Source organism: Periplaneta americana, chromosome 14 (genome assembly GCF_040183065.1).
Source record: "Periplaneta americana isolate PAMFEO1 chromosome 14, P.americana_PAMFEO1_priV1, whole genome shotgun sequence".
Classification (NCBI taxonomy): domain Eukaryota; kingdom Metazoa; phylum Arthropoda; class Insecta; order Blattodea; family Blattidae; genus Periplaneta; species Periplaneta americana.
Window position 1 is genome coordinate 76,743,889 of NC_091130.1, and position 144,179 is coordinate 76,888,067.

Genomic DNA, 144,179 nt, shown 5'->3' on the forward strand with positions numbered 1-144,179 from the left:
GAACGGATTTTAATAAATGACCCCTCATTTTGAAGCTCGGAACTCAAAGTTTTTCAGAAAAATTGTAGTTTTCATTGAAATGACAATTTTTCAACATAATTTTCCTATTTTCCAAAATCCATCTGTCGTCAGTTTTAAGAACTAGCTAATTGCATTTCAGAATAAAATAAAACACACACTACAGTAAAGAATATTACACGAAGGCCATGATCTGCAAGAATGCTGACATATTTAGAGCTCAAATTAAATTGGTATTAAAAACTTAACTTACTAAAAATAATATACAGGTTCGATGCTGTGGTGTGTAATTTTCTGGGTACAGCTGTGCATTGGTTATTAAAAACTACAACACTTGATGTGGTTTGATGACATTATTACCATAAAAAATGAAATATTATTGTAGTTAATGCCATGATGTGAGTATTTTTCATTAATTATACATATTAATGCTATATTGGTGATATGAAAGTGAAACGTTTTGGGGTTATACAGGGACATCATTTTATTTTTACTAACATTTCTGATATTAACCTGGTTATACCTTTGGATCAACGGTTGCTACTCCCTTCCACGACTGGAGTTCGATGGCGTAATATACAAACAAATCACTTTACTATGTATAGGAAGGAAGAAAAGTAGTTAATACATTTACGTAAACTAGGAAATATCAAGCTTTTGAGTTTGATAATTTTCATTAGGTTTTTGTTTAATTAGAATGCAGTACAGTATTAACAATTAGTGTTTTTACTCACGAACTGAGCTTTCCATGCGGACGTATTCATTATGCAGTGCATATTATACTGTCTACAGCACATTAGCGTACAATATAGAGAATGAAGTTAAATTGAAAAATAATCATAATATGGATATTTAAACACATTTTTCAAAATGGTGACCGTTCATTTCGATACAGGCTTCAGTTCTAATGTGTGTAATTCCACTTACCAGTTTCGTCCTTCGTAATAGTAACTCATGTTGAAATAATTCTGTACCTACTCTACGTACTGTAAATTCAATCTTCACTTCTGCTCGATCCGAAAAGATAAAATTACTCAGACATGCTATCTACTGTCCATCCAATGGTTATGTCGCAGGATCGTAGAAAGGAGGGAAATCACGTGACAGTTAATTACTTAACGAGGGCCTTTTATTTAAGTTATTTTAAACAGTTGCATAATATTACATAGACGTCCAATTCCTAACAGAAATTAATGTTCTCAGAAAAGAGCTAAGACAGCCCAGCCACTAGCTGGCGAATAAAAGCAGGTGGGGGGAAACCGGGATACGACGTAGGCAAATGGACGAGAGTACCTGTGCGAAAATGATGCAATATTGAAAGCTCTTTCGTCATTGGAAAACGCGAACATATTTTTGGAACGTACTGTGACGGTAAGGCTACTATGACTGTATATGCGATGTGGAGGACGGTTGAACTTCATTAGTAGAAGGGGTGGGAGTGAAGTACATTCAAAAACTCAGGTACAATAAAAATTGAAGTAAAAATAAAATGATGTCCCTGTATAAGTAGATGTAGAGAATAACTTAAATTAGATTATGATTTCTATATTTTACTGAGTGGCGGCTATATAGTATATATAGTATACGTTACTGAAAGCTATAAAACTGACGTAAGATAATATTATTAAAAGTCTAATATTTTTATAGTTATTAATCAAGTGGGGTTGGGTCTTTTTCATATAGTTAATGGCGGTGTGGTGTAGATAGTTATATGCGTGGTTCTTTTCAGTATTGGCTCGAGAGAGAGTATCTTTCATTATTATGTAAACAAATTACTTCCAGAATGTCTGGTATTCTTCATTGAAAATAAAATTGAAAAATTATTTGAACGTCTAATGAACTTAGTTTGCAGCATTTGCTGCACAAGCCACTAGTATATATATATATATATATATATATATATATATATATATATATATATATATATATATATATATATATATAGTGAATGTTGACAAAAGAAATGTCAAAACACTAACTCCTATAATTATTAGGAAATATATAAAACTTGTTACAAGGTTTATTCAAGGATCAGTGGAAGGCAAATAAAAGAATAAACCTGCGTTTTTACCAATATGGTGTTGTAAACCATAGTTTCGCACTTCTCAACAGTGAAGATCCATCTGCACGTACTAGTACGTTATGTTACATGACCGGTCAGCGTTGATATCGTTACTGTCGTTGTGTACAAGACATCGTTGGCGATTACAGAGCGCGGGGCACTGAGGGGATCAAAGGATTCGTGGAAGGATATAACGCACTCTGCTAGTTCTTGGAATCAACACCGGCCAATTTACAAGTGACGGGTAGTATTCCAAACATCGAAAGGATGCGACATTCAGTAAAAGAGATAGTACATTGTGAAGGGAGAGAGAGAGAGAGAGAGAGAGAGAGTGAGCACGGATTCCTTCTTCTATCTGAATCAATATAATAGACATTCTGTTGTAGAGAATTTGCTTCTGTAATATTCTTTCCATTCTTGAAAAACATATCACGAGTTTATCCGGGCGCAGGAAAAATTGGTGTGATGCGGTTTCAAGTGAAATGCTATGATGAAAGTGAAATATGGACAAGGTGGTACACGGTATACTTTGTGTTACGATAATAAAACTATAATTTTTTATTAATATATTCATATTAAGTAATCCGACCCCATTATAAACCAAGGCAATTGTAATTTATTTTATTGTAACCTAATTTATTTATTTCTTCTGGTGTAGTTAAAGCCATCAAGCCACCGGCGTAGCTCAGTAGGCTACGGCGCTTGCCTACCGATTCGAAGTTGCATTCGGACGCGGTTTCGATTCCCTCTAGTTGGTTTTTTTTCCGAGGTTTTTCCCAACCATAAGGCAGGTAATCTATGGCGAATCCTCGGCTTCATCTCGCCAAATATCATCTCGCTATCACCAATTCCATGGACACTAAATAACCTCGTAGTTGATACAGCGTCGTTAAATAACCAAATAAAAAAAGCCATCAGACCTTCTATTCCACACCACCAGAAATATAGATGCAGTAATAGAAATAAAAATCGCACTATAAACAACGTAAAGCCACACAAAATTATACACTGGTCTGGCCTATGTTTAAAGTTTGTGTGGCTGTCAGCAATGTTGAAACTTCGCACCCAGACCCCTGTTCTCAAATTTTCAAATTTAATTTAACTGCAACGACAGACATAATCTTCTGTAAGATAAAGAAAGAACGATCTGTGAAAAGTGTCCTAATGAAAGAAGTGTTGTATGGGTAAGAGATACAACGGAAAGTGATGAGATTTGAGGTGTAACTCTTATGATGAAAGTACAATGTAGAGAAGGTGGTACAAGTAGCATTTTGTGTTATAATAGGTAATAGGTAGCACTGGTCAATAGCCATTTTGCGCCAGACATGAAACTAACAAATTCTTACTAATTTCGACCTCCTGAATTAAAAAATAACAAGCAAGATGTTCTATCAGTTCGGGTTTACGAGATGCGCCATCTAATTCATTTTATATGCATTCTATTTTTAAAAAATCACCGTATTTTGTGTGTAAGTACTTTGTTTCACAAATGTGACGACTCATTATGTGAAAACAATATTAGTATAAGTAGGCCACCGTATTAGAAGCACTTGTAGAAACGGAAATTATTTTAGTGCCCTTTTATGAGTCTATTTGCAGGGTGAGGGGGAAACAGCTTCGCGGTATGAATTCGCTTGAGTTTACCCGATTTTACTTGAGATGTGCATTTCTTTCACTGTGAGCTTTAACGACATTACTGTAGTTTATATTTTGCAATAAACCACCTTGTCAAAACGACTTCTAGAAGCGGAAATTGTTTTATTGATCTTTTCGGAAACATCTGGAGGGGAAGTAACCGATTCGCTATATGAAATCGTTTCAGTTTACCAAGAGATTCCCGTGGTGTTAGTATTCTGTGTAAGACGTGTATTTCTTTAAAGTGTGCCTTAATGATAATATTCAAATTACGAATGGTTCGTATGTGCGGATTTAAAGGTTGTAGCATAGCTTCTTGGAATGCAATTTAGGCTACACAAAATTTTGCTGCTTCTGTGCGAATGGGACAGTCTCGCTCGAGCTGAGCATTACAAATAAAACGACAATCACTAGAGCCAGGGGAGAAAATATACATCAACCCCTTGTACCTCAAAGTAAAGTAATTTTACTCCCTTCACACATTAAGTTAGGGTTAATGAAGAATTTTGTTAAAGGGATGAATCATGAAACTGAAGCATTTAAACATATCCAGGAAAAATTTCCTGCTATTAGTGACTCGAAAATAAAAAAGGGAGTTTTCAATGGACCACAAATTAGAGAAATAATGAAGGATAATCACTTCAAATCTTTGTTGGAAGGAAAAGAGAAAGCCGCCTGGATTGCATTCAAGGAGGTTGTATTAAATCTTCTGGATAACCATGGAAGTGAGATTATGAAGAACTAGTGTAAAATTTACTATTGGGCTATGAAACTATGGGTTGTAACGTGCCTTAAAATTCACTTCCTTCACTCCCATCTTGACTTTTCCCCCGAGAATTGTGACGATTTCAGTGATGAGCATGGTGTGCGTTTTCATCAAGAAATTTCAACTATGGAAAAAAGAACAGTGGAGTACCAATATGCTAGCAGACTATTGTTGGACTTTATCTCGTGTTTTACCTGATGCCTAGTATGAAAGAAAATACAGAAAAAGAAAGCTGTAATCTTCTGAATAGTGAATATTTATTTAACCTTATTGTCATTATATGAAGCAGTATTTTTAATAGATATAAATTCGAAAAATTCTCAAAAACCGTAACCAAGTGCTGTTTTTCATTGTAATATTCGTATTCAGAAGGCTCAAATTATATTTAAAAAACATGTAGGCCTATCACATGCCCAGCGCAAAAAAATGTTAAATTTTGTTACGCAGTGTACTCTGACTCTCTTTCTAAACTGACGTAGGCTGATGTAATTTTTAAGCAATTTTAAGTAACAATCATATCCATATGCAATACCCACTGACGGCTACAAAAAACATTCAATTGTTAACATAGCAACCATAACGATCCGATAGAGCAAGAACTGGTATATATTATGCGATCCCGGGTATTAGTAAACTACTTTTTTTTAAGAAATTCATAATGATGATTCTTTCGTACACTTTCAAAACCATAGTGAGACAATCCTGAGCCAATTGTAAACGTAGCGAAGTATTGGACATGAGGCATGCGCGAAGTGTCTCTTATGAATCATATGTTTGATACTCATTGTTGCGTCTGTAGTAATCTCTGCTACGTTACAGTCAGTGACTTGGCAAGTCAGCGGTTTTGTAGCTAAATCTGGTGTTTTCAGGACTATGGTCAGCTACAGAATTTTATCGTCAGCGACTAGCTATTTATTTGGCGTCTTGTTTTTTAAGATTCCGGCAGAGGGAGACGATAATTTTAAGTTTTTTTTTTTCTGTAAAGATGTTATAATTGTTTCTACATGTACTTGCGGACAACAATATTAGTTAATTAAAAACCAGAGATTAATATGGTATTATCACAACTTTTCATTTTGCGAGTATAAAATATCAATGTTTTATGTTAACTTTATTTCTTACAACCATGTCCATTTCCTGCTTCATCCATTGTTGTATAAATAATGTATGCCACACTCGTTAAACTCTTAGTTTAATCATGTATGCATTGTTTTTGTAAATGAATGGATATATTTAATCGTGAAGAGTAGATATTGAATTGAATTATTATTTTCATTTATGGTAACTTATATTATAATTACCGTATTGGCCCGAGTGTAAGCCGCACCCGAGTATAAGCCGCACCCTTAATTTTAGGGGGAAAGGAGAAAAAAAAAAGAAAAATTGAGTGCAGAATGAGAAAAAAAGGAAAATTGAGTGCAGTGAAATTTACCTGTCACATTATCCAGTTACAGAACTGTTTACATTATTTAAACACTTTTTCTTCAATTACGGTATTACGTGGGTAAATCACCAACAATACCGGTACAACTAATCTCCGTCTTCTCCAATGTCACTGCTGACTTCACTACTACCGGTACCGGTATTTGTTTCATCACTGTCACTTTGTTCATCACTCTCCGCCCAAAGTACGTCGTCCTTACTGCCATCCAGAGCATTAGACACGCAGCATTTCTTGAAGCCTTTGATGATTGAATCTAGTGATATCGTGTGCCATGATGAGAGAATCCACTCACACATAAGGCTGACAGATGGCTTCTTGATCTTCCCAGATGGAGTGAATGCATGACCCCCTTCTAGAAGCCAATCCGAATACTGTTTTCGGAGATGGTCTTTAAAAGGCTTGTTCACGACGACATCAAGCACCTGCAATTTTGATGTCATACCTCCAGGTATGACGACTAGGTCTGTCTTCAATGCAGTAATTTTCTTCTTTACTTCGGGTGTGAGGTGACCTTTAAAGGCATCCAATACTAACATAGCCCTCTTACAGAGCAGCGCACCTGGTCTGCGATTCCAAACCGTAGCTAGTCAGTCCATCATTAGTTCGGTTGTCATCCATCGTTTCTCTTGGCAACGAATCACTAATCCCTTAGGTAAATTCTCCTTGGGCATAGTTTTACGCTTCAGAATAACGTACGGAGGCAGTTTTCCTCCATCTGCCGTAACCGCCAGTATCACAATGATTCTTTGTTTTTCATTTCCAGTTGTTCTCAATGATATGTTTTTCGCCCCTTTATTGTCAACTGTCATATTGCTCGGCATGTCCCTAAATACGGGCGTCTCGTCAGCATTGCCGATCTGGTGTAATGGGTAAGAGTGGCGCTGACGCAATTCAATGACGTGCCTCTGGAAGTTGATGAGTTTCTCAGTAAAATCCTCTGGCAGTCTCTGTGCTAATGAAGTGCTTCGTCGGAGAAAAAGGCCACTTCTACGCATAAACCTGCGGCACCAAGCTATACTCCCATGGAATTCTGTCTGTGGAATGTTTAGGGTCTTCGCTATTTCCAACGATTTTATCTGGATTACTTGTCGAGAGATAGGCATCCCTTCTTTCCTTTTGTCTTGTACAAAGGAAAGGACCCTACGTTCTAGTTCAGGGTATTTCCCAGCCTTGGGTCCTCTGAAAGATTTTCTGGTTGTATTGGCATTTTTCAGTTTATCCTCCGAGGCGATCCAGCGCCGCACATTAGACTCATCCACACTAAACTTTTTGCCGGCTTCTCTATTAGACGTACTCCTAGCATGACGAATAACTGCAAGTTTGAAACTAGCGTCATAACTGCGCCGAATTCCCAAGCTTGTTGAAGCTTTTCTTTCTACGTTTCCGCTCATGGCTTAACCCGTAGCTACGTACAAACTGTTTTAATCTGTCCTATCATACAAAAGAGTACGATCACTGTAATATGAAGACTGGTACATTGTTGCGTCATATACCATACGACTGCTGACAATTTCAAACACGAGCGCGTGGCATTGTTGCTCCATTTCAAAATGATAAAATTACCGGTAGCAACATGCGCCACATTTCAAGTTTAAATTTATCGGCCGCGCAAATAAGCCGCACCCCAACTTTTCGAGTTTGAAATTTGAATAAAAAGTGCGGCTTATATTCGGGCCAATACGGTAATTCATTTATTCATAGTGTTCTGCCCATAGACAGGTCTTTCACTAAAAACCCAGCATTCTCTAGTCTTTCCTACTTTCTGCCTTCCACTTAGTCTCCTCATATGATCTATATCTTAATGTCGTCTTATATATTATGATATTTTAATTCATCATTCCGCATTGTAGTTTATATAACACAGACATATTTAAAACTTAAAACCAGACTCATTGTTTGCTGGCACGTCTCCAGCGCAATGTGAAACCAGATTTCGAACCGACTGGTGTGATTGTGAATGAGATTGTTTCCGAAGTGCCCAGTATATTATCCTTGATCTACTTCATTCAATTTTGAAGAAATATGCCGCGTAAAACTCCATACGTACAAAAGTTTATAGATGTGTGAAAAAACATACTACTGTGTTGAAACATTGGGTGGAACAAGTGATAGTTGGAAAGCTCGGTGTAAATGGTGTAAGGTGATGTTGAATGCAAAATATTCAGTTTTCCATTTTTAATCTTGCGTACACCACTTTTAACACTTGAATATAATTAATTGATGAACTAGTGGACTTACTCGTGTTAAATATGTAATATTTGTCCGGCTTACAGCTGTTTCAGTGCTTCACGCACCATCATCAGAGCTTACTAGATCGCGGCGTCATCTCGAACTTCTCTGCCTGTTAGGAGGGTGTGTTTTATTGTTCGAAGGTGTTGAAGTGTGGAGTCGAATAGTGTGTGTGTACTGAAATTGATTTGTGTGTTGAGGATTTGATCGGGGTGTGTTTTAGTGTGTTTGTATATTTCGTATTGTTCTAGTGTGTTGAGTTTTTGGTTCTTGGGTTGTGTGTGTAAGATTTCCATATCCGTATTTATGTTATTGTATGTATGGTTAGTATTGGTTATGTGATCGGCGTATGTAGATGTGTTGTGTCCTTTGGTTATAGCTTTAATGTGTTCTTTGTAGCGTATTTGGAATGATCTGCCTGTCTGTCCTATGTAGAACTTGTCGCAACTATTACATTTGAGTTTGTATACACCTGTGTGGTCGTATTTATTTGTTTGTGTTTTTTGTGTGTTGAGATGTCTTTGTAGTGTGTTTTCTGTTCTGTATGTTATGTTGTATTTCTGTTTTCTGAATGAAGATGCGATCTTATGTGTGCTTTTGTTTTCATATATTAGTGTGATGTATTTCTTGTGTTCTTGTGTTTGTGTTATGTTTTGTGTATTTTTGTGTTTGTTAAGTTTCTGTTTTGTCTTCCTTATGATTTTGTCTATTATGTTTGGATTGTATCCGTGAACACAATCAAATACATAGCACAAGAAAACGGAAAGCGGAACACGGTGTATTATGGCTACATATTTCAAGTCTACTATTTAATAAAGTATGCTGTATTCTACACTCTGTATATCAAAGTCATGCCATGTTCCAAAGTCACATTTCCAACTGAAGTCAACTAGATGGTTCATTAAATAGCCGGATGTGACATAGCAAGTCATGATCCAAAGCTGCATAGTGCATAGCAATCAAGTCCGTAGTAGCTAGTAAACGATTAGCAAGTGTGACAGTGAAACGAGCGGACGCGAATTCAAATCCTCTTCGGGGAAGTTACTTCAAACAATCAAAGCAGAATTTCTGGTTAATTATTATCTGCGTTGGACCTCGAATTAATTTCCCTATTATAATTACACTACTCCTCTCTCGTCATCATCTCCCTTTCTTTTCTTGGTTTAGGGCTTGCGCCGCCGGACTTGGACTCCGTGGATATGTGGTCATTTGTTGTTAGTGGTAGCACTATGCACCGTGGACTCTCCACTGGCTCTACATGGAAAGATAAAGGGATCATGTAGGCTGTAGAGGAGTTCGGTGGCGGCGCGCAGGGGGATCTGTAGCGCGAGGGGCCTTGGAACAAGCACACCATTCCATCCGGGGTAGTACAATGGTGCACTCGATAGAGGACAGTCCCAGTACGTGCCCGCCCATGAAAGGGAACTAATAGCTAGTAAACGAAAATGCTTGCTTGATTGATGACTTGTTCACTAAATAAACATGGATAGCCTGTCTTATCATCGACAATTGGAGCTATGAAATCTGAAGATGCTTTCGAAGTACTGTATAATGAAAGTATAATGTAAAATAACATGCTAACTTTCAACAGTGACATTGTTAGTATCTATTTTTTAAGTATTCTAATATTTTAAGCCCTTATCTTTTCCACATAACTCAATACCACTGCACTGTGATGGCATGGTTTTTAGAAAAATACTCTATGAAGAAGGCATTCATTCAAGCAAGTAGTCCAAAGGTCCCTAGTGTGTAATTCACAAGTCACCTAGTTGCTAGTATGAACTTGAGTTTTCGGATACAGTCATTAATGTCGTCTGCTAGAAATTTGTGTCTTCGTTTCGCTCTCCTAGTGTCGGAAAGTTGTAACACATGGATAATGAGTGATTTATATACGGAATGAATGGTAACCTCTGCACGAAAACGAAACTGGTAATAAATAGATCATGAGGAGAGATTTGAAAATTTGTTGTCTCTAACATTCAACGTTTTAGAGGAAAACGTTATGTTTTTACGAAACATTTGGCAACATCACAGCTGCTGCAATAACTCTAAGCACGCGCGGCCTGCACTCATTACCTTCCCTTCCTCCCACCCTCTGCTATAATTAGTCGGTAAGAAGCGACGTTCGCTGCGTTGCAATATTTATTTCTACGATTTTCGCTATTATTGTATTTAAATTCATGGCCAACGGTTTAATTTGCAAAAAAAAAAAAAAAAAAAAAAAATTCAAGTCGCAAACTGTTCAGATTATTTTTACCTATCTGCTTGTAGAGCAATCAGTCATTTCTCTCAAGCCATTACCGCAATAGAGTGTTGTAAATATTGAGCAAAGACTATTTTTCCCCCTGCTTAACGTTTCATTGAAGAAAAAAATGTAATAAATGTTTTGTTATATTCAACATGTAGAATCATCTCTAAAATTTTGGTGCAGAGGTTAGCATCCATCGTTTATACGGTAATAGGCTTTGATTTACATGAGGTTAGTAATACATTTTCTAAAAGTCATTGTTGAAGTTAATATCAGTAACCATGAATGCAAAACATAATTGAATGCCAACTGGAACACTGCAACAAAATATGATTTACCCAGTAATAAGGAAAGCTATTGATTTTATATGTGACTTATACATCTCCTATTATCTTCAGATCTATCAGCGTATTAATGTGTAATATAAATTTATTTTTTTTATATGTCTGTATATGCATTTTTATATTTTGACGTATCCTCCATAGGTATAATAATTGATCCGCAGAATTAATATAAACGTAATACCTACGAATATATCACACAGTAGCAGTGTAAGTTTCCCATACCTCATCCTGAGTTCTGATTAAGTTCCTTCTCGAAATGTTCTTCTACAATAAATATGTTAATGAACCTCAATTTCTTCATCACCGGAAGAAGAATAATGTAGTTTTAACAAAACCCACCTGAGACAATTTTAGGATGAGAAGTAACCTCCGATTCAGCTGTTTACCCACATCAAGAGTAAAATAAGAATTTGTTACGTAATTTGTAACATATTGTATAATTTGTAAAATTTTAAACAAATGACAATTGCATTTGTAGTATCATGGCCCGTAACCTGTTATTTTCTATTTTACTTACAGATTTAGAAGAGTACCTACCTATGTGAAACATTAAAATTTGTAAATATGGAGATTTGTAACTTTTTCTCTTGTCTGTAATTTGTATCTGTACTTTTCTAAAACAGCGGCCAGTTTGTTTCACAGCAGAAATAGGTCAATGTTCTCTGTTTCTGAAACTGGTGGTTATGACTGTCACTGTGATTAAGATGTAATAGCCTTTCATAATTTAATAGAATCTTTAGCTTTATAGACAATTTCAGTAAAAATGACAATTTCCGAAATTGTAATTAGTGTATTTCTATAGAATTAATGAGACATGCAACATTTTCAGTAACGTGGTAGTTCGTTCTACTTACGTCCTAGCATTTAGTCCCTTTTCTTCTGGGTTGGCAACAGCTAATCCGTCTCATGATTAATTTATGGTCAATAAAATTACGAAATGTTTATTTCACATTTAGTGATGATACTCCATGGAAACGACATGCTTTGTTCACTTTAGCAATGGTATCTATGACTATTAGCAGATCAACAAACAATGAAGTAAACACATTGCTTATGATGAATAATAATTTAAAGAAGTGCGCGCTTCAATTAAGAAGGACCTAAAAGTGTCCTAATGTTAATGTCATTTCCAGATAATGCTTAATTCGTACTTCATGATAATCGTCAATAAGTACAGGGTTGTTTCCGATCTCTGATAACGAATGTCAATGACATTATGTGCGTCAGGAGTCACACGACAGCTGAACTGTGGCGCGAGGTGACAGACTAGTAGTGAGTGATCTCATAGCCAGAGTGCACGCCCACTCATAGCAGAAATTCCCAAGAAAATCGAACCTTTTTGGGAGTGGTACATAACAATCCTTTCCGATGCCAAGTATAGTTAAGTGAAAATAAAAGAAGCCTGCAATAAACGAGGTTTCGCTATTTCCAAGAAAGGCATCTTCTGTGTACTTAATAAGATTAGTAAAGCTCGAATGGAATTAATTTGTATCATCTCGTGGGGTGCGGCGACTTGTGACGATGGGTGGATTTGCTTGCTTTTCCCACTCTGGAATTAATCCCATCCGAGCTCTGCAAGTCTTATTAGGTACACACAAGATTCCTTTCTTTGATATAACGAAACCAGGCTTTTTTTACAGGCTCCTACGATTTTCACGTAACTGTACTTAGCATCGGAAAGGGACATTATGTACCCCTTTCAAAAAGGCTTCTTTTTCGTGGGCATTGCTACTGTGATACACCGTGCACTCTGACTATGAAATCATTCACTACTGATCTGTCACCGCTCGCCGCAATTCAGCTGTCGGTGTGAATCCTGACGTACATGACGTCATTCAAATTCGCTATCAGAGATCGGAAACAACTCTGTGCTCCTATTTAGTGCATCTCTTTTACATGGTACCTGCAGTTTTCGAGCTAAAATTTCCAAAATCATGGCAAATCACGCTATGTATACGCTGATATACAGGATGTAAATTGTATAGGCACAAAAAATTTTTAAGATGGCACAAATCATGTTCCTGAACAAAGAGTATCATAAACTTTTTAAAATATTTCTTAATTTAAATTATAAAAAGGAAAAACAAGTTTTCAGGACTAGTAACCAAATTTGAATTTCTTAGGCACAGAATGTTGCTAACTCCTATGAATAATAATAATAATAATAATAATAATAATAATAATAATAATAATAATAATAATAATTATTATTATTATTATTATTATTATTATTATTAAAATTTAGGTGTACTAGTATCAACCTCTGCAAATTGAAAGCAAAGCAATCAACAAACCTTTTACATCAGGTTACGTTTAGAAGACTGTCACGCCTATCTCTTTGTTGGTCATTCTGTGTTTCTTTCCTGAATGGTTTATAACTTAGCACACTTTAAACCTCTTCCGATACATCCTTTTACTTATATTAACATATTTATATTTGATTTCAATATAATTTAATTAACCTCTGTTTTTAACTGGTATCATAAAAGATACAAGAAGAAAATCTGTCACATTCCCTGCCTTTTGACCATCAAAATTGTGTTCTCTCTGCGAAACGCAGTCTGGCCTCCTTTTTGGAAAATAAAACGCAATTAGCCATAATTTTCAACAAGGCCGTATATAATTTTGGACAGCCCCGAATATTTGACTATTTTGTATACCCCTGTGTTGTTATGGCCTTGCAAGTAAGGTGAACACACGTTTAGTAATTGGATGTCTGGCGTATCATCGTCTTAGATTAGGGTTAAAATTAAGTTAATCCTACTCTAGCGCTATATAAGCAGACGGTGAAACATATTTTTCAGAAACGTCGTCACAATGCATTGGTGTGCTGTGGTATGTTTTGTAGTGTGGTGTGAGGGCGCATGCGCAGGACTGCAGTGCTCTTTGACTCACACCAGCGCCCTCAAGTTTTCCATTACGAGTCTACGCAATGAGACCGGACATTGGATCGCTCAGGTAAGATGTCTTTTGTTCTACATACTAATACAAGCAGTTCAAACCGTGAATACATAACGCTGAACAGTACTCCGCAGGCCTTTGTAGTAACAATTTTTCTGAAATAACTCAATGTCTTATTTTCGGCACTTAGCACCTTTGTTATTTCAAAGCTTCAATTAGTAGTTTCGTCTGCTGATGGACTGAGCGCTTTTTGATTTAACTTTGTTCCACATACTAATATTTTCCATAGCTATCGGCAGTACTATCTTCTCCGCTGCAGACGGGAATTCAATAGACGTGGATAAAAATCACATGAGATAATATTCTAAGCCATTTTGCTGAATGTTTCTTAAAAATTTGTAATGTCTATCCAGATGGTATTTTACAGAATCACATAACTTCAATTTTCCTCGAATGTAGCCTGTATCGTAGTAATTAATCCACCATTACTTTTTACATAAGATTATAAATATTGTTCCTTTTTAGGAAGTTAAGAAACAATGTTTCAAATAGTAAAATTTACTTTACTGTTGCTAAGTCTCCCATATTATTTTTGTAGAAAAACCTGGACACATCAATAGGTTTCGCTGCCTACTTTGTAATGAGTAAAAGATACAAGGTATGTTGTCAAATACTTCAATTGGTTTTCAGAAAAAAAATAAAATATTGACCTGTATTACTTGAAACTCAGAACCAAAATTGAAATTCATTTCCGACGTGATAACATTTTTATTCGATTTCAGTGAATCTAAATGCAGAAACAAATTAGATCTACAATTACATACATTTTTTTTTTACTAGAAAATAACTTTTTCTTTCATGAAAATGTCACCTGAAAGCAATATATCATACATTTCTATACAGAAAATGTAAACATTATATTTCAAGGTTAAAGCATTATCAGAACTTGTTTCTGACATATTTCTTTTCTCCAATATTGATTCATGGAACCAAACAGTATCTCAATTCCGGGGTTTGATCAAGGTAAACGAAATATGAATTCAGTGATAAGGGCAAGAGTTGAACAATCGATATTCTGATCTTTCAGCAGTCTCAAAAGAAGCAGCCATTTCTCCTCTAGTTTTATAAAATTAATATTCCATGTTTGTAACTTATCTGCAATTACCAAATTCTTAATAGCAAACTCATCGCAAAGATTACCTGAATCTACTTTCACAGAGGTTACATTCTCAATAAAGTCGATGTATGAATCCTCCTCTGCCCAATTTGGTACGGTACACATAACAGTTCGCTTTCTGTATCGATGACTCCAGTCGACTGTAGTCAATAATGAACTCTTATACACAATAATGTCCAAACTGCTTTTATGAATATAATTATACTGGCGCAGAAAAATAAAAATAACACTGCTTTGGTTTCATGTAACGTAAAATTGATTTTAAGGAATTATTTAAATGAATTCTTCAGAAACCGGGACCTTTGGGCGTTTCGAAGAGTTTTCATAGGGACATGGGATTCTTAGCTCCAAATCGGGACCTTCCAGAAAAATCCGAGAGAAATTATAGGCTTAACTATTACTCTGTTTTAACTGTGTCTCGAAATTCATAAGTTCATAACCTAAAATAGAAACAGTCTACTGTTCCTCGAAACAAATCTTTAGTTATTCAAAATTCTAACCGTTCAACTCTGTATAATTAAAGCAATTCTAAAACTTCAGAAAAAGTGATGGAAATTCATAAGATTCCCGTAATAATTGCATGAAACATATAAATATGGCCATAGCTGACTGGAATAATTTCAAGGAAAAAATTGTTTCGGGGCCGGGCATCGAACCTGGGATCTTTGGCTGAGCGCGCCAACGCTCTACCGACTGAGCTACTCAGGTACTTTGCCAGATCCAAGCTCAATTATTCCCTTTATATCCATATACCTCAAGTGGGTTGACAAGACGCCAGAGACCCAAAAAGTTGAGTGCACACTTTGTGTGTGACGTCTTGTCAATCCACTTGAGGTATGTAGATATGAAGGAAATAATTGAGCCGAGGTCTGGTAGAATTCCTGGGTAGCTCAGTTGGTAGAGCGTTGGCACGCTCAGCGGAAGGTCACGGGTTTGACGCCGACCCTGAAGCAATTTTTCTCTTGAAATTATTCATTTGCATGAAACTTTTATTCTGTCAGTTGAGCGTTATTGCGACATTCAGATTTTTAAGGAATTTGTTCTTGGAATAGATAGGATTGTTAATATGATTGAGAATGAAATAAATTTGATGTTATTTATGTACCGTATTATTAATTATTTTTTTCCTTTATTTATTTAATATATTTTACTATATATGTGTACAAGTACAGTACATACCGGTACATTTTATCTTCTCTCACTCATGTGTGTACAGCTGCAGTGCCGCGTCCGCTCTACAACCGCGAGCGGAGGAAATAAAATGTATGCACTGTATTTACAATAACATTGCAATTACTATGTTTTATCTGAATTAGTTAGTTTTTTTTTTTTGGAAATAAGTTTGTATGGACCTCTTATAAGAGAAATAAATATAATTTCTGTAAGACAGTATGTTTATTCCTATAGCAAACGCCATACCAATGTAAGTAAGTCACGTCAGATATTGTGATTTTCGTGACGTTGCGTTGTATTCATTTTAGCCTTAAATATAAACGTTCCGCATTAAAAATTGCTTGTCTTGGTCTGTAAATTACTTTCCGTAGCACCTATTACTGCTTCATTTGGTGAAAACTTCTTTTCTCTCAATGTTTTTTTTTTCTGAAACGCAATCTAGAACTTGTGAGCAGGTGCATTTTCTTGCAAGAACAGCACACCTTTGGAAATTTTACTGCCATATTTCTCCACAGTACTGAAGCTTAGTAAATACTGAAGAATAATACGACACTCACGTTACAGTTTTACCTCGTCCTAAGTAGTCAGTTACAATAAAATTTTTCCATCTTTGTTCCAAAAACTCATGCAAGAATTTTTCCTGCCCATTTATGAAGACGAAAATTCTATTGGCAGTGAGATCAAGTTTTTCCATTCTTTTGATTTTTTTTTTCAATTGGTTATTTAACGATCTGTATCAAGTACTCGATGAGATTCGTGATAGTGAGATGAGGCCAAGGATTTCCTAGATTACCTGGCATTCGTCTTACAGTTGGGTAAAACCTCGGAAAAACGCAACCAGCTAATCAGACCAAGCGGTAAACCAACCCACGTCCGAGCGACCACTAGATGGGAGGTACTCGGCTCGCTCCTGGCCCTTTGTGTATCTGAAACTCCATAGAATTATTTATACACAATAAAAATGCATTGAAAATCTTCAAGTAGCATGAAAATGGAAACGTTTAATTGTTAAAAATTCATTGAACGAACGTGATTTTCACTGTAGACGTACTTCTCGTATACGAAATTGTGTATACTAATTTATGTGTTTCATGTTGCTTGTTTTATATTAAAATAAATTCTTATACCCTCTGTGATTTATCTAGTTACAGATGGGACATGATGCCGGTGAAAAAAGTGCTGGGCCTTACGAAGTGGACGTCGATCACTCGACCGCCAAGTGTGAGAACTCCGAATCGATTCTCATATCTGCCAAGATAACAGGTACTGTTTATTTAAACATAGTAAATCCATACTGGTGTTGGTGTTGACGAAAAAACTTAGATTTTCTTCATGAGAAATTTTTTGAGATAAGCATTGTGAACAAAACGTATTCCTCGAGCAGATACCATCTCTAGCTACTTTTCTCTCCTTAGACTTCCATTAACGATTTGCCAATATATAAGAATTCTCTTAAAAGTTCGTAGTTAACATTAATTAAAGAATTATCGATATTACAGTCATAAGCAACAGAAATGTAATCACAACAGTTTTACGAATATTCATTACTCTCCTATAAAACTCAATGCTCAGAAGTCTATAATATAGAGCAGTTTTGTGTCGTCGATCACGGTTTATCGTGTCAACTTGCTATGTTCTACTTGTTTGTCTGTATGTCTTCTACTATGTAATTCATTATCAGTTCTGTAACGAAGAGCATTTTTTATAGTGATCATTAATGAACCTGTCAACTTACTGAAGTCAAGTGTACTTGTATTTTTCTATGCCACCTGATATATGTTTACTTTGAATTCGTTTTCCTATGCCCCTGTTTCTTTGATGATAACACCGTTCTGCATGGATTTTGTTGTTTTGAAATAAATGAGCGTTTCTGATTCACAATTTCACACTGATTGCAAAAATGAAATCCGTTTTTGAGTATCACGTCAGAATATTTTATATTTCAAAATTTTATGTTTTCAATATTTTTCGTAACAGTAATATTACAACGTGCTTGTCGTTTGTTAAAAAGGCACGACAGCTCATAATTTAAACTTTATTACTTAAAATGTATCATAATATATTTTATTATGTTTGTATTTGATATTTATTAAAATCTACTGACTGTATCCGCCCTTAGGGGATGTACAAAATTGTACCCTTCTCCTTAAAATGAACCGAGGTTAAGAATCCGTTGTTTATTCTTGGAGATTTTTATCTGTCTGCAACCAACGTTATCTATAAACAGGAAGTTGAAATGTTTAGTGTCTCAGGTCATAAAAAATTATGGAGGAAATATTTACTCTTAGAGATTGCTATTAAAACTAACAATGAATTAGAGAAATGACATAGGGTCCCTGTATATATATTTATGTATGGAAGTGCAATCCAGCTTATGAGGCTACAGATTTCCTTACTGAGATAATAAATCTATCCCCTTTTAAAAGTTGTTTTAAAATTAGAGATTCAGTTTTGTGTTGTTGCTTGTCGTGTGAAAGTGAATATGTAAGTTCTCATTTTTCTGCGAGAGTACAACATAATAGTGTTGTTTCATAGAAATGTCGAAACGTGGTTGTGTAAATGATCCAAATTTGTTTTGCTATATATGTGGGTCATAAAGAATACTTACTTTCAATATTTTGGCATTAAGTTAGGAGACCAGGACAAATCCTGGTGCCTCCATAAAGTATGTAGTAGTTGTGTTGAAGAGTTGAGGAGTTGGAAAAATGGTATCCCTGTGATTTGGAGGGAACCTACAAATCATGGAGACAATTGTTATTTTTGTACAGTTAAGGTAGCTGGATATACTACTAAAAACAAGAAAGATATTCTATATCCTAACATTCCCTCTGCCATTCGGCCCATACCTCATAGTCCTGATATTCCCGTTCCGCTACCCCCTGAATCAGATACACTGCCATCTGGATCCAGAAGGACTGAAACTGAATCTCCAGTGGATCATACTTATGAACCAGGCAATACTGGTGATGATAGATGTTTTAATCATAGTGAGCTTAATGATTTAGTGAGGGATTTAAATTTGCCTAAAGAATCAGCAGAACTATTAGGTTCTAGGTTAAAAGAAAAGAAAGTATTGGCTGAAGGTACATATTTTTCATGGTACTAGCATCGTCAGAAGGAACTTGTCCCTTTTTATGCTGAAGAAGAAAATTTAGTGTATTTCCAAGACATCCTTGCAGTCTTAAAATTATATAACATAGACTATAATTCCAAAGAGTGGAGGTTCTTCATAGGTTCTTCTCAGAAAAGTCTTAAACGTGTTTTGCTTCATAATGGAAACATTGCGGACTATTGCTGGATGTTAAAAGGGACTGCTCTGCACAACATGCAAGGAGGTCAAGGAGGACAAAATTTGAAGTGCAATATTGAGGTAAGGTTATGAAAGTGCTTATAATTATTAATTAATATTAATTAATGATTAATTAGTGACAAATAGCAAATTGTGGCCTAGTTTTTCTCACAAAATTCTTGTTGAAAATAATTTTTATGACGTTTCATAAAGCTATAATTTCATTTCTAGTTATTCATGAATTGTCTGAAAACCTGACGTGATGGGGAAAAATGGAGATTATTTTCCAATTCAGTACAAAAAATCCGTTTAGAATCGCCTATCAGATTGAAAACAACAGAAAATAAGTTCTGAAATGCAGAACGATGAATTAAACGTGTGAATCGGAAAAGCGTGTAGAAGCAATGCATTGAGATCTAGCTCAATTCATTGCTCATACCGGGACACCATTTTATTTTTACTAACATTTCCAATATTAACCTGGCTATACTTTTGGATTAACGTTGAGAACAAGAAACACCGTTTACTACCTCCTTCCACGGCTGGAGTTCGATGATACTGGCGTAAAACACAAACAAATCACTTTACTAGGTATAGGAGGGAAGAAAAGTAGTTCATCTATTTACGAAAACTAGGAAATATCACGATTGTGAGTTTGATAATTTTCATTAGGTTTTTGTATAATCAAAATACAGTACAGTATTAACAATAAGTGTTTTTACTCACGAATTGAGCTATCCATGCGGACGTATTCATTATGCAGTGTATATTATACCGTCTACAGCACATTAACGTAGAATATAGAGAATGAAGTTAAATAATTGGAAAATAATTAAAATATGGATATTTAAACATATTCTTGAAAATGGTGGCCGTTCATTTCGATACAGGCTTCAGTTCTTTTGTGCACTGTAGACTATTGTACCTAATTCCAATTACCAGTTTCGTCCTTCGTACTGTGTAGTAACTCATGTTGAAATAATTTTATACCTACTCTATAAAAGAGTACCTTACGTACTGTAAATTCAATCTTCACTTCTACCCGATCTGAAAAGCGTCGCTTAAGAACCAATACCGCGTAACTGACAAAATGTAAATTTTACAGGAGAAGGACAAAACCGAATAAAAACCATAAAAATAACGCAATAGTCTTGAAAAGTGGTGTATGGCTATGAAACAGCTTAACTAATTTGTAACTAAGTGAAAATGGATGATCATGGCTGTAGACGTTTAGCCATGTCACTTACGCGGTATTGGAACTCTGCCGTTGACTACATTTTGTTAGTTACGCGGTATTGTGAGACAACTTTAGCAGCTTCAGGACACATGCTGACAAGCGTTTTCTTTGCGTGAAAACTGCCTTCTGGAAATATTATTCGTGTTCTTGTATATGTCAATGTGTTATCTGAATTGTTGTCCTACCATCTGACTTGAGGTCAAGGTCGGTAGGCTGTAGCTTGAATCAGCACTAGATTACGTTCCAGACAATGATTGCAGCATTCTTAGTCAGTCAAATGCTGAAGCTATGGGAAAGGAAAAATAAGACACAGTTCAATGTTTATTGTTGCAATAATAATAATAATAATAATAATAATAATGACAATCTGATACCAGGTTCTTTATTTTCACACTACGTATTTGACTAGATAAGTAGAATTGTTACTAAAACGTTGCTGACAAATATAATTTTACAATAAAATAATGAATAATAATAATAATAATAATAATAATAACAATATTATTATTATTATTATTATTATTATTATTATTATTATTGACAATGGACTTGACTGACTTGCGAATAATGAAAAGAAAATCATATAAAAATATAATAATGATGATAGTTTTTCAGGCACAATATTCGTTAAACACAATGAAGAAATAATTATAGGCCTATGTTGAAATCACAAAAAGTACGGTAATCCTTGAGTAACCCTAGTGTGGAATACTATCATAAAAACTATGGCACAATCGGTTCTATATGCAATAATGTGACGGTAATTTAGGCAGGCTACTAATGCTCTTTTTTTTCTGTGCTTTTGCACGAGAACATGACTTTTTTTTTACTGAAGGGACGCCATTAGTACTATTAGCTAACCAATATCGCACAGTTCATTCTTTAATTCCCAATGTACACAGAAACATCTTTTTCCGAACCTGAATTTTTTTATCATCAACTTTTAGGTTGTAGACAAACGTTCTCTTTCTTCTCGATTCAGAATTTGTACTGCCAGGTCTTTTCGTAGGAGTGAAATCCACATGATTTGATACGTAAACGGTCCTCTGTTCCCAAGTCATAGTTTTCCAGAATGCCTGAAAGATATGTCTTCTCTCATTAGAAATTAAATTACAGCCCCTTACTTTCGAATTTTGGCACATTTTTTAACTACACTCTGACCCCAAATTCCTTGCGTCTCTTTCCGTATCATGTGTCACTTTGCCATCTTTCGATCTCTTGTATCTAAGATATGCTTCCTCTTCCATTCAAAGTTTTATATTTTTCGTTTTCTTCCACTTAACCTTTTGTGGCTTTGAACTTTTTCTTTTCTGTCAAATTTCCATGAAACGCTTGTAGATTCTTCTCTTTACCTTTTTCTGACGAATGTAAAGATGTAGAATAAGTAGCACTCACAAATTCTTCGGGGTCGTCTACATCTGAAGACGCATCCGAAATTTGGTGTAGATCCTTCATTGACGGGGTATTGTCTTCAGTTTCTGTCCTATCCTATTTCTAGCTGTATTATTTTAATAGTATTGCTTTAAATCATACCAGACTGCATAATACGATCATAAGTTTACCGGTAACACTGGACGGATAATCCCTGATCTGCAGCAGCCCATTTTCAGAAGGGCGGTTCTCTTTTGCATTTGAATTATCAGGCAGTACACCTACGAATAAGATGAGATTACTAGTGTTTATAAATGTGATATAAATGGATTAAAAAACATGTGTAGTAAATGTTATCATCAATTTACATCTTCCTCCTACCGGAGGAAATGGAAGGAACTAAGCTCAGCACCACTGAATGTAGCGCAAATTATTTTAGCGACCCATTCATGATTATTTATATTACGTACTTAAATTAAGTTTGCTGTTATGATTCCGTAACTGAAGAAAAATAAACATTTAATAACTGTGATACTTCTTATATCCATACCTTCATTAATGTTCACAGAAGTTTCTCCCGTCTTGAATGCAGAACATAGCACAGACAGAATTTCGTTCTTGCTAAACTGACTGTCGTCTGATTCATTATGCATTTCTTTGTTGTATCTGTAGGCCTATATAATAATAAAATATTAAATGTAGTATATTTCAGCGAATGAACTTGCAGTAAGATTCTGCGGGAATTCAGCTCAACTAATATTCTTCAATTGACATTAGTGAAATAATTCTATTATATTTGCCTTTTAAATAATTGAAACTGAACACATTTTTAATCTTCGCAGAATATTACACACTGTTGATACAATTTTACAAGGCAGTAACGAGAACCAGCTTCCGTACTGAGGGCGCGCAGGGAGTAGACATAATATTTGTTGTCATATACGCGGTATTTCCAACAGACTTTCCGTGACTTCAGATACGCGATATTGTACCCCCGTCCTTCGCACGCAGGCCATTCATGCAATCAAATTCCCGCGCTTTTCAATGCATGCAAATGACATTGGAGGTACCATCTGTGCAAAAAAAAACAGTTTTGACCAAAAATGTCAGTTACGCGGTATTGTTTCTTAAGCGACGAAAGATAAAATTACTCAGACATGCTATCTACTGTCCGTCCAAGTGGTTATGTTGCAGGATCGTAGAAAGGAGGAAAATCACGTGACCGTTAATTACTTAAAGAGGCCCTTTTATTTTAGTTATTTTAAGCAGGTATATAATATTACGTAGACGTCCAATACCTAACAGAAATTAATGTTTTCAGAAAAGAGCTAAGACAGCCCATCCATTAGACTTTACAGAGGGGCGAGCAGAAGCGGGTGGGGGAAACCGAGATGCGACGTAGGCAAACGGACGACAGTACCTATGCGGAAATGTGATTCACTATTGGAAATTCTTTCTTCACTGGAAAACGCGAACATATATCTGGAACGTACTATACTCACTAACTCAGTACTGTTTACTATGACCGTAAGGCGACTTTGACTGTATATGCGGCCTTGGTTCTGTGTGGAGGATGGTTGGAAGTTTACTGGTAGAAGGGATGGGAGTGAAGTACAATAAAAAAACTCAGGTACAATAAAAATTTAAGTAAAAATAAAATGATGTCCCTGTACATCCAGATATTAATTCTCTTTTCTACTATCAAGGATAACTTCTAAAATGTTTCAGATTCTAAAAACTTCTATTTCCTGAAGAATATCTTCCCTGGCTTTTAGCATTACAATCATTTTTCTTCATACTATATAAAATAATTTTCATTGAAAAATACACACTAATATTGTGGCGTATAATTTCGTAGTTTAGGTTTCCTAGTTATCTCAGTATAGGATAGGCTTCAACATCATTTCATCGAGATTTCTCCATTCAATAATAATTTCAACAGCATTTCTCAGTACACTGGTAGTACTAAGCAGGCTAGGCCATGGGACATATTGGGATGGCCTGAATGAAAAGAAGAATACACTGCAGATTTTACTGCAGCAGACTTAAGACTCACCCTCACATTAAAGAATATAGGGTACAGTTGCCTAATTCCGTGATACTCCTAATTCCGTGATACGTTTTTTTTTTACTGAATGTCACGGGATTTGGTATCTTGCTAGAAAGTTCACCGATGTCTCAAAACTAGGCGAAAGATGTACTCTTTCGAGAAAGATGTCTGGCGTTAAGGTAGAAGGCAAAGCTTTGATTGACATTCAATTTTTAAAAATTATTACGGGATTAGTGGTATCACGGAAATAGGCAACTTTACCCTAATGTAATATATTATAAAAAAAACAATTTGTAGACTCAACTTTTTATACCTATTGAATTACCAATTCAACAGCACCGACCATCAACGTGATAACGAAGCCAACGTCCAGAGGAATTCCCACAGCTCCTGGGTACGAACTGGTACCCAGCTTGGGTTATTACAAGCTGCATACAGTTGGAAATACTTGGCACGGTGCATTGAAGATCTGCGAGGAAGAAGGAGCCCATCTCTTGATTGTCAACTCAGACGAGGAGGCGCTGGCCTTAAAGCCTTTGTGGGACAAGAATCCTCCGGCCAACATTTCCGGATCAGTGCACAATAACTGGGCCTGGATTGGAGTGCATGACATGTACAAGGAAGGGGAATATCTCACAATCTTCAGTAAGTATCCAGACTACGGGAGATAACTAAGAAGTTCTTCCTCCTGCTGGTCAGTGGCATGTATTTTATTTTATGTTGCAACGAAAGCTATCTTAGTGAGAAGCATACACTAGAAAAACTAAACATTTTTATTCTTGATTAAAATGCATATAAACTCCAAATACAGGAAGCATCAAAAGGGTCAGGTCAATCCTTAAGGAGGTGATTCAGGACCTTATTTGCAACAAAAAATCCGAATACACTTTTTTCAATATTCATCCCCGTTTTCGAGTTACACGAATATCACGTACCGTATCTACCCCCATTTGATTCCACACTTAATCTAATTGTCAGTTGCCTAGAGCAGATGCTCAAAATGACCCCCTCTCGCACGAACACAAGCTTCAGCAAGCCGTCTGACCTCTCGCTGCAAATTATCCAATCCATGCTGATGTATCTCCATTGCAGCCGTGTTAACCTTTGCAACGAGTTCTTCCCTGCTTGCTATCTCCTTTTGGTACGCTTTCTCCTTAATGCAGCCCCGAGATGACTTGATCTACAATACTTTATGATAGCTCCCAACACATAAAGTGATGTTTTTCATATTATAAACATTATTTAGATGACAGGCGAAAGTTGACTTTTGAAATGTTAAACAGTTAGTTAGTCATTGCAATGTGTTTGACGAAAAAAGAGGAGATGACTATATAAATTGATATCTACATTCCATACCACATATCTTTGGAGCAGACCATAACAAGGGTCTCGATGCATCTCATGTTATCGCTGCGCTCCCATTGGTTGCCGAGTCATTACTTAGCTGAGAGCGTTGTAGACAATAGCGCGTGCATATCCTGGTTACGAGACGGTATTCAGAGACGCGTCCACTACTACAGTTCTATTGCGACTAGCATCTGTGCGGTGTATGAGCAGACGACAGCAGTACAACTAGTGACTGATGCAAGAAGGTATGTTCAAAGACACATTGCTTTAATTTTCACTTTTCGTTATATGAACGTAGTCGGTCACGTAATTCATACACAGACATTTAGTATCGTGTGAACCGCGCTCTCTTGCATTTCGTTCCGTTGTTTATATCTGCTCCAAAGGCATCTGGTATACAGTGTAGTATATTTTTAATTTCACAATCCTTTTATTTATCACATAATAGGCATTTTCATATGTTGCAATTTATTACGTTTTCAGTTACAATGTAAAGTAAATTTATTTAGTGTAGGCGTAATTATAAATTTATTTCATGTCACTGACTAATACTGTCTTTATTGCACTATAATTAGTTACTTAGACACCCGTATCTCTGTTGTTTACAGTTCCAAATTACCTGAATTGCGCCTTTCACCACCCACTCCTATCAGACAAGCTATACTCTCAACGCGCACACATTTTAAGCAACGAAATATTAATTTTTTCCGAGCTATAGCTGTGGGTTAAGCCGAAGTTCTGCAAACCTGACACGTATTTAACAAGTAACTTCATTAACTATAATGTTAGTCTTTAATTTAGGATTAAATTTTGATATTGTCCGACAATCTCTGACATAGTCAGGGAGAGAATTCCAGAGGCGTGGAATCGATATGCTAAAATAATTATGATAAGATTTTCAGAATCTGATCCCGAACAGCTATAATCAAGTTCTTTCTTCCTCCTTTGATTTTAACTTAGAAGTAGAAAAATGTGTTCTTTTCAACATTTTTTTATAGATTTTGGGGACATAAAATGAAACTGTTAAGTTTTCTGCAATCTCTTTAATCATTGACTCACTCATAGCTTCTTTTATTATTATTGTTATTATTATTATTATTATTATTATTATTATTATTATTATCATCCAACTGAACACTAAATCTGGATTTCAGATGAAACGTTGCAGTCCCCGGGATATGTCAAATGGGGCAGTGGCCAAGGTCGTGACGGAACGAGTCAAAACTGCGTTATGCTCGACAGAGATCTCAAACTTGCAGATTACGAATGTCATAACAAGGAGCCATTCTTCTGCGAAAAAGAAATATGAGGTGTTAGTCTGTAATGTAAACATATGCATGTACCACAATATTGCTTCACTGCTATAGTTAGGAAATGTTTTCACTTATAATGTATTACATGTACAAAAACTTCGTGTCACATTCTAAGATTGCAAATCGTTCTGCATAAACAATACATTACTATCACTGTGAAGTAAAAGAATGTCTACCTTCACAATTGTTGTATTCCAATATGATATGTTGTGACGTTTAATTTTGTATATTTAGTCTATTGGTCTATATGCTGTGTAGGCCTAAGTATCTACAATTTTGAAATGATTAAATTAATTGCTCATAAGGCGAAAACTATTTACATACTTACTTACAAATGGCTTTTAAGGAACCTGCAGATTCATTGCCTCCCTCACATAAGCCTGTCATTGGTCCCTATCTTGTGCAAAATTAATCCAATCTCTATCATCATATCCTATCTCCCTCAAATCCATTTTAATATTATCTTCCCATCTACGTCTCGGCCTCCCCAAGATCTTTTTCCCTCCGACCTCCCAACTAACACTCTATATACATTTCTGTATTCACTCATACGTGCTATATGCCCTGCCCATCTCAAACGACTGGATTTAATGTTCCTAATTATGTCAGGTGTAGAATACAATGCGTGCAGTTCTGCGTTGTGTAACTTTCTCCATTCTCCTGTAACTTCAACGCTCTTAGCCCCATAAATTTTCCAAAGAACCTTATTCTCAAACACCCTTAATCTCTGTTCCTCTCTTAAAGTGAGAGTCCAAGTTTCACAACCATACAGAACAATCGGTAATATAACTGTTTTATAAATTCTAACTTTCAGATTTTTTGACAGCAGACTGGATGATAAAAGCTTCTCAACCGAATAATAACACGCATTTCCCATATTTATTCTGCGTTTAATTTCCTCCCGAGTGTCATTTATATTTATTACTGTTGCTCCAAGATATTTGAATTTTTCCACTTCCTCGAAGAATAAATCTCCAATTTTTATGTTTCTATTTCGTACAATATTCTGGTCACGAGACATAATCATATACTTTGTCTTTTCGGGATTTACTTCCAAACCTATCACTTACTTGCTTCAAGTAAAATTTGCGTGTTTTCGCTAATCGTTTGTGGATTTTCTCCTAACATATTCACGTCATCCGCATAGACAGGCAGGTGATATAACCCGTTCAATTGCAAACCCTCTCTGTTATCCTGGACTTTTCTGGAGGCATACTCTAGAGCGAAGTTAAAAAGTAAAGGTGATAGTGCATCTCCTTGTGTTAGCCCACAGTGAATTGGAAAAACATCAGACAGAAGCTGGTCTATACGGACTCTGCTGCAAGTCTCATTGAGACACATTTTAATTAATCGAGTTAGTTTCTTGGGAATGCCAAATTCAATATAAACTTCACTCTTAACCGAGTCATGTGCCTTTTTGAAATCTATGAATAACTGATGTACTGTACCCTTATACTCCCATTTTTTTTTTTTTTTTTTTTTTTCCCCCAATATTTGTCGAATACAAAAAATCTGATCAATAGTCGATCTGCTATGCCTAAAACTGCACTGATGATCCCCAATAATTTCATCTACATATGGAGTTAATCTTCTCTAAAAAATATTTGACAAAATTTTGTATGACGTCAACAAAAGTGATATTTCTCGAAAATTACTGCAGTTAGTCTTGTCCCCCTTCTTAAAAGTAGATACAGTTATGGACTCCTTCCATTGTTCTGGTACAATTTCCTTTTCCCAAATAGAAAATAGAAGCTTATAAATTTCGCTAGATAATTCGCTTCCAGCCTCTTGTATTAATTCTGCTGGAATTTGATCGATACCTGGAAATCTATTAATACTTTTTCAGATTTTCTATCGCAATTTCGACTTGAAAGTGCGGGTTCGGGTATAAATGGCTCTACTCTTCTTCTTCTTCTTCTTCTTCTTCTTCTTCTTCTTATTATTATTATTATTATTATTATTATTATTATTATTATTATTATCATCTGTGCATTTCGAACTGGCGGATGATGGTCATGTACAAACGTACAAAAGTACAAACCACGATTGCAGTAAGCTCACGTGGCAGATGCAGTCCATTGCTTGGCCTTGAGCCACCAGTTTGAAATGCACAGGTAATAGTGAGAAGTGCTTGGCGCAAGTATGATACAAGTGAATGTTAGATCCATTATTCCTCTAATAGGCCTATAATATTTTCGTTTCTCAAATTCGTCGATTTTAACGATATTGTCTGGACCAATAACATTTTTCCTTCATTTCGCTGTGATAATGTGTTATGATATCTTCTAAAACGTACATTTTAGTAGCCTCCGTTCCAAATCCTGGTTACTTCGCATATCTTGCACTTCACTATTGCAGTGAATTCTTAAAGGTTTCAGTTACGAATTTTACTAGCAACATTTCGATCCGCTTTTGTTTCACACGGCTCGGTACGGTACGGTTCGCCAAGCGTAGTCGGTGCTGCTATGCGGTCCGCATTATCCACTTGTTCCCAGTATTTATTTTCCTTCTAATTAAATGTTTTCACCAATTTCAACTAGCCTTACATTATTTTGAACACCGTTTATGTGTAAAATATTTTTGTATACCCCTGTTTATTGAAAGTTCTGTAACAGAAGTGAACCATATGTTTATTAATTAAACCTCTGGCAGATGATCGTCTGGGATTAAGATTTTGTTTATGTTAATCCCATTTCAAGTGCTATATAAAGCGATGGTGAGACATATTTTTCAGAATCTTAGCCAGAACGCGCTGGTGTGCTGTGGTATGTGTCGTTCTTTTGTGTGGGGGCGGATGTGCAGGTCTGCAGTGCTCTTTGCCGCACGCCAGCGTCCTCAAGTTCTCCATCATGAGTCTGCGCAACGAGACAGGGCATTGGGTCGCGCAGGTAAGTCGCCTGTTATTTATCATTTCAATGAGCCGCGATAACCAGCAAGAATAAAATTTAGAGTTTGAAATGTTGTGTGATGAATATTAAAATTGAAATATCATGTAGATGGCAGTCAAATTATTGAAAAGTTTATTTTTTTTTTATTCTCTTGCTGCATTTTAACCAAGGAAATCGAATGCCTACACTAGGCCTAGTTACTCTGTAAAACTAATGATCTTATTTTTATATATAGCATAAAATGTCCTGATGTAGTAAGCGGTCTCAAATTTGTAGACTCGTAAGTAAGCAAGACAACACTGAAAATGAGTATGCTGTCATCAGATTTCAACAGTGCCTTATAAACTGTCTTCTTGAGGACATTCTCATGTCCTTTCAAAGTCAAGTCTATTAGTAATGAATTTTTTTTATATTTCACCACGCTAGTTCTGTGCTGTGTGCCTTGTAAAATGTGACAATGTAAGATTTTGAACATATTTTCCCATTTTACCCAAGTTGCTAATTTCATTTCTAATACCATGAAGTTTTAATAATAATAATAATAATAATAATAATAATAATAATAATAATAATAATAATAATCCCATAAAATCCTTTCAGGTCAAGGGCTTGCTACTTACGTAGCTCAGTTGTCACTCACATCGGGAGTCACTTCGTGTGAGTTTGGGTGATTTTCCTATATGCCTTAAGGCAGTGGTTCCCGACTTTTTTGACTGATGTCCACGATATCGCAACACACTTATTTGTTTTTATTAATAATAATAATAATAATAATAATAATAATAATAATAATAATAATAATAACAACAACAACAACTAGTACTTTTCTTCTGGAGAAAAAGGTGGTGGAACTCTGTGTAGAATATTTTATAACGCACGGGGAGATGATTACTGTTGACTGCATGGGAATTTTGTCGTTTTTAGCCTCCTTTTAGTCCAAATAAAACTTTCAAAATCTAAGCGGAATTCAAAGAAAAATAAATTAAAAACATAGTTATTCACACATATTTCGGTTCCATGATGAAAAATGCAATAAAAAGGTGCCGGAACGCCATTCCAGCGCGTTCCGGCGGAAAAAAGCACTGATAACAACTTCTATGTGGTGTCGGACATCCAGTATTGTAGATAGGTCGATGTTAACATGCAATCGAAAAAAAAATGGCAACTTGAACTCGCCTATTTAAATTAATGTGAAGACTGCGCTTGTTGGCTGCACAGTTTAGCTATATACATGATCTTATGGTTGACAGGCCAACATGTAGGGCCTAAATGATCTTCAAAATGGAGCAATCTGTTTCTTTGTTTCGATTCCACTATTTTCATGGTAGAAAATGTGATTCACACAAATGTGACGTTGAAAATGGCAGCAAAATATTTATGACCCTCTTTGCAATTGTGGGATACTGGCATCGCGCATAAATCCAAAAATACTGCACTGATTTGTCTAGAACTTTTGTTTTCATAGTAGAATCACATGACAAATCTAGTAACTCATTTTTCTCGTTGAAAGTAAGTTGGGTTGATGGTATTTTGAATGCTGATCTCACCAGAAGTACTAAAAGGAGAAATTACCCATTCTAACTCTGAAACGGAAAAAAGGAGGGAAGTGCTTTGTTGTTGAAGTTTGCAACGCATTTAGGTGTCCTGCTATTAACTTTTCGGGCATTCTTTTTCATCTTCAGAAAGTTGATTTTCAAAACTCTCAACTAAAGGAAAGGGCAATACTTTACCTGCTATAACCGAAGACTCCCAAACCTTCAGTTTTTTTTTTTTTTTTTTTTTGTAAAATTCTTTAATTTTGTTTGTGGCTGAAATAATAATTTATGTTTTGCGTTGCATGCTTGCATTTAAAGAGTTCAGTCTCTCGAAATTTTCGGCAAGATATGCTAGTTTGGCACACAAAAAATTATCTCCAGAAAGTTTAGCATAATCTTACTCTGGCTTTTCGTCCTCAAAAAAATTAGAAGCTCGTCTTGAAGCTCTACCACTCGCTTCATTGATTTACCCCTAGAAAGCCAACGGGTTTCAGTGTGCAACAATAAATTGGTATGCTCACCCGCCTACACGTACGAGACTGAAACTGACCAATATGTTTTGACGATTCTAAACTTTGTTTATTACTAAGTGGGAAGAGTAAACGAATTACTAAGCATTGTTTCAGGTGTTTACTTGCAATTGAATTATCGTCAGACAGAAAAATTAAACTCAGCATTGTTACAGATGTCCGAGTTACATTGGTAAAGTATCTCTCAAAATAAAATTTATCATATCAAAGACTTTGTCTTAATAAAAAAGGACGTTGTAAAGAGACTTCCTGGATGGTATAAAATTTGTCTTTCAATTCCAAAATTTCGCGACACACTCCATGGGGCTGCACGACACACCGGTTGGGAACCCCTGCCTTAAGACTTAGTTACCTGATACTTCCTGAGCTAATTCTCGTGTAATCTAATACTGTTTATAATACTACTAGCAGCACCCGTGCTCTCCGCTGCACCCGTTAGAAATAAATATAAAGTAATTACATAATTAAAGTAGGACATTTGATCCAGGGAACATTCGTGTTTGATAGAAGGATAAATCGTTTAATATGTTACTTAATTTAAATTGCATCCAAATAATTAAAATGCGATCATTTTGGTCCAGAGACCACTCATTGGTGCAATGACAATTCCTTTAACATGTTTCTAATTTTTATTACATGCAACCACAGTGTAATGAACATTGACATCATTTAGATTTAATGTGTATACTTTATTTTGCTTGTTATAGGTTTCCATTGAATTATGGTAATAACTTAATTTTAACTCTTGTTTTCTTCGTATTCAGTAAATGGCGTTTGGCCCACTATGGTTCTGAACCCTTCAAATAACTTAAATTATATTATATAATATTAAAAGGTAAAAGGTATCCCTGTAACATGCCATGAAGGCACTTGGGGGGCATGGAGGTAGAGCCCCATGCTTTCCATGACCTCGGCACTAGAATGAGGTGGTGTGGTCGGCACCACGCTCTGACCGCCTTTTACCCCCGGGAAAGACCCGGTACTCAATTTTATAGAAGGCTGAGTGAACCTTGGGGCCGTTCTGAAAGTTTGGCAACGAGAAAAAATCCTGTTACCGCCTGGGATCGAACCCCGGACCTTCCAGTCCGATATAATATAATATATTATATTATATTATATTATATTATATTATATTATATTATATTATATTATATTATATTATATTATATTATATCAGAAGTTACTGTAATAACATTATAGCATTATGTCCATCTAGAGAAACTACACTTTCCAATGGTGAAATAATAATTATACAAATAGGTTAATTTAGCTTCCGATATTACTTCATACAAACACAGAAACATTCTCTGTAGGCTATCTTTCATAGCTTTCGATTGTTGCTGTCCAAGGCCCCTTATAGACGAAGTAATTTGTTTTTTATTTCATTGTACGGCCTTAGATGGCAGTTATTTTGAAATTAAAACTAATTTATTTCATTAAATATCAGTCCTATCAAAATGTTTCTAGGAATAACACTTATCGCAAATTATTTTTAAAGAAACTTTTGTTATGTAACTTTTTCACAAAAATCAATAATAAGCGAGATATTTCGATTTATTTAATTCAGGCCCCCTTATAAGCCCCCTTTTAAATAATGTATTTTGAATGTCATATAGCCTAAAATCTAAGTTACAACGAACATAATTTATATTCCAATTTTCATCGAAATCCGTTCATCCATTATCGCGTGAAAAGGTAACAAACATAACAGACAGACAGACAGACTGACAGACATACAAACAAAATTTCAAAAAAGCGATTTTCGGTTTCAGGGTGGTTAATTATATATGTTAGGACCAATTATTTTTGGAAAATCGAAAATTACCAGAAAAATTTCGGCTACAGATTTATTATTAGTATAGATATATTAGGTAGTTATTATTTATTAATAGTTCAAAAGTACATAAACTTAATCTTAAAACTGATACATTCACAAATAATGATAATACAAAATATTTAAACAATTTAATAACAAATTTTCTATCGTATAATTATTCAACTTATGTTGGTTTAACTTACACTTATTCTGGTTTTAGTGCAAGTTTTCAACCTTTTACATTTATTTTACACATTCAAAACTTGTTTACATGCTAAGACTGAAATTCTCATTTTTTTTTTTAATTCTATAATAAACAAGTGTATATAAATCGTCCCTGCTGCTATATTCATCTAATTATCTTTTACCACAGTCATATTTATGTTTAAATTTCAGTTCCTCGTTTACACAATACTTAACTATTTCATGTAATAAATATCGCATAGAGGTTAGCAGATGCCGACAATATGAGAACAAACAGAATAGCTGAATCAGTACATTCTATGTGTACCCATATGTAGGCAGTGTCTAACCTCGTGCTTACGCTTGTCAGCAAAATCCTCGACGTAACCTCAATACAGCTGTCAGCTTACTTGTTTAAACACATTATTTGTCAATCTAATTACATGATAACATAAATTCCACTTTAATCAATTTAATCGCATGCACTCATTTACATTCATTGCTATTATGTTTCTAATAAATTTATAACTTAGTACCATCCTGTCAAATTTAAAGAATAATATTTACCAATTTATAACGTCTTAATCTTTTTATCACTTTTTATCAGCTATAATAATTTACGCCGTTATTACTTAATAAATTCATAAAAGTATTATTTTCAATTTTATTTGTTAAAACTTCGACACTAATAAATCTTATTTCTTAAATATGTCTACCATTCTTACTTAATTAATTATCAATTTTTCTAATAGCAGGAAAGTTTATTCGTTGTTGCTGCCTATCTCTTAGCGAGTAAATTCTTTCAGTAACTATATCCTTATTCGAATTAGATTGTTCATATCTATTTCTATTAAAGTTCCTATGTGTTATTTTACCTCTGAGCAAATGTTCGTCACCTGCATCAACCTCATCGTTTGATCCAGCAACGCTTCTCCTTACAGTAGACGTTTCACTTCCTCTCAAGCACCACGAACTTCCACCAGACTGTATCACCAGATCTTCACTTGCGCTGACCTCATTAGTTGCTCCAAAACCGCTCCTTCTTGCTATACATCCACTCGAGCCCCTCGGACTACCCTCCCTGGTAGCCTGTGGTACACCTCCCATAACAGCATCCTCTCTGGCTCCTGTAACTTCTTCCAAACTAGGTTTTCCTTCTCCACTCTTGTTTCGTCTGTCGGGATTTCTGTTAACATCGTTCTCAGTTTTATCTAAGTAGCTTATTAACTCCTTCGCTCCTGTAAGCCCATCCATTTTCCAATTTGTTATTTCAGATTGCTGAAGCCTATTAGTAGCATTACTTATCTGCTCAGTTCTCTCTACGCTTCTAGATTTTCTATTTCGTGACCCACGTCTTCTTCTGTTTGCGTCATGTGGAGAGGATGATCTATTTCTATCTGTCGCCATTTTCGTATTTCTATTATTTTTGCAGCTGCCTAATACATCCTCAATATTTTTATCTTTGAGGAATTCTAGGTCGACTATATTCCCATTTATCTTTATTTTATCATTCACTAAGCTTGCTTTAAAGCCTATAAAGCGGGCTTCTTTTAATAATGGTACTAATTTCTTTCGTTTCTCTCTTATTTCTTTCGAGAAGTCATTCTCGATGTAAATCTTAAATCCTTTAAGTTGATTCGTGTTAGCCATAATGTGTTCTTTGATGAAATAACTGTTTAATTTCACGACAATAGGTATATTCTTTCCTCCCCCAACTCTATAAGCATTATTTCTTGCGCTTACGTCCAAGTTAAGTCTGAAAAATTTAGTTAGTAAGTCTAACACAACGAAACAAGTGTCACTTCCTTCTTCATAATTCTCCTCTTCCACACCATAGAAAACAATGTTATTTCTTCTGCTTTCAATTTCCCATCTTTTCACTATTGTTTTTAACACCAGCTGCTCTTGAATGACCTCTTTTAACTTATTTTCCACTTCTTTATACATATTAACTAGTGTATCTAAGTCATTTGAAACTTTATTTAGTAGAACACTTGCTTTCTGTCTGTCTTCTCTCGTTTCTTTCATGTAGTTTATCCATTCTCTTTGAAACATTTCATCACTGTTATCTCTTCCTTCTCTAGAGCCAGGCCCAGGGTTTAACTCCACATTTCCAATAATTAAGAGGGTTGATAAAACAGCCGCGGTCAGAAATATATTGAATCTATCTATCACTACAGCATTTTCACATTTTGTATGCCTGTGGTAATGCCCTGCATTATAGCCTCCGATCCGCGCTCTGTAGGAAACTAGGTCGTCACCCATAACTTCTACACACACGCTAACCTACTTATAGACACTGTTTACCACTCGACCGCTCTCTACGACTGCACTTTGTGAACTGAGTATAGATATAATACTGATCTTACACTATTTGTGTCTCTGGTTTTCGGTATTGGTGACTTTAGATTAGATTAGATTAGATTTAACAGGGGTGTTCCTTCCGGCCCAAGCACTGCGACCTATAAGATCTATTGCGCATCCCCGTCTTTCATCCCTTTCAGTCCAAAAGTTTCAAGTTCTTAATGAACTGTATCAAACTTTGGACTGGGACCTTTGAGATCTCTTCAAGTTTTGGGAAGTGATTCCCAAAAAAGAGCGATCTTTGTTGCGCAAGCGCATTACAAACGCACAGCAGATGAGTTACTGACTCATCTCCTTGTGAACATCTTATACACAGTGGGTCAGTAATAAGTCCCATCCTGTATAAGTTTTTCTTCAGGGCACAGTCTCTTGTAAGAAATCCTGTTGCCCAAGAGAGCTGCTTTTTGCTAAGTCTCAGCAGCTCATTCGATTTTGTCCTTGCAAGACCTTTGATAAGGGCCTTGCTGTGATTACAGCCCTTAATTGAGTTCCAGTAACTAATATGTCGTCTGTGAGCCCAATCCCTGATAACCTGCTTAATTGGTCTTGAAGATAGTCCCAACACAGGTACTGGTCCTATAAATGGGGTCTCAGCTCCATCTTTAGCATCCTCATCCGCCCTCTCGTTTCCGTGAATCCCTGCATGTCCTGGTACCCACCTCAGATGAACCGAGTTAGTGTTTGCCAGTGTCATGAGGGTATTCCGGCACTCCAGTACCAGTTTCGACTTGACCAAAGGCGATTCAATTGCCTTTAGTGCCGCCTGGCTATCAGAAAGTATAAGGATGTCTCTACCTGAATAGCCCCTCCTAATACTTTCCCTTACACTGGCTAAGATAGCAAAGACCTCAGCCTGAAAGATAGTGGCGTATTGACCTAGGCTAAAAGAAAGTCTGGTACCATTGCCAAACAATCCAGCCCCGGTTCCTTATTTGGTTTTGGAGCCATCAGCATACCAAACTGGGCACTTATTGTTAACCAGTTTAGTCCGGTCCTTCCATTCACTACGTACTGGGTAGGTAACTGTGAACTTCTTATCAAACAAAACCTTTGGTTCTAGGATGTCAGTTTCCATGCTCAGGGCATCACCGACACTCCCATCCCAAGGGAGGTTGAGATGATTAAGGTGTTCAACATTGAACACCTTTGTCTGACGGCAAATTCTGTGAAATGCCTTAAGGGCCTCAGCTTCAATCCAAATATGCAGAGGAGTGAGTCCTATTAGCATTTCAATTGCCGCTGTAGGAGTCGTTCTGAAGGCTCCCGTTACTGAAATGCAGAACACTCTTTTCAACTTGTTGAGTTCTGTTCTACAGTTGCTTAATTTAACTCTTGGCCACCACATAAGTGCAGCATAAGAGAGTATAGGTCTAACCATAGTAATGTATATCCAGTACACAATCCTAGGTTTTAGACCCCATGTTTTGCCAAGCATCCTTCTACTGGTCCAAAAGACCCTGTATGCTTTGGCTATGCAATAATCTAAATGATCTTTCCAGGTTAATTTCTTGTCTAAAATAAGTCCAAGGTATTTAACCTGTGAAGAGTATGGTATTCTTTCACAGAAGAGTGTGGGTTCCCTAAGGTTCCCCACAGATCTCATCCTTGTGAAAGGTACCAGTACCGTCTTGTTAGGATTAACAGAAAGCTTAGTTTTGTTACACCAATTTTCAATCTTTTTCAGTGCTACTTGGAGCATGTCAACGACTGTGGTGGGAAATTTCTCTTTTACGATTACAGCAATATCGTCTGCATATCCAATGGCAAGATACCCAGCCTGGTTGAGTTCCCACAGCAGAGGCGAAAGAACGCCTCCCTGTGGGCAGCCCCCAGCCACAGACACCCTGAGAGTTTCCCCAACCAAGCTCATGGTAATTTACCTGCTTTTTAACATGTAATGTATCCACTTGCAAATAAGCGGAGGTACATTGTGTTCTTGAAGTGCTGTTAGTATTACTTCGCAAGAAGTTTTATCAAACGCTCCTTCAACATCCAGAAATGCTCCTATGGCAATTTCTTTAAAAGCCAGCCCCTTCTCGATAGACGGGACTACCTGATGAAGTGCTGCTTCTGTAGATAGGCAAACTGGTACTTATGTAAAGGAAATTCCTTCATCACCTTGTCCCTAAAATGTCTATCCACTAATCTCTCTAGTGTCTTTAAAAGAAACGAGGAGAGACTGATCGGGCGGTATGCTTTCGCAACAGCATAGCTTGGACGCCCCGGTTTAGGTATAAATATAACCTTGGTCTGCCTCCATGCCTGTGGAACATATCCAGAGGCTAGGTAGACCCTGTAGATGCCACATAGTATGGACTGTATAGAATCCATACCTTGTTGCAGCAGTGCAGGTATGATCTGGTCAGGTCCTGCTGATTTATATGGGTCAAAAGAATAAATAGCCCATTTTATTTTAGTTAACGTGATCACATCCCTGACCAGGGCCCAGTCCTCCTTGCTCGAACACAAGCGAAACAGTTCCGGTCGTACCTGATCAGTCATCCGACCATTGTTAACTACCTCTGATTCTGGAAAATGTGCGTTAGCTAATTGAAGCAACGTTTCTTTTCCAGACTGTGTATAACTGCCATCTTGCAGTTTAATTGTGCTAACATTTCTGTATGCACATTTTTCCATTAGCTTCATGAGTCTGGCACTGCTAGGAATACTTTCGATCCCTTCGCAGTGCTCCCTCCATGATTGCCTTTTTGCTTTCCGAATAGCCTTGTTGTAACTGGTGAGTTCCCTCTGATAGGTAATCCAATCACCAGTTCTCCTAGCAAGTTTGAAAAGTTTCCTTGTATTACGTCTAAGTTCGCTTAGCTCTTTTGACCACCAAGGAACCAGTCTTGGCGAGCCTGCGACCTTAGCATGGTAATTATTATAATATGATAGGAGAATTGACTGTTGCAACTGGTCAACTGCAAACTCCACATCTATTATAGAACGAATGTCCCTTGATATACCCGCTGTCAATGCCGATAGGTCCATCCTGTATGCGTCCCAGTCGGTATTCCTCGGGTTCCTAATGATCACTGGATTAGTGATCTGTGATTTAATTCTAAAGTATATATATCTATGATCAGATGCAGACGTATCTGATGACACATACCAGTTAGAAACTAGGTCCTCAACCAATTTAGTCCCTAGCGTTAGATCAATAACTTCCCTTCTCTGTGAATTAACAAAAGTTGGTTCGTTACCTTTATTTAGAATATTCAGTTCCGTACTTACCAGATATTCCAGCAGCTGTTCGCCACTTGGATTGATGTCAGAGCTTCCCCACAGCACATGGTGAGCGTTGGCATCAGTCCCTATGATGAGTTCCTTACCAGTTTCCTTGCAGTGGGAGACAAGTCTCCTCACCGTTTCCGATGGCGGGTTAGGTTCATCATAAGGAAGGTAGGCAGATGAGAATTGTAAAATCCTCTTTCTGCCCCCCTCCCTTATGGACGTCTCATTAGTAGTTACATCCCTGGAACAGAACTCTACTTTAAGCAAAGCATTCGTCCAGGCTCTAACATAAATGCAAGTTCTTGGATTGTCAGTATTGGAGCAGTAAAGAGTGCCTCCAGTACAATTATCTCCCCTAACAAATACCCTGTATACCCATGGTTCTTGTATGAGAGCAATGTCTATATTTTCACTAGCCAGTTTCTTGCTTAGTAAGGCAGAAGCTGCCTTGCAATGGTGAAGGTTAATTTGAATTACTTTCATAATTACCCAATTAAAATACTCACTTATACAGCCTCTTGAGCGGGAATTTCCTCTGGGATTCCAGTCTCCATGGACTCCGGAGAATCATCCACTCCAGCAGCTGCCTCTTCAGCGTCTTGAGTCGTCTTTTTATTGGGGTCCAGTAGGATCTTGAATTGACCCTTGTCTACCCCAGTATAGGCGGTCAGCCTCTTCTCTGAAATTTTTGCAGCTGATTCCTGGTCTATCAGCAAAATTAAACGCTGACCAGTTGGATCGGTCTGCTTATTGACCACTTTCCAATGCTCTGTGCAGAGCCCTTGATTAAGTAGTTGAACTCGTCTCAGCAGCACCTTAGGATCCGAGGTCGTAAGATCCCGGGTCCTAAAGGCTACCTTAACTGGTTTGGGTAGTTCCTTGGCATCCATTACCTTTAGAACAAAATTATCCCTAATTGTTGTTCCATTAAGGCATTTCTGGAGCCATAAACATGAGTTCTGATCCTCACAGTAGTAGATCAGGGCCCCATCCTGCAATGAAAATGTCCTGAGGAGTGGTAGAGGCTCGCCAGATTGCGCGCCGTCTAATCCCCTCAGGATCGCCGCCTGAATGTGACCAATGTCACTTTCTATTAGCTTGTCATCAGGATATGATGTCCCGACGATAGCCATTTTGAAAGTTGCTAAGGCCTCGCTGTAAGACACTTCAGGAACAATGCCCTTGGGTTTCTTTATAGGCTGAGTCCCTGCCGAGGGCGGAGTGGCAGTGCTAGACCTAGTCCTCTTGGGAGTCTTTGGTTCGGCTCCGCTCACAACACCAGTTGGTAGAGATGAAGGACCTGGGTGCGCAGTGCTCCCGGCTCTCAACATCGCTTACCTTTCCCTTCTCCTTCTCTTTCTTTCTGCCCCTGATAGCCTTTTCGAGCCCAGGTGCAGCCTGTTTATGGAAGAGGCAGTGATCCCCATCCCTTTATCCGATGTTAGATGCCTCTCAGCTGGAGAGTCTCTAACATCCTCTTTTGTTCTAGTGTCCTGCATTTTGGTCCCACGATAACCGGGGAACTAAAGGACACCCAACACAGAGCATCGAATATGTTGGGAAGGCTAAGTACTGCAGGGTGTCGCCTGGTGCCCTACAGAGATCGTTAGCGACACTGATTATTTTACTACCCCAGTGCCATTCAGCCCTCGGCACGATGCTTTCCACCTTGGCTTGGGTAGACCAACCCGTACACCGAAGTGGTGCTCCAACTGGGAGTCCCACCAAGGTTCTCCAGCTGGGAGCCCCAATTGGGTTGGATTTCAGTTGGTGTTATTGGTAAGCCGTTTCTTTGTCAGGTACCTCCACCGGGATCTCTCTGGCATGAGTAACTCTACCAGTACAGCCCCCGGTTTCATTGGTACTCACAAGCTCCCCCACCAACGTCAAGGTCCTGCGGCTACTAGGGGGAGATTGGTGACTTTAGTTTTTGGTGTGCGTATTTGCCTCCTAGCCTACATTTCGTCCCATTATCTTGCCACTTTGTGTCTGAAGTACTTCATTACACTGCACTACCCCTTGCTATCACCGTCCCTAGGGTTTTCCACTGCTTTCTGTTCCTGGCGATCCTTGTTCAGTCTGCTCCGGCTGCTATCTGGAAGTCATCCGCCCATCTACATTTGGGACAGTCTGTCCTCCTTTTCTGTTTTAATTAATGAGGTTTGAAATTTATATAAATGGTGAAACACATTTTTTCTCCATTAAAAGTCGACCTGGTTGGCAAGTCGGTATAGCGCTGGCCTTCTATGCCCAAGGTTGCGGGTTCTATCCCGGGCCAGGTCGATGGCATTTAAGTGTGCTTAAATGCGACAGGCTCATGTCAGTAGATTTACTGGCATGTAAAAGAACTCCTGCGGGACAAAATTCCGGCACATCCGGCGACGCTGATATAACCTCTGTAGTTGCGAGCGTCGTTAAATAAAACATAACATTTAACATTCTCCATTAAATTCCTCTGCAATATCTTACAGTTTTATTATACTAGTTATACTAGTTCTATCTCTATCAATAGTATTTCTGAATTAAGGCTACGAGCATATAAATCTCCAGTTATTAATAACTTTAGTTGTGTAGGCCTAATAACTCACTGAGCGAATTCTTGATTTCCGCCTGAGAGCTTTAATTAACTTCTGCGAAAATCAAAGAGGGTTTATTAATTCCCCCGGTACCCTGATAAATACATCAATTCTCGAGTCGGTTTTAGTTGCTGCAAAATCTCAGAAGAAAGATGTAACATTAGTATTTCTCGACATAAGTAAAGCTTTTGACAATGTGGGTTACAAACACCTCCAGAACACTTTGCTAGGACTTGGATTGCCTTCCAAATTATCAAACCTAATACTAGAGCTGCAGAGAGATAATAAAACTCAAATAGAAACGAGAACTTACAAAACCAAACAAATCACTATCAAGAGAGGAGTTGAGCAGGGTTCACCGCTCTCTCTCTACCTCTATAACATATAAACTGACCATATTCTTGAAGAACTTTTTACTCATGAATTGCAAGAAGAGCATGGATTTTCAGTTTCTCTAGGACTACCAAAGATAACAGCATTAGGTTTTGCAGATGACACCATGATTGTTGCTAGAAATGAAGACTCAGCACGAGTACTGGTTGAACTTGCCATAACTAGATTTAACGAAAATGGTCTCAACATAAACATAGATAAATGCAAATGCATTTCTGTAAACAAAGGATTTCTTAATTACAAATCACTTGACTTAATTTCTGGCCAAATAATTCCGTCAATTGTCCCAGAAGAAAATACAAAATATCTCGGTGTAAGCTACCACACTTCTACTGTATTTGATGCAGTCAAGTGTATGGAAAAGTTAAAGAACAAACTAGATATCCTTGCATCAACTCCTCTATTACAACATCATCAGAAATATTCTGTGTCATGCAGCTACATCTGCCCTACTTTGATTTATCAGTTTCAGACAACACCACTGAATAAAATACCAGCCAAATTTCTTTCTGATGCCGATGTTCTCATTAAAACCACATTGAAGGAAATACTCCAGCTTCCCACCGACACACCAGACAACATGCTTTATGCTGACAGAAAATACAAGGGATTGGGACTATTTAAATCTAGCTGGGAAGCTTTTTTGCAGCATATCAATGTATCTGAGAGCTTACAACGATCCCAAAATATCCATGTAAACACTTGTCGCAACTTGTCTAATGAAATTGGGGTTTGTTTAAATAAACTTGGACTTCAAAACATCTCTTCTGATTCACTTCAAGTGAAAAAATTGAGACGAGCTCAGGGAGCGAGCATTTCAATCTTGGTGCTCTTTAAATCAGAAAGGGAAAGGCGTCATCCTCTGTAAGGAGTTCACTCCCGCCAATAAATGGATCCGACAACCTGATCGCCTCACTAGCAGTGAATGGAGACAAGCTCTTAAAATGACAGCTAATGTTTGTCCGCTGCGTGCTGTACCAGGAAGGTCCCGAGACGGAAACCACTGTCGTCGTTGCGTCAGTGCGTCGTGCGTCACGTTTTGGGTGCCTGTCCTTTCAGCGAGACACTGCGGAACTCTAGACATCACAGAATCAGGTCCACGATTGCCGAAGCCTTGAGGAAGAAAGGTGTCACTGTGCGCGAAGAAGTCCATGGCATATCTCAAGAGGGATCCTGTCGGCGAATTGACATGCTTGCCATTCCACCAGGCTCTACATCCGCCTACATTATCGACCCGACAGTCAAGTTCGAGGCACAGGAACAACAGCCCGCTGACGTCCACGCAGAAAAATGCAGAATTTATGAGCCCAGAGTTCCATTCTATTTGGAGAAATATCACCTTACCTCCATTGAAGTAGATGGGCTAATGGTTGGCGCTAGGGGCACAATGCCTCGCCTCTTTGCCAGTTTCTGCAAGAAGTTCCAGCTGAACAACGACTTCATTCGTGATGTTTCCCTTGCCGCTATCAGAGGATCACTTGCCATTTTAAAATACCATCTGTACTTTGTTTCTTAAAAAGGGAGAAATTTGCTCGAATATCTAATCTGTTTGTTTACTATATTGAGGCCTGTTATAGATGCTATTATCTTTCCTGTACTTACTTTTCCCTTTTGTTCGTGCCCTTCTTTTCTCTTTTATGTCTTCTTTTTCACTCAATATGTTTATTATGCTTTGTCCAATGAGGCAGTCCCGTCATTGGGAAAGCTGTTTATAAAAAAAAATTATAGGTCGTCTGCTAAAATAAAGTTATTTATGCAACGATCATATAATGATAGTTATTGAGACATTAGTGTTGGTTAGACAAAAATTAATTAATTAATTAAAAATTAAAATTAATATTGAGAATGTTTAGATTATATACTTCTTTATATTGACAATATGGAAATATGAATAAGGGGATTAGATCATACCTGCACAAACAGTGCTCAACGAGCGCGCGCGCTCTTTCCGAGCGGGGGAGCTGTGTTTACCGCTCGCCGAATCGGAGAGGAAGATGCGTCAGGATGACATAGACCTGCTATAGATAGAGGAGAGGGAAACGACCACTCAGCTATCTAGTGGAGTGCAGTGCGTATTCTCAGTAACTGTTTCACGTTGCTTACCTACTGCTACAGTACAGTATGAAGGAATCTAAAAGACGGAAAAGTGGTGATCAGGCAAATTTTTTCAATGTTGCATGGGAAAATGCTTATTTTTTTCATAGCTGCTGGAGTAAATACTCAGTGCTTTATCTGCCACAACATTTTTAAAGGTAGAAAGAAACGTAACATAATGCGTCATTATGAGTCCAGACATAAAGATACTAAAGATATTAATCTTTAACAATTTTAATATCTCTCTTCAGGGAAAAGGCCAGCTCAGTGTTGATATGTTGAATAAATTACGGGATTTCAGTCGTAAACTTACACTTTTCGTAAGTCAGTTTCGGGAAGGTAATATGGCTTACTTTCGAACGATAGAAACTGCTCGTGATGAAGCCATGTTACACGATTATGTGCAAATATTAATTGAAATTCAAAATGAATTTAATTCTAGGTTCCAAGATCTTGTATTAAGGTCCACACCTGTGGAGTAACAGTTAGCGCGTCTAGCCGCGAAACCAGGTGGCCCGGATTCGATTCCTGGTTCAAGTTACCTGGTTGAGGTTTTTCCGGGGTTTTCCCTCAACTCAGTATGAGCAAACGCTGAGTAACTTTCGGTGTTGGACTCCGGACTCATTTCACCGGCATTATCAGCTTCTTCTCATTCAGACGCTAAATAACATAAGCAGTTGATAAAGCGTCGTAAAATAACCTACTAAAAATCTTGTCTTAATTGGAAAGAAGTTTAAAGTTATCATAATAAATTCCTTCAACACCAGTTGAAACAATGCCATATAAGTTACAGGTGGGCCTGGTTGGCGCAGTTGGTATAGCGCTGGCCTCTATGCCCGAGGTTGCGGGTTCGATTCCGGGCCAGGTCGATTGCATTTAAGTGTGCTCATATAACCTCGGCAGTTAAATAAAACCTAACATTTAACGATTTACAGCTCGGACTTATTGATCTTCAATGTGGCCTAAGGGCTAAAGTTCGTTTGAATAATACTACTAGCCGAGTTGAGTTTTACAAGACTAAACATTAGCAATAATATCCACGACTACACAGGCTGGCTGTGAAAATGATTGCTATGTTTGGCTCAACATTTATATTTGTGAGCAACTGTTTTCTATAATCAACTTTAATAAAGGCAGACATCGAACATCTGTAACTGATGTTTCATTACGATCAGTAGGCTACTGTTCCTTTCAGCTGCCAACAGCATAAAACCTCGTTTTCATGTACTGATAAATAAAAATATAACAAAATGGTATTGTACATTTAAGTAGGTATAAAATTTCTATTATTTCTGTAAAATAAATATTTCTGTATTAATTAATAAGTCCAAGATAGTTTTGCAAACACTGAACGGGAATCCATTTCATAAACACTTGTACTAGTACTTCCTTTTGTGTATATTTTGTACGAGATCACCCCTTCTTCCAGTCCACCCTATACTGAGCGCAGCTAATATCTGCATTCCGCTCATGAGCTGTGAGCCGGCTCGGAGAGCGGAAACCTTGTGCAGGCCTCTTTTAGATAGTGGGAAACAAACAGTGACGTTTGAGACAGTGTGAAACAAAAGAATTCAAGTTATTCTTATTTGTACTTACTATAGGTACGAAAATAAATAAATGAAATCACAGTTTCTTTTTGTAAGTTTTAACGTGTATAGGCTATATCAATAAAAAAGGAAATGTGTGGTTTTGCAGTTTTTTCCATTTTAATTGAGTTTACTACATTTTTGCAGTTTGATTAAAGCATTTAACATCTCGAAATCAGTGGTATTTATTGAAATAAGAAATCTTTATCGAAATGATAACCTGTGTCGAAATGAATATCATAGGCCAAATAACTTCATTTCAGTATGGTCCTAGAAAAAATATATTATACAATACAGTCGTAAGAACGTTACTGTTAATATTATTTATCACTGCATAAAGGTACAATTCCAAAAATAGATTTTACCTTATATTTTAAAATCTTTCTTTTCTAAACAATTTTTTTTCCAAATATAGTACACGTTGATTAAGAAGGAAGAGTAAATATCTTAGGGGGTGATAATGCAGTATAGACTATGTTGATTAAAAAAGTTTACATAATATGTACTTGTGTTCAATGGCTGTGGAAATACAATTGTTTGAATTTACGCATAACGTGCGTTACAAGTGATTGATAAGAAAGAAAGACAAATGACTTAATGATCACATTTATCTATTTAAAGTATTGCTTTAACCACTTTATGAATAAAGTACAAACACTACATGTTAATTATAATGTTTATTATAATTATTAAATTTAGTTGAATTTAAAAACATTGAAATGTAAATCAAATACTGTTTCTTCTTCTCTCACGATAGTACAGCTAAACATTTTCCTAAATATTATTAATGGATCAAATTGTATCATTCAAATTACAACAATGAAAACAATTCCTGGAAACGAGTAGCCTACATCGATTCTCTCATATTACGTATTACGATGTTCGTGACATACATATCCAGACGGCCGTGCTCTAAATATATTCCAGGATTGATTAATACTAATATTTTATAATTATATTTTAATTAAAAAACTAAGAAATATCTTTCACTTTGTAAGTATGTGTTGGATAAAATATTGTATGGTACAAGAGAATCAAGACGTATTTATACTCTCTGGGAAATTAACACGCTTGACAGATATCTCGCGTGTCAAATCTTCCGCTCGTGGATAAAATATGTCTTGATTGTCTACAGCAATGTCGAACAGCGCTCTCGAGCTGTGAACTGAAGAGCCTTCACTCCTCCCTTACCATACAACGGTTCAACACAGGTAACAAACAGACTGGGCCAATAATGGTAAACAAAAGCGAAACTACTAATGCGGTGGCTGGTACTTAGATAACTTTTATGCATCTTACTAATTTATTACGAGCTCATTTTAGATTTGCACTTGATGAACTCTGATGAACGAAGAATGTAGATCTACATGAGGACAAATGGATGATGATGATGATTTTTATTTATTTTATTTATTTTTTTTATTTTATTAGGTTATTTTACGACGCTTTATCAACATCTTTGGTTATTTAGCGTCTGAATGAGATGAAGGTGATAATGCCGGTGAAATGAGTCCGGGGTCCAGCACCGAAAGTTACCCAGCATTTGCTCATATTGGGTTGAGGGAAAACCCCGGAAAAAACCTCAACCAGGTAACTTGCCCCGACCGGGAATCGACCCCAGGCCACCTGGTTTCGCGGCCAGACGCGCTGACCGTTACTCCACAGGTGTGGAGATGATGATGATGATGATGATGATGATGATGATGATGATGATGATGATGATGATGATGATGATGATGATGATGATGATGATGATAGCGTTTTATCTACTGGATCATTCATGAACGTTGTTCGTTAGTGGCAGAAATAAATCATAAATCGTAATAATAATGTTGTTAATATTATGTTTAAATTATCAACTTTGTGTGTATGTGTCGTAACAGTGCAACTTCAAGTTCAGAAACGTAAACTGTTTTCATGTATAAAATTAATTACTTTTAGCGTGCCTTGAAATTTGTTCATCGTTTTTGTTACAGTTTCAAAATATATCTTCTCCTCGTGTTCGATCCTTTAGTAAAATGACATCTACAAGATCTCCATGAACATTGAAATCTGAATCGACATCCCTTATGGATATAGCTAGTTGCGGTATTTTCATCAAGAGCTACTGCGTAGCAAGTAAAAGTTTTCATTCTTGCTATCAGTTGTCCCTACAAGTTATCTCCCATTTCTGACATGCGCTCTGCAACAATATTACGAGACAAACTTAGGGATTTAAAAACATTAACGTATTCCAGACATATCTCTTTTGCCTTTCCACGAGCGGAACCGGATAACTTTTCTGTTCCATAAGTTTCAGCATATGTTGAATTAAAATGCTTTTTAATATTATGATGGCTTATGTATCCAAGTTCCTTTCTACATATTAAGCAATGCGTTTTTCCGTCCTTTAAGATAATGAAATGTTCATCTATCCATTCATTATTGAAACATCGTTCCTTACCCATACCAGCCGCCAGAGTTGATAACACACTGCGTACAGAACACTGCTATAGTAAGACTGACCTCACCGTTACAGCACAGGTAGTAGGCAGCACCTAATCGTTTCACAGCTTGAGAGCGCTGTTCGACATCCTTGCACTAGTATCATAAATAACTATTTTCTACGATAGAGCGTAAAGTTGCATTTTACCCACAATTATCAGTGTTGTAAAGTGACCCTTTAAAACACTAGTGCGTAAAAAAGTAAGTGATCACTTTAGGCACTGCTATTCATTTCACACACTGCCAAAGAAAACATAATCTCCAATGTAGGTACAAACTTCATTCAGTAAGAAATTAACGCAGTATCTCAATCTTTCATTAGTCTTATCTCTTATTATTCTCATGTTACATGTAGTACTCATTGTAAAGTTTTAGAATTCAACTGTTCCCAATCGTTTTGTTGATTATATGGCTGGTTTAGACGGTGTTGAAATCCTGAAGACGAATAAAACGGATTGCCATTCCATGGATACTTATTTCTTAATAGTTCTGTGTTGAGGCGGCCATGACATTGTGATCTTATAACCTCTCTAACTTGAAATATTTATTCATGTAAATTTGTGCCATCATAGAAAAAACATTGTATGATAACCATCCGTAAAGTTATCATTTGGCACGAACTTGTCTCATAAATAACTATTAAATCATTCTCCCCATGGCAACCAACACATTAGCAATAATAAAATCCATACATTCATTAATGTATAACTTGTACACAAATAACACATTACAAAGAAACGCCTACAATTAAAATTAAATTTTAATGTCAGTAGTAGTAGTAGTAGTAGTAGTAGTAGTAGTAGTAGTAGTAGTAGTAGTAGTAGTAGTAGTAGTAGTAGTAGTAGTAGTAGTAGTAGTACATAAAATATTGTAGAGCACACGAGAGTAAACATATTTGTGTGACTCGGCCGCTAAACTTTCCACTCGCGGATAAAATTTAATTTTACTCTTTTATACTGTAAACTACTATTATTGCTTATTTACATAGTGTCAACATATTTCAATAGTTCAATGCACTTTTCCGTTTAGTTGACAACAGTAGGCCTAAGTGTTCTTCTCAGGTTTTCTTGTCGTTCTTCTGTGAGGGCAGCTCTGTTTATAATGCCAATGATCAATTCGTCCCTTCGTTTTTATACACTTCGCCTTTCATCCATCTCCACAGACAGAAATCGACAGGAATAATGGCTGAGAACCTTAGTGTCCAATGCACCTGACCACCGCGGCGATGAATCGATCGAGGGATGTGAGATTTAAGTGATATGTCACCTGACGACTAAAATGTACAGGAGTTCCGTCATGCTGGAAAAACATACCCATCGTTGCAGGCAAGGAAACTACAAACAGCTGTTTCTCTACATCTATTATGAACAGACGATCTCAAAAGAGCGACACGTACTATTCCTTTGTACGTAGTCATTTGTTGTTCCTTCATACCATTTGTAATGCTTGTTTTGCGTAATATTCAAACAGCTGTATCTTCACACTCATATAAAATTGGACACATATTTATATGAACTTTATTACCCAAAATAACAATGAACAACAAGAATTTTGCTCCAACTTAAATCAATGTGTCTGTTATGGTTTGGTGTGAGCTGAATCCGGAAATGCATCTCTTTTCTTCGGATCACGTAAGGTTTTTAAGATATACTATGATTTCACTTTTCGATAAGCGCTCCCCCAGGAAACATCTACAGCGGGTTGGTGTTGTAAACCAAAACAAAAGCTAATACATTTATGAGTTTATGAACTATTTCCGGTTTCTTATGGTTTTTGGCATGCTCTTTTGTATTTCTAATAAATGAATAGATATTGGTTCCTTCTATTAAGTTAATTTCATAACAGTTCAATGTGAGGTCTGCCCGATAAACAAACAAGGGTCTGGTTTTCAGTATTTAAAAGGAAAGTTTCCTAGTTTGAGTGAAGGCAAATTAAAAGAGAGCATTTTCAACGGTCCACAAATTTACAAAGTTATGGCTGACTCTTTGTTTGAGAAAAAACCTTCCGTTGCAGAAAAAATGGCGTGGCGCTCTTTCAAAGATGTTTGCTCAAATTTCCTTGGAAATTGTACGGCGGACAACTACATAGAACTGTTGTGGAAACCATATTAAGTGCATATGAGAAAATAGGGTATAATAAGTCTCTCAAAACACACTTTTTACATTCTCATTTGGATTTCTTTCCTCCTAACCTTGGAGCGGTAAACGACGAGCATGGGGAAAGATTTCGTCAAGAAATAATTGAAATTAAAAGGCGATATAAAGAAAGATCATCATCAAGCATACTTGCGGACTATTATTGGTTCCTTTAAAAACAGTCCCGGGTCTAGTTATAGAGAGAAGTAACCCAGAAAATTCTTTTAAATGATAAGTTCAAATTCCGAGATTTTTCTCATTATACGCGTAAAATATGTATATTGTTGTTCTGTTTTAAACTATGTAACATCATTTTTGTATCCAGTACATATTTTTCAAGTTTTATGAGGCATTTTGAATCCCTAGTGTGTTGTAATTTTATCAGTAGCAGTGAAAAAAAAAGTTTTTTCATAAAAATCAATTAATTTTCCCCGGAAAATAGTACGTGATGGGAAATTTGGACTTTAAATTCAGATGTAGGGCAGACATATTAGTAGGCCTAATATTCATCTATTTTTATTACGCAGGAAGACAAAAAGTTAAAATTTGTTGTTCAGTGTAATCAATGCTACGATTCCTCTTGAATCACCTTTTATGTGTAGCCTCAAATATAATAATCTCATTAGCAAGTAGAATGTGCTTCACTCCTTCTTCATATCATTTCAACTTTGAAGTTTTGTTTCAAATTGTACATCTATTTTGATAGATATTTATATTAAAACTTTTACATGTTACATGTTTCTCCAGTTGCAACTAGGACATGATGCATGTGAAAAGAGTGCGGGACCTTACGAAGTGGACATCGATCACATGGCCGCCAAGTGTGAAGACTCCGAATCGATCCTCATATCGGCTAAGATAGCAGCAGGTAATATAGTGCTTTAATTAATTAATTAATTAATTAACTAGAGTAGATTCAGATTTTGTGATATATTGTTCACTCTATAAAGCGTTCGGAGTTTAGAAAATACCATTGGGTATGTAGGAGTCAGCTTAGCGGACATACCCCCCTCTCTTTGGAATATAACTAAAATACGTTACTTGCATATTTTCTTCGCTGTCTCTAAGGTCTTATGGTCAGCATGCTGACTTTTAGATCTAGAAGTGTCAGGTTCCATTACCGGAATAGGACCTCGGGAATTTTCCTTGAAGGCAAAAGTCTCCTGGGTGCCAACAGTTTGAAAATCTGAATGAATGTTAGTGCATCGCGAATGTGCCGGGTCATTGATTCCTAACCAATCTCCAAATAAAATACAATATATCAGCACTGTCGCTAGACAGAAATTTGACAAGTAATGTCAACAATGAGCACAGCCAGAAGTCATAGAGTTATGCTAGAGAATTCGAAATGGATAACATAAAGTAAGGCTTTTTAACGTAGAGTATATAAAACAACTGAAATATAGGGTATTTCAAAAGTCAGTTCATACATTAAACCTCTGTAAATATTAGGTCTATAATATTTGAGATAGGAAAAAAAAAAAAAAAAAAAAAAAAAAAAAAACATAACAGCGTTGGGCAAACAACGGGGTTTACAAAACATTGAGCACATGTCCGCCGTTCTCTTGTTCAACGTACAGCATTCTGTCTGCGATACTATGCACAGCATTTTGCAGATAATGTCTTGGAATATTGGAAATTTCTTGCGAGACAGCATCTTTCAGTTGCAGTAGGGTTGTTGGATGTGCCAGGAAAACTCGTTATTTAAGGTAACCCCACAACCAAAAGTCGGCCGGATTGAAATCTGGAGATCGCGGAGGCCACATTATTGGAAAGTGCCTACTAAAATTTCACAATAGTTATTTTAGATATGTTACATGCAATAGATTACACATGAACTTTAGAAAATAGTTTAAATCTAATAGTATACATACAGAATACACATCTTGAACTGCCGTTCTATTGCGTCAGACATTGTTTTGTAAATAGTTTACGGTAGTGCCAACTGTTGAAAGTAAATCCTATATGTCGGGTTAATATGGGCGCTAATGTGCAGGGGAATATGGGCAAGCATTACACTTCATAAAAATGATTCTTCAGTCTTGATGAAAATGGCCTACAAATGATTATAAGAACGAAAGCTGTCATTGCACCCAAAGAACACAGTGGTGCAATTGCATTTACCCTAAAGAAAAGGGAGAAACCATTTCCCTTGTGGCCTGCTTCAATGCAGCAGGGAACTACTTTCCTCCAAGTATCATTATAAAAGGAGTAAGGACAATAATGCTGCCTGCTGTCAATAAGATGTACTTCAATGGGCAGTCTGCCTACATTAACGGAGGTACGAGGTGTGATCATTAAATTCCGAGACCTGTCCCATAAGTGAAAATAAAATTACCTCATTAAATTTGGCTGCCATCCCCTTCAAGGTAGTCCACTTGGGTAGCTATACACTAATCTCAATGTGTCTGCATTTTTGGAATGCCTCCTGGAAGTTGCGTTCTTGAAGCCTGTCAAGCACCTTCTGCGATTGGCGTTGGATCTCCTCCACAGTAACAAAACGGTGACCCTTTAGCTTGAATATCATCTTCGGAAACAAAAAAAGGTCGCAGGTGGCCAAATCTGGTGAATACGTGGGTTAGGAATGACGAGGATCTTATTATGGGTGCAAAACTGGAGTGTTGCGAGAGCTCTGTGAGCTGGCTCAGTATCGTCATGGAGCATCCATTTGTTTGTCCAGAGTTTTGGTCATTCATATTCAAAATGGACGTGAGGACCTTTATGCACAATTTGTCGAATTTTTTCGACATTTTCGGCCGTGTTGCACATGTGTATTCGATCTGGCCTCTCGTCGTCTTTCAGCGATGTTCTACCATTTCTGAAACGCGAATGCCACTTAAAACACCTTGCCTGTCTCACTGCTTCATTCCAGTAGGTTTGCTTCAATATTCCATGGGTTACGGTTGTCGATATTCCCAAAGAATTTGACGTTGACTCTCTGTTCCAGTTTCGATTCCATCATGATTTCGCAAATGCGCGGATGCACATGCTAACAAAACCTTGTGTAACACAGGTCTCAATGAAGATAGCGCTTCGAAACTTTGTGTTGTGTCTCTTCAAGGTCGTCTAGTGTCACAGCTACGCACGCGTGTCAATCACGTGATCCCTTCCCAGATAAAATCTCGGAATTTGATTATCACACCTCGTATATTTTTCTCAATAATCAAGAACTTCGTTACTTATTTCAACATCAGTAAGCATGCAGCTGCAATTTTGTTAGTAGATGGACATGATTCACATAGTTGTAGTCCTGACAGTCTTAACTTTGCAGTAGAAAACCGATTATGCATGTTTTGTGTTCCTCCACACACCACAGCCTGGCTGCAATCAGCAGATAGGGGTCTATTTGGTCCTCTGACGAAAGCTTACAACAGTGGTGCTACAGCTTTCTTCAGGCAACACAGGAGACCTTTTACGAAGGTCGAGTTTGCTTTCATTGTCAAAGAAGCATGGAACAGATGTGTCAATGTATGTCTGGCTGTAAATCCCTTCTGAGCTTCAGGCCCTTTTCCACTGCACATGAGTGTCATTCCTGATTATGCTTACATTGGCACTGCAGCATCAGATGACAAACCTACAATTCACACAATTCCTTCCACTGATTCAAATGTATTAGAATCTCCAAACGTCATTCATCGCCAAAGAGTCACATCATCTGCCAATGGCGTTACGCAATAACCATCACAAATTTCATATACAATATATAATATAGTTAATACAGTTATATTTTCAAGAATTTAAGTATTTTTTCACTTCTTTCAGTTGACTGTGATTCATATCATTAACGCCCATTTTACCCCCACACTCGGGGGAATATGGATAAAACACATTAACTTGCATTTTCCAGTTTTACTTGCATACGTTTAGGAGTAAGCACTCAGGATTCTTACATAATATAGCTAAATTGTTAAGAAACATGCCCCAGCCGTAAAATTAATTATTAGAAAAAACCGAGAGATATTGCTTCCGAAATAGTACTAAGGTGCCCATATTCCCCCGGCTTCCCTTATAGGTTTGATAACTTAGGTACCGTCGTTTGCAATAATTGCAACATCCTGTGATTTTCTGTTCAAATTTAACAGCGCCATCTACAACTATGATTACGCAATCAAAATCTCCGAAAGTCCCTACTGTCTTGGGGTACGAACTGGTACCCGGGCAGGGTTACTACAAGTTGCACACAGACGTCAATACCTGGCACGGTGCGAAGATGATCTGCGAAGAGGAGGGAGCCCACCTGATGGTCATCAACTCCGAGAAGGAAGTGAAATCCGTGAAGCCAATATTAGATAAGAATTCCAACATTGCAGGCGGCGTTCACACCGACTGGATATGGATAGGATTCCATGACCTCTATGATGAAGGAAAATTCGTCACCATTTTCAGTAAGTAGGTCTATGCTAGTATGATTTGAACTGTAACCGCGTGATCTTGAGCGACATACCTTAGGCCGGGCGCAAACGAAGCCACTAGTCACCGCCATCGGCCGGTGTTGCCACAAGTTTCGGTCTGTATTTTGTATGCGGTTTTATATACTCTGCGCAAACACGCCCGTCTGGACCACACGCTACAGTAATGGCCGTGTCTCGCTACTTGTGACTTCGTTCTATCACCGTTTATTACGCGCAAACGTCGTTTACTCTTTCATAACCAACAGTAGTTTTAGTATTTTGCCTTATGATTTCCGTTCGTTGACAGAAACTAAAAAGAAAACGTCGCCGATCTAGTCCTAGATCTACCGGCAAACCACAATCAACGATTAGACTACAACTTTAATTCATTGATTCTGTCTTCTTAGACATCACCATAACCAAAACAAATAACAGACACGAATTCAAAATATACAGGAAACCCACCACAAACACAACACACATACACAATTCATCAAACCATCCCATACAACATAAACATGCAGCTTTCCGTACAATGATACACATTAATCAACATACCAGTGAACAATGACAACTACACTGAAGAACTAAACACAATAAAATATATAGCACAAGACAATGGATATAACCATAACATGATAGACACACTAAAAACATAACAAACTAACACAAACACCGCGTGAGAATAAATACATAACATTAACATATCACAATATCAATACTTACAAAATTGCAACTTCATTCAGAAAACTAAAATACAAGATAGCATATAAAACAAATAACACAACACAGAAATATCTAAATAATCACATCAAACATTCAAATAAATTTAATTCAACTGGCGTTTACAAACTAAAATGCAATAGTTGCCCACATTTTTACATAGGCCTAGGACAGACAGGAAGATCCTTTCAAACAAGATATAATGAACATATTAAAGCTATAACCAATCCCTACATCACATCAAATTACGCACAACATATTATCAACAATAGTCATGACTACAATAATACAGAAACAGATTTGGAAATTCTACACATCACACCAAAAAGTTCACAGTTAAACATCTTAGAACAATACGAAATATATAAACATACAATACATACACAATTACAGTTCAATGCCCACACATTGTTCGATATCATGATACATAACACACAAACAACCCCCACCATAAGAGCAACACACCCCCACCCCTACAACTGACGAATGCAAATGGCAGAATTCAAGATCAACAGCAGTTCGTGGGACACTGATGAAGACGCAACACCACGTCGAAACGGGCCGTCTGTCCAAGATATATAACCTTTTTTTAACGTGTCGACTAAACAATTTTAAGTTTTTAGAACTTTAAATCAGAGAGAACATTTCCTCCTACACCCTATCATCACTTCTGGCTAGTCCTGTTATAGTTGAAAGGGCTATCAAAAAAGTGATTTCCATAATACATTTCTTAAACAACATTCGAAAATTTCTCCCGCTATCACTAAAAAAAATACTAATTGAAACACTAGTAATGCCCCACTTCGATTATTGTGAATTTCTACTGACTGACCTCAATGTCAATCAGTCGCAAAGATTACAACGTGTTCATAATTCTTGTGTTCGCTTCGTCTGCGATGTCCGTCGCGCTGACCACATTACCCCAACCTTCCAAACTCTAAACCGGCCACGACTTAATGAACGTAGAAATTTTCATTCCCTTGTCTCCTTTTCCAAGTCCTTCACAACTCTACACCTACCTACCTTGCCTCCCGCTTCAGTTACTTATCATCGTACCACAGTCTCTACACACGAACGCAAAATATCCGCATACTAGCCATACCAACACATAAGACATCATCGTATTCATTATCATACACAATCTCGCTATCGCGCTTGTGGAATGCCCTACTCAGTGAAATCAGAGACTGTTGGAATTTAACTGCATTCAAAAACAAAACATCTTCTTACTGCATAGAGTATAATGCAGTACAGTGAATATTTTAACTTATTGAATATGTTTCTAAATTGTTACTGTTTTGTTTCTGTGATATTTGTACAATCAGTTACTCATTTCTAGATATTTAGTCATTTTCTTTAATCATTAATATATTAGGCAGTCAATATATTGCATTAGTACTTTTTGTGCCCATTGTGATTTCATTTTTCTACTTGTATGTTTTTTTACTCCCCTCATTTTGCATTTTTGCATTTGTGGTTTTTGTATTTGTATTTGTAATTTTATTTCTATTGCTTATTTACTTCTTTTCTCTGCATTTGGTTCTTTGTACATCCTATTTGTATTCTGGTGGTATTGTAGAGAAGGCCTGATTACCTTAACTCCGTCATATTACATAAATAAAATAAATAAATAAATAATAAATTTAAAAAAAAATAAGTTGTCAATTCATATACTGTAATATAGAAGTTGACGAGAAATAAAATCTGACGTAGCAAATTCCAAGAGACATGCCGAGGAATACTCTAACAACTATCATATCTTCATTTCAGACGACACACTGGAATCTACTGGATATGTGAATTGGGGTGGCGGGGAAGGATCTGGCGGCAAGAGTGAAAACTGTGGGCTCTTACACCAGAGCCTTTTACTTGCAGATTATCCCTGTAACGCTAAGGATGGCTTCCTCTGCGAGATAGAGTTATAAACTTAAGTTGAGTGTATTTTCTATTGCGTACGAAGAGAGTTAATGACATTTTAACCCACCATATATAAAAACCATAAGGTATTGCTCCTTTATACCCTTTTATTTTTCAACATAATATCCCATTAATTTAGTACACTTACTGGCACGACCCAGAAGTTTCTTATTCCCTTCAAATAAATTTCAGAAATGTTTTATTGGGACCAGTTATTTATTCACTGCTTTTATCACATCATTATTTCTCTCGAATGCCCTCATTTTCTGTTTGAGTTTCGGAAACAAAAGAAATCAGTGGTTGTGAACGTTGACATAACCGCAATGTTTCCACGTAGCATATGTCCAAGATGATCACTGAGATAAAATGAGGCAGTATTTTGACAAGCTACATTGCCTAAGATGGGTTTATGATATAACAAGTAAAAAATTATGACATACAGTTAAGGTTGAGATTTCTGATAAATACCAAGTATAAACATGAAGCAGAGAGTGTAGAGGCACAAAATTGACAGACCTTACTGTAGATTGCACTGAACTTTGAAGTAGGATCGAATCTTTGCTAATGGCCAAGTTGTAGTCGCCGATGAGAATCACTCGTACTTCTAAATTCTGTTTTTAGCCTCGGGAAGATCTTGAATGTCGTAGAGCAAGCGCGCGCTTAAGAGCTCAGGAGAGCCTGAGCGCTTTACAACGGAAAGGGAAGAGACAGACGAAAGAGGTACTATATGTCGCTTGGTCGAGCTATATACAGGGATAGTCAGCACTGATTTAATGAATAAAGGGAAGAGAACTTATTAAAACTGTATCCATGTTAATTTTTAGATTTGTCTGAGGAGTGTAAAATGCATTATAAGGAAGTAAGTTTTAATTTTAATGCTCATTTTTTACAAGTTTGTTTTTTTATTCAAAAGGAATATTTTCTCAACATTTTTTATAGAAAAGTGAAATATTCAGATATAGGCCTATTTATTTAGTAGCCTTACAGTTACTGAAACAATGTTTTCGTAAATCTAATATACAGTAAAAACGTATTACTGAAGATAGTATATTACAAATTTTGAAAATATTCTCATGGAAAATGTTTGTAAGGAAGTCAATTAACAAAGAAACTACTGTTACATCATAAACAAAGACATGTGCTCATGTGTTGTAAAAATGTCAGCTCCATACCTTCGGCAGATTTCGAGAAAATAACTTAATATACTGATGATAGGATGTTGCTCACTAATATCACCTTAAAAGCATAATGTGATAAGAGTTTTGTTATGGAATATTAGTTACACTTGAAACATATACAGTACCTAGGTAACTTTGCTTTTTACTATAATATTGTTTTGATTAGTTTATTTATTACTTTTATAAGGCTAAATATACCATCAATATCAATTCCAACTTAGCATGTCATACTTAATCTCTTTTTTTTTCTTGGGATATCACTTTCTTTATGAATGATGTGTTTCATCCATTTAGTACAATATAGTTGTACTATTATGGAATTTATGTGAATATTCTTTCTTAACTCTTTATTATGTTATTAACATATAAAACACAACTGGTTAAGAAATTGGTGTTAGTACTTTTGTTTTACAGACAATATAGAAAATATCAAACAGAAAGAAGCCATTAAAAATAACGACATAAAATTTCACATTTCGTTTGAAGTTTGTGCACCACTGTTTCCTTAATCCAACAGGCTGCTTATTTCTCCTTCCATACCTGGCGCTTGATGCCCGCGCACGACGTCAAGGTCAGAAAAATTCGCTTGCTTTGACATCACTGTCGTAGAGTATACAATGAGCATCCCGCAGATAAAGAGTTTATTATCTCCAAGAGAGTGTCTTGTTTACCGTTGGCACGCTGTCTGGGTGAATGGCACCTTATTCTGTTCTCCCTCATCTGGTCTCATTTTCAGTATTTTGAGCAGAACTATTTCAAAATTATTTTTATTCGTACTTTCTAAAAGTTTAGAAATTGGTATTTTTCTAGCAGAGCTTGTAATCCTGAATCGAATGACACCAAAACTAACGCTGTACGATGTGTCACTCCTAAGTTATGGCAGATTACTGACGCGTGACTCACGTTTTCTCACTCTACAAGTCTACACTGTTGCTACTACCACCACTCTATGACTCATCGCTCATACCTTGCATGTCAGAAACCTCTATACCAGGCTTCGTAAAATGTCACAAATTCATGACGCCACATAAGTGCTACCCACTACACACAAAGTGAAGACAGAGGGCGATGAGCATCGGTCGCAGTAAGCTAGACAGCAGTTCCTTGAAGTTAACAGTTCAGTTTGTTCAGCTGTTCAGAAATATCTGTTATCAACGCCAAATCACTATTCAGATAGTACTGGATAACAGAATGAACCACTGCTGACAATACAGACAATATTTGTGACCGTACTATCTTCCGTGTTCATAACATAGAAATAACAAGAGAACGGTGGAATGAATATCTTTCTAGGATTGTATTATTTTCATCTGCATTATTTTAATTTTTTGATTACAATGTTTCCATTCGGTAAGATCTAAAAATTATAAGTAGCCACTGCCAATTGTGCACGAAGGCTGACATCTGTTAAGCGTTTCCTTTTTTATTTTAATTTGTTTTTAATTTTGAAAAAAAAATGTTCACAAATATACGTGGAACCGAACATAGCTGCAATTGTGGCAGAAAATGAACTAATACGTGGATATTTAGAGGAGTCAGTATTTTTAAATACATCTAAACCAACACAGTCCTTATGGTTGCTTTTCACGAAGGTGTCATTTTGGAGATCAGCAAACTCAAATTGTAAGTCTGGTCGTATCTTCAAAATGGGCGTGTTAAAAGGATTTGAAGAGTCCACTGCAAGAATGATGGATGTCATTTGGAATACATTTTTCAGGAGAAACAATTGAAAGTTTGAAATGCTTAGTGCTCAAAGTTTAACTGTGATTTTCCGATCATTACTGGATAATGACTATCAGTGTTAATGACATCTAACTCTTTATGTACAGTTACCCATAAAAAGAATGAGACGATTCTTGGTTGTCGGAAGTTAAAGTTCTACAGCGCGGTTCACTCGATATCGACGTATAACGATAAGTACCATGACAAATAGAACAAGAATTGTTATAAGGACCACAACAAGGACAAGGATCAGAATAAGGATCACGAAGAAGACAGCCATTTAAGGCCACGATTTCACAACATAGCTCGGGTAACAAAATAGCATTGCTTCTCTGTACCGAATGGCAAATGCCTGCTATCGGATCTGCATTCTGGACTGGTGCTGTCACTGTCTTGTCTCGGTAGCTCATATAGTAGCGTGTCGGTTCCACCGTATAACCGAAATGTTTCGTGTTCGATCCCAGGTAAAACTCTTTTTTTTTTATTATTGAGATATAATTAATTTGTTCAGAGTTCCTCGACTCTATAATTTGTCGAAAAATATGGAATAATTTATGCCCAATTTTTTTGTCTACAAGTGAGCTGAACCTCGTCAAAAAATAAATAAATCTTACTTGGAAGTTAAAAGTATTCTTCCTGAAACAAAAATCGTAAAAAACAAAAAGAGACCCGTTAACTTAAAATCTTGTCCACATACCATCATACATTTCTCCAATCGAAATCCACTCGTTTGGTAGCGAAGGCAAGATGGTTGACAGCTTGTGCTTCCCCCAATATTTCCATTTGCGCAGCCCTCCTGCTCCTAATACCGCGGTTCCTCAACCTGCTGATCACAGTCTGTGAAGAACCAGGAAAGTTAGACGCTGCTCTCATTTCGTTAGCAGTCCGAAAGGGGTCCAATCGAACTGTCTCGAATAAGAGAGTAACCTCTTCCAATAAAGAAATCCGTGGACGCCCAGGAATAGGGCGATTTTCGACCTCCCCTGAATTTTGTAACAATGAACCCCCTCGCGGCTGTACTTCCAGGAACACCGACCAAACGGCCAGCAGATCTAGCCCCATATCCAGCCTCAACTAGAGCTATAATTCGCTGTCTCATGTCGCGTCGGTACGCCATTACGATGAGAAATGATGGATGACGATAATACTTTAGTGTAGACAATGACTATTTAGCGTGATATAGAATTATTGAAGTAAGGGGCATCTTGCACAGTAAGAGTTAATAAATCAACCCTAAATTAAATATTTAAATAACAGGATATAACAAGAAGTCCAATTATTGTTACGAAACTAATCAAATTAAACCTAATTACGTTAAGTAAACAAATCCCAAGTTATGACACCACATTGCTACAGCTAAATTCTATGTTATTAACATAAGCATTGAATAGGTCCGTGCTTATGCGTTGGACGACAAAACCAAAGATCGAAAGTTCGAATGTTGCCGCGGAATGTAACTTCTTGCTTTTATAATGTAAATCAGACTTATAACTACAATCATTCATATTTCTTACATTATTTATTAATATTTATAGCCAACACTGAATTTGTAAAGAAAAGACTTTAGAAATCTCATATGGAATTTGTGATCTGTAGTGACATAAACATAGATTATCTCACGGAACTTTTCCGTAAAAGTAAATTAAATTCACTCCTTGAAACTGGAAGTCTTAGTCGTAGAGCCATTTTCCCACCAGCATACAAGCTGAAGTAGCACAGCCATTGATAAAAGTTTTGTACACAGAATTAGACTGAATTCCTATTCGACAGAACCTATAATCAATGGCTTGTCTGAACATGATAAACAAATCCTAAGTGTTTCCAATGTCACTGACCAATTTCAAAATATTAATTTAAAAACTAAAAAAGGGTCCTAAATGCTGTATCTAGTGACTATTTACATTTATGTATACAAAATGAATCTTGGAAAAACGTATATGATACTGGTACTAATGATATTAAGAGTAAATGTGTTGTATTTTTCACTTTAATTTCAGAATCACTTTAGTGGATGTTCTCCGCTCAATGTTGTGAAAAAATTCAAAAATAAAAACATGTAGATAACGCAGGGACTTAAAAATCTCATGTATTAAAAAGAAGAATCTATATGTAATGAGTTGCAATGTAATGATCCTCATGTTCTTAAATACTACAAGAAGTACGGTGTAATTTATCAAAAATTATGAAAGAGGGAAATAGAATACATTCGAATAGAAAAGTACAACATTCAGATAATGCAATTAAAGCTATTCGGAATATTATTGAAGTTAAACTTGTAGATATTCTAAGAAAGAAAATATTTTTTTTTCATTAAAACCAGTGATTATAAACTAGAGGACCCCAAATCTATTGCAAATTCTTTTAATGTCTTATAGTATATAGTACAGAAATATTATTGACAACTTAAACATTCAAGATTTTGCAAAAGATACTGCAATTGATCACTTAACAGATGCATTTAATAATTAGTATTAATATATGTAATTAGTCAAAAACTGCAACAGTGCTTTTTCATTCAATCATAACATGAATAAAATTAAATGAACATTAAATTAAACACTATTGCAAACACGTAGATAAAATAGTTAAAATCAACTGAAGAGGTGAGAATGAAATAATGCAAAGCCACTGTGCGAGTGCTTTTTTTACACATATGGGAAAGCTACTAATAAAATATTGTAATAACTACTCAACAAATGACATAATCTAAGGACTCTAAACCTTTGTAAAAGTTTGTCTGTGTGGCTTAGGAATATTTTTAAATTTCATTTTAATTGTTAGTTTTTAATATATATGCATTTACATTGTATGCGTGTGTATGTATAAATGCATTCATTAGATTAACGTTTATAATATTATAACTTGTAATTTTGTATTGTCTGTGATCATTAACACTTAATCAGAGGATTTTGTAAAACTCTATTTCAACGTTATTTAGCTATTTCAAAGTTATTTAAACAAAAAAAAATCGTTGTGTAGACTAGGAATCGAACTCGCACTCTTCTACGCGAGACTCAGAAGTCTTAGCGTCTGAGCTATTGAAACGACACGAAAGCTTTCCTTTCTGTGCGGAGTGTCGATCTAGTCATGAAGGTCCATTGTCGATTTAACTACATGTTTTATGTATATATTTATCTTTTATTTACGTAATATTATCATATTTTTTGCAGTTTTTGAAGTGAATTTCGGAACGATGTTAGTAAGAAACCAAATAGCCTGAATTTAAGTAACTCAATATTCGTTATCTTGTGTATCAGTGCTCTGGTCTCCGATCATGCGCAGTGTCTTACATCTGAGACTTAGGAATATTCAATCGTCTCATCCTTTTCTAGGGAAACTGTACATTGTATATGTCTTAAGCTATGCATTGAGAGTCTTGGTTCATTTTCGACAAGAAAGTGACATCCATCATTCTTGCAGTGGACTCTTCATTTGCAAATATAGAGAAATCATTTTTCATTTCTTTAAAATCACAAAACCTTTTATCTCTAAATTCTGAAAGTAATGTTTTCAGAATGTCGCAGTGTTTATATATTCTTAAATCAGAAACATTTGAAAGTGACTTCAGAGACGAAAAATTATGAAACTCATTTTCTTTCAATTGCATTTTCTAAACATTTATCATCATGGAAAAGGATTTCACCGCGTCATACACGTCAACTATGTTCTTACCACGCCCTTGAAATCGGCAGTTTAGTTTGTTCAGCTGTTCAGAAATATCTGTTATGAACGCCAAATCACTATTCAGACACTACTGGATAACAGAATGAGCTACAGCTGACAGTACAGACAGCGCTAGAGGAAGGGGTTCAGCGCTGAGAGAGATGCCACGTGGAACTTAGTATTTTATATTCATCCCATTTCATTTTACATCTTCAAAGTCTGGTTCAAAAAGTCACCAGAATAAGTAGTAGGCCTACATAAATATAGTAAGTGACGGAAGATCATCGAAATGTTTAAGTTTTTCGTGTCTGTTATTGTGAGCACGATTGATATTGTAAGAATGTTTTGGATTTTAAATAAAAATGTTATATTTTATTTTCAGTTCTGCCTTTATTCTCACCGCATTTCAATTTAACAAGACTAGCCTTATCTTAAAAATCGTAAATATAAAATTGCTTCCTCGTTCCACGTGGTCTAGTCTTGAGACAACAATACAATTGATAGGCCTATACTTATTATTCGAAATGTTTCACACATCAATATGACGCCAATGAGTTGTTTCAAATTATTTTAGTGAGTAATTACGTTATTACAGGGTTTCACTTGGAACTAAATACCATAGTTAAGTATTTTAGAACTAGACTTCTTAAATGAACTATTTCTGTCTTTATACTGCCCGTATTTATTAATCACACCCGTTTTCGTGCGAACATAATGATGCATTTTGATACCACAGTCACTTGTTACCTATCAGGACTAGCTGGATTCGAAATTACTTTGCTTTAAGCATGTCATAATTTCAATCATCCAAGACTTACAGTAATGTACTTATTAATAACGTCACCATAGTAACAGGAAGTGTGATCAGATTCATTGAATGTCAAGCGCATAAACGTTTCACATTACAACAGTCGTTTAATTTATGCTGATATTTGGCGGTACGTGCTAATGGCAAGAGAAGGTTATAAGTAAATTAAATGAGATTGGTAAGAATAACTATTCGTGGAAAGAGATCATCGGTTCTTTCGACAGGTGTGGCGTATACGAGGTTTCTTACACGTCCACAAGTCTATCGAATTAAGATACGACAAACGTGGCGGCCATGCGACGGGACCTCGATTACCAATCCATCACCCATACAAATGTTGACCGTATTCATGACTGCAACTTGAATGTTTGTACAATATTACAACAGGCAACCTCGTACTCTTTCGCGTGGTAGAAAACATTGCTGTACCTCTGAGGTAATGTATGACAAGTCCAAATTTGTCAATCTTGAGATAATAGCACTACTGAATTCCTTAGGGTGAGATCTATCTGTTAAGTCCTGGGACGACTGATTTCGGATTTTATGCATTTTTTTAAGAACATGATCATATATTAGGGTCACATTACGGTAAGTTATAATTTCCAAGATATACTATGGTTCCACTATACCAAAAGTAAAACTAAGAGGTTTGTAACTATACCAGTTATGAAAGAAAAATGCTACTGATTTTTTCTTCTCCCGTATCCTAAAGTTGATAAAATGAACTTATCGTAGGTGTACAATACTTGTGAGGTTCATACTGCATTTGCAAAATCCATTTAACCGCCTACAAACAAGTGCGTCCGCTAACATCGAAATTTGACTAAGATTTTTTTTACAGAAAATGTGGAAAAGTGCATTTTGATACGAACTTCACGATTCTAAACAAATATTTCATGACTTGGCTTAAGTTTTAACATGATACAAGAAACAACAAAAGTTTTAAATCTTCCACCACTACAACGACTATAGAGACATAACAACGCGGAACTGGACACTTCCTAATGAAACAAGTTTGTTTTTAGAACCATTTACAGTCTACACAAAACTAGAAAGATATTGACAGTACAGCGGCTTCAAGCAGGACCTCCTATATTACCGGACCTGACACTGTAAGCGGAAGTAAACAAACATGGTGGACAATTGAGTGGTTAACGCAACTGTGAAAGTATACGTACTTCATGTGAATGTTTATTGTGTTTCTCGTATCACTTGCCTCTAGTATAATCATTGAATGGTTTATAAGTTAGTATATAATAATAGAATTGTGACATTATAACTAATATAAATTGTTTTCATAGAGAACAAAGCTTGAAAGTGTCATGTCGTTACCAGACTTAACCTTAACCTGTAGTGTCCCAGGTTGCAAATCGAATTACGATAAAGAAAGTCCGTTTGTACAGGTATTTTTGTTTCCAAAAGATAAAGACTTAAGGGATAAGTGGACAAGAAGCATTCATCGTGAACATTTTACCCCAACAAACAACTCATTGGTTTGCATAAAACATTTTGATTCTGATTTCGTTATCAGAGAAGATAAATTTCAATGTGCGGACGATTCATTTATAACTGTGCCTAAAGTTGAAACTCCAAGAGGAAGCATATCCTACAATTTTTTAAAATCTACCCCAGTCAACGTTTAGCTACTGTCGTAGCACGTGACAAACAGCAGTTCGAAGAATGGAATGAAAGGGACAACATAATTGGATATCAAGAATTTAAGAGTCAGGTGAGCAACAGAAATATTTCCACCTTCATTTTTATAGATAAAGGAGATTATGTACTATTATGCAAAATTGAGGACAACTGCTTTACAGGAGTACCAAAAGTAGCTGTTTCCATTAAGATTTCATCAGCTCTGAAAGTCCAAGTTTTTCATAATAACATGAGCCTTCCCAACAATAAGTTTCACTTGTGTCTAAGTCATGAAGGAATGTGTGATAAATGGAGCAAATTTGATTTCCTGTTGCCAGAATAACTATTTCAGCATAAGAAATGGAAATATACTATGATTTATGTGGAATGATGATCTGTGCTGTGATGTAATGTATTATAAATATGCCCCTGTGTCCACACCTGTGGAGTAACGGTCAGCGCGTCTGGCCGCGAAACCAGGTGGCCCGGGTTCGATTCCCGCTCGGCGCAAGTTACCTGGTTGAGGTTTTCTCCGTGGTTTTCCCTCAACCCAATATGAGGAAAAGCTGGGTAACTTTCGGTATTGGACCTCGGACTCATTTCACCGGCATTATCATCTTCATCTCATTCAGACGCTAAATAACCTAAGATGTTGATAAAGTGTTGTAAAATAACATACTAAAATAAAAAAAATATGCCCCTGTAATGTTATGTGACGTAGAAAGAACATTCTCTCATTTTATGTAACGTCCGTAAAAGATTTGCATTTCATAACCTCAGAATATACGTTTTCGTTCACTGCAACGCGTATAGTTGTTTTATAAATGGATTATTTGTATAATGTATAAAATATAAATATCGTTAATTTGTATATTAATTGCTCTTATTATAATTGTGTCCCTATAACGTTATGTAACGTAGGAAGAACATTTTCTTAGCTTAAACAAATTTTTTACTGACAATTATGGTAAGAGATATGAATTATATAATCTCAGAATATATGTTTTGTTCACCGTAACGGAACTGATTTTGTTAAATGAATTAATTGAATATATTATATATAGAGTATATACAGTTAATGTGCATCATGTTTACTGTTATGTTGTATAATATATTTTTCCATACACTAGGTCAGTAGAATATTTTGTAGGGCGCTAGTTTCGAAGTTTTAGTGCGTTTATGTGGTTAAAAAGTAGCTGGATAGACCATTTCAATTTAGTAACAGTCCCACTTACAGTTGTCATGAGCCATTATTATTATGTACTGAACTACACCTTTCGTAGCGTCCTGACGTAAGAATGAAGCGTCAGAATTTGAACTCTGAACGACCAGGATGTAGCCTACTAACCGATAACTTCTCTGACTTGCTTGGGAACGAAAATGTGCTGCCTGGTAATTATGCATTAATTCCAATGGTCACTACTTTGAGCGGGGTATGTAAATATTCTGTTTTAATAGTCTTCAGAATGAGTCGTGGGTTCCAGCTTATAATGCTGCTGACGTCAGCAGGATATGAACTCAGTTTTGAAAACTTTTCAAAGCTATTTTAAGTAATGATCCTCCTACAAAATTACGAGTTGAAAAGTGGACTTTCCTTTAACATTATTTAACTGATTATTACAGACCGGCAAAATGTGAACAAAAATTTGCCAAAGAATGAAATGAAATTTATTTTGACAAAATATGAAATTATGCAATAAATATTTCGCAATCAGAGTGGATTATGGGCATGGTGCTTACGACTTGGAGTTTGTACACAAATAATATATATGCTACTTTAACTCCTGCACATACTTTCATATAAATCTGTTACATAGGAGAGATGTTATTAATTTTCTTTAAAACTATCCTCTATAAAGGGGTAGTTCCTCTCACAAAAAGGTAATCAGAATTTGAACATAAAGTTCTGTAACTCCTTTTACATAGTTTCATGAATATCTGTTAAACAAGAGAGAAGTTATTAATTTTGTCTAATATCACCCTCTGTAAAGGGGTAATTACTCTTACACACATGATAAAACTTTTCATACGAGAAATATATGCTACCCGTAACTCCTGTACGAAGTTTCATAAAAATCTGTCGGACAGGAGAGAAGTTATAATGTCCAGCTAGATTAGCGTTTTTACACATTGTGCAGCGCTTCAGTTGTTTTCCTCTTGCATTGTCACATTAGGCAGTTGGAGTCTCTGTAAAACAATGTGACACATAAAAACACACAATTTTGTATTCTTCTCCAAAATCTCGAAGGCGTCCTCAATGAAACCCTTCAGATGAGGCATTAGTGATTAGTGATTTCTTTATCACCCAGTATCGGAAGCAGGAAGTATTGTATCGCTCTGTGACGTCAGGACTAGGTCTGATCCGGGAAGTTTCTATGCCTTCCTATTCAGTCTCACAGTGTTAGTGTTGAACAGTTTAATGCGCTGCAGCGCTCTGGTGGGATGGTTTTCATCGCGTTGACGAGTTGCCAAGGTAACTAATTTATCTTGAAAATTTTAAATCTAGTTTGCTATGTATACATTATGGCTAGCCTGTCAAAGGTATAATTTATGCCTGTGAAGTACTCAAGTTTGACTGGAATGAGTGCCTACCTAAAGTCGTTAAAATTACTGTAATATTACTATTAGCTTATTGGGAAATGTTCATTATATTAATGAGAGAAAACACTTTCTTTACTCAAATTATGCGTCATATCACCATATAATGAGTTATTATGATCTTAAAGTTTCGGATTTCACTTCATTTCTAAATTTTAAGGCCTAAGAAGATATTCACAACAGCATATTACGGTACAAGATTGGGAAGTGCTTTTTACAAAATCGAGAAATAGTTTGAAAAACTAGCATTATTATATGCATTAATATTGAGGTTAGTACTGTAACATGTCAAGAACTCACCGGTTATTCTGGAGGACGACCACTGCACGATTTTCGAACTTTCTTTTTCACAAACGACGATTTATATTCGACTTTCGAAAGGTAATACAAAAAAATTTTGGAAACACGTAATTTCGACTGTAACCCAACATAACCTAGCACAAACTAAACTAACCTAACCTAACCTAACCTAACCTCACCTCAATTAACGCTGACTAACCCAATCTAAACTAAGCTAACTAAATCTAACCTAACCATAAATCGATCGCCACGAAGCAGTAAATATCGCCTAACAACAAACATAACCATCATTACTCTATCGTCCAAAACCACATATAACTTTGTAAATCTAAAACATGTAAAATCATAGTCCGCGCGCAACAATATACGCACAGGCCTATAAGTGACGGAAATTTAATATAGAATTAATATTATACATGCTCAGAGCTTTCAAAATTCATGGAAAATTCTCCAGAATTAATAATTCATCTGCAGAATAGGTGTGACAAATTGAGTATTTTTTTTTGTTTGACCTTAAATAATTCATAGTTTTCATTATGATTCATTTGATGTCCTCAAGAAGACTATTGTGTAATTATTATATTTATTACCATGCGTTGATCTGTGTCATTTTGTCTTGTACTGTAATGGAGGCAGGTACATAAGTGTTCATGTCTGATTGTGGGAATGAGAATTGTATTGCGTTTTACCCTCCGCTGATATATACTTACTTCCGTAAACATTGCCAGTTAAAGGTTAGGGTAGGGTAGGTTAGGTTAGGCTAGGCTAGACTAGGCTAGGCTAAGCGGGATTCTTTTATTGTAGGATATCGCTTAATTTTCGTAAAGTTTAGTAAATGATGACGTCACAACATGGCGGCAGTGACGTTACAAAATGGCCGACGTAAAACAATACAAGTAAATAAAACTGTGTAGGTTAGGTTAGGTTAGGTTAGGTTAGGTTAGGATACATGAGTGACGTGAGGTCTGAGGAATGTGACAATGTTAGAGTGGGTTAGATGAGAGTGCCAGGAGACCGAGGACTGTGACAAGTTTAGAGTGGGTTATAATAGTATGAGGATACCTAATTTACATGAGGCTGAGGAATGTGACAAATTTAGAAATAGTTGGTTGAGGAGATGACTAACATCAAATTTAGGACTGTGAAAAACTTACGAATTAGATGGTAGGATGGATGAGTAGCAGGAGACCGAGGGCTCTGACATGTGTAGACTTATTATTGTTATTGATTTCCCATTAGTTTCAGTAGTTTGTACGTATTTCCAAAGTAAAATCAAGGAGTCCTGAATCAATTTTGTCAAGAAAATATGCCATCAGTAAAGTAAATAATCACCATTATTAACGGCGCTGACGATTCTCCAAATTTGCTTCTTTCTTAGAGTCTTTCCATACGACCCCTCTCGCTCCATTACCCATTTACTGGATAGGGTGTACAGTAAGAAGAAGAAGGTATCCCCGTAACATGCCATGAATGCACATAGGGGGCATGGAGGTAGAGCCCAATGCTTTCCATGACCTCTGCATTTTACCCCCGGGAAAGACCCGGTACTCAATTTTATAGGAGGCTGAGTGAACCTCGGGGCCGCTCTGAAAGTTTGGCAACGAGAAAAAATCCTGTCACTACCTGGAATTGAACCCCGGACCTTCCAGTCCGTAGCCAGGTGCTCTACCAACTGAGCTACCCGGTCTCCCTAGGGTATACAGTAGTGGCAAAAAAAAAACCGGACCGACCCTTGTAGCTGATTTCAGAGCCTTGTTCACCCATAGCACGATAGACTGGTTTCTAAGACTATCGTGGTTCGAATCTTGCCTGTGAAGAAAAGTATTTTTTTGTTCCTTATTCAAAAATATTCCCAATATTATTCGATTGCCGGTAAAATTCATGTTCTTGGAATAATGAGTTAATTAAATAGTGAAATATCGCCGCAATCGAAAAGCATTGGGGATAAATTTGAATAACAAACAAAAAAAAAAAAGTTTCCTTCCCAGGCAAGATTCGAACAACGAAAGTCTTAGTCTATCGTGCTCTGGAGTGAACAAGGATCTGAAATCAGCTACAAGGGTCGGTCCGGTTTTTTTTTGCCACTACTATACTCATCCTGCCTATGGTAGTATTTATTTAACCCTTAACCCCATCCTTACCTAAAGTAAAAATCACATACCAATAATGAAGACGTTTCACTCAATCCAAGGAATTTCATAAATGTTCTGTTACTTTTATAATTTGAAATCACAGTCCTTATTTATCGTTAAGATGATGTGTATTGTAAACTGATGAAGCAGATCTACTTTTGTTGCTATATTCATGTTCCCTCTACCAATTCTGTTATCTTGGACTTCCGTCCACATTTCCTGCTGAGACCTCATTCCATTTGATTAATCTAACCTGCTTGTAACCACAAGTTGCCTTCTCGCCTACATGTTATGAGCAGTAGGTGAACCGTTGAGGACCTTGAAAATCTTGCAGAATCTATGATGTATTACTAATTTCTACTTCATATTAGGTAATTAAATTTTCTTTCACATTTTTTTAATTTTATTAGTATCAGAAGTAAAATCAAATACGAGATAATTTTTTTCTTGCGAAATATTTGTTGTTTAGTCAACTGTCCGAAGACAGGTCTGGACCTCACAAGTGACACCAACAAGGCATCACTCATGAAGCAATTAGGCCAGGAGATAATGGTGGCCAGTTCCTTTCACCTCATTGCATACATCGCTGAGTAGTAACATATTACACTAATCAGACTAATGCATTGCACGCGCCATGTTCGGTTCAAGTTTGTCGAGTATGGCGAAGTTCGATATTCGTTAATGTTCGTTCTGCAGAAGGAGGCTTGCAGGACACGGCCTTAAGCACTTGAAGTCTCCTATTACATACCTCGAAATACAATGTAATGTAAGCATCATTTAGCAACGCCAAAGTATTGTTACGCTCAACGCGTTAGAAAAGTTAGAATTTTCCCTCTAGCAGGAAGCCTTTGCCGTTCACGGAAAGCAACAGGCTAACTTTATACCCCGTGTCCCGCTTAGAGGGATCGAGACATAAGTGCTAATTTAAAGTATAAATAATTGTTTTATAACTTAACGTTTTGTACAACTTGATGTAAAAACTCTCCAAGTTTCGAAAACTGGTCAGTGCAACTCGATGTGTGCACATCGAGCTACCCTGAAGGCATCGAAAAGGTACTCAACCTTCTGCCAAGTGTTCCATAACATTTGTGGGGTGATTAGCGCAGCTGCATTTATAATGCGTTACAAGCAGTTTTTCCAAAGTGTCAACTGTATCACGTTGGTACACAACACCTGTCACAAAGCCCCAGAGGAATGTCAATGGACGTCAAGTCGGTTGACCTACTAGTAGGTAGCCAGGCAAGGATTCTCCTCTTCCGATCAACCTATTGGGAAAGTTTGCATTCAAGGAGCCACGCACTGCTCCATAGTAATGGGGTGGAGCCCCATGCTAATCAAAAATCAATTCTGAGAGAAGTTGATCAACAACAGAAGTTCTGCAACATGTCCTGATACACATTCCCTGTGACTGTCGCCTCGATGAAGGAGAATGGTTCAATGACGGAATGTTCTACTGAATAGCCCCAGGCTAGTTTCCACGTTAAACGTTAGTGCGCATGCGCATGAACATGCAACTGTTCTTAAACATTGGTGCATAAACTTGGACAATTTCTACATCTTGTCAGATGTAAATCAACGATATCTTCATCTCATTTTAAATGGTGAGCTTTTATTTCTCGATCCCTCTAATCGGGACACGGTGTATTATTTATCATAATATGTTTATCATTAATTATCATGCGGAAATAATGGTTAACAGAAAAATGTTCTTTCAGAAAAATGTATATTAGGAGTAACTGTTTGAAGAGTTAGTTTAGGGAAAGGGATTCGGAAAAAAAGTGCAATTCTGGAAAACGTACGTTAGGAATAAAGGTTTCGGAAAAATTATCGGGAACGAAGTAAGTGGATGACAGAACCAGGTGCCTGACAGCAAAGAGGGAAGAAAAGGAAAGAAATATATTTGATAATTTATTTATTAATTCATCATTTTAATTGCCCTAATAACCCTTGATGTTTCCATGACTTAGTTTTTGTTTCAACAAAATGCAACCCGCTGTTACGTAGGCATAATACAGTATATTCTAATTTAGAGTAGGCTACATTGCAATATCATCATTTTATTGTTTAGGAGGTCCGATGTTTCGATAATAAGATTAGATTCATTATTGTAAATTAGCACACTTTGTATCCATTTATTTAATATATTGTCAATATCATATTGTATGGTGGTATATTTCAATGCGAAGCCAACGTTAATAAGAAACGAATTTAAACAAGTTACAGAACTAGTTGTTAAATTTAATGAAAGTGAAATGAAACCATAAATTTATAGAACGTCATTGTACATCCATGTTTTAAATGCATTAGAAATATAACTCACAACTGTAACCCTTGAGCACCTGCAGGAAAATAGTCAGTCTCAATCCAAATCCTGTTAATTCAGGTGCTTGTTAATATTTTCAGGAGATGTATACTCATATCCTCTGCGAACACGACGTGATCCGACAGTTAGGTGGTCTCCACATAGTACATGCAACCATAACGACAGAAGGCTTCAAGTCCTGCACAGAAGATTTGCATTACACAACATTGAGCAGGATTCAGAGGTACTGACAGGTCTGGATGAAGCTGGGACGTTCAGACAACACGTCTTACTAACCTGTGCACAACCAGGGTTGGTACTAAAGTATCTGATCCATATTTCCATTTGCGTGTCTAATAATAAATCAGGTTTTCTCTTTCATTAAATAGCTTAGTTACTTATTTATTATTTTTCTGCGTATTCATGTTGCTTGTTTTCTTGCCTGTATTCTTTATCTCCTTATTTGTCCACCTCTTTACATTAGTAAGTTGTGTATCCAAGGCAACAGCCTATTGCAAGTCGCTGCTGTCGATTTATTATGATCAGTCTGGGATTATACAGAGCCCGGGTAATTATAAACAGCTGGTTATTGACTCAAGATTTTATACAGTATTTTCAAAATGATATAAGGCTAGATAAGGTCATTTTTTTTATTTGTTAGGAGGGAGGGAGGGAACATCCTAAGCACTACGACCTGAGGTCTATTGTACACCCCCCGATATGGAATGAGTTGCGTGCCCACAGATCCTCTAAGCGCACCGACCTAACCACTTGTCCCCCTTAACGACTGGTCCCTACAGCCAACAAAGTCCATGTACCACTTCTGCTTCGGCAACCCCCCCCAAGGCTCCCTTAACGGTCCGAGGCGGAAGTCCTCCCCGAGAAGGTCTGCCCCGAGTTCCGTTGCAGAAGCTATCCATCAACACTTGAATACAATCCACGGAGGCCGGTCGAGAGAGCCAGCAGCTTCGGAGGGCCGCCTGTAGAGCGATCTGAAAACCAGAAGAAGTCACGGGATGATAAATGAAAGAATAATAGGGGAGGAAAGGAAGTGGCGAAGATCAATGGGGTTCCAATCGCCTGATAAAGTTACCTGATATTCTTCCATAGGAGTGTATGACGTAGTGTATGAGGGTAGGCCACTAGAGGGAACCTAAGAGGTGGAACTTAAACTGAGAGGATTCAATCCGACATCGGGATGGAAATCCTGTGTGGCTTAGTGGATAGAGCGTTAGCACGTAGAGCTGAAAACCCGGGTTCAAATCCCGGTGCCGGAGAGAATTTTTCTCTGTTCCAATCATCCCTCATCATAGACTATGTTAGTAGGTTACATGTTAGAAGTTCTGGGTGTAATTTAGCTAATGAATTATACAAGCAAGGGTCAAAATTAATGCTATGCTTTAGACCAGCAGATGTGAAACATTTAGGTTCTACTAATGTTGAATTATTTCGTTTTGTGACATGATTACTTGCCTGTAATATAAACTTATTACGATTTTTATGATAAAATTTTAACAGAGTATATTTATAAATTTGTACAATATTAAATACATTAAATTCAGAATAAATTAATTTAGTTGGATAATCAAACAAATTTTAATTATTCGTTTTTGTACTAAATTTAACGGACTGAGACTAATGTTTTGTATTTCCACCCCAAACAATAATACTATATTCAATGACAGACTGAAAAATGGCCAAATGAACATTTCGAAGAACTCGAAGATTAACAAATTTATAAATTGTTTTACGAAGCCTCTTACAAACACAAGTAATGTGATGAGGCCATTTTAAATTTTGATCAATAATGATACTCAGATATTTCACATATGTGGCTTCCAGTGAATCTATTATTTCCCTATCACTAGTAATCTTAACATTTTGTTGTCACACTTCTTGCTGTATAATTTTATTTTTTTCCCATCATTACAAAATTATCTGTATTATTATTATTATTATTATTATTATTATTATTATTATTATTATTATTATTATTATTATTATTTAACGCGTCAACAAATTGTCTTCACCGAGGTGTCAGCTGCTCAAAACTACTGCCACCAGTAGGCTATATTTTACTCAGCATAACTTAGATTGTTTGCTGCCTCTAAAACTTCGTGCACTTTCATTTCATTCTCTACTGATAATATTATTATTTCGACGTGATGAAATGGATTTTATTTGTAAATAGGAAGTATACGAAAAGAATATTAATGGATTTGTTCTATCCTTAACCTTTTTGTTTGTTAAAATCCTTATCTGCTTATGGGCGAAAATTTTAGATCAATGCACCAGATGCAGCAGTTGGTTGACAATTCTCTCTTCTCACAGCCCTGATTCACAATTTATTCTCATCTATCTCCATATGCCGAAAATTCACAATAATATCAGAAGTTAGTATTTTTTATTTAAAAACATTAAACGAAACATGAGGACTGGGAACCGTTAAAATACATTCCTAGTTAACATTAAGGAAGTCGTATAATTTGAAAGATATCATATGCACTTTAAATGTTAAATTTTATGAACTCTGTTATCTTGAGGTCAACACTGTGTATTATTTTAAGATAAATAATAGGCTATGATTTTTTAACATAACTTGAATTTATACTTAAGGATATATAGAAATACTTTATTTTCCTTATTTTTTCTTGCGTGAATAGGAAATACTATATCCAAACAGAACACAAAAGTTCAACATTATGTAAGAAGCAAGTACATTTAACACATAAAATCCACGAAGGACGACAAAATTCCAACAGACTATTAGCATTACAAACAATCTGTAGTGGGATAAGATGGCGTGGAGTCGTATCAGCAAGCTTCAGTCATACCAATAAGATGATTAGAGCAATGCCGATCTAAGCTCTCTGTATCTGTGATCGTTCCAGGTCTCTGTTTTTCCTATCATTAAGAACTTCCTACATGTCATTTCAAATCCATTCTTCATCAGTAAGCTCTCATTTATTTCCATCAATATATTTTTGTAACTTAAACAGAAAATAATTTCTTTGTCATTTCTTGTACCGTACGACTGGAAAGAGGTTTCGCTTAGTATGGCGCCGTTCAAAAAGTAACATGGGTAACTAACAGGACGCTTAGCGGTTGTTCAGCGCGCGAACTTTCGGCAATAAAATGTCGCGTCTAAACATTACATTATAGATGTGATAGCTTGCCTTATAATAAGTGTTGGAATTGTCGACCATCCTGTCTATTGCTTGTTTCACATTTTTCGAAAAGATTTCTAGACATACGCTGGGTTTCGTTCTGTCGATAAAACTGAACCTTAGGTACACGGTTCGTTTAATTCAAATTATGAACGACTGTTAAAAATCTTTAGTTTTAACTATTTCGTCGTTTTCAAAACTGATGTCTCGGATACAAATGCTAACTTTGTTAACGATTTCATAAAAGACTGTTCTAGACTATAGCCAATGTCGTCGAGTTTTTCTACAGTTTGAATGTAATTTAAGGGCTTGCTTTTATATTTAAATTAGCTGATTTCTCTTACTTTCTTTCATTAAATTTTGGATTGTTGAAACAGACGACTGTTGAAAACCCAGGATATTTCTATACAAATATAGTACCAGACATTTTTTACTTATTCTTCGTAATATACTCATCATAAATGAATATTTTGCTATTCTAAAGTTTACTTTATTGCCATGAACAAAACTGAACTGCACTCAATGTGTATAGCCTACTAATGCTCGAATCTTGACGTTCTTTCAGCCTGTATTATCTGTTCTTACTAAGTGACAGACTCTTTGCACGCCCGATCCAGGTAAAATGTACACACTATTTTTTTGGCAGACGATGATATTACCTGAGCGAAACCCGTTGCCTTGAGAAAACTCTGTGTGTATTAAAGATTTTTTAAATTTAATTTCTGCTGTCTGTGATCTGCTTTTGACATTTCAATAACCGCATTCATTCATTTTTACATTTTTGTATACTAACTGTTCTTTTATCTGTGAGCTACTTTTGATCTTCTAGGATCTCCTCTTATCTCAACGAAAGTCAGCAGTGTGTTTGCATTGGAAGTCGAACTTCCTCATGGCGTATCGTTGATTCTGGAATCCCTCAGTGATCTGTTCTATCACCACTTCTATTCACTATTTAGGTAAATGACATCCCTTCGACTCTACAGCATTGTAAGCATCACCTTTACGCAGACGATTTACAAATCTGTATCCATAGAACCCCTGACTCACTCAATGAGGCAATACACAATCTTAATGAGGACCTTGAATCTATATCTGCATGGGCCAGAAAGTTGGTTTGACTCTCAATGCAAGAACATCACAAGCAATCCTACTAGGACATCAACGTCTATTATGCAACATTACTCCTGCTCTTCCAGTCAAGTTAACGACACAATAATCCCTTTTGCTTCCTGTGTTAAAAACCTTGGAGTTTACTTTGATACGCATTTAATCTGGAATAACCAAGTAACCCATATTATCAAAAAAGTTCTTTCCATACTACATTCCTTAAACAGCATTCGAAAATTCCTCCCGCTATCGCTCAAGAAAATATTAGTGGAAACACTAGTAATGCCCCACTTCGATTATTGTGATTCTCTACTGACTGACCTCAATGTCAACCAGTCGCAAAGATTGCATCGTGTTCATAATTCTTGTGTTCGCTTCGTCTGCGATGTCCGTCGCGCTGACCACATTACCCCATCCTTCCAAACTCTAAACTGGCTACGGCTTAACGAATGTATAAATTTTCATTCTCTTGTTCTCCTTCATCAAGTCCTTCACACCTCTACACCTACCTACCTTGCCTCCCATTTCAGTTACCTGTCATCATATCATAATCTCTTCACACGCACGCAAAATAGCCGCATACTAGCCATACCAACACATAAGACATCATCGCATTCATTATCATAAACAATCTCGCTCTCGCGCTTGTGGAATGCCCTATCCAGTGACATCAGAGACTGTCGGAATTTAGTAGCGTTCAAAAGCAAACTTATTAAGCATTTTCTTACTGCTTAGAGTAGGTATAATTTTTACTTAGTTAATAAAAAAAATTATCTTTTCTTAACTTTTGCAATAAACTGTCTAGCTTTTATTAGTCAATTAATCTTTTAGTACTTTGATTTTTATTGTAATTGTAAATTTAATATTAATTTTAATTGTAATTGTAATTGTATACCTAATATTGTAGATGTAATCCCCTGGTAGAGGGGAAGAGAAGGCCTGATGACCTTATCTCTACCAGGTTAAATAAATAAATAATATTACGTCGTAAGATTTTTATCCAATTGTATAATATCATTGTCTAATATCGTGTTCTTTGTTTTATAGATTTTCGTCTAACAACTGGAAATCCAACTATTTGCGACTGAGAGACAAGATCAAGGTTATTTTCACTTAGACGGCCTTTCTATTCCTGAAGAAGATTCTTCAACATTTCATCAGGAGAACAAAAGCTCCATTATGTGTTATGTTCATAAAGTTTCAACATCATAATAGGTAGCGGAATTCTTTTCTTAACTTTCCTCTTTTGTATTTCTTCCATTTTCCTTCCTTTTTTTTTACTTCTCGTTTATATATTCATCTGCCTTTTCCACTACTTTACTTGTGTAGTTCTTTTCAGTTATTATATTCCTTTCTATCTCACCTCAGTCTCTATTCCATATTTTCAATCCATGTTTATTACATGCAAGACTGGCGAAACAAACTTCAATTAAATTCGTTACAAAGCCTTTGCTTTTTGTACTTAATTACATGCTAGCTTATTTTAGACGAGGCACACTTACTATTGTAACGCAGGCTGCTATGCTGTCTTAAGTGTTCTATTTCGTTCCATACTGCCATATTGTCTCTCACATCTGTTGTAAATGAGACTCCTTTTCCAGGAACATATACATTGCAATTGCCAGAGTCAACTACCTACATCTTCGGAGTCATTCATTACTATATTCTACGTAGTGTTCTCTAATCTTGAGATACGTGGAGTTACTTGTAAATATTCAGCACTACGAATTGGCATGCCTTGCGACCAAAACTTATACCACAAGAAGGACATAGGTAGAGTAGGATGCCAAAATCCGGCTAATTGAATTGAGAATGGTTGCAAAACAAAAACGTTATGTTGTTTCTATATTATCAAGCAGAGAACAGTAATACATGGAGCTATTTATTTTGAATGTCTAAATAGGTCTTCTATGTTAGTCAAAGCCATAATATATTATTTCTTGTATTCTACCAACAAATATCAGCATTGTTTCTATGTTTTGCAATACATTGTAAATATTCTAATCAGTCTGTGTGTGACGTAGTAATCATTATAAATCTCAAATATGTTCCTTTCCTTTGTGCCGTAATATAAATAGGCCTATTCAACCAAACATTATATTACTTATTATTTTATATAAATTTAGTCAGACCTGTTTCTGTGTCTTGTACCTCATTATAATGCTGAAGTCACACAGTGTGTTACTTATTGTTCTATATAAACGTTAGTAAGACGTGCTGAAGTATATTTTAACTCACTATAATTCTGAAATCACAGTATGTTACTTTTTGTTCTCTATACACATTAGTCAAAAGTGCTTCTGTTTCTTGTAACTCACTGTAATACTGAAATCATTTAGTGTGTTACTTATTGTTCTCTATAAACGTTAGTCAGACGTGCTTCTGTGTCTTGTAACTCACTATAATACTGAAATCACTTAGTATGTTACTTATTGTTCTCTATAAACGTTAGTCAGACGTGCTTCTGTGCCTTGTAACTCATTATAATGTTGAAATCACACAGTATGTTACTTAATGTTGTCTATAAACTTTAGTCAGACAAGCTTCTATTTCTTGTAACTCATTATAATGATGAAATCATACAATGTGTTGCTTATTGTTCACTGCAAACGTTAGTTAGACGTGCTTGTAATTCTTGTAACTTACTATAGTGCTGAAATCACAGAGTGTGATACTTATTGTTCTCTATAAACTTTAGTCAGACGTGGTTCTATGACTTGTAACTCACTATAATGCTAAAATCACAAAGTGTGTTACTTATTGTTTTTTTATATAAGCATTAGCCAGACGTGCTTCTGTGTCTTGTAACTCACTATAATACTGGAATCACTTAGTGTGTTACTTATTGTTCTCTATAAACGTTAGTCAGACGTGCCTCTGTGTCTTGTAACTCATAATTCTGAAATCACATACTGTGTTACTTATTGTTATCTATAAACATTAGACGTGCTTCTATGCCTTGTAACTCACTATAATGTTGAAATCACACAGTGTGTTACTTATTGTTCTCTGTAAACGTTAATCATACATACGTGCTTCTATGTCTTGTAACTCACAATAATTCTGAAATCACTTAGTGTGTTACTTATTGTTCTCTACAAACGTTAGTCAGACGTGCTTCTGTGTCTTGTAACTCATTATAATTCTGAAATCACATACTGTGTTACTTATTGTTATCTATAAACGTTAGTTAGACGTGCTTCTATGTCTTGTAACTCATTATAATTCTGAAATCACACAGTGTGTTACTGGTTGTTCTCTATAAACGTTAGCCATACGTGCTTCTATGTCTTGTAACTCACAATAAATCTGAAATCATTTAGTGTGTTACTTATTGTTGTCTATAAACGTTAGTCAGACGTGCTTCTGTGTCTTGTCACTCACAATAATTCTGAAATCACTTAGTGTGTTATTTATTGTTCTCTATAACCGTTAGTTAGACGTACTTCTATGTCTTGTAACTCATTATAATTCTGAAATCACATACTGTGTTACTCATTGTTCTCTATAAACGTTAGTTAGACGTGCTTCTATGCCTTGTAACTCACAATAATTCTGAAATCACACATTGTGTTACTTATTGTTCTTTATAAATGTTAGTCAGACGTGCTTCTACGTCTTACAACTCACTATAATATTGAAATGACACAGCGTATTACTTATTGTTCTTTACAAACGTTAGTCAGACGTGCTTCTATGTCTTGTAATTCACTATAATTCTGAAATCACACAGTGTGTTATTTATTGTTCTCTACAAACGTTAGACGTGCTTCTTTGTCTTGTAACTCACTATAATTCTGAAATCACATAGTGTGTTACTTACTGTTCTCTTTAAACATTAGTCAAACGTGCTTCTGTATTTTGTAACTCACTCTAATGCTATATACCGGTATCCCAACAAATAAAAACTAAAAATACTGTGGCTTCTGAAATAATTCTGTTTTTCTGTCCGTCATGACCGCAATCATAGCAATTCTCTTCTTCACTTCTCTTCCCCTGGCACGTCCTATATTTTGTCTACCTTTATATTTAGCCTTCTTTTCATCTTGTCTCTTCTCTTTTGTTTAGTTTTTATTTTGACCTTGATTCTCCCATGCTCTTCTTCTGTTTTCTTTTCCTCACTGTCCTCTTCATTTCTCTCACCTCCCTTATCATCCTCATTGTCATTTTTCTGCTACTCGCTTTTAAATGCTGCTCCATAAACATGAAATTTGTATATGTGAGTAAAACATATACTGTACGTATCCACTACTTCTACGTTGTGGAATTGTTTCTGATGTTTTAATGTTAAGTTTACTTAATTACAAATTCTATTAGTCCAATACATAGGCCTAGTATTCTTCCTCCATGCTTCTGCTTCCTAGTTCGAACCGTGTACTCTTGAATGACCTTGGATTTGTACCAAAAACTTAACACACACTTAGTCTGCTGTCTATCGATGACACGAACTATAGGACCCATTCTAAGACGACCTCGAGGGATGGACACTCATCTACAAATTTCCTTTTCAACCGCATCGACCTCCTCACGCCTCTTCTCCGCCAAATCCTACCTCGAAACACCCTCCTTGCAGCACGTCGTCATCGTCGTCGTCGTGGCCACTGCATTCGCCGCGTATTGCGAATTCTCTTTCTCCGAGTCCGACTCGTCAAATAAGACGACAACAGGCGTCCCCCCCACCTTCAGCGCCGTCCCCTTCGGGAATCTTTTCATAAACCCCATCAACGTCGTCTTCAATTTCCAGCTGATCAAAGGCCTTCCAAACCAATCAGTAGGCTACCAGCCTAAGCAAAATAGCTGCTTTCAATGAAAAGTTTCTACGGCGATGGCCTAATTAAGCAAATTACGAATTATAAACTCTCTTCAAATTCTGCAGGAATTCAATCTCAGAAAAGAGCTAACCTGAAATCAAACTGACAAATCCCCATCTTCGCCGTCAAGTTTATCATCATTGTGAGCCAACTGCGAGATTGGTTGTAATTATTTTCTTTGAACGCTGAAGATGAAGTTGTTAAATAATCCAGAGCCTTTTCTGTCTGTTATATTAAACACTATTTTTTTCAATAATCGTTCGTTTGTTCGTTCGTCAAAGGAAGTGTTCCCATTTTCTTGTAATATTTTATCGTCTGCTATATTTTCTACTTTTAACTTCTCCTTTCCACTAACATATCTTTTGCTTCAATCGTATATCTAAATCTTAAGTTGTCTTTGTTATCTTTTGAAGAGGGTCGTCAGTCGTCGTCGTTGATGTTGCCCACGACGCCTTTCCTTGCCCTCGGCTGCCAGCTCCGTTGTGTATGGAAAGTATCTCAAGGATGGCACGTTGATGTCAATAATTAAAGATGTACACTAATTAATTTGGGCGCCAGCCTCCTCGAGATTACTCCGGTAGAGTATGAGAATTTCCCAGGTCAGCTGCAAAACGGTCGGGACATGGGGTTTGGGAGACGTGCTCGTAGATTGAAATGACGTAGGCGCACACCAGAAGTTGTTGGTAAGAACTATGAGAACGTTTATTATTATTAAGGGTTTGTTTCAGATTAGCTGAAATGCTCTCACTTCCTACAAGTTGGTAGACTAATTTCTGAGTTCACGTAATTATATATTTTGTACTATAAAACACCAGTAATATAACGGAGAGTTGATAACGTGATGACAATTTATTCCCAATGTAATAATAATGATGAGAAAAGAATTCAGACTTATAATAATGATACAACACACGACTTCTTACTAAACCCACTGAAAAATTCTAAGTCCGTAAATTGTTATCCTTCCGAGTTAGGTTCGCCGAGAATATGTGGAGTGCAACCTCTCCGTACGCGTTCTATATGCCTTCTGTCTATCTGCCAAATCTACCCTCTACTTTCAACCACCAAACATACAATTTCGCCCTCCTATCTATATATCACGTGTCTCTATTAAGAATCCTGATTGGCCACGATTACACTTACGTAACTTAAGACGCGTTCTTCAAAAATTGTTCGTTAACTAGAACCTCCCCTTACTTCCGGCGTCCTGACAATTCTCTGACATATACCAGATCATCTCTTTTTTTGAACCTGGCTTGGCGTCATCTTAATGACCACCCGCAGGCAAAGTCCATACATTCCCTCATCAGTCAACTCCACGCCTGGACACATGTTTCCTGTCCGCGTAGCTTGGCTTCGGCCTTCCTGCCCACCTGTTACTTCCGCCTCACATTCTGAAACTTTCTTACACGTCCGTGCTTCTTATCCATATAGGAATATTAACACGAAATACTAATCTGATTAAAACCTCCTTATCCTATACGAGGAACCGTCTCACTTTTGTGAATGTCTCTTTACGATTCTAACTTCACAGATCTATATGAATATTATTTAAAAACGATAATATATGTCGCGGGCTCAGAATGACAAGGTTCTATCTGACATTTTTAGCAAAATTGAGAGTTTTGTTGCATTGAATTCTGCTGCTTCACAGCTATCTACCATATAACTTATATGTTGATATCTCAATTATTGTTCGTGACAAAGTTAGTTTGAAAATGTTTTATTCCATTGATTTTATTAACAATCAAACTTTTAAAATGCTCTCTTGTAAAATTTACTAAACACTAGATAAAACTTGTCATTCTGAACCCTCGATGTATAATTTCAACTGTGTCAGAGTTGTAATATTATGAATTCCATTAATAAATTTTATTACTCTGTATTACATCATTGTATTTTCTTAATATCAGTGTTTTCTGAGCAGCTTGTTCTGTTAGTAATTTTATGTATTTTTTTTGGACGATCGTATTCTTTTGTCGTACTTACCGATGCTGTTTATATATCTCGTAACTTGACAATACCAAACGTTGCCTGGTTGCTATGCCAACAATAGTAATATACGTTACAAGAGCGGTATGTTGACGTTTTCATGTTCGAGGAAAAGATTGAAAAAGCGAAACATACAGCTCGTGTATCGTACAGTATTTTCTGCGAAGATCGTTTATTACATACCTGAAAGACGAATTTCTAATTAGTTGCAATGAAATCTCCATGTTGGTTTCTGTTTAATGACGGCAACTTCGGAAAACCAAAATATCTTTCTTCAACATTGTTGCTATAAAATGTTTTCTGTGTTTACTATACTCCAGCAGGCCGTGATATACGTCTGTCTTTTTTCCCCCCAGTCTATAAATGCGAACTTAAAACAAACGGTAAGGTTATGTAATGATTTATTTTTCATTTTAATATTTTAACAATATTATTTATATAACATATTGTAGTAATAACATCGGCATCTAGAATCTTGTTGATTTTTTCACGACTTCCTTAATGTTACTTGTATCAAGAATGCAATAAGTTTCGTGAAGTAGTAGACTTTACTTAATTTTTGAAAATATTTAAAAACAATAATTAACATTGCAATTTAGGTGAAATTGCAGTTGGTAAGTTTCCAATTTATAATTATTACTATGTTAAACGTCTCTAAAAATAATAAGTTAAAAGCCTAAAGCAGTAAAATGAATGTCGCATTTAAGCGGTAAGAAGAGGGAAATTATGTGTGTTACGTTGGGAATACTGAATGTGGTATTTCACACTTACCGCGTATTGGTTCTGTGCGGAAAACAAGCAAATACGCACGATCTCGCACAAAAGAAATCACAGTGCTGTCACAGTCTAGAGTCGCCGGCAATTCGGAAGGCGGTAGTCTGCTAGCGTTTGCGTCGAGAGAGACAGATAGCGAGAGCAAGGCAGCGTACAACATTGCCACATCGTACTTCACTCGCACGTGCAATACAAATAGCGCAGGAAAGAATTTAAATGATCAAAAAACAATAATGACCTTAGCCGTTGATGACTGTAAGCATGACACCAAACAAACCCTCTTTCCTTCACTAACAATATTCTTTGCACTGTTCTCAATCCCACACCACATCCTTCTGCAGTCGTTTCTTGCGCGTTGACAACGTTGCAGCCAGCATCAAGATGGCCGGCAGCGTTCTGCTCGTCAACGTTTTAAAAATAATTATACACCTTAAACACTATTTTCAGCGCCTGCCTGTGCAATACTTGTCTTTTTACAGTCTCTTCTTCCTATTATTTATCTTACTCACACAGTAAATGTTAGTTTTACTTATTCAACACTCGCACGTGAACAAACGAAATCTGGAAATACTTGTTATAGACTGATTCCGATTGATTGTAATGTACAAGTTTGTGACGTCACATACCAGAAATGCTACGGCGCATGTAGCAGCTGATCGCCTTCCGAAATGCCGTCTAGTCTAGTATACTATATACAGTCACGAAGCTTGAGTTGATGAGGGTACTAGGAACAATAGACTGTGCAGATACTGTTTGACATTGTATGTGATGAGGCGATAATAGCGATCCTAGTGGTTAGGAATATCTATGGATGCATATTCCTTACGTATTGAGCTTCGTGACTGTATATACTAGACTGTGGTGCTGTACTTACCACACTAATGTACCTACTTACAGCCTTGGCAACGACGTTCAAATTTTCTTATAGGAGAAATGTTTACTTACCAAAAAGTTTAAGCAATATTCAGAATTAAAAACAAATTTCTTTAAAAGAGGGTCGTCCAAAAAATAGTGTGCGCTACATATGAGCTAACTGTGTAACAGAATCTCAGAAACTGAAAAAACTCGGCTTTGCTTCGTTCTTTCAAACCGTTTCCTCGATTCTGTTATAAATGCACTTACCACACTTGTATTCCGATATAGTTCTGCCAAAGGGCAGATATTTCACTGCAAACCCAGCATTCTCCATCTTCCCTATTGGCTATAATATAGGCCTAGGGGACTAACTTTGAAAAAGCTGTCTACAAACCACTAGTTACTTTTCATTAAAATTGTAAGTTTTCTTTTGTGCCAAACATAATTACCCGACCTTTATCACGAGTACTTACTATCTTCCTGTGGATATGAGTCAAATAATGAAATCTCTCACCATTAAAAGTTTTTTCTTTCGGGAATCCGAAACAGATCTTCTTGTGATGTCGGATTTGGGAGTTGACCACGTATCCTATCCCTTCGATTTGATTTCTTTCAATTTTCCCCTTAGAAAAAAATCTTATGACACCGGAATAAATCCGTAATTCATTACCAGTATGCAATATTTGTGTTGGAAGAAATTCCGGATGATCTAGAGCTCCGCGCTTCATAGGTCGTTTTACTTTCTCTCTCTCTCTCCTGCTCCCTCTCCCTCTCCCTCTCCCCCCCTCTCTCTCTCTCTCACTCTCGAAATTGTCACAAAATGGCGGAAGGGCGGAGTTTATGCTGCCTTGTCACTACTGTCTACATCAGAGAGCCGCAGAACCGATTTATATTCGACCGGTCGCGGAACAACCGGAGGGGTTGAGCATCCAACCGAATATCCGACCTTCAAGCGGTTGCGCCTGATATCTTGCTGGCTAGAACAGAATAGATATATAGAACAGAACACCCAGCGCACTTCACGATACAGAAACTCTGATGACATTTTCTAACTACAGAAATGGAATAAAATTGAAGGAAATTTACTTTTCCTAATTTAAAAAAGTGTTAGCTTGAAATAGGATTATAATTGTCTGCATACTTTGGTACATTTATCTTCATAATTTTATAAATCAACTAGTGGACACCGGTAACAACAAACGAAATCTGACAAGTAAACAAATACAAGAATAAAATAAATTACAAATGAATGTGTCAAGTTCGCCCCTGAGCGCAAGTAAAGTTACTCAAACAGGTAACCAGCATATTTGCAAAGGAAAATTCCAGTAAGGAGGAAACTAGTACGATCTTTTCTACTGGCTATTCTAGTGTGTCTCATTGTGTTGTTTCTATTACTTTTTGTGATTGTTTCTATCACTTCTATATGTAAGTTTCATTTCTTATATTAATATGTTTTGTATATCTTATTATTATTTTAGTATGTGCATTGAGCATGTTCATTATTTTTACCAGCTAGTCTCTTTAAAATGTTACAATATTTCTTGTTAACTTTTTTAATTATGATGTGCTGTATTTTATATATTTTGACCTGGATGTTCTGAAGTCGAGACTAAATAAACTGATTATAAGTCTTTGTAATTAAGTTTTTTGTGCCATCAGGTCTATTAGTTTTGCTAAGGGAAATATTAAACTAGTAATATATTGATCTGACAATTAATTGTAGGATCTATTTCAATTCTTGACATGTTTATATTTTCTTTTTAGTCACTTTCTCTTTGCTGAAATGTTTGTCCTTTCCTTTAGTCGCTTTCTCTTTCCTGAAATGTTTATTCTTTCCTTTAGTCACTTGCTCTTTCCTGAAATGTTTATCCTTTCTTTTTAGTCACTTTCTCTTTGCTGAAACGTTTACCTTTTTCTTTAGCCATTTTCTCCTTCCTAAAATGTTTATCCTTTCTTTTTAGTCACTTTCTCTTTGCTGAAATGTTCATCCTTTCTTTTTATTCACTTTCTCTTTTCAGATTTTGCGTCTTTAGGACTCCATGCTATTGTCATACCAGTAAGAAGATTTTAGGTTAACTCTTTCTAAGGAAAAAAAGATAAGAACTAGGAAAGAACTAATGATATTATATTCAATCGGCTTCATCACGTGTAACTTCATTCTGTTATTCGTGATGTTCAATTAATAATATTGTCCTTTGAAGCTGTCTTAATAAAAAAAAAAGAGTGAAACGTAATAGGAAAAGAATGTGATAGTAAGAAGTTTTGAGGTCTTGTTTGGGGTTTAAATGCATCATAGAACTCTGTACTTTCATGACTATGCACAAGAATATGATTGAAACCCCTACCCCTCAAAAGAAATTCTGCATACGCCACTGCTTTTTGCCACATATTTTCACTTTAAGACTGCCGTGTAAACAATATCACTGACTTTCCCTGAGGACAACAGAGTACTTCACTAAACAAATTGATGACAAATCCAGAGTCTTGCAAGTTTGCCGGGAGTCGAACTCGGGATCGCTAGGTTTAGTAGACACTAGGTACTTCATTAGAAATCATATTATTTTTCAGCATAGCCCTACCGGTATTTAAAAATATTTTTTTCTTTTTTCATTTTTGTTTACATTTACTCCATACTGGTAACTTAGTTTAAAATATATTATGTGCATTGAAATAATACAGAAAACGTTAATAGTTTGGAGATTCGCAAATAATTTCAAAGATTACAACAAGCTGTTATTGTGTACGGTAGCATTCACTACAAGATAGACAAAGACAACACTTTGTTAGAAAGAGATAACAATACGCTCACAACAAAGTCTAGTATATACAGTCACGAAGCTTAATACGTAGTAAATATGGATCCATAGATAGTTGCTAACCACTAGGATCGCTAATATCGCCTCATTACAGACAATGAGAAATAGTACCGGCACAATCTATTGTTTCTAGGACCCTCACAACACAAGCTTCGTGACTGTATATACTAGAACTAGACTGTGCTCTCAGCACTCGCGTCACGCTTTTAAAGCATTGAGTTGTGTCTCCAGTTCTGTAAAGAGCTTACTGGTCCAGCTTAAGAAATTCGCGAGAAACAAATGAGTACACTGTCTTGGTCAAAATGAAAGTAGCCGGTCCCTTGAGCAGCGAAAATTTTCTAAGTCCCTTCGGGTGAGCTCGCAGTTCACTATCGTAAACCTCTGTGCGCCGCTTTAGTTAACTCCATAATACAAGGCGCTGATTCGGGCTACCTCCACAGCATGCTTCGAAATCTCCGTAGTGAATTTTTTGTTTTGTCCTTTCTTTTGTTTTTTACAACTCCTTTTAGTGTAATATAATCAAATAATTTTGCTTATGTTAATTCATGTTACTTACAGATAATTAAAAAATTGCTGAAAATTTGTGGTTATAATTCCAGGAAATCAGACTATATTTTGTCATCAGAATTATGGTTTTTCTTCTTGTTCACAATTACTACGTTTAGGCCCTGATTATCACGGATTTAGATTAGTATAATAATTATATTCCCTGTAGCACAACTTGCAAATTAATTATTGCCAATTATTTAACCGTCAATATAGCCTACTTACTGAATGTTCCTTAGGCAATAGATTGCAAAGCAGCAGGGATTAATAAAATAATGAACACAGCATTTTAATATGAAAGCCCCTAATTGTCGACTTTAGTGTTACTTCCATTTAGCGTCAAAAGTTTCTATTAACACGAAAAAAATAATAAAGCGAAAAGTATTCTAAGGATAAAAAAAAATGACGAAGACCTGTTATATTTTCACTGATGCATTTAAAAGGCAACAAAAAGAATGGTAAATCCATGAAGGTTTGAACTTGTAACCTTATGAATGCTTAGCTATTTCTAGCTATTGCTTTACAAACTACGCTAAGAGTTTCACGCCAGCCAGAACGGTATTGTAACAAGCAATGCTCATACTCAACTTGAGAACCTGTTATACAGTATATAGTGTTTGTGTTACAATATTTACTGTTTAAACACTCTGAAAGATCTGTCTGTTTTAAATCTCGTATATGAATTATTTTCTCGGAAGATTTTAGTGATTAATAGTTGTGTTCCCCATAATAACTACTAGAAGAATACATGCAATCTTTTGAACGAAGTCTGGCTGTCCCGAGCGCTCACGGAAATACCCGATTCCAACTTAGTCTCTCAGACCCCGGCCACTTTCATTTTGACCAAGCGTACATACGGCTGTGCTGATACGAGTGAGTGCGCAATGTTTGTTTGAAGGACGACAAACAGCTGACAATCGTCTAGGAAAAATAGGATTCAATGGAGAAAGGGGAATCAAAGAAGCAATCTGACATTTTCAGTGGATTTATTTAAGTGATTGTATCAGATATACGTTTTTAACACTACACATCAAGACATTTCCTGTGCAGATGAAGTCAAATTGCAACAAATTTAGTGCATGGTATGTATGTCATGTTTCTATTTCTTATGTTCAGCTCATAGTTCATTTTATTTAATAGAAATTTCAAAATATTCTGGTGATTTCTGAGGAAAGGCCACTACCATGATTCTTACTCTGTTCGATCGTAAGGGATATTATAAAGGACCTACGTAAGTATTCGAAAACTTGCATTTAATACGAGTATGTAATGCATAAGATAACACTACTTCACGGAAAGAGACTGAAATAGAGGGATGGCAGACTATGGAAAAGGTTATAGACTTTTTCTTAAATATAAGCAATATTTCGTTACGAAGTAGAAATATAGGCCTACAAAAGATGTTTAAGAACATATATATGTTTTGATATTTATTATGGGAAGTAATGTATGCCTCTAATAGAATATTTATCACCATCATTACCATCACCATCATCATACATCGAAATCTAAGATAGACGCATAGGTACACTTATAATATTGAAAATAATTTAGGCTACATAGCAGTACAATTATTAAAAACTAACAATGCTTGTTTGTTTCGTGTATTTGGGTTTAACGATGACACACTCGTTATCAAGTTTAGGATCCGAGACAAGAATGAAGTGAAGTGAACAGTGCAACAGAATATAGATGGAGAGAGACGGTGCTGTGAGTTTTGTTTACCTGTGTGTTGGTGTATAGTGAGAATCACGTAAGTGTAGCTCCTACAAATCTATTTTGGCCGTCCCTTCAGTGTTGCTAACTAATACCAGATATTACCAAAGAAGGTAAAATTACAATGTTACGTAGTGAAATAATAATAATAATAATAATAATAATAATAATAATAATAATAATAATAATAATAATTGAGAGAGGAGGTGTTTGAGAATAAGATTCTTAGGAAAATATATGGGGCCAAAAGGGATGAAGTTACAGGGGAATTGAGAAAGTTACACAACGCAGAACTGCATGCATTGTTTTCTTCACCTGACATAATTAGGAACATTAAATCCAGACGTTTGAAATGGGCAGGGCATGTATTGTATGGGCGAATCCAGAAATACATATAGAGTGTTAATTGGGAGGCCGGAGGGAAAAAGACATTTAGGGAGGCCGGGACGTAGATGGGAGGATAATATTAAAATGGATATGAGGGAGATGGGTTATGATGATAGAGACTGAATTAATCTTGCACAGGAAGAGAGCGATGGCGGGCTTATGTGAGGGCAGCAATGAACCTTCGGATCCCTTAAAAGCCATTTGTAAGTAAGTAAGTAATAATAATAATAATAATAATAATACTAATAATAATAATAATAATAAAAATAATACAGTATTAACAATAACATTGTCTTACTTATTTACCACATCTCATCTTTATGTTGCGAGGCGTTTCCTAAATGATTCAATAAATTATGAAATAGTATATTTTCCTCCTGCACTTCTCGCATATAATGTTGGTAACTAGGATTAGTGTGATCTAATATTAAAATCTATTTTGTCTGCAAACATGAAATTCATTGCTTTGACTAAACAGTTTACGATTCATGAAACTTAACCTAAAAATATATTTACTGGTACTTGCTTGCATTTTCACCAATTTCCTTTACTGCAAACCGAAATTGTTACTGCCAACGTAACAGTTAGAAAATAACTGCCGGTTGTAGTATTTGTCAGTACCCGAAATTCTAAACAAAGTTGGTAAAAGAAAATTCAACCTCAGAGCTAGAAAATCACTATAATCCACTAGCATATGTAGTAATAGGGGAAGAATGGTTAGGTTTCACCCTTAGGGTATTAAGTAAGGTGACCTGGACTATTCAAACCGGTTCGTGATCAGAGGTACAGTATTCTTCCGTCTCTCCCTACGAAACGAACTCAGGCCATCACACTGCATTTTCAATTCATAGTGAACAGTTTTTTCAAACTAATTTGCAAGTATGTACTACATAGTTGTTCATTGTAACGCGAACGACTTCAACGTCACCAAGGGACATGAAAAATTGTGAGGCATGTATCCTACTTCATTTTCCACCGTCACTAGATTGTACTATTAACAGTAGAATATAACGCAGCACATTGACGTCGTTGTTTACATTCACAGGATGTCTGTCTACTATGTTCAAGGAACTCTATAGTCAAGTTGTACGTACATTAGCTGCTGAAGTGTCCCGGATCCTAAGCCTACTCATTATGTATAGACTAATCACTAATCACTCCTTTACTAATTTCAGTCTACTTTCATCCTTCCTCACAATGTTTTAATCTCGTATTGGTAGTGACTCATATCTTGTTGATTATTTTGACGTGTAAAGGCGCGTACAGACATGCGCGTCGAAGCACAATGGTTACGCGGTAAATTTTCCTACGCGCGCCGGAGTCCGTAATATAAGAGCCGTTCAGAGCAAAAGTGGTGTAAGTCAAAATTGGGCAATGATGTTTAAAGTAAAAATTCTGAAAAATACAGCGCAAAGTAGCAATTAATATGTCTTTCTTGCTATCCACTGACTACTAATAGTTTAAATAAATTGAATATTAATTGCTACTTTGCACTGTATGTTACAGAATGTTTACTTTAATCCTCATTACCCATTTTTGACTTACACCACTTCTGCTCTGAACGGCTCATATAACGTCTTTGGTCCGTAACACGTAACCTACTATCCAAGAAAAGTACGTAGAATAGATTTCATCTGCCTTGCCACCAGCGTTCCGCCAAGAATGTTTCCAACAAGGATGTTGCTTGCAGCAGCCAATATTTAATTTGCATTATGCGTGAAACGGAAACTGAGACGATGGTGGCAAACACAGTTATATAAACGTAAATGAATGGAGTGATTCAAATTTGCTGACTGACATGAAGTTTCAAACAACTCATGGACATTATAAACATTTTAACAAGAGATGGACTGATGTGAGACCGTAACAGACCACCAGGTATAATACACGTTTTGAATGATGTTGATACAAATTTTAACAGAATGCCACCTATAGACTTTGAATATTTGATTAATTTGGTAAGATCTAAGATTGCAAAGAAGGATATCACATTGACGGAAGCTACCTCGGTCCAAGGAAGACTGGCAGTGACAGCGCGATTTCTGGCTACCGGTGTTCCCATACTTTTCTTGTTACAGCTCCGAAGCAGTCTCCTGGGGTGGTTGATCAGTCAGACCTCCGGGTTGTCACGCAGGCGGCCCGGGTTCGAGTCTCGGTAGTGATACTTGTGGCGGACAAGGCCGCAGTTGGGATTTTCTCGGGGTTCTCCCGTTTTTCCCATATTAGACATCTACATCATTCATCTCGTCGTCATTCCATAGCATTCCCCGATCGCCGCCGACTGACCACGCACGGAAGGGACTGGCCTAGGGACAAGGGGAGGGTTGCCTGCTCGAAACCTGAGTACACAGCGAACCTTAGTCTGGTCAACCGGTGTGGGTTTAGGAATACGTCTACGCCTAGCTTCAGGTTTAGCGCAGTAGATCGTAAGGTCGCAGTGTTAGGTAATTTTTTTCTCTTGTATGGAGGAGGAACCCGAAGGCTTATACTGCAGCTTGAGACTTGTGCTTACCACTCCTATTCTGTGAATAATTGGGTAGCCGAACGGCTACGCTCTTGTACAAGTACAGCACACCGCACCGTGAACTTAACTCGGGTTATGGTACGGATGAAGATGATTATATGTGAATTAATAATGGTGAAATGAGTGCGAGGTCCAACACCGAAAGTTACCAGCAATTGTGCTTCAATTGGTTGAGGTAAAACCCCGGAAAAAACACAACCAGGTAATTTGTCCCAACCAGGATTTGAACCCGGGCCCGCTCGTTTTACAGTCAGACGCACTAACCGTTTCTCCACAGCAATGAACTAATTAGTTTAATAGTTTAAATTGCATATCTAAAAACAATATGTATAGAAAAGGTCAGTTAAAATGGAACAATTACAAAGAGATTGTACAATCAAAAAATCCGTCAAGATTATAAACGGATTTAAAATTAACCAACTAGAGGTGTAAAAGTTGAGAGCACCTCTGCTTAAATTAAGAATATGTGATGGAAATTTATTTCCAACTTTCAATGACATTTGACAAAAGATTTTTTGGGATTTAGTAAATCTGCATGTTATGATATTAAAATCATTTCCTTGTCTTTAGTTTTGTCACCTCTATTAAAGTACCCTTTCAACCCTCTAGTAATTTCTTAATTAAATACAGCAATGTTTCCTGCTATTATTCTTTCACTGACTCATTGTCGTAAAATCCAAAGGCAAACCTATGTTCAAAGTACGGCAGGGACAAACCAGAAATATTTGCTTACACGAGATATAAAGTAAGTGCTAAGAGCAATGGCAGCGAAGATGCTAATTTAATGTGACTAATAACGGTACCGATGGACCTCCTGAGTCACTCAAAATATACCAATCTGCATAGCTAAATAGGTATTTCTGTTAGAAAATTGTAAGTTCTGACACATCTCAATATATCCCCATCCTTTTAAGTGTGCATCTCTCTAATGATTGTACAAACTTTCTGATTTTTGAATTAATAAATCTTCATTCTGATGCCGTAGCCAATTTTGAAATTTTGTTTCCAATTAATTATCATCATTGAATTGCATTCCTCTTACGTGACGAAAAATATTTGAAGCGAAATTTACAGAACATGAACTGCAGCCTTGTATCAAATTCTCCTTCCATTAACTCCTGCAAGAGTTGGACATAAAGTTGATATTTAGTACTGTGGAGACTAATATTCTTCAAGCATTCGCTTTCGTGATATCTAATGCAAGTAGATCCTATTTTACGAGAGACGAATGTAACAAGCGTCAAATCATTGTCACTGGACGGGCTACAAGACATTTTTATGTATCTGACATCATACCCATGTTCTTTGAATTCAGCTTCTGTTCTACTCACAGCTGACTGTGAAATATGTTGCCGATTTGAATAAGTTTCGTTATAGTATATTGTGATACAAGCGTGGTAGCGTAAGTACATTTTAACAGAATCGAGGAAAAGTTAGAGAAGACGGGACGAAGCCAAGTCTTCTCTCTTTCCGAGACTCTGTTATGCACTTAACACATGTATTGCATACTATTCTTTGGCCGATCGTAATAAAAAATTAATTATAGTTAATCGTTTTTAATTTAAATAGTTCGTTTTTGGACGCTAATATTTTCATGTGTGATCGCCGTTTGTTATTTTTCGATAGGTGTTATTCATTATTCGTATTTGTCGATAGCAGAGATGGAGGAAATAATTTAAATACCGATATTTCGATAAACGATATATATTACAGAAAATATATCGGTATATCGAAACGATTAACGATATATCGCTATTCCGTTAGCAACTTAAGAGAATCTAATGCAATTACGTTTGCAGTGTACATTTATTACAATAAGCTTACTTAGGCTAAATTTTAATAAATGAATAAAATATAATATTTTATTACTCAGTCAATGACAAATCAATGTAAAATAATGACTTATTTTATAGTCATTAAGTTTATATACATGAATTACAAAATTGCGAACGTTTTCGCCTATTCAGGCATCCTCAGGCAGAGTTATACAATATCTCATGCCCACGTGCATCAACGTCGGTTAGTGTAACCACCAGTTAAAATTGTCATCTAACCTCTGGTTAAGCATTTTTACAGTGGATCGACCTCGGTTACGACTTAAATAGGAGGTTAACCACAGTAATCTATAACCGGCCATTTTCGAGCGGTTAAAGGAGATAACCAGTGATTAGTAGAGCAAGTAAAGCAAAATGGCGGCCAGAGCCACAGATGTTTACTTCGAAGACGATTATTATTGTACAGTACTTGAATTACTTGGATAGAGCGTGGGCGTGAAGTTTCTTTAGTGGAAAGAGAGAATCTTTACGAGGAATTAGGTGACTGAAAATTTCAGGAGGGATTTTGTTTATCAAAATCTACAAATGGCTCACTTGCAATAACTCAAAAACAGTCATATTTCTTCTGTTGATCAGCTCCTTATGTTAAGATTCTATGTAACTGTTATTTTCTGTATTTTAAGAGGGAATACTTGAATATCTCTTTCTCTGTCACTGGCTGAACAAAGAGAGGTTATGGATGGATCTTAGGATAATGAACAGTAACCTGGTGTAAATGGGATCTTGGGTAGTACACACATTTCTACTAATCTTCTGCATCCTTTTCCTTCATGGATATTCCTTCTTTATTATATAATATATTTAAATCTATTAAGTAAGTCTATCGATAATTAACCTCACATTGGGATATAATCATTTTTGCATTCAATTTTCTATTTTGTACGATTTTAACCTAACAGCAATGAAAAACAAAGAAATGCAACTCGCAAATATAACAGCGCCCAAAGGCAAACAAATGCAACGCGAAAATGTAGGACATGTTCACTTCGATGTAGAACGGAGTGAGCGCAGTCGTTTTTAGATGTTGACTATTATCTTTGCTGTGGTATGAATGCTTTCCTTTAGTCATTTTGTAGAAACAGTGTACCATCATAGACTTTGCTCTGGTTAAATGAAGTGTCAGCTAACTATGTTTAAGTAATCGGTGATTATGAATGGTGCACAGAAATTACATTTTAACCACGGTTACTGTTTAACCGTCGTTTCGTAATCTATGATTACTGCGTTTTTAACCGATGTTGATGCACTTCGCCATCAATGTCACATACGTAGCTATTGGTGGTGAGTACTATTTGAATTAATGATGTACAAGCCATCTCCATTAATAAAATGTAATATTACAGGTAGTAAACTTAATAATGTTAAAAATGTTAGAACCATTTAGTAATTAAACTTCATAATATGTGGAACTCTTGTTCAGTCCAATGAGTGGTGAATATGTCGTTTAAAATGTGACAACTGCATAGTTAGCAACAGTTACAGTCCTAATAGCAGCAGGTCGTCTCACCACTACATAATTTACATTAAACACAGGATGTCATAGTAATCCATACAGTTGCTAACTATGCAGTTGTCACATTTTAAACGACATATTCACCACTCATTGGACTGAACAAGAGTTCCACATATTAGGCTATGAAGTTTAATTACTAAATGGTTTTAACATTTTTAACATTATTAAGTTTACTACCTGTAATATTATATTTTATTAATGGAGATGGCTTGTACATCATTAATTCAAATAGTACTCACCACCAATAGCTACGTATGTGACATTGAGATATTGTATAACTCTGCCTGAGGATGCCTGAATAGGCGAAAACGTTCGCAATTTTGTAATTCATGTATATAAACTTAATGACTATAAAATAAGTCATTATTTTACATTGATTTGTCATTGACTGAGTAATAAAATATTATATTGTATTCATTTATAAAAATTGACAATCTGAATATTCCATCATGCTTTCTAAGTTAAATTTTAATAGCCTATTCCTTATTAGCATTGAAATTAACATAACAGTCAAAAGATTAAATGTAAAATTTCTACAATAAACAATACATTTCCAATATCATAATTATTAAGTAGTTCCTAACCTAAATCAATTTGCTGAAGGTAAGATGAGCTTAAATGATACAATGGGAAAGTGTTAAGTGAACTCTATATGGGTCAGTATTTGATATTGAAACATTCATTCACTCATAGTGTTCTGCCCAAGGGCAAGTCTTTCACTGCAAACCCAGCATTCTCCAGTCCTTCCTATTTTCTGCCTTCCTCTTTGTTATATACTGTATATACTAGTGGCTTGTGCAGCAAATGCTGCAAACTAAAATCATTAGAAGTTCAAATTTATTTCCAATGAAGAATACCAGACATTTTGGAAGTTATTTGCTTCCATAATAATGAAACATACCCCTCTGAATGGTTTTATTTATGCTAAATACTTTTTATTGAACCTATCCATCTTCAGTTCTTGAGTTTCAATGCGAAAACGCAAGTAACAATGTCAGGACGATCAGTCGGTTTTCCATGTGGGAGTGAAGCAGTAGCTATTTCAGGTCATTGCGGACTGTAGGTCAGAGTTAAGAAATTATCAGGTTTGCCATGCTTTCCAACAATAGACATAGCGTCTTGTATAGCTGCTACATGTTTCCTGAACTACTTCGAAATGTAGAGGGTAGAATCATTTTATCCTGCTTAATCTCTCTTCCTCTCTCAAAGTGAGAGTCCAAGTTTCACAACCATAAAGGACAACCGGTAGCATAACTGTTTTATAAATTCAAACTTTCAGCTTTAAATATCTACACCACACCGTCATTAAATATATGGAAAGACCCATATCATTTGATTAATAACTATAAAATATTTCATTTTTAATAACAATATTGTTATCTTACGTAAGTTTTGTATAGACTACTATATAGCCGTCACTCAGTAAATATTATAGAAATGAAGATCTAACTTCGGATATTCTATATGCCTACTTATATAACCCCAAAAGTTTTCATTTTCATATCATCAATAAAGCATTAATCTCGTATAAGTGACAAATACATCATGACATTCACTATAATAATATTTCATTTTTAATGGTAATAATGTCAGCAAAGATTCTTAAGTTTTGTAGTTTTTAATATCCAATACATAGACAGCTGTACTCAGAAAATTACACACCAGAGAATCTGACCTGTAAATTCTTTTTAGTAAGTCTTGTAGCAAGAGGAAGTTTTTAATAACCAATATCACATAAACGTTCTAAAAAAGTTACACAAATGAAAATCGACATATTGACATTATGATGTCAGAGAATCTGAGCCATCTCAACTCTAAATATGTCGGCAATTCTGCAGGTCATAGCCTTCGTGTGATATTGTTTATTGTAGTGTTTTGTTTTATTCTGAAAAGCCACATTTCTCAAAACTGACGACAGATGGATTTCGGAAAATAGGAAAATGATGTAGAAAAATAGACATTTTACTGAAAACTACTATTTTTCTGAAAAACTTTGGGTTCCAGGCTTCAAAATAAGGGGTCATTTATTAAAATCCGTTCAGCCGTTTTCCCGTAATTTCCATTACCAGTTCAAATTTTATATATATATATATATATATATATATATATATATATATATATATATATATATATATATATATTCATTCATTCATAGTATTCTGCCCAAGGGCAGATCTTTCACTGCAAACCACAGCATTCTCCAGTCTTTCCTATTTTCTACCTTCCTCTTTGTCTTCGCATGTGATCCACATATCTTGATGTCGTCTATCATCTGATATAATCGTCTGTCCCAAACTCTTCTTCCGTTCACCATTCCTTCTAGTGCTTCCTTCAGTAGGTAGTTTCTATTCGCTTCTCTTCACTTCGTCGTAATGTCCATGTTTCTGCCCCATACAATGCTACACTCCACACAAAGCACTTCACTATTCTCCTCCTTAGTTCTTCCTCTAGAGGTCCCCAGAAGATGCTCCTTTTTCTATTGAAAGCTTCCTTTGCCTTTGCTATCCTCATTTTGACTTCTTGGCAGCAGGTCGTGTTACTGCTTATAGTACACACTAAGTATTGGAAGTTGTCCACTTGCTCTACTGTCTCATTTAGAATTCGCAAGTTTATCTTATTTACTTTTCTTCCTATGACCATGGTTTTCGTCTTGTTGGCATTTATCTTCATTCCATACTGCTCACAGCTGTCGTTTAGCTCCAGTAGCTTATTCCTTAGTATCACATAACAATGCCATATCAGCAAATCTTAAACATTTTATTCTTCTTCTTCCTACTATAACTCCTCCCATGTTCTGAAAACAGTTCTTTACTAAATTCTCCAAGTAGATGTTGAACGGGTAGGTGATAAAGGACATCCTTGTAGTACTCTTCTCCCTATTTCTCTTGGTTCTGATATTAAATTTCTTCTCCTTTGACTCGTTATTTCATTTACTGAAAAGCCTTCTCTCTTTCCCATCCAGCCAATTTTCTTTAGGATCCCCATCAGTTTATTCCAATCCACGATTCAATTATTCTAATTTTATATAGGATTCGATCCACGACATAAATATAATGCTCTTTTCTAGATAACAATGTAATCATTTTTAAATGTAAGTAAACAGTTCATGTATTTATTTTTAAATGTAAGTAAACAGTACGTGTATTCATTTTTAAATGTAACTTAACAGTACTTAGAATGTTACAAGTTTTATCAAACTTCACAATTGATTTGATACAATCCTTCTATCGTAAGTTCCCATTGCAAATTATTGTTACACTCCAACATTCCAAACAACAATGATGATGGTGATGGTGGTGATGATGATGGTGGTGATGATGATGATGATGATGATGATGATAGGGATAGAATTTTTATGTTCTAAAATATATAGGGCCTAATAAGAAAACAATGTCAGTACTAGATTGTGCATAGAAATTCTAGTCGTAAATAAATCTCAAACAAGTATTATATCCTTGTTTCCTCTTTCCATTTCAAAATATAGAAATAAATGTTTGGAGTCAGACGGTTCCTTTTCAGAGTGGCAGTTGCTCCTGCCTTGGAGAACATTAATACTAAAACAATAATAGGTAAACCTCTCGTCTCAGTCTCACGTTCGCATACGTTGCATTTTGAATTCAGTACTGCATATTAAACAGTTTGAATTCGAATTCCAGACCAGGCAATCCGAGAAAGGCATTGATTGGATTGGATATTTCAAGATTGCACAATTATGTAACTGCTCACTTTGCTGAACGCCATCTCTCAGGGAATTATCGGAGTTAACTAAGCTTAGTGTGGATTTGGTTGTTCATAATAATTCCACAAAAATAAAAACAAATACAAAAAAACGATAAATTTATGAGAAAACCGATATATTATACGATATATTAAAAGAAAAATTTCAATACCTATATATCGATATATCGAAACGAAAATATCGGTATTTTGTAAAAACCGATATATCGTTCCCATCTCTAGTCGATAGGTGTTATTCATTTGTTATTATTCGGCGGTGATTATGAAAATGTTGTAATAAAATAAATTATAATATAAAGTTTAATTTTTGTCTTCAAAGAAGTAGGTAGGTGCCACATTAATTATATACATCATTATAAATAAATAGCATATAGAAAATGTTTGTAGGTGACACATTAATTATATATCAGTGTAAATAGCATACCGGTAGAGGTTAATGCTTGAATACGTATTTTACTCCATGGATGTTTCCGCGTTCAGCCACGACCTCACGAGTGGCGCTCAGAGCAACAACCGGAAGTCGTCAGAAATGGCTTTCACGCTTACGTCTTATCTACATTAATTTCTGTTTTCTTATAATTATCCATTCCAATAAATTAATTTAGAAAGAGTGCAGGTATAATAAGACATTTAGTTATTTCCTCATAGCACATAGTGGTGCGCAACACTGATAGTTCGTTACTTTTAAGTAAATAACTAAAAGTTGATTTGATTTATTTACTTACCGCACGTGTATTGGTTTAACTTACAAGGCCTACCAAACAATATCGGTAACGTTGTTAAAAGACACGATCGGCCAAACAAAATTGTACAGTACATACCTCTTGTAGTGATATCTTCTGCCACCAAACATACTATCAACATCAAGATTTCAATACTCGCATTTTCTTTTTTCTTTTTTGTTAAGAACATCTTGTTTTATGTTGATTTCATCAATAAAACTGCTGTCGTGATACAGCGGTGATCTAGTGGCTAGAGCCCTGGACTTGTAGCCTAATCTTATGGACCTGGGTTCGATCCCTGGCGTACCCCCTAATTATAACTTGTGTTGAGCAAGCCCGTGGTTCAGTTAACACAGCAGTTTTCTCCAAGAGCTTCAGTTCCACTGTGACATCTCATCTCATCTCATCTCATCTCATCTCATCTCATCTCATCTCATCTCATCTCATCTCATCTCATCTCATCTCATCTCATCTCATCTCATCTCATCTCATCTCGGGCTTAGCATATACAGGGGTTTAAAAAAGTATCCAATATTTTAGGAGAGGTCCTCCAGCTTGGGGGTTGGGCGAAGGGCTAACAACCCATCACCGTAAAAAACAGCTTGTTACGAAACCTAACAGTAAGCCTCGGAATGGGACTGATTCTCCGGCACGACCACAGCAAAGGAAAAAGGTTATAAGATTTGGTACATGGAACGTAACTAGTCTTTATAGAACAGGAGGGGTAACATTAGTAGCAAAAGAAATCGCTAAATATAGAATAGACTTAGTGGGAGTACAAGAGGTTAGGTTAGATGGGAATGGCATTTCACAAATAGGCGATTACTTATTGTATTATGGGGAAGGAAACGATAATCACCTATTAGGAACAGGATTCTTTGTACATAAAAGAATAAAATCAGCAGTAAAAAAGGTCGAATTTATCAGTGACAGATTATCGTATTTAGTACTTAAGGGTAGATGGTGCGATATCGTATTTATAAATGTTCACGCCCCTACAGAAGAGAAAGACGACCATATAAAGGATAGCTTCTATGAGGAATTGGAACACACTTTTCATCAGTTACCTAGATATTACATGAAAGTTTTATTGGGGGATTTCAATGCTCAAGTAGGACGGGAGGATATTTTCAAACCAACAATTGGAAAAGAGAGCCTACACGTAGGTAGTAATGACAATGGAGTTAGGTTAGTCAACTTTGCCACATCATAAAATTTAATTGTCAAGAGTACAACATTCCCCCATAAGGATATACATAAATTTACGTGGACTTCTCCAGACGGAATGACACATAACCAGATAGATCACATCTTGATAGATAAAAGAAGGCACTAGTATAGTAGACATTCGAACTTTCAGGGGGGCAGACTGTAATTCTGACCATTATTTGGTAATTGGAGAATTAAGAGAAAGACTATCAGTAGCCAAGCGAGTAGAGCAACAAACTAATATTAGTAAATTCAGTATTCTGAAATTAAAGGACGAGGAAACTAAGCAACGTTATCAGGTTGAAATTTCAAATAGGTTTGCTGCTTTAGCAACTGCTGACGAAGCTGAGGAAGAGTTAGATGTTAATAGCGTGTGGGACAATATCCGACATAATATCAAAATTGCAGCTGAGCAGAGCATAGGTTATCATGAAACTAAGAAAACGAAACCATGGTTTGATGAAGATTGTTCCATTGTAGTAGATAGAAGAAAAAAAGGCAAAATTGAAATTCTTACAGGATCCAATCGTGGAGAATAGAGATAATTATTTCAATGAAAGACGGGAAGCAAGTCGTACACTTAGGAATAAAAAGAGAGATTACTTGAAGGAAAAACTGAATGAGGTAGAACCAAATAGTGAGAATAAAAACATTCGAGATTTATATAAGAGTATAAAGGAATTTAAAAACGGATATCAGGCAAGGGTAAACGTGATCAAGGATGAGAATGGTGACTTGCTTGCAGACTCTCATTCAATCCTGAACAGATGGAAAAATTATTTTGGGCAACTACTAAATATACATAGGTCAAATAGAAATGATCGGGACGAAATTCAAATACAAACTGCTGAGTCATTTATACCGGAACCCACACTTTCTGAAGTCGAAATTTCGATAGAAAATCTGAAAAAGGACAAGTCTCCAGGTATTGATCAAATTCCAGCAGAATTAATACAAGAGGGTGGAAGGGCATTATCTAGCGAAATTTATAAACTTGTACTTGCAATTTGGGAAAGGAAATTGTACCAGAACAATGGAAGGAGTCCATAATCGTACCTATTTTTAAGAAGGGGGACAAGACTAACTGTAGTAACTTTCGAGGAATATCACTTTTGTTGACGTCGTACAAAATTTTGTCGAATATCCTTTTGAGAAGATTAACTCCATATGTAGATGAAATTATTGGGGATCATCAGTGTGGTTTCAGGCGTAATAGATCGACTATTGATCAGATTTTTTGTATTCGACAGATATTGGAGAAAAAATGGGAGTATAAGGGTACAGTACATCAGCTATTCATAGATTTCAAAAAGGCGTATGACTCGGTTAAGAGAGAAGTTTTATATAATATTCTTATTGAATTTGGTATTCCCAAGAAACTAGTTCGATTAATTAAAATGTGTCTTAGTGAAACTTACAGCAGAGTCCGTATAGGCCAGTTTCTATCTGATGCTTTTCCAATTCACTGCGGGCTAAAGCAGGGAGATGCACTATCACCTTTACTTTTTAACTTCGCTCTAGAATATGCCATTAGGAAAGTTCAGGATAACACAGAGGGTTTGGAATTGAACGGGTTACATCAGCTTCTTGTCTATGTGGATGACGTGAATATGTTAGGAGAAAATCCACAAACAATTAGGGGAAACGCGGAAATTCTAGTTGAAGCAAGTAAAGCGATTGGGTTGGAAGTAAATCCCGAAAAGACTAAGTATATGATTATGTCTCGTGACCAGAATATAGTACGAAATGGAACTATAAAAATTGGAGATTTATCCTTCGAAGAGGTGGAAAAATTCAAATATCTTGGAGCAACAGTAACAAACATAAATGACACTCGGGAGCAAATTAAACGCAGAATAAATATGGGAAATGCCTGTTATTATTAGGGGGTTGAGAAGCTTTTGTCATCTAGTCTTCTGTCAAAAAATCTGAAAGTTAGAATTTATAAAACAGTTATATTACCGGTTGTTCTGTATGGTTGTGAAACTTGGGCTCTCACTTTGAGAGAGGAACAGAGATTAAGGGTGTTTGAGAATAAGGTTCTTAGGAAAATATTTGGGGCTAAGAGGGATGAAGTTACAGGAGAATGGAGAAAGTTACACAACACAGCTGCACGCATTGTATACTTCACCTGACATAATTAGGACCATAAAATCCAGACGTTTGAGATGGGCAGGACATGTAGCACGTATGGGCAAATCCAGAAATGCATATAGAGTGTTAGTTGGGAGGCCGGAGGGCAAAAGACCTTTGGGGAGGCCGAGACGTAGATGGGAAGATAATATTAAAATGGATTTGAGGGAGGTAAGATATGATGGTAGAGACTGGATTAATCTTGCTCAGGATAGGGACCAATGGCGGGCTTATGTGAGGTCGGCAATGAACCTCCGGGTTCCTAAGAAGGCAAAAAGTAAGTATTTTAGGAGATGCTAGTATGCATTTAAACAAGAAAATAATGTCTAACAAACATAGGTCCTACAACACATACTTACTGAAATCTGAACACTTGTTCATAGAAGGTGCTCACTGTGACGTCCATTCATGGCAGTGCATTCCTCTGCCCTTCGTCTTAAGGAATCATGCACTCTGAAATTGATCTGGTTGTTCGTGATAAGCAAATGTCTAGGAGATTTAGGTTTGGGGAACGAGCAGGTCAAGGTGTGGGGCCTCTCCAATCAATCCAGCGGTCCTGAAATATCAGCGTCAGGTGTTCAAGCTCATTGCGGAAAAAATGTGCTGGTGTGCCATCCGTCATGCATGAACCACATCTGTAGTGTTTGCTGGCATGGCACATACTCCAGCAATAATATCCTTAATATTTGTGCCATTTTCAAGGCGTTAAATAATATTTACTTTATGAGAAATACTAAGACGTGAACGTGTTTGTGACATGATGCCTTACCGCAGACCATTCCAACACAGCGTTTTAGGGCTAGGGCGCCCTGTGTCTGCCCTTGGCGGACCCCCACTCGTCTCTGTCGCTGAGGCTGTGGTGGTGTACGAATGCATGCGATCATCAACTCTTCTCAACTGTTCCATGATATTCTGCAGGCATTGCTGGATTATGCGTTCCATCAGTCATTCATTCATCCATATGCTGTACTATCATTTGTACTTAACTGTTTTGAATAAGAATGAAGAGAAGTACGTCGACAGTCGGTTTAGGGTTTAACCCCTCTTGGGAGGGCTTGTACTGTATCTTGTCTAATCTGACGACAACAATGTTTAGTATGTCATGTCAATGTACGGGAAAAAACGTACAATATTAAGCGTCACTTTGAAATTAATATATCCATACATGAGTGACCACGCATTGGGAAATACCATTCAAAATGTCATCGGCATGAAAAACAAGGCATAATTCTTATTTTGGCCAGTGCATGAATCACAAAATATTCTCATAGTATTGATGGAGGAATCTAAGGCAGTAAATAGAACACTGTTTAGGGAATGCCAGAGACATGAAATCATTTCATTTGATCCTTTTCCATATTCTGTTTCCAGCCATCTGTAAAAATATACGCTACTCTTGTCCAGTTTCCCTTCTTCATTATGAATCATAATCCCGAAAATGTACAGCCATAGCTTCACCAATGGGTGCTTTTGAGAGGGGTTGGTTTTGCATGAGATCAAAATTTATTGTAATTGAGTTCCGTGGACACTTGTTTAACTCTTCATAAAACTTTTTACTTCTTTTTATGTGTACCATATGCTGAACAACGAGGACTTTTTTCTCTTACTACAGAGTGTATTGTAGTAGATTTTGTTAGGATCAGATTCCTTAAACATTGTCCACATTTTCCTTATATTCAAGTCGTGGTTTAGATATAACTTCCCAGAACTATTATTTCTTCCATAATGATTTTCCCTGCATTTAAAGCTACTTACGTGGTCAACAATTTGATTGATTCTATCCATATTGGCCTTACATTTCCCTCTCCTTTCTTTCATTGCCTCATCAGGTGCTAAAATGCTTTTGGCTGCATTTTCAACCATTCTCCTATTAACGGATAGAACACCCAAAAAACCCTAGCAGCAGACTTGCTTACGGCCATTTGAACACTGAATAAAGTAAGAAGTTGACACTCTTCTATCTCTTTTTGCATCATTGTCAGAAACACGATCCCTTTTGACATTATTCACACAATGTGCTGTTGTATAAACTTTCGTTTTTCTATGGCAGTATCAAGAGCATAAAACTTCCTATTGAAATTCAGCAAATCATCTTCCTTAAAACATGCTACTTGACAATTTTTTTTATTATTGGCTTTTTGACCATAAGTGCGTTTAATAGTGGATATTTTGTTCTTTTCTAACATTTTTTCCCCCGTTCAGTTGTTTTCTTCCAGTGTGTGGGATCTGATGTTCTCTTCCTTCCTCTGTTCTGGCGATTAGGTGCGGCGAACTCGAATCTTTCGTCGAGACCCATTCCATCACCTTCCCCATTATTATTCATATTGTTTCTATCATAAAATAAAAGTAAAGTATCAAATCTATCACACAGTTTACATAAAAATGTCTTGCACTATTTGAAAACATTCTAAAATTACTTAAATATAGCCTACGTACCTTGGATGCAGTCAACATTCACACATCGAACTGCCAGTAAAACAATAATACAGCTTTAAATTGTATGCTATGCTTTTCGAAAGCGTTACAAACAACTTGAAACAAAATTTTCAACTCACTGTCAATGAATATACATTAATATTATAGATAAAGTAAAATATAAAAGTCACAGATAGTGGATATAGTATTTCTTGGAATACAGAAATTATTTGGTGAGACTATTGAAGTCAAATTAGTACTCTTTGAAAATAAATTATTTACTACTTATTCCCATGCAGATATTGTATCTTTGGAAAGAAATTCACTTTTCTTTAGCTATTATTCACGACTTCAGTACGTTTTGGAAGGAAATTCTTATAAAAATTCGACAAAACTCTCTGTATTAGCTAAAAAAATTGGATTTAGTACTTTTTGGAATTCAACTTCTCAATTGCTGGACAATTATGTAAGATCATAAAGTAGTGAATCCCTTGTCACTTTAGGCACAAAACGCCACAGGCCGCAGTAGACATTTATTCTGCGCAAGAGACATAAGATTCTTCTGCATCCATTTCCCAATAATATTCAGGACAGTTTCGTCATCATCACCAATCCACTTTATATCATCGCCTTCGTTTTGCTGTAAATTTTCACTTATAATATCCATAAAATTCATTCTTGTATTTGGCCAGTAAACATCTCTCAAATTTGTCTGTCGTCGAAATTAATAATTTTATAGTTGCCATCGAGGTTATCATTGCACTGATATATGGAATTATAGTCCAGGAGACCATGATATACCTACGGTTTTCTGGCGAACTTATAATTTGAAAAACTTTTCCAGCGATAATCACTGATAATTTGGATAAACTGATGGGTAGTTCTATTATGCAACAAAAATTATTACTTACTTTCTTAACTATAAATGGCTTTTAAGGAACCCGGAGGTTCATTGCCGACCTCACATAAGCCCGCCATCGGTCCCTATCCTGTGCAAGATTAATCCAGTCTCTATCATAATATCACACTTCCCTCAAATCCATTTTAATATTATTCTCCCATCTACGTCTTGGCCTCCCCAAAGGTCATTTTCCCTCCGGCCTCCCAACTAACACTCTATATACATTTCTGGTTTCGCCCATACGTGCTACATGCCCTGCCCATCTCAAATGTCTGGATTTAATGTTCCTAATTATGTCAGGTGAAGAATACAATGCGTGCAGTTCTGTGTTATGTAACTTTCTCCATTCTCCTGTAACTTTATCCCTCTTAGCCCCAAATATTTTCCTAAGAACCTTATTCTCAAAGAACTTAATCTCTGTTCCTCTCTCAAAGTGAGAGTTCAAGTATCACAACCATACTGAACAACCAGTAATATAAATTGTTTTATAAATTCTAACTTAAAAATTTTTTGACAACAGACTAGATGACAAGAGCTTCTCAACCAAATAATAACAGGCATTTTCCATACTTATTCTGCGTTTAATTTCCTCCCGAGTATCATTTATATTTGCAACAAAAATTATTAATAATTTGTAAACCTAACTTGTCATTTCTAAATTTATTCTAATAATATTAGTAAAATCATGCAACAGGGCCCTGATTTGGAGCCCTTCCACTTGTTTCTGTTACCTGAAATAGACTACATCAAATTCTTAGAAATTATCGTGTTTCTTACTCAAGCTGTAAGTAAATTCCACAAATTTTTCTTAACAATAACAATTCAATTTCGTCGACTGTATTTTCCCTCTGTGAGAATGGATACAAATGCATTACTAAATTCCAGTAAATAGAGGCACTGTTGCAGAGCTGTATTGAAAGTTTCAGTTTCTCGGAACAAAGGCAGTTCGTGGAACGAGACACATGCAACGCAAGCGAATTCCACAGGCAATATTCCGAGCGAGAGGGTTCTCACGTCGCAGGTAGACCAAGAGGGCTAAAGGTTGGTACGCATTGGTTGATACGGATATCAGGAATAATGCTGTGTTGCCAAGTATTGTTAAATAGTGTGTGAGACATATACCAGGGTGCTATTCCACAAAAGTATGGTATAATCAAAGACATTATATCGTATTGGTATAATAGTACTACGTTACAAAATGCAATTGAAAGTTATTGTAAAGTATGGAGTTGCATCTTTTCGTTCCTCAGCACCATATTAAATGTGTTCTAGTGATGTCATTATAATGATAACGTATATACAGGCTGCTTGATTTCCTACCTTACGCCTATAATAAGATCATGTTAAACTCCCTTATTTATAATATCGTACTGAAGGAACTGTGGCAAAAATTGATGTTAATCATATAAAGATATTCCACGGAATAGGTCTCTGGAAATGTTAAATAGAACATAATATTTCCACTATTTCCTCTTATTTTTTCTTTTAGTTGGTTATTCAGCGTCACTGTACCAACTATTAGGTTCTTTAGCGTCGATGGAATTAATCAGCAGTTCTTAAATTATGGTAAGTGGACCCCTACGAGTCCGAGTCCGAGTCATAGGCCCACAAGCGAGATTTCTAACTAAAATGTGATTTATTATTTCATTATATTATTTAATTTCACTCTATAAAGATTTAAAAGTTTTAGACATAAAAAAGAATTACGAATGTATGCTATACCCTATTATTAGCATACTACAAAGACATCTCAACACACAAAAAACACAAACAAATAAATACGACCACACAGGTGTATACAAACTCACATGTAATAGTTGCGATAAGTTCTACATAGGACAGACAGGCAGATCATTCCAAACACATTAAAGCAATAACCAGAGGACACAATACATCTACATACGCCGATCACATAACCAATGCTAACCATACATACAATAACATAAATACGGACATGGAAATCCTACACATACAACCCAAGAACCAAAAACTCAACACACTAGAACAATACGAAATATACAAACACACTAAAACACACCCCGATCAAATTCTCAACACACAGATCAATTTCAGTACACACACACTATTTGACTCCACTCTTCAACACCTTTCAACAATCAAACATACCCACATAACAGGCAGAGAAGTTCGAGATGACGCCGTGATCTAGTAGGCTCTGAGGATAGTGCGTTAAGCACTGAAACAGCTGTAAGCCGGACAAATCTTACATAATTAACACGAGTAAGTCCACTAGTTAATCAATTAATTATATTTTGCAGACATTTATCTGATAGAAATAATAATTACTGGTTTTTAATATTATATTAATATATTTCAATCACAAAGAGAGCTTTTAATAGAAAAAGGAGCATCTTCTGCGGACCTCGGGAGAAAGAATTAAGGAAGAGGCTAGTGAAGTGCTTTATGTGGAGTATAACATTGTATAGAGCAGAAACATGGACATTACGACGAAGTGATGAGTAGCGAATAGAAGTGTTTGAAATGTGGATATGGATAAGGATGGAGCGTGTGAAATGGACAGACAGAGCAAGAAACGAAGCTGTGTTGGAAAGAGTGTATGAAGAAAGAATGATGCTGAAACAGATCAGAAAGAGAAAATGGAATTGGATGGGTCACTGGTTGAGAAGAAACTATCTACTGAAGGATGCACTGGAAGGAATTGTGAACGGGATAAGAGTTCGGGCAGAAGAAATCAGATGATAGACGACATTAAGATATACTATATGGATCATATGAGGAGACAAAGGGGAAGGCAGAAAATAGGAAAGACTAGAGAATGCTGTGTTTGCAGTGAAAAATCTGCCCTTGTGCAGAACACTATGAATGAATGATTAATCTATTTCATTTTGTAATGTACGTTATTTTATATTTTTAGGCCTATATTATCTTAATGTGCTTAATGTAGGCCCATATAATTTTACATTTACGATTCTAAGAACGTCAAGAACACTCCCGAGCACAAACTTTGGCATTTTCGGAAGTGAGCTGATAATAGGCCTAAATAAAGTAATTTCAAATTTTGTGTAAAAAGCTCAATAAATATACGTATTATTATTATTATTATTATTATTATTATTATTATTATTATTATTATTATTATTATTATTATTATTTAAAATGTCATAGAAAACCATGCAATCCTAATTAATCTTTTTACAGTCAACTGACTGGATAAGGGATCCATTTCATTTTCAAGAAATTCAAGCAATCAAAACTTTGACTACTTCAGTACATGATCAACTTGCGAAAATATGAGATTGTTTCATAAAATGTATTTTGAAGCAGAATAAATTTTCTGACTTTTGATTCTGCGTAAGGAAAATTACTTCCCTTCTGCAGAATATATTTATAATTACAAAAAACGTTTGTATCCTTGCGTACATGAAAAACAAGTAGCCTATTGAAATCGGATGGACGTCATATCAGAGTTACGCATACAGCATGTTACAAACATTGAACTATATATTGCACAACTAATGGTAAAGAAACAGCATCACCATTTCCATAGCAAACAGTAATAAGTAGGCCTATAGGTCTACAGGGTGGAAGTACTAATCATAACTAGCAGATTTTAACAGCTTTTTCCTTGGATAACGTACAACAAAATATTCTAATACCATATTAGTCCAAAATGAATATTTTTCTCACAAAAAAGTTCTCTAAATATTAATAATATTACCGTTTTACTCGATAAGTAATATCCGTACGATTCTGATTTTTATTATCATTAGATAAACTGATAGGCTAAGGAATAATATTTCCCCTTGCAGTTTTCCAATAGAATTGACGGCTTTCTTGCAAATTAAATAAAAAAATTAACACGTATCGTTGTTTCCTGCAATTAAAAAGTCAGGCACCTCTACTGCAATGTAAGGGACGGAACTCAGCTATTCAGAGCAAGTGCGTAGGTCTTCGTAATATTAGTGACAGACTACAGTCGCTAATCGCGATTATCGAAAATGTGTAGACACACTATACTTGTGTTTTTGAAAGATGGGGACAGTTAAGCGGCCGAGCTTGGAACTACAGTGCTATGATGCCAATATGGACTACCATGCTGCCAGCTGATGGAAGCTAGCAATTGACGTTAAGATGGCTGACGTTAAAACATTCATTGACAATTGACGCGAAGGTAAGAAAACAATACAAAAATCGACAAAGAATCAAACACGAAACGTATCAATGTTAACATTGTGTGCACAATAAATGTCGCCAAGAAAGCTACTAAGCACTCGCCATGTAGGAACTGTAAGTTTGGCAACTCAACCGTTGTTACCATAGCAACAGGCCTACCACGCTATGTGACATTCAGTTGTTTTTCCGATCGCAACGCTCCTGTCATGTCCCATCTTTCAAAAAAACAAGTATAGGTCACGCTTGCTTCCGTCTGGTCAACAGCTGAATTACCATAGAGAAAACAATTTTCTCTATGCACGTACTTTTATATTTGCTTCCCTTCTGGACAACATCTAAATTTCATACTTTCGTTTGATGTTTGTCCATTGTTTTTCCTTTTTTTTTTAATGTTGTTTCTTGCAGCTTGATATGGGAATTCGTTTGTTAAAAGTTTTACACGTTTTATAACCTAAACTGATTCAATTTATACCACTACTATTTATATTATTTTGGAAGAAGATTTTATAACCTCCTATAATTAGACCTAAGATTGATATTATTTTGTAATAAAACATATTTTTAAAATGAACCCTAACCTCAACGGTATCGTCGTAATGGACACTGAAATTAAAAATCTGAAAAAGAAATCAGTTCCAGTTTGTAATTCATTATTTATTGAAATGAAACATCTTTCAGCAGCCTTCTATTGCCCTCTGTAGGCTATATGAATAATTCGTCTGGCATTTGTTAATATATTTATTTTTATTTTTCTCACATTTGCATTAAATTTCTACAATACGTCTAATAGTAGCCCCATGTCATTTTCTAGCCATTCATTTCCGTTTCTCTTTCGTATAAGACAATAGAAAGGGTAACAAAATTCCACAGCAGAAGCTATCACGACTACCTAAATTAAAGTCAAGGTGATTCGAAACCAAAGATTATTAATATGTTAATTTCGTCCACTGGACCGTGCCTCAGCGCGAATACCTAGTTCTGGAAACAGGAGTAAGGCCCGTAACACACTTGAAGAGTTTTCGCTAACGATAAATGTGTTGCAAGGAAGAGGGGAAGAGTCCTCCTCTACACACTTAGCGAGTTCTCGCCATCACAGATCACACCTCTCTATGATCATCTATGCACTGCCTTCATGCAGAAAGCATTTTTCTGATTATTGTAATCACTCGTTGGGGGAAATATTACAGGTTATGTATTTACGTATATTGTCGTACTTAAATATATAACCTGTAGACCTAAGTATATTGTCGTACTTTACAAATTACGTACGAACGCTATGTTGAATCTGAGCATTCAGATGATGAGGAAATGGAGTTACATGAACATATTTTTTTAATGAAAAGAAAAAGTAGGGCTAAAATTAAAGCCAGAAATATCTGAAAATCACATTGTATCTTACGAAAATAAGGGCGAGTTTTGGACACTGGTTTCGATTTGAATGATGATAAGTTTAGGCGTTATTTCGGGTTGAATGGACCACAGTTTTTTTACCATTCATGATATGATAGAGGATTCTTTGCTATGTTCTGATTAAAATTATGTAAACTATTAAGACATATAGGTACATTATTTCAAATGTTTAATTAATACTTTAATTAATCTCATCAAAATAAAATACAGCCCTATTTATTTTCAGATAATCTGATATTTGTCTCCAGATTTCTTCTTTAAGTTTCGTGTTTTTATAGTTTTCATCCCGTGTATCATATAAATAGGCCTACGGGTGACATCGTACAAGTTCGATAAGTTTCTGACTGCAATTATTATCAGCCATATTTCCTCTTTTTTCAAATAAAAACAATATAATTCATCGCCACCTGTGATATCTTTTTCCACATTCAATCGTCATAAAGAGTATTTAAATGTCAAACATCTTTGATTTCAGCGAGAAACTCGCGCGAGGCTTTTGCCTCGAACGAGAATCTCTTCAGTGTGTGGACGTCCGTTTGAATCCATGTTATCAATCTTTGAATTTTCTCGCAACACATTTCTCGCTAGCGAAAGCTCTTCAAGTGTGTTAAGGTTGACGCTCACTGGCACGAACCGACCGGAACGGAACGAACCGGAAATATTCTGCGAGAGACGTATGCATGTATTTTAAACGGCAAACGCTCACTTGTCCGAACGGAAGCAACCGGCTGCCGGTCCTGACGGACAGGGTTCTCGCCACACGACCCTAGCGGAATTTCCGATGACGATCGTCAGCATTCGTATGTCTTCGCTGGTCTTCGGAGAAAAGTGTGTTGGCTGTTCTCAGTACTTTCCCACTCAACATGTGCTGGTGCGTTGTCCAGACAGATTATTCTTAAAATGGGTGATGAAAAGTTCATTTTAACAGTGCTAATCGCGCTTCTGTGCTGATTGGCCTTCGAAATGTGATGTTTCCCTTCATTATTTCAGGTGCTAATAACACATGAAGTTTTAAACATTTTTCTTCGCTCATACGAAAGTACTAAAAAAACCATTACTCGATCTTTACACAAATGTGGGCAAAGATGGTTAAATTAATCAAAACACTTTTTTATATTGTTATGACTAGAGCCCGGATTGTATGTAATAAAATTACATATTCCGTTCCTACATATGTAGCTATAAGGAAAGCTAAAAATCCGCGAATCGTATTAAATTTAAATGTAAATATACAGAATAAAGAATATAATTACAAACAAACAAGACAAATAGAAATAAAATAATACAATCAATATAAAAAAGGAGATACAGTAGTATTAACAAAATTTGAGACCGAATGAGCAGCGCTCGTGTTCGGTCGCAGTTCAGATATAATATTAATAGGCCTAAGAGAATATAAAATAAAATAAAATAGGAAATAAAATAAAAATTACAGTTACAGAAATTATATAATACAATATTAATATAAGAGAAATATAGAAAAAAATAATAAAAATAAATAAGTAAAATAAAATAGGAACTAAAATTTAAATTACAGCGGCAATGGAATTATATAATATAATATTAACACTAGAGAAGAATAATATCGCACGTGAAAAGTAGGACTATATATATATATATATATATATATATATATATATATATTTCAAAATTATAGAATACAAATATAATATAGGTTGATTAATTCATACACATAGGCTATAAATTTATTTAATCAAATTGAAGATATTAACACGTTTCTAATTTTCTTGTTATATGTTAGTGGGTTACATGTTAGAAGTTCTGGGTGTAATTTAATTAAAGCATTGTACAACCGAGGGCCAAAATTAATACTATGCTTTAGACCAGCAGATGAGACATTTAGTTTCTATCAATGTTGAATTAATATTTCGTCTTGTGTCATAATTATGTGTCTGTAATACAAACTTATTACGATTTTTATGATAAAATTTTAACAGCGTATACTTATAAATTTGTTCAATATTAAATACATTAAATTCAGAATAAATTAATTTAGTTGGATAATCGAAACGTTTCTGCAAACAAATTTTAATTATTCGTTTTTGTAGTAAATTTAACGAACTAAGATTAATGTTTGTACTTCCACCCCAAACAATTATACCATATTGAATGGTAGACTGAATAATGGCCAAATAAGCATTTCGTAAAACTCTAATGGGTAAGTAGCATCGAAGATTAACGAAAGGGATCATTATTCCGAAGTTTTAAATGTTTTTACATATTTTGGTGCATAACAAATATTTTGGCATATATTACTTACTTACTTACTTACAAATGGCTTTTAAGGAACCCGAAGGTTCATTGCCGCCCTCACATAAGCCCGCCATCAGTCCCTATCCTGTGCAAGATTAATCCAGTCTCTATCATCATACCCCACCTCCCTCAAATCCATTTTAATATTATCCTCCCATCTACGTCTCGGCCTCCCTAAAGGTCTTTTTCCCTCCGGTCTCCCAACTAACATTCTATATGCATTTCTGGATTCGCCCATACGTGCTACATGCCCTGCCCATCTCAAACGTCTGGATTTAATGTTCCTAATTATGTCAGGTGAAGAATACAATGCGTGCAGTTCTGTGTTGTGTAACTTATTATAGGGATACGTAACAAGCTGTTTTTTACGGTGATGGGTTGTTAGCCCTTCGCCCAACCCCCAAGCTGGAGGACCACCTCTTATCGGCTGTCCACGACTGCTTATTCAATATATTCGCAGCTACCCTCCATATCTGGAGGCCGTCTCCTCTATCCGCAACCTGAGGACGCGCCATGCCGTGGTGATAGGGACCCACAATACATGGTTTGGCATATATTATATATTTTTAAATATTTTGAAGGATATTGTATATTTTGAAAGAATATGTACATTTTTTCACTAATTTTCTCTCTGCGTAATGCTTAATTTATTTTTTTAAATTGTTTATAAAGCTTAGCCCTTCGTCTCTAGTGCATAAATATAATTTGATAATTGAAAATAATAACGTATTCTGTCAAAAAATGGACATCTCTTTGCAATGCTAATAGTTTGTAGGCTATATCCCTTGAGAAGTAGAGGTAAAGTAGGTACAAATACCAATGCGAATGGTAGTAGTGAAGGAAAGAATGAAAATTACCCTGTGGGTATGACCGTTTCGCACAAACACCCCAATCAGTTGCTCTAAAAGAAAACAATAGTTTTTTCTGTTTTTTTTTTTTAAGAAACTTATTTTGACATCAGGTAATACAAGTAGCACGCCTACTGCCATTCGCATCCAAGTTAAAAGACTGGGTTTCAATTGACGATTCCTTTACTAAAATGGTAAAATCGTGCAGTCCTAAGTTTGTGACAAACGCATTGGGTGCTCCATGAAGTCACAATTAGAATAGCATTTAAAAATTGGACTTCATGTGAGAAATAAAAAACTGCTCCGTCGAAAAGAAAAAGTTCTTCTTACACAAGTGGTGATGAAACATTCGTCTTCTACAAGTGAATTTAATAAAAATTTGTGCATGGCAATGGTTGCTGCAAACATATACAGTGGTATAAACTTGGAGTTCCAAAGTTCCAAGCATTCCTACGCAAATACTGCAACTTCAATATTTCGCATGAATCAACACTCCGGAAAAAATATTTGAACTCCTGCTACATTGACACAATGGAAACGATTAGAGATGGACTTGATGATTCCTACGTATGGGTTGCCGTTGACGAGACGATCAATAACCGCAGAAAATATGTAAAAATATTTAATTATTAATTGCGCCTCCAAACAATGAGGTTCAATCACATGTGCATCTGTAATGTTTTATTAGTGTGCAAAAATACATCTAATAAAGCTTAGATTTTAAATTACCAAAGTTTTTTTTTATTTATTACATATTTATCTACATACTTCGTTATTTTTAGCTCCATATTTATGTAGTCTACATAGTTCTCATTTTCACATTACATAAAATCCGGGCTCTAGTTATGGACCCATATTTTCTTTTTTCTTTTCTTTTTTTCTTCCTCATCAGCTAAAGACTCAATAAAATAAAATAATCTTCGGAACTACTATCCCACTCCATGTTTAAACCAGACTGCCTGTCGACTGTACCGGAATATTCCGAGCAGTCAGCGTCAGAGCTTCCGCGGAAGACGGACGGCTGTAGATTTCCGTTCCGGTCGGTTCGTGCCAGTGAGCGTCAACCTTAACGGGCCTAAGGTCCTGATCGCGATCGGGACATACTACAATCCCGATCTCGATTAGGTCGATAATAGCGATTAGTGACTGTAGTCTGTCACTAGTATTAATATAACCTACTTTAATACTTGAGCCGGCGAAGCGCTGTTGCCAAACTGCGCAGACTTTCAGCGTAATTTTCTAATTCGCCATAATTACAAACGCGTAATATATATTTTTTAAATTTATAGTAATGCACTCTACTGTTCCCTTTAATCTACACAGTTATAGCCTATCATTTCCACTCTGCGTGTGCGTGTGTGTGAGTTTGTGTCTGTGTCTGTCTGTGTGTGCATGCGTGATTGTGTGTTTGTAAAGTAAACTTGAGTTTGTAATGACTTGTAGGTATAAGGCTAGTGAAAAATAAACAGTTTCTATAATTATATGAAAATATTTCCTTGCACTTGGCAAGTGTATAAAGTTAGGCTAATATGTCAGGGGTCCGGCATAATGCACATCATAGAAAAGGAGTGCTAGAATTCATACAGTTTAAGGACAGCTGAAATTGATAGACCTTATAGCGAGATGGAATTTGGCAAGCTGAGACCGAGGATTCGGTACGGGACTATGGAGAAAAAGGTGGTTGGGCAGTTTATTGTCAATTGGTAGAGCAACTGAATACAGACTGGAAGGACCGGAGTTCAATCCCGGGTGGTGGCAGGATTTTTTTTGTTACCAAGAGGTCGGAGCTTGGTCTCGACAACACCTCATTCTAGTGCCGATATCATGAAAGCATAAGGCTCGATGTCCATGACCCCATGCGGAGAAATCCTCAGAAAAAAAAAAAAAACTCAAACTGGTAATCAGTGCAAGTGGGACTCGAACCCAAGGCTCTCAGCACAAGTCCCGTTAGTTACTTCTAGATTGCGTATAACAAAGATAGGCCTATTCGTACTACATTAACTTACCGGTGTAAGAAATCGACTACAGACACATTACAAGTTTTTAAAAAACACATTTTTAATACATAAGTTATCAGGCAAGTATGTTAAAATCTTTGTTTATTTTTGCCTAACAATATTATTTTCCTCTTTATTACTACTAGCCTACACTAAGTTCAAAACTGAAATCATTGTATTTCTTTTTAAAGACGACGGGCCCGAACTAGGAAAAGTGGTGCAAGATGGGCATATTGAACGCGTTATATTTTCTGTTAGTAGGACTATTTCGTACTGAAATATTGCTCACTCATCATCGTGTCCTCACAACGCATGCACCAGAGAAACATTTTATCGGATACCAAATCATATCCTTTTATGGCCTCGTTTTGTGTCGAAGCTTCAGAGTGGCTGGAAAGCCGTGCAGCAAGTGCTGGATCACAGGTCAGGAGTCCGCAGCTTCCGGTTCTACGTTCCTTCCAGGGCTTGAATTATAAATTATTTGTCTTGTGATGCACGTCTCGCTTATTGCTGTAGTTCCGAGCACGCCGCCTGCCTATGTACAGATTTCTCCTAAATTACTGGGCCGGTTTACGAGTAATTAATACCTAGGCCTATTCAGTATCTACAAGACAAATTATATCCTGAAATGATGCATACATAATTTCTAGTAAAATATTAATGAGATTTAGGTAAGTCTCATCTAATTGAAGAACATAAAATGGTGTTGCAATTGGGACTAAAACAGACGATTTTCTTCGTGGTGTTTTTTATTACGTAGACAAAACTAACAAATGAGAAGACAAATAAGTAATTACAAGCGAAATTATTTGTACTTTCAGGCTCTGTTGACAGATGAGTTTTTATCGTTTGCAGTATAATGAATTCACAGATAGCGCGTCTATTTCCTTGAGGGACTAACCCATTCCATTTCACGAAAACTTCCCATCTTCTTCTCATTTAATCTACCATCTTCTTAGTTTAAATGGGACTGGGGTGAAGTCTCGGGGCTAATAGGGTTTCTTTTTTCATTTTACTTAATGTTTTAATGTAAAAAATATAAATGACACTCGGGAGGAAATTAAACGCAGAATAAATATGGTAAATGCGTGTTATTATTCGGTTGAGAAGCTTTTGTCATCTAGTCTGCTGTCAAAAAATCTGAAAGTTAGAATTTATAAAACAATTATAGGCCTATTACTGGCTGTTCTGCATGGTTGTGAAACTTGGACTCTCAATTTGAGACAGGAACAAAGATTAAGGGTGTTTGAGAATAAGGTTCTTAGGAAAATATTTGGGGCTAAAAGGGATGAAGTTACAGGAGAATGGAGAAAGTTACACAACGTAGCACTGCACGCATTGTATTCTTCACGTGATATAATTAGAAACATTAAATCCAGACGTTTGAGATGGGTAGGGCATGTAGCACGTATGGGCGAATCCAAAAATGCATATGAAGTGTTAGTTGGGAAAAAGACCTTTGGGGAGGCGGAGACATAGATGGGAGGATAATATTAAAATGGATTTGAGGGAGGTGGGATATGATGATAGAGATTGGATTAATCTTGCACAGGATAGGGACCGTTGGCGGGCTTGTATGAGGGCGACAATCAACCTGCGGGTTCCTTAAGAGCCATTTGTAAGCAAGTAGGCTAAGTATTCCATATAATATTTAAATACCTATTTTATTTATGTATTTCTCATCAAACGTGTCTGAACATGACGGATTTGATGCATTCCAATTCAAATCTGTCATTCCCATATCAATTACAAATATAACATAATTTCAGTATTATTATGAACAACTTCTTAACTTAACAACTCTACGTAAAGATTTTTTTTTGTCCTACAGAATACATCTGTTATTGTAACAATTGATATCAATTGTTAACAACTCTGCTATAAACAATGTAATACTATTTAGCATCGTATATCTACTGTACTATACCATACAATACAACACGAATAGAGCAATAATAATAATAATAATAATAATAATAATAATAATAATAATAATAATAATAATAATAATAATAATAATAGACCTATAAAGTGTGTAAGTGAAATAACCTTGCAGATTGAAAGGGATGATAGAGTACGCTGAAATGAATAGGCTAGAAAACCTATAGACTATTACGTTTTGTGATTAAATACACGGTTAATTAGAAAATTAGGTAAGGTTGAAGTTTCAGCAGTCCGGCAACATCGCCGCGAACATACGCTTCTCGTGATTCATATGTTAGAGGTGAACGAACTGTTAGATGAACTGTTCTCAGGTGCTGTGTTGAAACCAACTCGCATCGTGAAGTGGCTTCAAATTATGAGTTTTTAAAAGGAAATTTACACAAGAACAGTTCACGCTATGGAAATACGCCAGAGATAAATTATTCTTTATTAGTTTTCCTACAGATATGGACAAATGTCACGCTTATACTCTCAATAATTACCGAATAAGAGATTGTTAAACATTTGAGAAAACACTTTTTTTTTCTGATAGAACTATGAACTTTCCACAAATATGATATTAGGCTATAGTTTATTTTTTTTTATACAATATGAGCTATTCGCTCTGAAAATCTCCAAGGCCTATTTTACTTCCATTCTGTATATGTTCTCACTAATATGACTTTTCTCCCTCTACCCTCATCTCACTCATCTCAGACATTTGTCTTCTCTTCGCTTTAAATGATTCTTATTCTATTCACCTCTTCTCTGTCTTTAATTATTTAACTGAATTATTTTTTCGTTCTTCTGTCAGTACTAACATAATAACACATTTTAACTTCATGTTCTTATCCTATACTTATTCATGACTGGTCCACACCTGTGGAGTAACAGCGCGTCTGGCCGCGAAACCAAGTGGCCCGAGTTCGATTCTCGGTCGGGACAAGTTACCTGGTTGAGGTTTTTTCCGGGGTTTTTCCTCAACTCAATATGAGCAAATGCTGGGTAATTTTCGGTGAACATGTTCTGTAAAGAGAAGTACACAATTAAACAGAACATAAGATAAGGTAACAATGTTTTAATTTACTGTCACCTGCACTTTTCATGTTCCTCATTGTTTCCATTAGTTTTCTCCGTAACCGTTAAGAACAGGGCATTATGTTCATATAAACTTTGTTGTTCAGAATCACCAATATTATCACCTCTCAAACCATGTACCTTTCCTCCAGACTCACCCTGTATATAGCCTACATATTTGCACATATACGAGTATTGACATACTATTTATTGAGTAATATTATACATACAGATGTTATATTATCATAATTATCTCATGAATCCAATACACGGGTCTTCTGACCTAAAACAAGTCCTACTTTGTAGGTTTCACCCCTCTCACCTATAGTTAGATCCAACCACTCTCCAAAAGAACACACGGATTAAAATAAAAATGATAGAAACAAAACACGACATACTATTTACTGTAGGTGTACACAGCCTACATACAAAATATAATACATTCACACATACAGAGTATTGTGACAGTAAGCAACGTAATTTAAGCGTTATTGTTGTGGTCTGAGACAACTGAAATTTTATCTTCCTGAAGCATACACCGTAGTCAAGAATGTGCCAAAATCTGATGTGATTAGGCAATAGAGAAAAACAACGACAAGAGTCTGCCCTTATCTAGATAAAATGGTGCGTCATTCTACACTGTCGGCTTCAGTAGGGATGAGTAAGTTAAACATGGCATAAGATACACGGCTTCGTTTGGTTCAAAGAGTAAACCTAACTACATCTTAAAATCTTTGAATCCAGCAGCGTGATACAACATTGCTCTCTTAGGCCTATATTGCCATCACCTTCAAAAGGAAGATGATGATGATGATGATGATGATGATGATGATGATGATGATGATGATGATGATGACGATGATGATGATGATGTTAAAATTGAATCGGTGAGTTGGAAAAGGGGTCAAGTCCATCATGTTTCATACTGGCATTTATTGGTGATACCTGACTGCTATGTCTGTACGCATCGTTTGGTATAACTAGGAGTCATGTCCCGTCCACAGAAGTGTGCATTAGATTAGTATTGAGTTGGAGAAGGGGTCATGTCGAGAGTTTTTTGTCTCTCCTGAACAATTTACTTTTCAGGACATGGCCCCTTTTCCAACTCAACGATTCAATTATAGTATGTCCTAATAATGAACAATAATAATAAGTTAATAAATTTAATAATAATAATAATAATAATAATAATAATAATAATAATAATAGTAATAATAATAATAATGTAGGCCTATAGTCCTAAGAAAACAAAATTCGGGTGGCCCAAATTTTGCTGGGTCTGTACATGAATGTATCTTTAGAGGGTGTAATTTTAAACTATAGAATAAATAGGCCTACACTTCTTGACAAAAAAAGCGACCTACTTTAATTTCATTAGGCGAATATTATTTACGGCAGGGATACAGAACTGGCGAGAGAGGGGTGGGAAGCATGGGGAAAGCATTGGTTCCTCGTCCACAGTCCATCGTCGTTGAATGACGTATCCGTGGCCTGTACGCAATCACATAAGACAGACACTGAATATAAATCCTCTCCCCTACAAAGTCAATGACGCGGGGTTGGAAGGAAGGAGCGAGTGACGTATTCCGATGAGTGACGTAACGGCACAATTGTCGCCCAGTTCTGCAGGCCTGATTTAGGGCCTATTTATTATTTTATCGACGAAGTGAAGAGAAGCAACTGTTTTAAATAATGTAAGAGTTGCATTGTTACTAAATGTAGGCCTAACTATTGTTTTAATATGTTGTATTTTAAATTCTGTTTCATTTAAGCGTTTACAAATCATACCCCATTATCTCCTGGCCTAGTTGTCTCATAAGTGGTGCCTTTTTGGTATCACTTGTGAGATTCAGATCTGTCTCCGGACAGTTGACTAAACAACAAATCATTTCCATTTGCTAAATATTGTTACAGATATTCATTATGTACCAATTTAGATATTGTGAAATTGTGCCTGAAGATGCCATGTGGCGAAATATTATATGTCATAATATTTGTTTGTATAAATTTTGATGTCATTTGGACGGAAATAATATGTTTAATTAACCAAGTATCGAGGCAGCGTAACTCCGCCTTCCAGGTGCCCCAACCTCAGAAGTGGATTACAAATAAGCCATTGCCAGGAGAGGCCAGAAATGTCCAATAACAACCTGATGCCATTGAGAAAAAAATGAAGTACCCTATCATAGTAGACTTATCGGAAATACCATTACAATGAATCTTAAAACTACGTCGTTTTAGTTTGCTGCCACAAAAGAGGAGCGTCGTTTCAAATCGTATTATATCCACTGGTGGACAGAATTGAGTTTGATACATTTCCATATATTTTCGGATGCGATCTTTCACGCTGTGAAGTCTTGATTGTATGAAATCGTATTCGCTAACTATGTAAATGACTGCTTAAATGTAGCGGTTGTTTCAAATCGTATTCAGTTCTTTGTAGTGTCTGTTTCATATCGTATTACGTCCAGTATTCGTGTTATAGAATTGGTATAAATAACATTAATTAATCAATTACTTTCTTATGTTGGTTATATTGACAATCCGGCGCACTTTTCTCGACAATGCTATATATTCAATACGGACAATACAGTCTCTTTCTTGTGAGTTGTGTGTGACAGAAGTTGTTTCCAATATGGAACAAGAAATTTATTATTGTAGGTGTTAATTCAAGAGGAAGCCAAAAAAAAAAAAATCACAAGTAAGCAAAACATGTACAGTTGTCAAAAAAAAGTGGCCGCACTCGTGAACAGCGAATATTTTCAAAGTCCACTTCGGGTCGCGGCGATGTTACACGATGCATGTGCTTGTACAAGCAGTTCCGGAACTATGAAAGTGTTCCACATCTGCGCCTCGTAGACCAGCGGTAGAGTGCTTGTTTAATGACTCAAAGGTTGTGGGTTCGCGCCTTCTTCAATTTTTCATTTTATTTTTTAATTGTTCTTTAGCGATGTAAATGATATTCAAATTATCATAAGTATCCAGTTATTGTTCTTTATGGATATCACGTTATTTATATTTTGTTATCGTTCTTTAGAGATATGAATAACATTCAAGTCATCATTTGTATTCTGTTATCGTTTTATAATGATATGAATAATAATTATTACTATTGTATCTCCAATGGGGGTTATTTTACATATTATGTATGTTAGGGCTATAGTTTTATACACAAAAAAAGATAAGCTTAAAGAGAAATGGAAAAGAAAATTAAATTAGGTTACGCGATGTAAACAAAACATAAACAGTCCGAAAATTAGGCATTGCGATTGCAAAACAAATATCAGTTATCAATTTGAAACATACAAAAACATTAACAACACACATACGTAACACTTCTATAACACAAATATGCAGCTTTCCGTACCATACATCATAAATAAACACATAATAGTCACACAAACACGATCAAACTATAATTACGACATTGCAACGACATCAAGCATCCCATAACTGACTCACATACATAACAAATCAAGCATCCGTTGCAACACATACACTCAACATAGTAACCACACTTTTAAATGTTACAAATTTGGCTCCGAGAAGAATAAATAGGACACTGTTACTAATTACTATTCTTCTACAATTACCTAAATACATCTGTAATAAATCTGTGAAATTCCGATATGAATAATATTCACGTTTTTTATATTGTTATCGTTCTTTAGCGATATAAATAATATTCAAGTTATCATTTATATTCTGTTTTCCTTCATTAGCATTATAAAACAATATTCAAGTTATTTATATTGTTATTGTTCTTTCGCAATATAAATAATCTGTATTTTATGTAAGTAATTATTATAACACGAATAACCATCTTTCTTTGTAAAATAGGTTATTTTATTTAGATAATTAAATACGTATTATATAATATCTTGATAGAATTAATATTTAACCCTTGCCGTGACTTTCGGTGAAGTCCGGAGGGCCCAATTAGTCAAATCCACTCTCCTCATCTCCACGCTTGGGCCCCCTGGAATTTAATAAGATGCGAAAGAGATAGTGGTGTGCGGAAAGCAACGGGATGTTACCGCATTTAGGCCTATCCTTCCCAAGAAAAACTGCAAACATGAACAAAGGAAGCTTTTAATAGAAGAAGAAGGATCTTCTGCGGACCTCTGGAAAAAGAACTAAGAAAGAGACTAGTGAAGTGCGTTGTGTGGAGTGTGGCATTGTATGGGGTAGGAATATGGACATTACGACGAGATGAAGAGAAACGAATTGAAGCATTTGAAATGTGGATGTGGAGAAGAACGGTGCGTGTGAAGTGGACAGACAGAATAAGAATAAAATTGTGTTTGAAAAAGTGAGTGAAGAAAGAATAATGCTGAAACTGATTAGAAAGAGAAAAAGGAATTGGTTGGGTCTCTGGTTGAAAAGAATAATAGACGACATTAGGATATGTGGATCATATGCGGAGACTAAGAGGAAGGCAGAAAATAGGAAAGATTGGAGATTGCTGGGTTTGCAATGAAAGACCTGCCCATGGACAGAACACTTAGGCCTATGTATGTATGTTCAGAATGCCTGGAATATCGTGTCTAAGAACAGTCGCTATTTGCAAAGACTAGTCAATTCCATGCCCACTCGACTGCAATATGATCGAGATAAGAGCAAGATAGACTAAATATTGAATTGTGGCTTTTTGTTTTGTTTTTTTAACGCTTAATTGTTTGAATGTTTTAAGGCCGACGCCAGTAAATTTGTTATGTTTATGCCACGAAAGATATTTTATTGAGAATAATTTTTTTCTTTCCATTTGCAGCCACAATATCATAATGATAAAGTCATGGCATAATATATTAATGAACCTGATGTTAATTACTAAAATAATCGTAAAAGAGAAAGGAGCCATTATGTATAGTTTGTCTCTCTCAAAAACAGAACAAAAACGGACATAAAAAGCACGAGGTTGAAGTCGAACGCAGGACCTCATTAATAAGAGGCCAGAACGCTACCATTATGCTATCGAATAACACACAGAATACTTCAATTATAACTATAGATATCAGGCAACGTGGTCCAACAATATGTAACATCGCCTGTCTCCGAATTGTAGCGAAGATACCCGAAGGGAACTTTGTTTCAGGAGAGCGGCCACTTTTTCTTTTGACAGCTGTACATAAACTGAAATTTGAGGCAAGGTACGTAAAAATAGATTTTAGTGAAGAATGCAGGAATTGTGACACTCCCTACTAACATTTATCTCATTAAAGGCATTATGACAGCACGAAGAAGTTATGAACGCTCTGTAAGTATATCAAAATGTTTAATGTGGAAATTGTAATTTTGCGTTAATAGATAATGTTTTTCTTTAACAATAACTTAATGATTGGTTAATTTTTATATTTGTCTCATTAAGGGTTTTTTTATGTACCTACATCTGTACAATTATTGGATAAAAATGTATTATGTCCAAAACATTTTCCTTCAATTTGAAGAACACAATTAAAATGATTTCACTTTTTCTAGTTCCTAGAAGTACGTCTCAAGCAAAATAACTTTACATTTTTTAATTTTGTGAAAAAGTACCCAGATTAGGAGCAGGCCTAATTAGTTTTTCGTTCATCCTGTAAAATTTTGTTTTGTGGACATAATATGATTTGAAACGATGCTCCCCCAAATACAGTACTTTTAACTTACAAATCGTTTAATGCTTACCTATATATTCTAATGCACTGTTGTAGCTCCCCACCCCCCACTAGCCTACTTGTTACTAATTACCAACATAACAGGCTACAGGTCTAGCACGAATTACGGTGCTAGGGAAATGGTCTGTTTCCCTAGTATTGCGTTCTGGACCTCTCGAGTATTATATTCGTATGTAATAAGTAGAGAGAGGGGGACCACAACAATGCATTAGAATACACAGGTAAGTAGTGCTGTCATGGGGGTCCATAATATGGGGCCATACGGCGTATGGGAACCTGTTATTTTTTAATGAATCGTTAAGGGGAAGAAAAAATGTTGCCCATGCGAAGCCATACGGCGCGGCGTATGGGTACTTAAGATTTGTACTGTGCACGGGGATCTGTACTGAACTTACTCGTAGATCATCTCTTGCTGTTCCTAAAATATCTTCTTTGGTGTTCATAAACATACCGGTACCGGTAAATAATCCACCTCTACAGCGCTCGAATCCAGAACCATAGTATTATGCAAAAGAATACTTCGAAAACACCGAAGCTCCGGGATTAATCACTACAAACAAGCAGATGCTGTATCACCTTCACCTTTTAACTTTGCTGTAGAATATGTGAATAGGAAAGCCCAGAAAAACAGATAGGGTTTGGAATTGAATAGTTATGCTATATCAGCTGCTTGTGTATGCGGATGACGTGAATATGTTAGGAGAAAATATACAAACTATTAGGGAAAACATGGAAATTTTACTTCAAGCAAGTAATGTGATAGATTTGGAAGTAAATCCCGAAAAAACAAAGTATATGATTATCAGTTGCGCGCGGTGGTTCCTAGTGAGTACTCATCAACTGCGTGCTGTAGTTATATTTTCGCAATATTTTCCTTCCCATTTTATAGAGACTTAGGACTCTCTGCACGTTATTGGCAAGTATGACTAAAAAGTTTTGTTTTAGTCGTACCATGAAGTTGGTATTCATCAAAGGGAATAAAAATCTTATAAATCATAATTTTGTATTCATATTTTCTTATAATAAATAGGGGCCTAGTTCGAAATGCTCTTTAAAAATCAATTCTACTAATGTTCCCATGTTTGTATTTATTAAGGAGTTCTTCACTAACTTATAGGCCTACTGTTTCCGTTTTCTTTAGGTATGTAGGATTCATCTTGGGTATATTATCTCTGTCATTTATTGTAATAGGCTATATGTAGCCTACAAGTTTGTGTCTGTATGATAGCGTCAACGAATTTATAAATATGTGGATGTGAAGAGTTAAAATTAGGAGAAAATACCTTACAATTTGTTTTAACGGTTAACCACTCTTCGCATGTTACTCACGAGTATAATATAATAAGCATACAATAAGCGAGAAGATACATAATTTGGTAGTACTAGAGTCGATGGCAATTCGGAAGGCGGTACTCTGTTAACTTTTGCGTCGAGAGAAGCAGATAGAGAGAGCAAGGCAACGTACGACATTGCCACATCGTACTTCACACGCACGTGTAATACAAATAGCGCAGGAGAGAATTTAAATTATCAAAAGACAATAATAATCTTAGCCGTTCATTACTGTAAGCATGAAACCAAACAAACCCTCTTTCCTTCACTAACAATATTCTTTGCACTGTTCTCATTTCTTCACCACATTCTTTTGCAGTCGTTTCTTGCGCGTTGACAACGTTGCAGCCAGCATCAAGATGGCCGGCAGTGTAATGCTCGTCAACGTTTTTAAAATAATTATACGCTTAACCACCATCTTCTGCGCCTGCCTGTGCAATACTTGTCTTTTACAGTCTCTTCTTCCATTTATTTATCTTACACACACACACACACACACACATATACACACACACACACATACACACACACAGTAAATGTTAGTTTTACTTATTCAATGTATTGAAACACTCACATGTGAACAAATGAACTCGGGAAGTACTTGTTATAGACTGATTTCGATTGGTTCTTCTGTATAAGCTTGTGACGTCACATACCAGAAATATTACGGCACATATAGCACCTGACCGCCTTCCGAAATGCCGTCTAGTCTAAATGGAAATAAGTGTAAGAAAGATCGTGAAACACAAAGAGGACTGACATGGAGGTGCATAGTTAAAACTTTCAAAGCCAGAATATAGTCTAAAAGTTCTGTCGCTTTTCTTCAACGTTCCCTGTCTTTCTAATCCCATCATCCAGTCCTTTCTCTAGCAAGCTGCAGAAAATTCCATCCTTCTTCTGCCCTTAACTTCCTTCCTACAGGATGGAATCCAATCCAGTACTTTCTCTGGTAATCTATGATCTGCCATCCTTTTCACATGTTCATACAACTGTAGCTGTTTGTTTGTTACGAAATCTATTGTTGAATTTTGAACCTTCATCTTTTCTCTAGAAATTCTTGTGGAGCTTCTTCAGAAATCCATTTCTGTCGAAAGTGATCTTGATTTTGCTCTGGATTTTAGCTCTCATGTTTCTGCTTTGTGTGTTATTGTACTTGTTGTAATGAATTGTATTAAAATTGTAGATTTTGTTTTAGAACATAGACTATATTTCGGTCCCACAACACGCTATTAAATGGGATAAGAAATCCCTATCTTTTCCTATGTTAAATAAAAGTAGTATTTCTCAGAATCCATTTGTAGGCTACTTTGGTCCCTGAAATATGTACAGTTCATAAATCTACGTCCTTTGAATATCGTAAAGCTATTTTCTTATTAAGTTATTATTATTATTATTATTATTATTATTATTATTATTATTATTATTATTATCAGGGAAAGGATTTATATGTAAATACATATTTACTTATAAAGCTAATATAATTTATATTTTGCATTATCTTTATGTTTCACAATGTGTAGGGTTGAAAAATCCTACTTTTATTTTCCATATTTTTCCATATTTTAGAGTTTAGTACATATTTTCGTTAATTTCCATATATTTTCCATATTTCATATAAAACAGTCCATATTATATTAGGTTTAACAATAAAACAAAACAAAATTCCATTAACTTTTAAAAATACATTTCAACAATAGAGATTTAAACACATGTTCAGTAATCCCTTTAACATCAGAGTTATTTGAAAATTAGCAGTCCTATCAACAATGGGAAAGTAAGTTACAAAACTGTATTAATTTAATTTAAAATTTTTAACAGACTTCAGTTGTGCAGCTCAACAGTTAAATGCCAGTCAGAGTACACATAGGTTCAGTTTTGTAAATCATACTATAAAGACGGTAAATATGCCAAAAGTACGTCATTCAGTCAATTTAAAATCAAAACTAACAAGTTACATTTCAGAATTTAAAGAAGATGGTTTATCAACTGACAATAAAATATTATTTTGTAATTTGTGTCAGTGTGCAGTATCATCTACACAAAAGTTCCTGGTGCAACAACACATTACAACTAGTAAACATCAGGCCAACAAACAACTAAATTCCAAGCAGAGACAATTGTTTTTAACACAACCAACAACATCGAATGTAAGATCTGAGTTTAACATCGACCTGTGCCGTTCTCTCATCTCTGCTGATATTCCTCTCTACAAACTAAAGAATAAGGTCTTCAGGGAATTCCTTGAAAAATATACTCAACATACAATCCCGGATGAGTCAACACTTAGGAAGACGTATGCTCCATCCATCTACGATGAGACAATACAGAAGATAAGAAATGAAATTAAAGATAGTTCAATTTGGGTTTCCATTGATGAGACTCCCGACAAAGAAGGTAGACTTGTTGGTAATGTAGTTATCGGTTTGTTAAGTGAACAATATTCTGAACGAATTCTTTTACATTGTGATGTTCTAGAAAAGTGCAATAACAAAACTATAGTTAAACTGTTCAACGAAGCTATGGGTATCCTGTGGCCAAAGGGTATTATGTACGATAATGTGTTATTCTTTATTAGCGATGCTGCCCCTTATATGGTCAAAGCTGGACAAGCATTATCTGTTGTATATCCTAAATTGACTCATTTTACTTGTGTGGCGCATGCATTTCATCGTGTGGCAGAAGTGGTCAGAGACAATTTCCCTAAAGTAGATTTGTTGATTTCATCAGTGAAAAAAGTATTTCTCAAAGCTCCCAGTAGAGTTAACGTGTTGAAAGAAATGTACCCTGAAATTCCATTGCCACCAAAGCCAATTTTAACTAGATGGGGTACATGGCTAGAAGCAGTTGAATATTATGCCGAACATATAGACTCTATTAACAATGTTCTCCTTGCATTGGACTCTGAAGATGCAGTCTCAATTGATACTGCGAAAACAGTTACCTGTGACATAAGTGTGAAGAATGACTTAGCTCACATTCAGCATACATTTTCATGCATCATAAAAACGCTCAAAAGTCTCCAAAATAGGCACCTTTCACTATCTGAAAGTTTTGAAATTATAAATAGTACTGTGGAACAACTGAATCGTGGTAGAGGTAAAGTTGCAGATGCAGTAAGAGCTAAGGTGGACACTGTACTTTCAAAAAACCCTGGATATGAAGAACTACAAAAGGTTGTTGCTGTGATGAGTGGTGAATCAACAGTGAAGATTAACTTGGACTTATCCCCAGCAGACATTGTGAAATTGAATTATGTACCAGTTACTTCTTGTGACGTCGAACGCTCTTTTAGTCAGTATAAATCTATCCTCAGAGACAATAGAAGAAGATTCACTTTTCAGCACTTGAAAGAAATGTTTGTAAACTATTGTTATGGTAACAGACAATAAAAATTGTGTTTTGTTGAAACTACATTGGAAGATAAGGTACGTCCATTATATTTTTTGTTTAGTTTGATTAAAATGTACCAATATTTAACGTACATAGTCATTTTTTTATAATTTTAAGTCCATATTTAATTCCATATTTTGGTAAAAATCCATATTTAATTCCATATTTTGGTAAAAATAACTACATATACATTTACATATTTCATATATTTTTAGTCCATATAAATCCGTTCCCTGATTATTATTATTATTATTATTATTATTATTATTATTATTATTATTATTATTATTATTATTATTATTATTATAGGCCTGTAATAATAATAATAATAATAATAATAATAATAATAATAATACTTGTTTTGCCTGTGTATTCAGCGTAATGCCCTGTAATGTAGCTTCTATATGTATAGGCCTACTACTACTAATTGAACCGTTGAGAAAAGCAACATATTACATTTTCTCCTACAGAACAGCGAATAAATTCCTCTTCCCATTCTGTACGAAACCTTCTGTTCCTGCTCCTGGAGACAGAGGGTTTGTAGAGCGACATGGTACCGACACTGCTTACTATCAGTACGTGAGCGAGACATAAATGTACTGGAAACTCCCCTTACCAGTATGCATGTCTTTGATTACACGATGTAATCACGATACCCAGTTTGGTCACCGCTGTCTTAGATGCAGGACTGTATGTTGAAATGTGCGTTTTCTCTGTTAGATTTGCCCTTGGTGAAGTTAAACGTGACCTTGGAAATGTAAATATACTTTAATATATAGCCCTATGAGGTTAAGACCTGTCATCGGACAGTTGACTAAACAACAACAGGCCTAATAATACGCTGTAGTATGTTTAAATATTGTCCGTTTATCTTTGTTATCACTGTACTTGCTGCACTTGCCAGGCCGAGGATGTTGGCGGCCCGCGGTCATTCTCGCAATCTCTGACGTCCCCCACCCACTTTGTGACGTCACAATGAATGTTGACCAATGAGCCGCATCAAATAAATCCGCGCGCATCCATCCCTCATTTATTCTTATAAGCGGAAGTCAATGTCATCCGTTTGTTCCGAAGTGGACTTCGTGCTGGCTATCACAATTTGTCGCCTTTCCAGAGCGCGTAGGGAAATACCTAGAGGACAACCCATCGCAGCAGCAGCAACAGCGTAACAGCTGCGGCGAACCTCCTGCTGCCGCCGGCGAAATATTTGTCAGCTTCGTAAGTATAAAAATATAATTACAGCTAAACTAAGTGTTGATGTAGGACTACTGTGCAAGAGTTTACCGATATATTCATTTACAATTAATACAGTCTGTTTTAAAAAATACGTACTCCCTAAATATAATATCGCGGATGTAATCGATTGTTTTTCGGCTTTGAGTGACCTAATTCAATAGATTACTTAAGGAGTAAGCTTAGAGATCAATTATGGTTTCTAAAACTAAATTTATTATTTATTTAATTTTTTATTGTACGACGCTTTATCAACTGCTATGATTATCTAGCGCAGTGTTCGTCAGCACTTGCTGAAATGGGTAAATGTTAAGCGGAGCAACATGATTTGCCCCGTCGTGCAGCAGGAAGAAGTAGAGAGCATACCCGCCAGCAATCGTGAATGCACGCTGGTGCTGTAAGAGACCTGCGGGTAAGAGGCGCTAGCCCGAGAGTGCACTGAGTTGATGACCGCTGATCTAGTGTCTGAATAAGATGCCGGCGAAATGAATCCAGGGTCAAAGGCCGAAGTTACACAGCATTTGTTCTTAATGGGTTGAGGGAAAACCCCGCAATAAACCTCAACCAGGTAACTTGTCCCAACCAGGATTTGAACCCGGGAACGCTCGTTTCACGGTCGGGCATACTAACCGTTAGGCCTACTCCACAACGCTGGACACTAAATTTATTAGAAACGGTCCACTACACAGGGAAACAATAGATTGGATGCACAAAAACTACATAACCTGCAACATTTCCTAATTTTATCTCAAAACATTGGATTTGTATTTAGGCTTACTGTTGTCACGGCAGGAGAATTCGCCAGAAGTACTTAGACGGGGCGGAGGGGAAACAGTCGCGCCTGCGCATCACGCTGTTCACTGCAATATTCCTGTTTCACAAACATCTACTACAAGCAGTGGCCGTTCCTCGGGGGGGGGGGAGGGAAGGGAGGAACGTCCTCCTCACATTTTTCTTCTTTTGAAAGTAAATACCAAATAAAATATGTGCCTTGAAATTCAAGGAATATTCGATAATTTTTAAGTTCACAGCTATAAGAAAACCTCGGTTGATCGAGTTTTAAACGATGCGCGCTCATGTGCTGCTAGAAAACTGTGAGAAAGATGCGAGATTGTGTGTGTGGAGGAAAGTCAATCCATTCCTCCTTTACTGCAGTAAGCACACATAGACAACAGCGCACTAACGGCCAGAGAAAGAAGCAGAGTTTTAAAGCGAATAAATGAACGGAGAGGTAGGAGATCCTCCTCTGAATCAGCGCATGAGCGGGAAATAGAAACCGACTGGTCGTGCAGCAAGCTCGCTACCGCTGCCATCTAACGATCTTGCATTCAACCAGACTATAACACATCTAGGAGGAGGCACAATAAAAACAGTTTTAACGCAACGCTATGAAAGACACCATATACACTTTTTTTTTTAAATTATAAATCAAAAGTATTATTCATTGCACTTTATATAAGCTACTATTCATGGTTTGAAACTTTCAAGGATATTTGAAAGTTAAAGTCGGGTTTATATAAAACAAAGAAGTAGTAGTTCTACGTTAGTATCGCAGATCTTTTTGGCCCCTGAAATTCACTTCCATTCATTGTGTACTAGACAGGGCAATAGCCAAGTTGTCAGTTTTGTACAAATACATTTGAAATTGAAAGTAGTACTCCAAACTACATTATTTTTTAACATAAAAAATTAATTGGCCACCGGCAACTTTGAACAATTATGGTAGTATGACTTTACAAGAACTGATTTTCTTCATTAGCATGTGATACTGAACTTTTAAAATGTACATGTGGCAACACCCACGTGGGCGGGTGCAGTGTTCTCGCTTTCCTCAGATTATTTCCCATTCCCATTTCCGCGGTTCTGATTACGTGTTAGTAGCTATAGTGTCTTCCAACACGTGTGATGTTGTAGTGTACTCGAAAAATGCTGCGAGGTGAATTTCCTTGTAATTGTTAATTTGTGCAATTATTCAACAATGAATGGAAGTGAAAACATTATATATTTTGGAAAATTTAGGAAACTCAGTTTACAAGAACAGATTATTGCTATACAGAAGGGAAGGCCACCCCAACACTATCTGGTCTTACATGTTTGCATGTAGGCTAATTTGTAGCATGTTTCATTCAAGAAGGTGTCATTTCGTCCTGTTACCTTCTTTCGTCCTCTTAAGAAATACGCAGGAGCCGTCACTGACTACAAGTGTCTACTGTCTAAGAGTCTTTGCGACTTTGTGAAATAATAGTGAGGTTTTTATTGTAGTGTTTTATTAGTTTCAACAGAACGATTGTTTTCAATATACCGCAAGTCTTTGTATTGTTTTAGTTATCGTTTGCTTTTAGTGTTAATAGTGTTGATAATAATATTGTTAATAGAATTTATGTTATTAGGCCTATATACTGTTAGTTTAGGTTTATAGTAGTTTTTTGTTTATTGTAAATATGTCGACAAACAGGAAACAAGGCCTGACAATCTATAGCGAAGAAAGGAATATTATTGCAAGTGTAAAATAATTCTGCGATGAAGAAAACGAACAACAGTGTCTTTGCATTCCTCTTACGAAACCTAAAACAAAGGCAGAAAAGTACTGTCATCTATCCACAAGAACGATACAGTGTATAAGGAATGAAATGAAAGACTGCACAGAAGAAAGTGCGTTTTCGACACCTGAGGGGGGGGGGGGAGTCCAAACTACCGAAACGCAAATGTAGATGACTTCGACCGGAGATTGACAAAAAAAGATGTAGGCTAATTGAGAATTTTTATTTGAAAAAGAAAGAGGGCGTAGCTCAGGAGATACCGCGTTTGCCTGCTGATCTGCAGTTGCTCTCGGGCGTGAGTTCGATTCCCGCTTGAGCTGACTACCTGGTTGTACTTTTTCCGAGGTTTTCCCAAGCGGAAGGCGAATGTCAGGTAATCTATGGCGAATCCTCGGTTTCATTTCGCCAAATAACATCTCGCTATCATCAATTCAATCGACACTGAAGAAGCTAGTAGTTATTACAGTGTCGTTAAATAACCAAGTATAAAAAAGTAGTGCCAAACTGCAACACACTTTTACTCCTGCTACAAGAGAGAATTGATTTGAAATGAAAGACAACATTAAGACGAATACTGAAGGAAAAGGATTTCAGGTGGAAGAAGTGTGCATCGAGAAAATAAATAAATTGAAGAGGAAAGCACTGTGAATTAGAATATGTGAAGATATCTACAGCAAATAAGAAAGCTTAGGGAAGTGGAAAAACCGATTTTGTATCTGGATGAGATGCGGATAGCTAGGCCTACCAATTTAACTTTTCCAAAGTGCTGCCAGGATAAAAATGTTACGGGAGTTTTGACTACCATAAATATGTCCAGAAGACTCATTGTTGTCCATCAGGGTGGGGCGGTGGGGCTAATGGCTTTGTTGAGAGATTCGAGTTAATATACACTGCGAAAACATAAACAGACGATTATCATGGACAGATGATACTCTAACAATTTTGAAAAATGTGATGATAGTCATAGCGACAGGACCGAAGATGCGGAATCTTTTATGTCTGACTTCGTTCCCTTGTAGCCAAGTAAGTGGACTGAAGTTTTGAGGTCAGAGTGTAGCGTAAAGGTCCCCCGTCCCGCCTAGACTATCTACTCCATGCGTCAACTCGTAGCGCGAAGACAGTATTTAACTATTTACTCAGGCTATTGGACCCACGATATTGCATTGATTAAGCCTATAGTTTCCTCTATTTAGGATACAAGTTCGAAATCGTTTCATGATATTTCAAGCTACCTACTTATGTAATGATGTTCTCACATGTCGGAAATCGTAAGCAGTGTGAAACGAGTGGGTCCGGGTTCAAATCCTATTTGGGACAAGTTATCTGGGGCCTATTCCACCATTGAACATCGCAACTTCGCAACATTCCACTCTTAAACTTTTGAAAAGTGAAAAGTCTTTCTGTTATTCACAAATTAGAGACTGTTTTGCACATTTCATTTCATCCTGCAAAGTCTTTGCGTATCAGTAGGCTCCATGTTGTTCAGCTTAATTTGCTAGCCAATAGAAACATATTACTCATATGCCGTTTTAGGCCCTGTGGTTACAATTATTTTATTTGTAATGTGGTAGATATAATGCAAATGAATATCAAATCCAATTTTACACTGCGATTCACCCCTTGAGATTACTGAAGAAAAGGAATAGCGTGCATTGCTGCAATATTTCGTCTCCAGACCTTTCTGTCTATGTGTTGGGTTCAAAGACGTTATATAGTATAGTTGGGTTTGGGATTATATCTGAAACTTAGCAACATTCATCCTACCGCGTTGCAAAGTGTCACTCTTCCCTTGTCTCTTTCTAGTCAGTCGTAGGCCTACTCTGTCGTTGACCTAGTAAGCTACTGAACTATCTGCTTCAAAAACATTGACCGCTGATATTATTGCATAATTATTTTAGTTTATATATTAGTGTTATTTTAAATAGTTGCTACAATCTAGGAAAATTTGTGTATTTGTTGAGGTTTAGTGTAATAGTGAGAGTGTCTCGTACTTATATTATAGCGTTAAGGAAAACCATTGGAAGTGATTCGTTGTGGTTTAGTGAAATAGTGTAAGTGTACATATATATACATAGACTATATATTATATTATAGCCTTAACACATAGATCTAATAATCTAGTGCAGTGTTTCAAAACAGTCAATAAGTAGTTAACAACTTGTAAATATGAAGAAATCGCCTGAATGTTACAATAAGCTAAGTGTGAAAATAAGAGTACTGAATTCCAAAGAGAGAGGAATAGTGCTGAATGTATATAAGTACTTTAGGAACAGTGGCGCTTGTTCTGTGGCTCAGGCTGCCAAGCAGACTGCAGATGCTACCGGATTTTCATACAAGCTAGTAGACTACTTGCGATAAAAAAAAGAATTCCTTACAGCTGGAAAACTATCAACTCCAGTGAAGAAGACAAGCCCTGGAAATCAGAAGACTAGGCTGCAGTTATATGATTCACTGACTCAGTCTGGTATTAGAAGGCAAGTTCATTGTTTCTATAGACAGAATAAGTTACCCACTTTAAAAAAGTTAAAATCTGTTTTCGATGCTGATCCTGATCTTCCAAACATATCATTATCGACACCGAGACGGCTTTTAATTGACATGGGTTTTGAATTTGTGAAGAGAAAGAGAGCCTCATTATTGATAGACAGAGACGATATTATTGCAAGGCGTCACAGCTATCTGCGATCTATCAAACGTCATAGAGATGCGAACAGAAGTATTGTGTATACTGATGAAACCTAGATAAACGCAGACTCCACTACTTCTAAATCTTGGATTGACAAATTCAGCAACCTCAGCATTAGATGCAAAAAGGAAATTGCTTACAACAGGGAACAAGCTGCCATTATTATATTAGTTCATGCCGGTACCGAGAACGGCTTCATTCCAGGAGCCCAATTGGTGTACCACAGAAAAAGGATGGTGATTACCATGACGAGATGGACGGTCCCATGTATAAGAAATATTTCAGAGAGAAGCTTCTTCCGAACACTCCACCAAACAGTGTCATTGTATTGGACAACGCGACTATCCATTCCAGGAAAACTGAAAGACTTCCGACTAAAAGCAATACTAAATTAGCAATTCAGTCTTGGCTGACAAGCAAGGGAGTACAATGGGATACTTCCATGCTTAAGACTGAATTGTTGGAACTAGTGGAATCTGTCCTTCCTCTGTATGGGCCCAAATTCATAATCGACGAAATGGCGAAGGATTTTGGGCATGAAGTGCTGCATTTACCCCCGTATCATTGCGAACTTAACCCAATAGATGAGACCTGGAGCCAGATTAAAAGGAAAGTTGCGCTAGAAAATAACACAACTAATTTAAATAGAGTGCAGGAGCTTGTGGAAGCCAGTGTAAACTATGTGACGCCCGAGCAGTGGAGGAACTATGTTTCTCATATTAAAAGTATCGAGCAACATATGTGGGACTCGGACTGTTTGCTGGACGTTATTCATGACAGCGTCATCATAAATTTAGAAGATTCTTCTGACGACGATAGCGACAACGATGACGTCGATTCTGACTCTGACTTGGGTGTTGCGGCGCTACCAGACTAATAATGCAGCTGGCAGGTGAGTTAAGTATCTTGACAATACTCTGTTCTGCATGATTTGTAGACCTAAATATTGTAATTTACGTGATTAGACTTACAGTCAAAAAAAGAGTCTAATGTGTTTCACGTAGGTAGTAGCGCAGTCGCAGACCGAGATAACAAACCCTACGCCCCTACATTCTAATCATCGTGGCAGTTGTCGTGGCACTGAGGCATTCTGGTAGTGGTGCCAAAAAAAAAAAAAAAAAAAAAAAAAAAATGGTTGCACGCAAATCATCCAGGGAAAAGATGATAATCCCAGCTCACGTTTACATTATTTTATATATAAACACATTAATTAAACCAGCTATTTTACCAGGTGTGCAGTTAATATTGCACCTAGTAACAGTTGCAATAACATTTCCGAAACTGATAACGAAATTTAAAAATACAGATAATGCAAAACTTTCTCAGTATTGTTAAGTCAAGTACAAATAACTTTTATAACTAGTAAAATTACTGGCAAAAACACACGAGATGAACAATGATATAGATAATAAATGAACACGTTTGCACTTTATTTAAACAGGCCGATGAATCCAAGGCAGCAACCTGAATAACAAATGTTCATGTCCTGCACAGATCTCGTGTATTGTTAACAAAAGCATCAACACTAGCAACAGTGTAGCGATATTTATTTTCCGCGAAATAAAACAAATATTACACAAAATTAACAAATAGTGTTACACAATATGAAAAAAAAAATTATATATATATATATATATATATATATATATATATATATATATATATATATTTCTAAAAAGAACCACGACTAACTATCTCTGCATTCAATATAGTTAAATGAATCATCATTTACACATTCAAATCCTAGTTGTGTGCATTAGTTTTGAATTACATTAAGATTTGACGCGGAACTTTAACTTGTGTTTTTTCCTGAAAGCCTGCGCTTGATTGTTCCCTGCCTAACGTCTCCAACAACCCTACCATCTAGCGAAATTTCTGCATTACTGAGCTCTAGCGGGCGGAATGTTAACTACTGAGTCAAATTGAATTCGGCTCAGTGTCTGCCATATGAAACGCATATAAACTAGAATCCGTAGCCTTTTGTACAGTGTTATATGGACGCAGACAGTGCCACATCAAACTGGCTCCAACGTTCGGAAAAACGCTCCAAGAGTGCGTCCCGATCTGTGCGCGCGTTCGTTCAGATGAAATACGAATAAAATTTGTAGAAATAAACGATTACAACTCCTTTTTAGGATACTATACTTTGTTTCTTTCATCGGTGGTGCCATGGCACACTGGCACTGCCCCAAAAGCCGCCCCTGATCCCTGGTCTAAGCAATAGTGATGGGCGAAGTTGTTCTTTTCCCGGAATACTTCCGACTGTTCCGGTTCCGGAAAAATACTATGTTCCAAACAACAGTTCCGAAATAACAGTTACAAGTAGAGATGAGTCGGAATCGTTCATTGATGCGAGTTATCTCTTTGACTCTCGCTCCTTTTGAGGAATCGTTCAAAAGAGCGGTACATTATCCTCCCTCTTCCCCAAACACCTCGCGTTGGAGCACTTCATCGCTCGGACTCCTAGAGCAGGGATACAGAACTGGCGAGAGAGGGGTGGAAAGCATGGGGAAAGAGCATATTCCGAATCTCACCGGTGAGCAATCCGATGGCATCACGGTGTTCCGAATTCCACCGATGACGTCATTGATGCTCCACCGGTGTCGCACCGGTGCCATCAGCTTGCAAATGTGGTGGCAGTCTCCATCAGCCGCCATCAGTGAATCTGATTGGTTCTTGTATAGGGCGGAAATTAGCAGACGAATGACATCGTGCACTGTTGTGTCATGGCGGTGTGTTCTGCTTTAGTTCTGCTGTATTGTTTGTAATGAGCACAACGTAAAAACAATAGGCTATGTTAATGGCTTATGAGCGAACATGTCAACGGACCAGTTATTACTACCGGTTCAAGAAATAAGTTATGACCTCTTTTCTTTGAACGAGATGGCAGTACGGAAATTTCGCAAAATTTTGCTAGCGTAACACAGATAACAACTTACACAGTCGCCATGACAGCCATCGAACCTTCCAGCAGTTTTGTTCCTGCAGCTGCAGCGTGACGTTGTTGTTGTCCACCGGTCCGGTGAGATTCGGAATACGCTGAAAGCGTTGGTTCTCCGTCCACAGTCCACCGGCGTTGAATGACGTATCTGTGGCCCGTACGCAATCACATAAGACAGACACTGAATACAAATCCCCTCCCCTACAGAGTCAATGATACGGGAATGGAAGGAAGGGGTGAGTGACTTATCCGATGAGTGCCGGAATGCCACAATTGTCGCCCAGTTCTGCAATACTGTCCTAGAGTATTCTAAGTTGCTTGCGGACTCCTCTTAAAATACGTTATCGGCATGACATAGCACACATGCTTCTCAATAAGATTAGATGGCATTCGAATCGGTTTTGGAAACTTGCTGTGCATGCGGACAGAAGCTTCATGTTTAGTAAATAAAGAGCTGTTGAATAGAATACAAGGTCAGAATGAACACTTAGTTTTGGTACATAAAGTCATAAAGATACGGTAATCAACTCAGCTATTTAACAAGGCATTTAAAACGTGTAGTAGTATGTAATTTTTGTTCTCCATGTTACGTAGTAAAAAAAAATCATAAGATTTTATTTTTACTTTTCTTAGTTATAATAACATTATAATTTCATAAATAATAAAAATATGTAACTACAAATTTATATAGGCCTATTAGCAGTAGTGAAACCTGAAACCCCCACACTGGCTTAGTAAAATGTTAGAAATGCATCTGTACCAGTGTAATAATTTTAACTTCGCATCGCACCTCGCGAATTTCCAGGTACAACATAAAGAACAACGAGAACAGTGTAGCCGGAGCTGTCATTGGTTCAACGGAACGGGTTCCGACTGTTCTCTGTTCCAAGACCGGAACAGTTCCAAAATAACTGTTGTGTTATTTTGTACCCATCTCTACTAAGCAGTCTAGCTGACAACCGGGTTTTGAAATTAGTAAATGTCTGACAGCCCCTTAAGGTATGAGGTAGGGAGTTCCAATGACGAGAAACTGAAACGGTGAATGATGAAGAGTATCGGGAAGTGTTATGATGAGATTATAGGACTAGTCTACTCAATGTATCGGTGATCTGAGATCGAGTATTTAGGTTATGGTGAGGCATGAATTTAGGTGGGATGATTCCGAAGAGTCATCATGAAATTACCTGACATTCATATTGGTCAGGAAAAACTTCGAAAGAAGCCCATTAACTATTTTTCTTAAACCAAATTCGCGCTCAGTCTCGTATTAAGACTCCTACTCGCTACCACAGAACTATGCCGTGCAGGTGGGATTTGTGTGTAATAGGCAAGGCTCTATATATTCCTGTATATGTATTTATTTACACTGAAAATGGGTAAACACCCGGTGGCAGTGGTAACAAATTAGGCCTACTCTGATAATATGATTTAGGCTGTATGACTTTAGGCTTTCCCGGCGTTTGATGTGGAATAACTCTTCTCGGGTTCTCCGCTAGGTGAGTTGGATTGCTTTCAAGCTGCCATTTAGCAGAGCTAGTCATCGAAAGCTTGGAAGCAACTATCCAAATGGCAGAGATAGTCATCGAAAGCTTGGAAGCAACTATCCAAATGGCAGAGCTAGTCATCGAAAGTTGGAAGCAACTATCTGAATGGTAGAGCTAGTCATCGAAATCTTGGAAGTAATATCCAACTCACCTGGCTGAGAACCCGAGAAGAGTTATTTCATGATTTAGGCTAATTACAATTGAGGGGTTGGGTGCAAGA

The 144,179-nt window shown here is 36.3% G+C and overlaps 3 protein-coding genes across 3 annotated transcripts; all 3 read left to right on the forward strand.

The window, feature by feature from the left end:
• Positions 1–13,563: 13,563 nt before the first annotated feature.
• Positions 13,564–26,916, forward strand: LOC138713470 (hemolymph lipopolysaccharide-binding protein-like). Its single transcript, XM_069845596.1, has 4 exons — positions 13,564–13,704; positions 17,143–17,260; positions 24,281–24,589; positions 26,446–26,916. The coding sequence occupies exons 1-4, from the start codon at positions 13,564–13,566 to the stop codon at positions 26,598–26,600; spliced, it is 723 nt and encodes a 240-aa protein (XP_069701697.1). The 3' UTR covers positions 26,601–26,916.
• Positions 26,917–28,667: 1,751 nt separating this feature from the next.
• Positions 28,668–64,397, forward strand: LOC138713471 (hemolymph lipopolysaccharide-binding protein-like). The gene is made up of 4 exons (XM_069845597.1): positions 28,668–29,492; positions 51,170–51,290; positions 54,505–54,807; positions 57,307–64,397. The coding sequence occupies exons 1-4, from the start codon at positions 29,454–29,456 to the stop codon at positions 57,459–57,461; spliced, it is 618 nt and encodes a 205-aa protein (XP_069701698.1). The 5' UTR covers positions 28,668–29,453; the 3' UTR covers positions 57,462–64,397.
• A 4,431-nt stretch (positions 64,398–68,828) lies between these two features.
• LOC138713472 (uncharacterized) lies at positions 68,829–84,766 on the forward strand. The gene is made up of 3 exons (XM_069845598.1): positions 68,829–68,932; positions 73,893–74,103; positions 79,113–84,766. The coding sequence occupies exons 1-3, from the start codon at positions 68,902–68,904 to the stop codon at positions 79,180–79,182; spliced, it is 312 nt and encodes a 103-aa protein (XP_069701699.1). The 5' UTR covers positions 68,829–68,901; the 3' UTR covers positions 79,183–84,766.
• Positions 84,767–144,179: the final 59,413 nt, after the last annotated feature.

Bases quoted from the DNA above. Each gene is read 5' to 3' on its own strand.
- LOC138713471 (XM_069845597.1), top strand. From the start codon at position 29,454: ATGAGTCTGCGCAACGAGACAGGGCATTGGGTCGCGCAG. The intron at 29,493-51,169 runs GTAAGTCGCCTG...ATGTTTCTCCAG, and splicing joins CAGGGCATTGGGTCGCGCAG to TTGCAACTAGGACATGATGC. The intron at 51,291-54,504 runs GTAATATAGTGC...CAAATTTAACAG, and splicing joins ATCGGCTAAGATAGCAGCAG to CGCCATCTACAACTATGATT.
- LOC138713470 (XM_069845596.1), top strand. From the start codon at position 13,564: ATGCATTGGTGTGCTGTGGTATGTTTTGTAGTGTGGTGTGAGGGCGCA. The intron at 17,261-24,280 runs GTACTGTTTATT...CCAATTCAACAG, and splicing joins CATATCTGCCAAGATAACAG to CACCGACCATCAACGTGATA. The intron at 24,590-26,445 runs GTAAGTATCCAG...TCTGGATTTCAG, and splicing joins GGAATATCTCACAATCTTCA to ATGAAACGTTGCAGTCCCCG.
- LOC138713472 (XM_069845598.1), top strand. From the start codon at position 68,902: ATGGTTTTCATCGCGTTGACGAGTTGCCAAG. The intron at 68,933-73,892 runs GTAACTAATTTA...TAATATTTTCAG, and splicing joins CGCGTTGACGAGTTGCCAAG to GAGATGTATACTCATATCCT. The intron at 74,104-79,112 runs GTTGGTACTAAA...TTTGTTTTATAG, and splicing joins CTAACCTGTGCACAACCAGG to ATTTTCGTCTAACAACTGGA.